Raw genomic sequence first — 144,179 nt, forward strand, 5'->3', positions numbered from 1 at the left:
TCCGTTCCTGACTGATGTTCCAGGACAACTGGATGTTCTTATCATTGGCGTTCATAGTCCAAATAAATGTATCCAAACCAGCCCGATCACCTTCCCATATCATGATCAAGTCATCAATAAATCTTTTGTAGCAGATTAGTTCGTGGGGGCGGTTACGAAAAACAACATCCTCCTCCCAGTGGGCCATAAATAAATTGGCCACACTGGGAGCGAACCTAGCCCCCATGGCAACCCCCCTTGTTTGTAAATAAAACTGGTGGTTTCTGAGTGCCATAAAAAGTTTCTTCGTAAATGTTTAGACTTTTGTTTGACCAGAAATTATTTTTGGTTCAACCACTAGTTTTATTTACAAACAAGGGGGGTTGCCATGGGGGCTAGGTTCGCTCCCAGTGTGGCCAATTTATTTATGGCCCACTGGGAGGAGGATGTTGTTTTTCGTAACCGCCCCCACAAACTAATCTGCTACAAAAGATGTATTGATGACTTGATCATGATATGGGAAGGTGATCGGGCTGGTTTGGATAAATTTATTTGGACTATGAACGCCAATGATAAGAACATCCAGTTGTGCTGGAACATCAGTCAGGAATGGATGGTGTTCTTGGACCTGGAGATTACTAAAGCTAATGATGGGTTGTTATTAAAAAATCATTTCAAACCAACTGATCGGAATTCGTATATTCCTCTGGGGAGTTGCCACCATAAGTCTTGGTTATGCAACATCCCCAGAGGACAGTATGTAAGACTGAGGCGGAATTGTTCCCATGTGGATGATTTTACGCTTCAAGCCCAAACCTTATCCTCTAAATTTCAGGAAAAAGGATATGATAGATCTGCCCTTGATCATGAAGTGGCTCTAGTCCAACAGTTGGATAGATCTCTTTTAGTTGGAGATAAAGTAAAAGAACCAACAGTTGAAGGGGTTAACTTCAGAATGGTTTTGGATTATAATGTACAGCACAAGAAATTCGAAAAAGTGGTTGCTAAAAACTGGTTCATATTGAAACAAGATCGGGTGTTAGGACCTCTCTTACCCGCACGGCCCTCCTTTATATATAAAAAGGCTCCTTCGTTACGTGATCAGATAGCACCTAGTGTTATTGATCCTCCTGTGCAAACTGAAAGTAGGCTTTTCTCTTTTCTATCTGGTTTTTATGCGTGTGGTAGGTGTACAGCATGCAAACATTCCAGATGCAACATAAAAAAGAGAAAATCTTTCATCACCACCAGTAACAATAGGGAGTATAAGATTGATCAACTCATCACCTGCTCCGTTGTAGGGGTGGTATATATGTTACAATGTGGATGTGGCCTCCAATACATCGGTAGGACGTCCAGGCCCCTACATGTGAGGTTAGGTGAACATGTGAACAATATTAAGAAGGGTCTTAAGACTCACAATGTGTCTCGCCACTTCAAATTGGTACATTCCCAGAATCCCAAGAGTTTGAGTTTTTGGGGGATTGAGAAGGTAACGAAACATTGGCGTGGAGGTAACTTCATACGCCAATTAAGTAGACGTGAGTCTTATTGGATCCATGAAACAAGGGTTCTCGCCCCGAGAGGCTTGAACGTTGATTTTGATTTAAACTGCTTCATTTCGGACAGATAATAATTCTTTCTATTAGTATAGTTAGTATAGTAATTTGACTAGTATTTTTATATTTATTTTTCATATTTTTTATATTTTTATGTCTATGATTATTATTATTTTTATCTTAATTTTATTTTTCCATGCACAGGTCAGTGTAGCTTGCTGATGGTATCAGCGGCTATGTGGTTTTATATTTGATGTTCTTTATTGCCAGCAGCGTTGCACTGAGGAGGTGAGAGACACATATGTGTCCCCACTTCAGTGCCAAAATATTGCATTACTTTCTTTGGCAATTTAATATAGGTTTTTTTAGGTTTTTCATATGCTCCGTGTGGGGGCAAATAGAGGAGTAGTGTACATTGCCATTTAGAAGGCATAATTTGCGCACACCCCTTGCTTTCTCCCTCATATTGTGTTTTTAAACATATTTCCTCTCTCTCTTATAACATTATTGTGCGTAGATCTGTCTTCCGGGGTCACGCTTGATGTGTGTGCCCCCGGGTTCTTGTCTTGCGCATAACCTTGTTCCTTATTGGTTCAATATCAGTGTATTTGCTTAAAAGCGGCTGTCCGACGTCACGCCGTTGCCGCTGATGAAGTCCCGCCTACTTTTGGGACGCAATGCGTACGGACCATGTGACCTAAGCCGTGACGCCATCCGCAAGCTAACACACTGATCCGCGCATGGATTTTGGGCTGTATTTGTTTTCATGCTCAGCACTCGGCACTGGAGATCAGTGCTTCCAAATGTCAGTGTAACTTTTTTACTATTTGTTTTTTAATAAACTCGTACCAACGGAGAGCACTAGATTTTGTTTGTTCTTTATGTTTATGCATGGAATCATACTGATCTGATGACATGGAGAAGGATTTTATCTTGGAGTACTCCTGTTTTGTCTGCTGAAATTCTATGATTTACCCTTGATGGGAACATGCGTTTTCTGACCTGTCTGATATATCAGGGGTCCATTATCTGGTGAGGTGAGAGTCCAACTTGCTCAATGGTGAAGGGATCACATCATCACTTGTTATATTGATTGAAGACACACTGCACAAGCGGACTGTCAGGGAAATAGGAGTTACCTTGTGGGACGCGATCGTGTTAACGCGCGTCAGCGCCCACGAAGACGCAATATGATTCCCAGACGAACGCCTGATGGAGCCTCCGATCGAGTACGCGTGCGCCGGGTAGTACGAACGCATTACGTTACTCGTCGTAGGCGTACGGACGCGGTGGCGCGCTCACGACGTAATCCAAGCGCCGTGTCTATTTAAACGTTCACCTGACAGCATCACATTGCTGGTTTATCGTCAGCTCTTCCTGAGTACCCGTGCCTGTTATCTCTGCTACCTGATCTCCTGTTACCGACCCGGCTTGTTTGACCTGCTTCCGATTACTCTCCTGGCTCCGACTTCTGGCTTGTTCCTGATACTCCTTGTCTACTCCCGGCACCCGACCTCGGCTTGGCTTGACCTCCGTTCCTGATCTCCAGTTCAGTATTCATCCTTCTTACCTCCGGATTGACCTCCCGTGTTTGACCTTCGGCTTGACCCTGACCCTGCCTTGGACTTCTTGCACAGTTGCCTCCAGAGACTGGTCTGCTCAGCATTTCCATCTACTGCTGCTACCCGGCAACCTGTGCTACTGTGGGCACTGCATCCCTGTGCCATCTCCAGGGTTGCACTGCACTCGGCCGCAAGGGGAGCCCTCTCAGCATCTCGGCCTCCTAACCTCGGTAGTGACAGTATAAACCAGCCAGATGCCAGAGGCCGACAGAGGCAACTCCCCGATAGAGGCCATCTTACGGGAAGTCATGGCCCTGACCCCAGCGATTAAGGGTCTCCAAGAGAGGTACCTTCGATTGGAAGAACGTCTGCAGCACCCTCCTGAGCCATCTGTCCTCTCCGGCCAAGATCCTAGCGCTATAGTCTCAACCTCTCCCGAGCCACGAGTCCCTGCACCAGAATATTTTCATGGGGACCGAAGAAAATTCAGAACCTTCAGGAACTCATGCTACTTGTACTTCTCTCTGCAGCCTCAGACATTTACCTCTGAAATGACCAAAGTGGGTTTTACCATCTCACTACTAAGGGACGATCCCCAGACCTGGGCTCACGGCTTACTAGAGCAACGCAGCTCTTCCATTAGTACCTTGGATCAGTTTTTTCAAGCTATGGCCCGTCTTTACGATGATCCCTTTCGGACAACTACAGCCGAAGCAACCTTGTACTCCCTCCGCCAGGGCGAGCGGCCTGCAGAAGATTATACAGTAGAGTTCCGTACTTGGTCTGCAGATGTCGGCTGGAATGAGGCAGCTTTAAAATATCAGTACCGGATGGGGCTGTCCGAGGTCCTCAAGGACGAGCTAGCCAGATTGGAGGTTCCCCCAACACTTGAGGAACTCATCCAACTTACCACACAGCTTGACAGGCGCCTACGTGAACGCCGGTCTGAAACCACTTGGACCTTTAACTCTACCCAGGCTCCACCTCCGGCCTGCCCAGCGGCATCCTCTGTTCTGAATGGCCCGTTCCGCTCTCCCTTGACCACTGAAGAGAGGCTTCGCCGCCGTCAGGCACATCTCTGCTTCTATTGTGGGGAATCAGGACATCGTATTGACCACTGTCCCACCAGGCCAAGTAAATCCACCCTCTGCACTCCATGTCATCTCCAGGTAACGAAACCCGCTTCAACCCACATCGCCCTTCCTGTCACATTGACGATGTCAGGTCAGGAGATCCACTTACAGGCAATACTGGACTCTGGGGCCTGCAGCTGCTTTCTGGACTCAACCCTGGCTAAAAATCTTGCTCTCCCGCTTCTCTTGAAGAAACAAAAGCTGACTGTCCGTCTGGCCGACGGCTCCCTACCTAGCTCCGGCCATGTCACCAGGGAAACAAGACCCATCCTAACGACCACAGATTCGGGGCATCGGGAGTTTATCAAATTCGACGTCCTGTGTTCTCCCATGTTCCCTGTCATCCTAGGAATCCCGTGGCTTCAGGCACACAATCCTCGGATTGATTGGTCCAAGAAAGAAATAGCCTTCACTTCAGCTTACTGCCAACAACACTGTCTGGACCCCGAATCTAGAAACTTGCCCAGCTGTTTGACCGTCCAACCCGTGCTCAGTCCCGCTCCTAACATACCAGCAGCATACCAAGAGTTCAGGGACGTATTCGACAAGGGAAAGGCAGATATCTTGCCTCCGCACCGTCCCTATGACTGCCCCATCGAATTATTGCCGGGAGCTCCCATTCCCTTCGGCCGGATTTTCCCTCTCTCCGAGACTGAACTTGAGGCCTTAAGACAATATATAGATGAGAATCTGGCAAAGGGGTTCATCCGCCCTTCCTCATCCCCTGCTGGTGCGGGCATCTTTTTCGTAGAAAAAAAGGACAAGACTCTGAGACCGTGCGTGGACTACAGGGAACTAAATAACATCACCCTCAAGAACCGCTACCCACTTCCGCTCATCCCAGAACTTTTCCAAAGGTTCCACACGTCCCGCATTTTTACTAAGCTTGACCTACGTGGAGCCTACAACCTCGTCCGTATCCGGAAGGGGGACGAGTGGAAGACGGCATTCAGAACAAGATTTGGGCATTTCGAATACTTGGTCATGCCCTTCGGATTGTGCAATGCCCCAGCAACTTTCCAGCACTTTATTAATGACGTCCTCCGGGAGTACTTGGACCACTTTGTCGTCGCCTACCTGGACGACATTCTGATCTTCTCGACCACTCTAGAACTCCATAGAATACATGTTAAAAAAGTGTTAGGTATTCTCAGGACCCACGGACTATTCGTTAAGGCCGAGAAATGCGACTTCGAAAAGGAGTCTATTCAGTTCCTGGGACTCATCATTTCCACAGGTGGAATCGCCATGGACCCCCAGAAAGTGAAATCCATCCTAGACTGGCCCGCTCCTTCTGACAAGAAGGCTGTTCAAAGGTTCATTGGGTTTGCTAATTTCTACCGGAGGTTTATAAGGAGCTTCTCCACCATAGTAGCACCCATCACGCAGACCACTCGTCAACATATCAAGTTTCTCTGGACTCCAGCAGCACAATCTGCCTTTGACCAACTCAAAACCCTCTTCACTACCGCACCTATCCTGCAGCACCCAGATCCCGCCTTACCCTACGTTCTGGAGGTCGATGCCTCAGAGGTGGCCACAGGAGCAATTCTATCCCAGCGACAAGGTCCCAAGGCACTATTGCACCCTGTAGCCTTCTTTTCACGGAAGATGAGCCCCCCAGAGAGAAACTACGATGTAGGTGACCGGGAGCTTTTGGCAATCAAGACCGCCCTTGAAGAGTGGAGGTATCTCTTGGAAGGTGCCGCTCACCCCATCTTGGTCTTCACCGACCATAAAAATTTAGAATATCTTCGCACAGCTAAACGTCTGAGACCCCGACAAGCCCGCTGGGCTTTATTCTTCTCAAGATTTAATTTTCATGTGACCTACCGTCCAGGATCAAAAAATGGCAAGGCAGATGCCCTGTCCCGGATGTTCCCAGACTCCTCAGAAAAGACTACACCTAGTACAATTCTGTCTCCCCAGAATTTCCTGCTAATGCAACCAGACCTAAGGGCTTCGATAGCACAGGCCTCTAACCAATGTACTGACGTAGAAGCTTCTTCCTTGAGAAGTCAGGACGGGCTTCTATGGCACCAGAACAAAATTTTTGTGCCTCAGCAGGCCAGGTTACTCGTACTAAGGACCTTCCACGACCACCCCCTGGCCGGCCATTTCGGGGTGCGGAAGACGATTGATCTTGTGCAACGGTCCTTATGGTGGCCTACCTTAAGATCCGACTGTAAAGAGTACGTTGATTCCTGTACAACCTGCCAACGAAACAAGGGGTCTAACGCTAGACCCTGGGGCCTGTTAAGGCCGCTACCAGTCCCAGAAAAACCGTGGAAGGAAATCTCTTTGGACTTCATTGTGGAGTTGCCCCCTTCTGAAGAGCACACTACCATCTTGGTAGTGGTGGATCGCCTATCTAAGATGGCGCACTTTCTGCCTATGAAAGGGACCCCCTCCGCCTTGGATACCTCAAAAATCTTCATTAAGGAAATTGTCCGCCTACATGGTGTACCCGACAGCATCGTATCAGATAGAGGGGTGCAGTTTACCTCCAGGTTCTGGAAAGAGCTCTGTAAGTTGTTATCGATTAGAATATGTCTATCCTCAGCCTACCACCCACAGAGTAATGGACAAACAGAGAGAACCAACCAGACGCTCGAACAATATCTGCGATGCTTTTGTTCTTTTTCCCAGGATGATTGGGCCTCCCTGCTCCCTTGCGCGGAATTCGCGTATAACAATTCAGTGCATGCCTCGACCAACCAATCACCCTTTTGGGCGAACTACGGGTTCCACCCTTCGTTCTTACCCAATACCATTCCTGAATCTACGGTCCCAGCCGTTCAGGATAGAGTAAACCTCATCCAAACGAACTATCAGTTGCTTCAGGATACCATGAAGAAGGCTCAGGAGGAATACAAGAGACATTATGATAAGAAAAAGAGAATTAACCCTGCCTTTAAGATAGGGGACAAAGTGTGGCTCTCTGCTGTGAACTTAAAACTGTCATGTCCTTCTCGGAAGTTGGGACCCAAGTTCCTGGGCCCTTTTGAGATTAGACGTATAATTAACCCTGTAGCATTCGAACTTGCTTTGCCTAATTCTCTTAGAATTCACCCCGTTTTCCATGTCTCCCTTCTCAAGCGTGTCATCTCCAGTCCTTTTTCAGGTAGAGAAGAAGTGCCCCCGCCTCCGGTCCAGGTTGGTGATGAAACCGAATTTGAAGTCGAATCTATCCTTGATTGTCGTCGGAGAGGTAGGACAATCCAATTTCTAATTAAATGGAAGGGGTATTCGGCTGAGGAAAATTCTTGGGAACCTGCAAGTTTTGTACATGCACCTAGACTCATACACAGGTTTCGATGTCTTCATCCTGAAAAATGGGCTCGTTTAGGCATCCGGAGGCTGCCCCTTGGGGGGGGGCACTGTCAGGGAAATAGGAGTTACCTTGTGGGACGCGATCGTGTTAACGCGCGTCAGCGCCCACGAAGACGCAATATGATTCCCAGACGAACGCCTGATGGAGCCTCCGATCGAGTACGCGTGCGCCGGGTAGTACGAACGCATTACGTTACTCGTCGTAGGCGTACGGACGCGGTGGCGCGCTCACGACGTAATCCAAGCGCCGTGTCTATTTAAACGTTCACCTGACAGCATCACATTGCTGGTTTATCGTCAGCTCTTCCTGAGTACCCGTGCCTGTTATCTCTGCTACCTGATCTCCTGTTACCGACCCGGCTTGTTTGACCTGCTTCCGATTACTCTCCTGGCTCCGACTTCTGGCTTGTTCCTGATACTCCTTGTCTACTCCCGGCACCCGACCTCGGCTTGGCTTGACCTCCGTTCCTGATCTCCAGTTCAGTATTCATCCTTCTTACCTCCGGATTGACCTCCCGTGTTTGACCTTCGGCTTGACCCTGACCCTGCCTTGGACTTCTTGCACAGTTGCCTCCAGAGACTGGTCTGCTCAGCATTTCCATCTACTGCTGCTACCCGGCAACCTGTGCTACTGTGGGCACTGCATCCCTGTGCCATCTCCAGGGTTGCACTGCACTCGGCCGCAAGGGGAGCCCTCTCAGCATCTCGGCCTCCTAACCTCGGTAGTGACACGGACTCTTCCTGATTACTGCACCTTTTTTTCTCTCACTTATGGACTTTTGTGTTTTATGCACTTTTGTTGAATGTTATTCAATTATTTAATTATTTATACCATATATTTGCGCTGTACTGTTACTTTTTTACTTAATTACCAGCAAGCCAGAGCCAGAGCCCGAAGAGTCGTGGAGAATACCAGCCGGTTCCCCCTGTTTGTAGCGGCAATCACCTGGCGGAGTACAAACTGAACCACATTGTTTTATGCTGCTGCATCCTGCACAACTTTTTTTAAAAGAAATGCTCCAAATTATATAGCCTCAGTTGGGCCTGAGGCCCGACTACGTGAAACACTGATGGCCCTGGCTTGCCCCCCCAAATCGCCCGTGAAGTGCGTGAAAAATATATGGACTATTTTACGGGTGGGGGGCCATTGCTATGCCAGCTAATTTGTAAATATTTTTTAAATAAAAAAAAACTGATATGATAAAATCTTGATTTGGATTTACTGCTTGTGTTTCTCTTATCTGTCTCCTGGGTTCTCCTAATGCACTTGTAGTGCCAAGTGGTTTTAACATTATTTAAATAACACCCATTGTCACTGTAAACACCTACTTAATACAAAAACTCTTATTGAGCATTGAAAGAAGAAGCCAAACATTGTTGAGTAGAAAGCCTTTTACTCCGTGCATATTCACATGTGCGCTTTATAAAACATTTGGCGGTAAAAAAAACACATTTTTTTTCAAAGTTTTAAAAAATTTTAAAACATAGAAAAACAGGCATGTTTCCAAACATAACATATACAACTCTGGAAGTTACAAAGTTCAACATTGCAAAAAAGAAGGTAATATCAGACATTTTCTAGTGTGAAAAGGGTCTTGATATTGCCTTCATCAGATGGGGTGGTGTCATCCCTGTAAAAGCCACATTTAGAAGATGCACACAAATTGTGAGTAAAAATGGGGATTTCCTTTCTGATCCCATACCTAATGTCAACATGTGCTATCTCCCATCATGGGGATCAATGGACGTGTTTTGGGGGTGCAACCACTTCCTCTCACCTACTAGAGTTGGGAGGAAGGGGTTGCACCCACAAAACGCATACATTGAAATCCCTTGATAGCAGATAGCACATGTTGACACACTGTGTGCATCTTCCAAATTTGGCTTTTAAACTGTATTACAACTTAGGTAAAATTTGTATAAACATTTTTTTTTTAATCCAGGAATCTTTTAAGGATTTAGATTCTCCATAGTACATCAATCATGTTCTTCAGTCTTTGTTCAATCTCCTTGGTTTTTTTCATTGACATGATTTGATTTCCTGGATAAGCCGTTTGACTCGACTTAACCTACACATCACCTAAAATAAAAATACACACCATGTATTATAAAGGCATACATCTATTACCTGAATCTGTGGTGTCTGACACTGACCTGTTGTGGTGCCAAATTTGAGCACTTCTTCCACCTCTCCTTCCTCCACATCCTCATGTACCACAATCCTCTGCTCCCCTTCTTCCTGAGGTGGGGGGTTCCTGTTGTCCTCCTCCAGACTGAGTCTTTTCTCCCCTATGAGAATGAAACAAAAGATATACTTAGCACACAGATATTTGTGGACAGAAATATGAATGGGAAACATTTCTTGGAAGTGGGGTACAATTGTCTGTTAAGACATAATTAATTCCCTTAACTAAGCTGGAATACTTATCTTATTTGGACAAGTTTCACACATGGAGACACCCCAAGTATTCACTGGAACACCTGTGTGGGTCACCCTAAAAAATGTGCTCTGGTGTCCCACAGTAGTGCTCCAGAGTCCAGATGTGTAAACAGCTATTGAGTGTCCTCTCCTTACATTCCGCTGAATAAAGTTTATTCTAGTTTCAAAGACCTCTAGACAACAATATCCCAACTGGATTAAAATCCCTTATATTGAAATAAACCAGCTAGGAAGGCATCGCTGGAGAAACTTCTGGAACATGTGAAGACGCAGGTCCCCGACACAGACATCAAGTCTGTGGATAGGAAAATTGGTAGCTTGAGAAGCACATATAGGAAGGAGCTTAATAAGGTTCAGGCTTCCATGAGATCAGGAACTGCAGCAGAGGATGTGTATGTACCCAGTCTGTGGTACTACAACAGGATGTAGTTTCTGGAAGACCAGATGGAAGCCAGGGAATCACTTTCCACACTTCCTTCCAGTCTTCCCTCAACCCCAGCTGAGGCTTCCGAGGGCCAACCTGGGCCTTCCATCCTGGAAGAAGTTGAGGAGCCCAGCTGGAGCCACATAAATGATTGTTGTTAAATAGATGTTGTTCTTGCGGGGGCTGACTGACAACTCATGGGGCCCCCGTGCAATAGGAGATTATGGGGCTCCCAGGCAATCAGACATTATGGGGCCACACAGTATACACAAACACACACACACAGTTCACAATCACACAGTATACACAGACATGTACACACAGTATACACAGACATGTTTCTATTGGCTGAGAAGGTACTGGAGAGGTGGGGCAGCTATTATCTCGGGATTTTTAGATCAAAAGGATGTCAGTAAGGGACATTTCAGAGACATGTAAAAAAAACCACAGATTTTTACATACTTTCCCTGGTTTTACTGAGGCTGGCAACCCTGATGGGGCCCCCTAGTGGCACGGGGCCCTCGGGCAGTGCCCAAGTGGCCCAATGGTCAGTCCACCCCTGTGTTCTTACTAACAAATTAATGATTTAACAAAAAGTGTTTGACATATCAATAGACAGTAGGGGCCAAAAATGAGTGTGACAAGAATGAAAAATGCTGGGGTCAGAATGATAGTCTTTTCCATTTATTAACATTCATTTTGCAACAGTTATGAGCTGAAATTTGGGTGTGATTGATCAACCAAAAACTAAAAGTATGTCCCTTTTCATACACAGGAAGCCAGGACGAGGCTCTGGAATGTGGCAGACAGGAGGAGGCGGGGGTAAGTGGCAGCCAGGAGGTGGCAGGGCCCTGTAGCCTCCCCCAATCCCAGGTGTCTCCCCTCCGCCTTCCAACAAAAAGGTCCAGGAAGGGGAGTAACATGGAGGAGGCAACAGTGGGCCACATTAAGGACGCTAATGTGGCCCTGAAAAGCCCCACCCCTGACGCTGAAGAGGCCTATGGCTGCTATGTAGCTGTGAAATTGCAGCTAATGGAGATGGGCTGGTGTGAGAAATGTGTTTTTGAGGCCATTCAGAAGGGGTTGAGTGGCCAAATAAGTGATAACATGCACTTATGTATGCTCACCCATCCTCCTCCTCCTCCTCCTGCCACTAGTCGACCTCCAGAGCCACAGCCTTCAGGGAAGGCAGCAAGGAAGACAAGAAAGTGATGGCCTGGGTTTAGTCTGGTCTGGCAAAAGACGCAGGCTGTGGTAGTACCACAGCCTGGGGACATATATATCATCTGCTGCTGTTTATGATCTCTGGGAGAGAAGAAGAGAATGCGCTGCATTAAACTATTAATACAAATTCAGCGTGACGAATGTGCTATGTCCATTACGAACGGTAGTTTTACCAGACCGATTACTTCTGTTTCGTAGTTGAATCTGAGCATGCGTGAGATTTTGCGCGTTGGAATTGCATACACATGAACACATTTTCGGATAGGAACTTTTTCTGACTGAAAAATTGCTCTTAATCTTCTGCTGGCCGAAATTTCACCAGTAAAAGTCCGATGGAGCATACACACAATCGCATTTTCCAACCAAAAGCTCTCATAGGTCTTTTGCTGGCCGAATTTCTGATCGTGTGTATGGGGCATAAGTGTAAACTAGCCCTTTGCAGATGTGATGGGGTGTGTGCGTGCTTTTGTACAGAACTTATAGGGTAGTCCATTCATTTCAATAGGCGGCCCTACGTGTGAAGAACGCATAAAAAAAAAACTTTTAAGATTCCCCCTTACATCATGTGCCCTCATCAGAGTCCCCCCTTACATCATGTGCTCTCATCAGAGTCCCCCCTTAGATCATGTGTCCCAATCACAGTCCCTCTTTACATCATGTGCCCTCATCAGATTCCCCCCTTACATCATGTGCCCTCATCAGATTCCCCCCTCACATCATGTGCCCTCATCAGAGTCCCCCCTTACATCATGTATCCATATCAGAGTCCCCCCTTACATCATGTGCCCTCATAAAAGTCCCCCCTTTTATCATGTGTCCCAATGACAGTCCCTCTTTACATCAAGTGTCCCAATCAGAGCCCCCCTTACAGCTGGCGCCCTCATCAGAGTCCCCCTTTACATTAGATGACCCAATTAAAATTTGCCGTTACATCAGGTGTCCCAATAAGAACCCTGCCTCTTATATCAGGTGCCCTCAATGGAGTCCCCCTTTTCCTCAAGTGTCCTCATTAGCGTCCCCCTTTACATCAGTGTGCCTCCATATATCAGCTGCCCCATCAGAGTGCCCCCATTAAAGTCCCCCTTACATCAGTTGTCACCTCTCCCCCTTTTCGACCTTGTACTCACAGTCTCACAGATCTTCTGGAATGAAAGCACCCCTGAGTGCAGGAATCAGGGTTGTGTAATGCAGAGTGCAGGAGTCAGGGTTGTGCAATGCACAGTGCAGGAGCCAGGGTTGTGTAATGCACAGTGCAGGAGTCAGGGTTGTGCAATGCACAGTGCAGGAGCCAGGGTTGTGTAATGCACAGTGCAGGAGTCAGGGTTGTGCAATGCACAGTGCAGGAGTCAGGTTTGCGTAATGCAAAGTGCAGGAGTCAGGGTTGTGTAATGCAAAGTGCAGGAGTCAGGGTTGTGTAATGCACAGTGCAGGAGTCAGGGTTGTGCAATGCACAGTGCAGGAGTCAGGGTTGTGTAATGCACAGTGCAGGAGTCAGGGTTGTGTAATGCAAAGTGCAGGAGTCAGGGTTGTGCAATGCACAGTGCAGGAGTCAGGGTTGTGTAATGCACAGTGCAGGAGTCAGGGTTGTGTAATGCAAAGTGCAGGAGTCAGGGTTGTGTAATGCAAAGTGCAGGAGTCAGGGTTGTGTAATGCACAGTGCAGGAGTTAGGGTTGTGTAATGCACAGTGCAGGAGGCACCCCAGACTTTACCCTTTCGGCAAAAATCCCAAAAATATATTCAGCACTAATTGGCATACTCACCCCTCCCAGCACAAATCTTTGCTCCCCCACCCCAATCTCATCCAGCACATATCCGTTTCCTCATCCTCCTAGAACACATTCTTTCCCCGCCCCCCACCAGTATAAATCATCCCCAATCTCTAATTCTCTTGCCCTCAGCTCCACAGATCCTCCCACCCCAAAATCCCCTTCTAGTACAACAGCCCCAAACCCTGACACAAATTGTAGCACAAATTCCCCCCACCCATTTCCTTTTAGTACAAATGTTCTTCTTCCCCCAAACCCCCCTCCCAGCACAAATCCTTTCCCCTTCTAGCACTTTCCCCCAACTCTCCCCCTTCTAAATTGAAGCACATATCCTCTTATCCCCCCACTAAATTACACCTCCCAGCACAAATACACAATTTCCAACCCCACCCCCAGGCTACTGTCTCCCCCCTGTATAAATTTGATGCCAGACAGAGTGTACTGCCCCCAGTGTAAATACCCCATCTCCACTACAGACAGCAGATCAGTGTGGCTCCTTCCAAAGGGATGTCACTCCTCCTGGGCTCCTCCTGTAGTGGATGATAACGTCAGATCGGAGACTAGTAAAAGCTTCCCTCACTTATTGTTATATTATTGTGATGGCAGAGGGCATAGAGAAGGAAATTGCAAATCAAGGGACCCAGAGCACCCTGCAGGAGATGCAGGCGGGCATAGGTGTGCACAGGGGGTGTGCCTGGGCACACCCTAATCACTATATGCAGTGCTGATTCCCCCTACTACCTGGGCTTCTCCAGTGTTTACCCCCACCCTGCAGTGCTGCTGGCTTCCCTCCTCTCCTCTCCCCCCAGCTGCTGCGGGGAATGGTTCATGATGGAGAGTGGGGGAAGGGGCAGTGGCAGTGGCGTACTAACTAGGGGGCGGGGGGTGCGGTCCGCCCCAGGTGCCACACATTAGGGGGGTGTCAGGCAGCTCCCCTGTATGAAACAGTGAGAGTGGGACAGGCTTGGTAGTGCAGTCGATGTGACATGCTGAGCAGGGAGACCTCAGGCAGACTGACCCATTGTCACAATGCTCTCACTCTCTGTTTAATTATAACAGCCCAGTGAGTGAGTACAATTCCCCCCCCCCCCTCCCCTCCACAGAGATGGAAGAGTCTGCCTTAGCTCTACCCCCTCTCTCCCCTGCGTGTCCCATCCATGCTCCGTGCAGCCTGTGTGCTGAGCTGCTCTGAAAGGAATGTGGGGGCGGGGACATTTAAACAGTGTGAGGAAGAACATCCAAGTAAGTTATCAGTTCTGTCCCTGTGTTCAGACTCTGCCCTCTCTCTCCCAAATCTCATTCACTCCCCCTCTTTCCTCTGTTGTCCTCCAGTATCTTTCCATCATGTCCCCATCATATTCCCATCATGTTCCCATCATATTCCCATCATGCTCCCCATCATGTTCCTTTACCAGGGTTTACACTACTGTGTTCATTGACATTGCATGTGATTCGCACCGAATTGCTGTGCAAATCACATGCCATGTCTGTGCGATGCAAATTCAGCCATACAAACTGTATGGCTGAAATCACATTTGCACCAAAATGGTGAGGGACCCTTTTTTTGGTCTGCACTGGAATTGGATTGGATGGGTGTTCACACATATGCAATCCGATTCTTGCACCATTTCACAGTTCTCACTGCGATTTGCAAACCGATCAGGGGATGTCATTAATTTTACATTGACACCCGTAGCAGCTTGCAAAGGGCAGTGTGAACAGCCAACAAGCAACATGCAATGCAGGAATCTGCACTGGAATCTCACCGATTCCTACATCGCATCGCATATATGTGAACCAGGACTCAGGTGGGTTCACACTGATGCGCTGTGGTTCAGTTGCCTCAATTTTCACTACAGTCCTACAGACTTCTATTAGGTTACACATTTTTGCACCATTTTCTGAAAGCGCACCAAATGTCCTCTATACTGAATCTTTCAGAAAACACAGTAAAATTACCCCAGCTAATAGACGTCTGTGGGACTGCAGCTAAAAATTAGGATTATATGCAGAAAAACTGCATATAACCCAACACTGCGACAAACTCCAAGACACCAGTGTGAACCCAAAGGCTTCAGGGTGCTGTGTAATGTAAAGGGGTCCTGAAGTGCAGCGGGTTGTGTAATGTTAAGGGGTTCTGAGGTGCAGGGGGTTGTGTAATGTAAAGGGGTCCTGAGGTGTAGGGGGTTGTGCAATGTAAAGGGGTCCTGAAGTGTAGGGGGTTGTGTAATGTAAAGGGGTCCTGAGGTGCAGGGGGTTGTGTAATGTAAAGGGGTCCTGAGGTGCAGGGTGCTGTGTAATGTAAAGGGGTCCAGGAGGTGCAGAGGGTTTTGTAATGTAAAGGTGTCCTGAGGTGCACAGTGCTGTGTAATGTAAAGGGGTCTAGAGGTGCAGGGTGCTGTGTAATGTAAAGGGGTCTAGAGGTGCAGGGTGCTGTGTAATGTAAAGGGGCCCTGAGGTTCAGGGGGTTGTGTAATGTAAATGGGTCCAGAGGTGCAGGGTGCTGTGTAATGTAAAGGGGTCCAAAGGTGCATAGGGTTTTGTAATGTAAAGGTGTCCTGATGTGCACAGTGCTGTGTAATGTAAAGGGGTCCAGAGGTGCAGGGGGCTGTGTAATGTAAAGGGGTCCACAGGTGCAGGGGGTTGTGTAATGCAAAGGGGTCCAGAGGTGCAGAGGGTTTTGTAATGTAAAGGTGTCCTGAGGTGCAGGGTGTTGTGTAATGTAAAGGGGTCTAGAGGTGCAGGGTGCTGTGTAATGTAAAGGGGCCCTGAGGTTCAGGGGGTTGTGTAATGTAAATGGGTCCAGAGGTGCAGGGTGATGTGTAATGTAAAGGGGTCCAAAGGTGCATAGGGTTTTGTAATGTAAAGGTGTCCTGAGGTGCACAGTGATGTGTAATGTAAAGGGGTCCAGAGGTGCAGGGGGCTGTGTAATGTAAAGGGGTCCACAGGTGCAGGGGGCTGTGTAATGTAAAGGGGTCCACAGGTGCAGGGGGTTGTGTAATGTAAAGGGGTCCATAGGTGCAGGGGGTTGTGTAATGTAAAGGGGTCCAGAGGTGCAGGGGGCTGTGTAATGTAAAGGGGTCCACAGGTGCAGGGGGTTGTGTAATGCAAAGGGGTCCAGAGGTGCAGAGGGTTTTGTAATGTAAAGGTGTCCTGAGGTGCAGGGTGTTGTGTAATGTAAAGGGGTCTAGAGGTGCAGGGTGCTGTGTAATGTAAAGGGGCCCTGAGGTTCAGGGGGTTGTGTAATGTAAATGGGTCCAGAGGTGCAGGGTGCTGTGTAATGTAAAGGGGTCCAAAGGTGCATAGGGTTTTGTAATGTAAAGGTGTCCTGAGGTGCACAGTGATGTGTAATGTAAAGGGGTCCAAAGGTGCATAGGGTTTTGTAATGTAAAGGGGTCCAGAGGTGCAGAGGGTTTTGTAATGTAAAGGTGTCCTGAGGTGCAGGGTGCTATGTAATGTAAAGGGGCCCTGAGGTTCAGGGGGTTGTGTAATGTAAATGGGTCCAGAGGTGCAGGGTGCTGTGTAATTGAAAGGGGTCCAAAGGTGCAGAGGGTTTTGTAATGTAAAGGCGTCCTGAGGTGCAGGGTGCTATGTAATGTAAAGGGGTCCAGAGGTGCAGACTGTTTTGTAATGTAAATGTGTCCTGAGGTGCAGGGTGTTGTGTAATGTAAAGGGGTCTAGAGGTGCAGGATGCTGTGTAATGTAAAGAGGTCTAGAGGTACAGGGGGTTGTGTAATGTAAAGGGGTCTAGAGGTTCACCGGTTTTGTAATGTAAAGGGGTCCAGAGGTGTGTAATGTAAAGGGATCCAGAGCTGCGGGGGGCTGTGCAATGTAAAGGAGTCCAGTTGTGGAGAGGGGGTACAAAGTAGTTACAAAGAGATATTGGGGGATGCAGAGGTATGCAGGGGACACAGTGCAGTGTTTTTACATTTTAAAGTGAGGGGGGGTGCCAGATATAGGAGTCGCCCCGGGTGCCGAATGCTCTAGGTACGCCCCTGCCAGAGAGTGTACATCTCTGTCCAGTGTGCACCATCACTGCTGCATATTGATGGCCTGAGCAGGCTCCAGAGTGCTGAGTTGGGGTGCTGACAGCCAGAGTCACCTGAGTGCAGGGCAGAGAATGGACTTAACTAGGGTAGCCAGATAACTTACTTCCCCAACAATACATGTAACCTTAACTATTAACCTTAAATAAATACTCGGACACCTGCTTGGATGAAAATGGCCTCAACGGCCTTTATTTAAATAACAATAAAAAACTAAACTTTATTTTAAATATTTTAATAATACAAAAACTTGTAACAACTTCCAGTTACCCAAAAGACCCTAAGTGCTTTTTGGCTGGTCCCTGACGACCCCTTATTATTTTGAGCCTGTGATCCCCTCTTCGTCAGCATCTGTCCCCAGCCGCCAAACTTGCCTCGAGGACTCACTAACTGACCACAGACCCCCAACACATGTTAGCCATTAATCTGGACTGACACCAGCTCAAACACAATGACTCCATCTCTGGCATGGGTCCCAACCTTTTTCAAATGACCCATGCATTTCTACATATATATTTTCATATATATCTATAGCAGTCTCCAAGGACCCAACGCCACCGCGGAACAAGTGTGAAACCTTACACTTGTGACCGCCGCCACACCAACAAAGCCCGGTGTACTCCATCTTCCAGCCCTAAGGCCCACAGATCAATGCCCACAGGGTTCAAATGAACCCCGTCACCCCTCAAATACCTCCAGGTGTTCACCTCCAGCTCCCAATGACGAATGACCACCCCTCCATTCAGGGCCACAAACCTACCCACCTCCTTGTTTATCTTAATCCTGGTTTTGTTCAGTTTTTCCCAGGACCGAGCCCCTCTCCACGACATGTGAGCCACTATATCCGACCACACCACCGTCATGTCTGGGAAAGCGGTACGGAGCCTCAAGAAATCCCACTGGATATCTTTAATCACCTGTCGCATAGGTCGGACCCCCAGGACATTGCCCCCAACATGGAGCACCAAAATATCCGGGGACCGATCCAAAGCAGCAAAACGATGTACCTCGGGGACTACCTTATGCCACATCATCCCCAGAATCCCAATCCACCTGACCGTGCCTTCCTCCCTGGCCACCCTGAGTTGTCTACCTTCAGGCCTGACATCTGCCCTCCTGGCCCCCCAAAAACAAAAGAATGTCCCATTATCCAAACGAGACATCTTGGGGGATCTGAAAAGACATAACCAAAGGAAAAACATTCAAACCCATCAACATTAGTAATAGACAAAATTAACAAAACAAATCAGCACAACAGTTGTGGCCTAAAATATAACTGGTACCTAGCCGATTCCCACCTACCAATCCTCTTAATGACTTCCGACGGAAGTCCCCATCGAGCTGTTTCAGTAGCCGCCCCTATCCTAAAAGAGTGGGAAGCATACTCACCCGAAGGAAGACCAGCCGCCTCCAGACACTTCCGAAAAACCGCAGAAAATTGGAACCTGGACAGGCAGGATCCATCCTGATGTACCAACAACACTCCCTCCCCCGGCGGGCGGAGTGCCAAAAACCGCTGCATAGCCGTAACTGGACAAAGCTGCTCCTCCACCCCTGGAAACAACTCTACCCAGGCCCCCCTGCCTTCCTGATCCATCTTCGACTTCCTAATCCAGATCCTTACCTTGCCCCCCGAGCATTGGACGTCACTCCACCGCAGTCCACCAGCCACCCTCCTGGACGGCGAGACTAGCTCCCCAATCCGAAAGGCCCCAAAGAACGCCAGCACAAATGCCGCCTTAAACAGTACTACCTCGTAACCCGTTGAACACACCTCCCCCAACACTGACAGAACTGACCCCAGCACCGCAAAAGAAACAGGGCGCCTGGAGTCGCGTTTGTGGGAACCCCTTCTGTAACCCCGCAGAGCCCTGCGGACCAAAAATGCCTTTGTGACATCTACCCTACCTTCCATCTGAAACCAGAAGGCCAACGCAGCCATCTTCCGTCCTATGGCTGCCCCAGACACTCCTCTTGCATGATTAGCACATACAAAGATCAACATCAGCATCTCCATCCCTTCCGGGCCCCCCATACCTCCTACCTCCTTCACCAAGACCAACCATTCCTGCCAAACTTTCTGATAAGCCTTCCACGTTCCTGCGCTGAGAGACTGTCTGATCAATCCTGCGGCGACTCTAATGCAACCGTCCACAGCTCCTGCGGGCACAGTTCCCCTTCCCGATGTGCCTCCGGTGCCAATTTGCGAAACGTGTCCCACTGGAAACGAGACAAAGCATCCGCTAAGCCATTGTCGACCCCAGGGATATGCACAGCATATATAAACGCATTTATGCGCAAACAGCAAAGCACCAAGCGTCGCAACAACCTTATCACCGGGGGAGAAGAGGCCGAGATGTTATTAATGGCCATCACCACCCCCATGTTGTCGCAATTGAATCGCACCTTCCTGTTCTCAAAGACCTCCCCCCACAACTCCACAGCTAAAACGATGGGGAATAATTCCAGCAAGACTACGTTTTTGAGAAAACCCGCTTCCCTCCAACTCTCCGGCCACGGACCCACGCTCCACCTACCCTGACAGTAAGCGCCATAGCCACCCGAACCGGCCGCGTCCGTGAACAGGACCAGATCAGCATTGCCGACCGGCCCAACCTGCCAAATGGCCCGCCCATTGAATTCCGCCAGAAAGGAATCCCAAATCTTCAAGTCTTCCTGTAACTCCCTCGTCAACCTCACAAAGTGATTCGGCATGCGCACCCCCGCCGTGGCAGCCGCCAATCGTCTACAGAAAATGCGCCCCATAGGGATAATCCTGCAAGCAAAATTCAATTTGCTGAGCAAGGACTGCACTTCCTTCAAGCGAAGCTTACACTTGCCGCTGGCCACACACACCTCCTGCCTCAATGCCACCAATTTGTCCTCCGGCAATCTACACTCCATTGCCATCGAATCAATCGTGATTCCCAGGAAAATCAAGTCCGATTTTGGGCCTTCGGTCTTATCCGCCGCCAGGGGATCCCAAATCTGTTCGCTAAATGCTGAACTGTCCCGAGCAAAATGCCGCAACAACGAGAATCCGGGGGGCCTATGCATAAAAAATCATCCAAATAGTGGATAATAGAACTCACCTCCGCAACCTCCCTAACTGCCCATTCAAAAAATGAGCTGAACTGTTCAAAATATGCACAAGAAATGGAACATCCCATCGGGAGACACCTGTCCACGAAGTACTCCCCCTGCCAGCAACAACCCAACAAACACATGCTCTCGGGGTGTACCGGTAACAACCGAAAAGCCGATTCCACATCGATTTTCGCCATAAGCGATCCCCTACCATATCTTCTAACCCACGCTACTGCCGCATCAAATGATGTATAGATAACCGCACATGCCTGCGGGTCAATACCATCATTAACCGAGCCGCCCTTAGGGTAGGACAGATGATGAATCATCCTGTACTGACCCGGTTCCTTTTTTGGAACAACACCCAACGGGGAAACAACTAAACCTGGCAGCGGAGGATCCGCGAACGGGCCCGCCATCCGCCCTAACGCCACCTCCTTGGCCAATTTGGCCGACACCACCTCCTGATGGAGACGGGCCGACCTCAAATTATCCGAGATCGTGGCACCTCCCGCACCATACTCGGAATCCTAAACCCTTCCCTAAAGCCAACCTCCAAAAACTGCGCTGCCGCCCTGTCCGGATACCTACTTAGAAAAGGAAGCATCCTTACCAGACTCACCGGCGTCATCCCTTTTTCCAGCGTTGTCCCCTGGCCGACCCTTGCCCTGCTTAAAGCAACGCAGGAAGGGGTGGCTCCCGCTACAGCCTGAGCACTCGTGCTTGTATCTGCACGCTGACCCGAAACGGCACATTCCTTCGTTGAACTGCCAGCAGACCCCTTTCTTTTTAGGGGCCGGCGATCCTGCGGAGGAAGCGCCGCCGGCCCCCCCTGGAAAAAACTGACCTGACCCCCTCGAAGATGTCATCAACTTCATCCAAAGACTAATGTCTTTGTGATCCCATCTGATGGAGGGGCGAACTGCCTTCCGCTGACGAAACTGTTCGTTGTAGCGAAGCCATGTCAAACCCCCATAAACCCTATGAGCCTCACTGATCGCCTCAAGATAGCAAAACAGTGCAGAGCAATTTTCCGGGGGCCTTTTCCCCCATCACACTTGCAAAAATCGCAAACGCCTGCAACCAGTTTGCAAATGTGCGCGGGATTAACCTATACCTCCTCTTCTCTTCCTCATCCTTTTTACTCTCATCCGGCTTCACCCGATCTAAATTAAATTTCTCCAAGGGGAGCAGGGAAAAAATTTCCACAAACTCGTCCTTCCAAATCTTTTCCCGCACCTCCTTCTTCAAGTGAGCCCCTAACGGGCCCTCAAAACACACGTATACCTCACAAGGCGCTGCGTCCGCTAAACGCACCTTGTCCAAATCCTTGTCTCCCACCTCCAATCCAGTCTTAGTACCCCCGGCGTCCTTTTCCGTCTGCGTCTCCGTTGTCACCGACACCTTCTGCGCCGTTCCCCCCCCCCACCTGACGCCCCCCCCCACCACCGCAGGCGGAAGAACCCACGGCGTCACCGGAGCTGGGGGTCTCACCTCCCCCCCGTCCAATCGCCGTAGCAGCTCCCTGAGGGACTCCCACAACCCCTGAGACCCTTCCCCCACCCCCTGCCCGGCCTGAGCACTGCCCTCTCCCATCCCCCTCCCCCCCACAACCTCTACGCTCCCCCCCTAAGGCCCCTCTCCCCCCAATACGCCTCCACTCCCCCCCCTTACATCCCCCCCTACAACCCCCCCCCACCCCACAAGACAATGCAGAATGTGAGCACTCACCAGGCTGTCCCAGGCGATAGGAACCTCCAGCCGCCCCACCGGATACTCCTGCAGCCTCCTGGGGATCTTCAGACAGCTCTCCCTCCTCACTGCTGCTGCCAGCCCGGTCCACCGATTGCTGAGACAGCTGATGTCCTTCAGGGCCTCCTCTTCCCCTGGGCACTGCAGCGCTGGGCACAGGAGAAAAGCTGACATTCCTCTGAGTGCTCTGTCCAGGATTCAAAATTGGCGCCGAAACGGTGATGTCATCAAGCCGCGCCACACTCCCGTCCACCGCACAGCCTCTTAATGTAGCATTTATTTCTCAAATATACAAAGTAAAAGCATAATAAAAGCCGGCATATTTTCACTCCCATGTATGCCGCTGTCTAGCTTATGGACAGAGCTTGTTGCACTGACTGACATAGGCTGCTGTCTTGACAGCAGCAAATTTACTTTGTATATTTTTGATTTAGTATTGTTGTTATTATTATTATTATATAGTGCCAACAGTTTACACAGAGCTTTACAATATAAAAGGGACACAATATGTTACAATACAATAAAGGGTTAAGAGGGACCAGCTCAAAAGAGCTTACAATCTAATGAGGTGGGACAAGTGGTACAAAAGGTTGTAACTGGGGAATGAGCTGATGGAAGTGATAAAAGATTAGTAGGAGGTGTGATAGGCTTGCCTGAAGAGATGAGTTTTCAGGGATCGCCTAAAGGCAGCCAGAGATGCAGATAGCCGGACAGATTGAGGTAGAGAGTTCCAGAGAATGGGAGAGGTTCCGGTGAAGTGCTGGAGACGAGTATGGAAGGAGGAGACTAGGGAGCTTGAGAGCAAGAGGTCTTGGGAGCAGATTTGGGTGATATTTGGAGACAAGATTGGTGATGTGGCTCAAGGCAGAGTTATGAATGGCTTTGTATGTTGTAGTTAGTATTTTGAATTTACTTTGCTGGGCGATTAGAAGCCAGTGTAGGGATTGGCGGAGAGAGATGGTGGTCACTGAGCAGTTGGTAAGGTACATGAGATAGAAATATTCATGATAGACTGAAGAGGGGACAGCCTGTGGAGAGGTAGGCCAATGGGGAGAGAGTTGCAATAGTCACATATTACTTAGTGAAGCACACATGGGATTCATATTTATTTTTGAATTGTAACACTTGGGTGCTTCATTTGGAATACAGGACTTCTGGTGTATTTGTGTGTATTATTTTGTGAAGCACACACAGGATTTATATCACGATTGAAACACTTTCATTTGGAACACAGGACTTTCATATTTGTTTTGACTATTGTAACACTTGTTACAATATTGTTTCTGAAAAGCTCAGGATTTTTTCACAATACTATGTATTTTGATTGCACCACTTCATGTAAAATATTCAGTTTATATGGTGGAGCTGAAAGATATATCATTTATATCATTAATATATACAATTCTAAAATGTTGTAAGGAATATTTATAAAGCAGTGAATTTGAAATTCACCAAACATTCACTGCAGATGAATCAATCACAGTAATTTACATATACGAAATGAAGTGACTAGACTCAAGTGATTTAAAGCCTCTGGCTCTAATCACGTGCTTAACCACTTCAAGACAAGGCATTTTCACTCCTTTCCTGCCCAGGCCAATTTTCAGATTTCATCGCTGCGCCGTTTTGAATGACAATTGCACGGTGATGCAACACTTTACCCATATGACATTTTGATCATTTTTTCCCACACAAATAGAGCTTTCTTTTTGAAAAATCACAATATTTTTCCTTTTTTATAATATCCCAAATTTAAAAAAAAAATTCTTCCTCATTTTAGGCCGATCTTCTACATATTTTTGGTAAAAAAAATTTGCAATAAGCATATATTTATTGGTTTGCGCCTACAAAAGAGGTTATTGATATATGGCATTTTTATTATTTATTTATTTACTAGTAATGGCAGCGAGCAGTGATTTTTATCATGACTGCGACATTGTGGCGGACAGATCAGACACTTTTGCACTATTTTGGGGCCATTGACAATTATACAGCGATCAATGCTATGAATATGCACTGATTACTTTATAAATCAATGGCAGGGAATGGGTTAACACTAGGGGCCGATTCAGGGGGGTTAAATGTGTTACCTTGGGAGTGATTCTAACTGTGGGGGGAGGGAACAGCCTGGGGGAGGTGACCGATCAGTGTTCCTATATACTATAAACACATGATCTGTGTGTTTACACATAGTAAGTTTGAATGAAGACACCAGTCCATCCAGTTCAACCTGAGAGAGTGTCTATAATTGTCCCTATCCCTTGCACACTCATATTGGTCCCTACCCTCAAGGAGCCCACAATCCAAGGTCCCCATTGATATACTAGGGCCAATTTTGGACAGAAGCCAATTAACCTACCTGCCTTAACTGTCTTTGGAGTGTGGGAGGAAACCGGAGTACCCGGAGGAAACACACGCAGACACAGAGAGAACATGCAAACTCCATGCAGGTAGTGTCGTGGTTGGGATTCGAACCAATGACCCTTTTTTCTGCTAGGCGAGAATGCTAACCACTACAACATTGTGCCACCTGTAGACACATAGATCCAGGTTCCTACTCTGTGACCAGTAATCGCAGGTGCCCGGCGGACATCGCGGCTGCCAGGTACAAGCACCAGCTCCCAAGTGATGCCGCGAGCATGGGCGTGCACGCCCCCTAGATCGCCAGGAAGCAAAGGACGTTATATGATGCCCACCCGGGATGTCAGAGCCACCTTGCAGCCGTCATATTACTATACGCAGGATGGGTAAAAAAAAAACCCTGATTGCAATCCACGCATCCAGCGCCATGTATGCTCAGTCCTGACCTCAACTCGATAGAACACCTTGGGGATGAATTAGAGCGGAGGCTGCGAGCCAGGCCCTCTTGTCTAACATCAGTGCCTGGCCTCACAAATGTGCTTCTGGAATAATGGTCAAACATTCCCATAGACACACTCCTAAACCTTGTGGACAGCCTTCCCAGAAGAGTTGAAGCTGTTATAGCTGCAACGAGTGTGTCATGATTATGCAGTGATCGTCCTCTGTTTGCTTACCTCCCCTCATGTGTTCTAAGAGGCCATCCACTTCCACCTGGTGGTTTTTATAACCTCTCCTCTAAGCGTGGCTCCACCCCAGGCCCTATCAGGGAACCCTACATTAACCTGTGCACCGCAAGCCAGCGGTGCTGATCAACCATTGTCTGTTTGGCTTCCTGTTTCCCGTGTGCTCTATTTGTCTCTGTTACCGACCTTGGCGTGTTCTCAACGATTCCTGTCTGCCTGTGACCTTGACCTTTTGGCATGTCTCTGACCATCCCTGTCTGTCTGTGACCCTGAACCTTTGGTGTGTACTCTGTTGTTCCTGTCTGCTAGTTGCCAGAGGCATAACTAGAAACCTCAGGGCCCCGATGCAAGAAATCAGGAAGGGCCCCCTCCCCCCCCGAAAAGCAAGATTTTGATACTATATTTTTTTCCACTGTAGAACAAAGTAAAACATTTCTGTGCAGCCTGTGTCCCGAGTGAAACCTGTGTCACCAGTGCAGTGGTGGTACTGGAGGGGGGTGGCGGTGGTACTGGAGGGGGATGGTGGTCCTGGAGAGGGGTGGTGGTCTTGGAGGTGGGTGGCGGTGGTGGTACTGGAGGGGGGTGGCGGTGGTACTGGAGGGGGATGGTGGTCCTGGAGAGGGGTGGCAGTGGTATTGGAGGTGGTGGCGGTGGTACTGGAGGTGGGTGGTGGTACTGGAGGGGGGCTGGTGGTGGCACTGGAGGTGGGTGGCGGTGGTGGTACTGGAGGGGGATAGTGGTCCTGGAGAGGGGTGGCGGTGGTACTGGAGGGGGATGGTGGTCCTGGAGAGGGGTGGCGGTGGTACTGGAGGTGGGTGGCGGTGGTGGTACTGAAGGGGGGTGGCGGTCCTGGAGAGGGGTGGTGGTGGTACTGGAGGGTGGGTGGTGGTACTGGAGGAGGGTGGCGATGGTACTGGAGAGGCATGGTGGTCCTGGAGAGGGGTGGCGGTGGTACTGGAGGTGGGTGGCATGGTGGTGGTACTGGAGAGGGGGTGGCGGTGGTACTGGAGGTGGGTGGTGGTGGTACTGGAGGTGGGTGGTGGTGGTACTGGAGGTGGGTGGCGGTGGTGGTACTGGAGGTGGGTGGCGGTGGTGGTACTGAAGGGGGGTGGCGGTCCTGGAGAGGGGTGGCGGTGGTACCAGAGGTGGGTGGCGGTGGTACTGGAGGGTGGGTGGTGGTACTGGAGGAGGGTGGCGATGGTACTGGAGAGGCATGGTGGTCCTGGAGAGGGGTGGCGGTGGTAACGGAGGTGGGTGGCGGTGGTACTGGAGGAGGGTGGCGATGGTACTGGAGAGGCATGGTGGTCCTGGAGAGGGGTGGCGGTGGTACTGGAGGTGGGTGGCATGGTGGTGGTACTGGAGAGGGGGTGGCGGTGGTACTGGAGGGGGGTGGCAGTGGTCCTGGAGGTGGGTGGTGGTGGTACTGAAGGTGGGGGGCACGGTGGTGGTACTGGAGAGGGGTGGTGGTGGTCCTGGAGGTGGGTGGTGGTGGTACTGAAGGTGGGTGGCACGGTGGTGGTGGTGGTACTGGAGGAGGGGTGGCGGTGGTACTGGACATCAGGGTTCACAGAGGGCCCCCTTGCTTCAGGATCCCCAGATACCCCCCCTTACATCAGGGTCCCCAGAGAGCCCCCCTTACTTTAGGGTCCCTAGACAGTCACCCCCCTTAAAGAGGTTTCTCTGTACCTTGCTGGACTCCGATGTGCACCTTGGCCCCAGCAGATCTCTGTAACCCCCCCCCCCCCCACACCTGGGGGGAGGCAACGATCAGCAGCTCTATGGATGTTGATGGGCGGCGGGATCTTCCTGAGTCTCTACACACACTGGAGAGGGGTCAGCATGGCTGTGAGTGGAGAGCGTGTCTGTCATTTAACAGCAGCGCAGAGCCAGAGACACCGGGACTGACGTTTAATTTTCCCTCGTTCTCTCTCCCAGGGAACACTGACACAGCTGATCTGCTCCCCCTTCGGCTCCCCCTCCCCTCCTCTCCTCTCCTGTGTTCTCCACGGGAAATGTGAGCTTGTTAGCTTCGCACCTGCGGAGAACACAGGAGAGAGGAGGGGAGGGGAGGGGGGGCCAAAGGGGGAGCAGATCAGCTGTGCCAGTGTTCCCTGGGAGAGAGAACGAGGGAAAATTAAACGTCAGTCCCGGTGTCTCTGGCTCTGCGCTGCTGTTAAATGATAGACACGCTCTCCACTCACAGCCCTGTGGATAGCAACCACGCCGGGCCCCCCCCACAGTGATGGAATTCCAGGGCCCAGTCGCGACTGTTGCGACCCTGATAATTCCGCCACTGCTAGTTGCCCTGACCTCTGCCTTATCCCCTTACTATCCTTGTTGTTCCAGCCTGCTGCTTCATTCTCCTGCACTCTACTGTGAGTGTGAGCTGTGAGACCCTAGGGGCCGCGACCTGGAGCTAGACTGCAGTGAAGTCCATCCTCACCACTGGAGGCTCTGGTGAACACCTGCTGGCTCTTAGACTCCACGCCCTGGGGAATCTATGCTCTAGCTCCTACTAGGATCTGTTAGTGATCCAGTAGACCTGTGTCCTGAATCTCCCTGGGTACAATCCGCAGCACAGTCCTAAAGTCCACTACCTAGCAGTACACTTCCGACTCCTACGGAGTGTATCTGTCACCTGGTCTCAGGTGACCTGACAGGGTGGACCAACTCACCCTATGGACTAAGACTGGGATGCCATTAAAGTTTAAATATATTAAATATAGCATATGTTGTAGGCTCTGATACAGAAATAGATGCACAATTAAAAACAACAAAGCTGAAGTTTCTGTTGAATCCTGTGTATAGTCATTTATTGGTACAGCATTAGCCAATGAATAGAACTCTATGGGCAGGGCCGGCGCTCCCACTAGGTGGACTAGGCAGCCGCCTAGGGCGCACTGCCGCCTAGGGGCACAACCACAGCCGCCGGGTTCCCTCCAGAGGATCGGAAATCCCCCCAGGCAGATGGTGGCTGATGCGGTGCGGGAGGCAGCTCAATCTGGCTGGCTGCATAGTCTCTTGGCGTGGAGAAGGTGCAGGCAGATTCCCCCCCACCCCCACTCCTGGAGTGACCAAGTCGGTGTACAGTAGTCGTGGGTGTCAGCGCTAAGCCCGCACCGCCTCCCACCTTGAGTGATGTGCAGCCATTGGAGGAGCAGGGCGGGCAGCATTGTGCACAGACAGCCGGGATGGATCTATCCACCCAGGTCCGGACTGGCCATAGGACACTCAGTGGGCTGAGGCTGCCCCGCCGGGTCACTTTTCCTGGAGGAGCGAGGAGCGCAAAGCTGCTACAGCAGCCCGTCCTGCTTCCTCAGTCTCTCCGCAGCCGGCAGCCAGAGCCTGGGGGTGGAACCAAATGATCAGCTGATCTGATCGGGAAGTAGCTGGAGGATGTTTGCTGTGCAGTAGGAGACCCCATCTCCTGAGCCTGGAACTGCTGCCTGCTGCCTGACGTGCCAGTTACCCAAGGCGAGAACTTGTCAGGTGGGGGGGTGGGACACTGGGGATGAAGACTTCCAGACCTTATCACTGGTGTGTGACCCCCTCCACTTGGCTGCACCCCCCTCTCCTTTCCACCTGGCTCCAACCCCCTCCTGGCTGAACCCCCTCCTGTCCACCTGGCTCCATCCCTCCACCTGGCTCCATCCCTCCACCTGGCTCTATCCCTCCATCTGGCTCCATCCATCCACCCTCCACCTGGCTCTACCCCTCCACCTGGCTCCATCCCTTCACCTGGCTCTGTCCCTCCACCTGGCTCCGTCCCTCCAACTGGCTCCATCCATCTACCCCTCCACCTGGCTCTACCCCTCCACCTGGCTCCATACCTCCACCCCTCCACCTGGCTCTGTCCCTTCACCTGGCTCCGTCCCTCCACCTGGCTCCATCCCTCCACCCGGCTCCATCCCTCCACCCGGCTTCATATCTCCACCTGGTTTCACTACACCCGCCCCCCCAGCCAGGAGTTTTGGTGCTAAAATTATTGAATTAATTTTGATTTTTTTTTGGGGGGGGGGGTGCAAGTAGCTGGTCTCACCTAGGGCGCAAAATAGTCTGGCACTGGCCCTGTCTATGGGGCATTTTACACACAATTGTAGTGCCACCCCCGTGAGCGCTGCTAGAAGATGGCTGATCTCAAAGGTTGCCCTGACCTTGCATGCCTCCTGACACCTCTGACACCCTGTGTTTGGACATATTTTAAAGTGATTATGCAATTACACAGACACCAGACTGTAGCAAAGTAAACAAGTATTTTAGTTAAAGTTCTTGAAGCAGAAAAGGGCAAGAATGACTTAGGCAGATATCTTTCAGTGTTAAACTCTTACTTTTGGTAAACATGTGTAGCTCCTGAAGTGCACGCGCTACGCTTTTTGAAAGTTAAGGTTACACCTGAACTGCAGTTTGGTTCAGGTACAGTTGTTCTAAATTTGGACTTCAGCATCAGTCTGACTGGACTATAGGATGTTCAGCCTGGCCACAAGGGGGCACTGTCTCTTCTGGCAGGCATGGAACCACAGTCTAGTTGGGCTTTAAGTTTACTCTCTTTCGGAAGCCCGCCCAGTGGGAGTGTCACTCTTGCTGTGCTTTCTGGGAGAGGGTCCTTAAGATGCGAATGTCGTGTGGTTCGGGGTTCCGGTCCAGAAGGATGTTCTGACTCCATGGTCCTGGTCCTCCTGACCAGCCCCCAGGAAGGCTATGGCCTGGGGAGTGGATGCACCTGACTTATTGTCTCGGGGCTGGCTAGCCTGAGGCAAGGAAACTAAAGAAGGATTCTGATGTGGTCCGGTGCCGTCTCCGGTAGTTGGAGAAGACCAGTAGCTTCAAGCTATCTGGGGAGGACTCTTCAGAAGAAGGCCACGTACAGTTTGGCTTCTTAGCAAGAGCCTGGAAGGGCTGAAGTAACCAAGTGAATCCTGTCTCATGGGTATCGCCAAGCTGGCTGAAAGATCCAGGTATCACACAAGTTTTCCATAAGTGTTCGTTTCCTGAAGTCTACAACACCATCTGTGGCAGAGACGTATTCCTGTATGTTCTACAACAACGTCTGTGGCAGAGACTTGTTCCTGAGTAAAGCACCTTTTTGGCTGTTAGGCCTTGTGAGAGAGGGACTATCCAATTTGAGTGAACTTCCTTCCTAACCCTCTGATCCTATTTTGAGAGACTGTTCATTATCTACATTTTGCAAATAAAAATCCCTTTATGCGGATCTGTCGTCAGTCTCTGAGTTTACTGGGCCATCTACCACGGGAACCCCTAGACACAGATCGAGGAGGAGAAGGTAACGGCAAGCCCAAATCAAACCAGCAGCTCTTTCGGGGGTCAGTGCTACACATGCAAAGGGTATGCAATGCAAAGAAAATCACAATCAGTCAAACAGTAGGTTCTGAAAGAGCCTATGACCCCAGGTATAAAGAAGAAGAGAATGACCTTTTATGTCAGACTGCCCCATTTAATCACTGTTGTCACAGGCCCAACAAGTTTGTGGCACAATTATAAAACAAGTTACAACAACAAGAAATGCAATAATTAATCTCTGAGTAGAGTTCCCCTTAATGTCTACAGATATTATTATGCACAGAGTTCTTTAAGTGGCGTGGGGTGGGGAGAGTGGAGAAGTCCTAGTGATATAGATGTTTCTTTTGCCACGTACACTTGATTGGAATTTTGGTGGGAAAAAGCTCTGATGGTTTTCCCGACGGAATTCCAACGGGATTTCGCTCAAGCTGTCTTGTATACACACGGTCACACCAAATTCCGACCGTCAAGAACGCAGTGACGTACAACACGTACAAAGGGACTAGAAAAAGGAAGTTCAATACCCAGTAGCCAATAGCATCCACCTCATAGTTGAATCTGAGCATGCATGAGTTTTTGCGCGTCGGAATTGCATACACACGATTGGAATTTCTGATAGAAAGATTTTCCATCAGAAAAATTGAGATTATGCTCTCAAATTTTTGCTGGCAGGAATTCGGCCAGCTAAATTCTGATGGAGCATACACACGGTCGCATTTTCCGATGAAATGCTCGAATCTGTCTTTTGCTGGCCGAAATTCCGATCGTGTGTACGCGGCATTAGTCTTCAGCTAGCACAAGAATGGCCCAGAAAGATTGCTGTGCAATGGCGACCAGCAACAGAAAATAACATGTGCATAGTATTTCCTTTTTGAGGCTTTAATGTTCTTGGAAAGTCCAGGCATATGTTATAGGTGACTACCAGTGGGACACATTTCTCCTTTTCTGTCTGCTTTTTGAACAGATAATATGTCAAAAAGGAATCAAAATTACCTTCAAATATAGAGAGTCCCGGAGCTAGCAGCCGTAGGGGTGGGCGCAGGGACGGCATGACATGTGCTGGACTGCACAGTCGCCGTCTTTAGGGAAGATCAGGGACACTTTAAGGAGGCCAGGTGGGCGGAGCCAGGGAGCGGAGCCTAGCGCATAGCTCCATGATTACAGCACGTGCTGCGCTCAGTCACAGAGCGGAGGAGGAAGTGATCGGACCCTCCCGCTCGGCGCAGCACAGCACAGCGCGGCACTCGTGACCATGGCGGCAGGTGACAATTTCTTGGAAGACTTGCGGTCGGCGGTAGCCAGTCAGGGCGCCGAATGGCTCAGGGCCCAGATAGCGGCCATGGCGGCTGAGGGGGAGGCGGCGGCCGGCGGGGGAGCGGTGGCTACATCTCTGGCGCGGCGATCCAGGCCGCCCGAGCGGTACAGCCCAGAGACCGGCCCGGGGGGGCACCATCACAGGGCGCACGGCAACCCTGGGGGGGATGGAGGAGCGGCGGGGACATCACAGACCCTTGAGGTGGCGGCCTCCTCCGGCCAGAGGGCCTCCAGGTCAGCCGGGAGGAGTGGGCTAAGGAGAGGCCAGGCGGCTGCGTTGGGAGAGACGGGGGCTTCACAGGGCTCGGCGCCCCCGGCCAGGCGCCGATGCATGGGGCGGCTAAAGGACACAAGCAGTGCGGGTGGCAACAGCCAGCCCAGGCGGCGGGAGCAGGTGGTTGAGCGGGTGGGGGTCCTGCCCGTGAACGCGGCCCCCAGTCCCAGGCAGCCCAGAGGCGGGCATAGGGGGCGCCATGCCGCCGGGGGGGCCTCCGAGGTGACGCCAGAGAGGAGCAGCCGGCCGGAAGGGAGGCGGAGGAGCGCTTCGCCGTCACGGGTGAGCGCGGCGGGCAGCCACGGAAGGAGGGAGTCGCACCCCATACACCGCAGATCCGAGGACGGGGGAGCTGGTGCATCTGGAGTTTGCGCTCCTCGCAGGGAGCTGGAGGTCGATAGCGGAAGGTCCGAAGGGGAACTGTCGGAGTCGGACGGAGGGGACGACCAGGTCCGGTCGGCGGTGGTGGGTCCGAACGAGGCGGCTGCAAGGCCCAGTCCTGGGCAGCCCGGTGAGTGTGCTTCTACTAATGTTTTTTCTTCCTTGTTACAGGATTTACTTGCACGGGGTAGCCCGCAGGGTACAGCTGCTGCGGGGGGAGTCGGGCCTGTAGGGCCTGGGGCGGACCTCCCTGTGGCAGGGGAGAAGGAGTGCGGTCAGGCGGGTCAGGAGGCCCTGGGGGGTTTGTTGCAGGGACTCAAAGATTTAGTGCAAAAGTTTGAACAGCGGGGTGCGGGCGGGCCGGTTCACGCGTGGTCCCAGGCGCATACGCCTGTGTCCGGCACAGCTGGAGGGGTGACTGGGGTGCAGGCTGCCCCCGCCAGTTCCGCGGGGGCGTCGGTGGTTGAGCCGTTAGCAGCCCCGGCCGGGGCCCCAGCGGAGGGGGGCACGGTTAAACAGGCTGACAAGACGGCTGAATCGGTCCATTTGGCGGATGCGGCGAAGAGTGAGGTATACGTCTGCTTCGAGGGCCCGCTCGGAGCACACCTGAAGACAGAGGTGAAAGAGAAGATTTGGAAAGGTGAGTACATCGAGATTTTCACCTTGTTGCCGCTGGAGAAGTTCAACCTGGATAGGTTGAAGCCCGAGGAACGGAAGAAGGAGGATGAGGAGAAGCGTCGGTACATCCCATTTGCCAACTGGCTACAGGCATTCGCCATTCTGGCGAGCGTCGTGGGAGAACGGACACCGGAACACTGTTCGGCGCTGTTCGTGTATTTGGAAGCCATCAGTGAAGCGCACAGGACGTATGGTGGTACGGCTTGGCTTCGTTATGATGAGCAGTTTAGACAACGTATGGCAGTCCGACCGTCTCTTCGCTGGGATCACAAGGATATTAGCCTGTGGATGAAGCTCATGACAGCGGCGCGGGCTCCTAACCCGTTTTTTCAGCCGGGGGTCGGAAGTTTGACAACCTCAGGGCAGCCGACCGAAAAATGTTTGGGTTTTTGCTGGCAGTTTAACGCAGGCACCTGTAAGTTTGGGGCCAACTGTCGGTTCAAGCACTTATGTTCCGGGTGCGGGGGTACTCACGCGCTCTCCAAGTGTTTCAAGAAGGGGAGCGGGCGTCCCGGACATATTGCGCATAAGAGGGACGACGCCGGTGCGAGTGGAAAGGATGTTGCCTTTCCTCAGTAGATACCCCGATCGGGCGGGAGCAAAATTGTTGGAAGACGGTTTTACTTCCGGTTTCAAGATCCCCTGTACTTTGACCTCGGTTCCACCCCTGGCTAAGAATTTGAAGTCCGCATTACAGCACTCAGCTGTTGTTGCTGAAAAACTTGGCAAGGAGGTGTCCTTGGGCCGCATGGCCGGCCCATTCAGGGAGGCGCCTTTCCCGGACCTGGTGGATTCGCCTCTCGGTGTGGTGCCGAAGAAGGAACCTAATAAGTACAGCCTTGATGGCGAAGTCGGACATTGAATCGGCCTTTTCGCCTGCTTCCTGTGCACCCGGACAGTTTTAGACTTCTTGGCTGCACATGGGAGGGGGGGTTTTATGTGGATCGATACGTTCCTATGGGGTGTTCTATTTCTTGTGCCTTTTTTGAGCAATTCAGCTCCTTCTTGGAGTGGGTTGTCCGTGACGTGTCGGGCATCAACTCGGTAGTCCATTATTTGGACAACTTCCTATGTGTTGGCCCGGCGGGCACCACGGTGTGTGCTGTCCTTTTGGGGACGCTGCAACATTTGGCGGAGCGCTTTGGAGTTCCTTTGGCTCCTGGGAAGACAGAGGGGCCCAAGGCCTGCATCACATTTTTGGGGATCGTGATTGATTCCGCGAGAATGGAGGGCAGGTTACCATTGGACAAGCTGACGTCACTTCAGGAGGAACTGCGTGGGATGATTGGAGTGCCTAAGGTGCAACTGCAGCGGTTGCAGTCGCTGCTAGAGAAGTTGAACTTCGCCTGTCGGATCATGCCCATGGGGCGGGTTTTCTGCCACCGGCTGGCGGCACCTACATCGGGTATCCGGGCCCCCCAACATTTTGTGACCCTCAATCAGGATCACGGGGCGTACTTGGAAGTCTGGCAAGGATTTTTGGAGACCTTTAATGGCCGGGCACTGTGGATGTCCGGCCCGATCAGTAATTTTGACCTGGAATTGTTCATGGACGCTGCGGGTTCCACGGGGTTCGAAGCGTTTTTTAAGGGACGATGGTGCGCGGCACGATGGCCGTCTGAGTGGTCTGAGGCGGGGTTGTTAAAAAACCTGGTGCTGTTGGAACTGTTGGAACTGTTCCCTATTGTGGTGGCTGTTGCAATTTGGGGGGAAGCGTTTCGTAACCTGAAAGTGAGGTTCAATTGCGACAATCTGGGGGTGGTGCAGGTGGTGAATCGGCTGACGGCGGCCTCAAAGCCGGTTGTCAGGCTTCTTCGGCATTTGGTTTTTACGGTGTTTACAGGTGAATGCTTTCATCTATGCTGTGCATTTGCCGGGAGTTGACAACACAATTGTTGATGCTCTGTCTCGTTTTCAGTGGGACAGGTTTCGGGGACTGGCACCGGAGGCGGAGCATCACGGGATCGACTGCCTCGCGGGGTTGTGGAGCATTGCGCTAGAACAGCGGCAAGCTGGATAGAGCAATCTGTATGTAAGGCTACGTGGGGGGCCTACTCGAGGGTGTGGCGTGAATGGTCGGATTGTTTGGCAGCTATCGGCATGGCCCCGGGTGATGCGGGCATGGCTCAGGCGGTGTTCTATTTCATTAGTGGTTTTCTGGATAATCTGGGGGTTATAATTCTGGGGGTATCGGCAGCCACCATTGATCGGAAATTGGCTGGGCTGGCTTTTTTGTTTAAATGGCAGAGTCAGCGGGACTTCACGAAGGAATTCTGGCTAAGACAAGCGGTGAAAGGCTACAGGCGGGCGCACAAAAGGAGGGATGGGAGGCGACCAGTCTCTTTTGACCTTCTTCGTGCCCTGAGTCGGGCTGTGGTGGGGGTTTATCGTTCGGCCTATGAGCGAACGCTTTTCTGGGTGGCTTTCGCCCTCGCCTTTTTTGGGGCGTTGCGGATTAGTGAACTGGTCAGCCCGTCAAAGCGGGTTGCGGGGGGTTTGGCACGGGAGGATGTGGAACTGGGCCAGGCTGGGGTTAGAATCCTGATTCGGCGGTCTAAGACCGACCAGGAGGGTAGGGGGTTGCGAGTGGAGTTGGCCAGGATAGGGGAAGTGCCACTCTGCCCTGTTAGGGCTGTGGAAAGCTTCCTGGCGGTGCGGCTGGCGGTCTCTGCCCCATTCCTAATACATTTGGATGGCACTTACCTGTCCAAGTTTCAGTTTGTGACTGTTTTTCGTAAGTGCGTGGTAGCGGCGGGTTTTGACCCAACCAATTTTTCCTCTCACTCCTTCAGGATTGGGGCTGCCACCGAGGCTTCTAGAGTGGGGTTGGGTGTCGAGGCGGTTAGGCGAATTGGGAGGTGGGACTCGGACAGGTTTAAATTGTATGTCCGTCTGCAGCTGTTAGATTAATGTAATTTTTCTTAGTTTCAAGTTTTGGAGCTGGGGGTTCGGATGGGTTTGTTAGTGTTGTTTTCATATGTGTTAATCTTTATTTCTCCTCAGGTTATGAAGTGTGCTTGGTATGGATACTGGGCCATTCATACGTTTTTTGGGGAGCAAAGAGAGCGGAAATGCGGCCGAACGGCAGGCAGCTTCGCATACTGAGGCAGGAGGCGCAAGTTCGTTGGATTGGGATCCCTGGCATGAGGTGGAACAGGGTGCTTGGAGAAGTGCATAGGTTCTCACGCCTGGACAGGTCACCCGATGTGTTGCTTTTTCATGTGGGGGGCAATGACATGGGGGCCAGGTCGATGAGAGATCTCATCCGGGACATAAAATGTGATTTTTTACGATTAAAGGCTGCTTCCTGTGCACCCGGACAGTTTTAGACTTCTTGGCTGCACATGGGAGGGGGGGTTTTATGTGGATCGATACGTTCCTATGGGGTGTTCTATTTCTTGTGCCTTTTTTGAGCAATTCAGCTCCTTCTTGGAGTGGGTTGTCCGTGACGTGTCGGGCATCAACTCGGTAGTCCATTATTTGGACGACTTCCTATGTGTTGGCCCGGCGGGCACCACGGTGTGTGCTGTCCTTTTGGGGACGCTGCAACATTTGGCGGAGCGCTTTGGAGTTCCTTTGGCTCCTGGGAAGACAGAGGGGCCCAAGGCCTGCATCACATTTTTGGGGATCGTGATTGATTCCGCGAGAATGGAGTGCAGGTTACCATTGGACAAGCTGACGTCACTTCAGGAGGAACTGCGTGGGATGATTGGAGTGCCTAAGGTGCAACTGCAGCGGTTGCAGTCGCTGCTAGAGAAGTTGAACTTCGCCTGTCGGATCATGCCCAGGGGGCGGGTTTTCTGCTGCCGGCTGGCGGCACCTACATCGGGTATCCGGGCCCCCCAACATTTTGTGACCCTCAATCAGGATCACGGGGCGTACTTGGAAGTCTGGCAAGGATTTTTGGAGACCTTTAATGGCCGGGCACTGTGGATGTCCGGCCCGATCAGTAATTTTGACCTGGAATTGTTCACGGACGCTGCGGGTTCCACGGGGTTCGAAGCGTTTTTTAAGGGACGATGGTGCGCGGCACGATGGCCGTCTGAGTGGTCTGAGGCGGGGTTGTTAAAAAACCTGGTGCTGTTGGAACTGTTGGAACTGTTCCCTATTGTGGTGGCTGTTGCAATTTGGGGGGAAGCGTTTTGTAACCTGAAAGTGAGGTTCAATTGCGACAATCTGGGGGTGGTGCAGGTGGTGAATCGGCTGACGGCGGCCTCAAGGCCGGTTGTCAGGCTTCTTCGGCATTTGGTTTTTACGGTGTTTACAGGTGAATGCTTTCATCTATGCTGTGCATTTGCCGGGAGTTGACAACACAATTGTTGATGCTCTGTCTCGTTTTCAGTGGGACAGGTTTCGGGGACTGGCACCGGAGGCGGAGCATCACGGGATCGACTGCCTCGCGGGGTTGTGGAGCATTGCGCTAGAACAGCGGCAAGCTGGATAGAGCAATCTGTATGTAAGGCTACGTGGGGGGCCTACTCGAGGGTGTGGCGTGAATGGTCGGATTGTTTGGCAGCTATCGGCATGGCCCCGGGTGATGCGGGCATGGCTCAGGCGGTGTTCTATTTCATTAGTGGTTTTCTGGATAATCTGGGGGTTATAATTCTGGGGGTATCGGCAGCCACCATTGATCGGAAATTGGCTGGGCTGGCTTTTTTGTTTAAATGGCAGAGTCAGCGGGACTTCACGAAGGAATTCTGGCTAAGACAAGCGGTGAAAGGCTACAGGCGGGCGCACAAAAGGAGGGATGGGAGGCGACCAGTCTCTTTTGACCTTCTTCGTGCCCTGAGTCGGGCTGTGGTGGGGGTTTATCGTTCGGCCTATGAGCGAACGCTTTTCTGGGTGGCTTTCGCCCTCGCCTTTTTTGGGGCGTTGCGGATTAGTGAACTGGTCAGCCCGTCAAAGCGGGTTGCGGGGGGTTTGGCACGGGAGGATGTGGAACTGGGCCAGGCTGGGGTTAGAATCCTGATTCGGCGGTCTAAGACCGACCAGGAGGGTAGGGGGTTGCGAGTGGAGTTGGCCAGGATAGGGGAAGTGGCACTCTGCCCTGTTAGGGCTGTGGAAAGCTTCCTGGCGGTGCGGCTGGCGGTCTCTGCCCCATTCCTAATACATTTGGATGGCACTTACCTGTCCAAGTTTCAGTTTGTGACTGTTTTTCGTAAGTGCGTGGTAGCGGCGGGTTTTGACCCAACCAATTTTTCCTCTCACTCCTTCAGGATTGGGGCTGCCACCGAGGCTTCTAGAGTGGGGTTGGGTGTCGAGGCGGTTAGGCGAATTGGGAGGTGGGACTCGGACAGGTTTAAATTGTATGTCCGTCTGCAGCTGTTAGATTAATGTAATTTTTCTTAGTTTCAAGTTTTGGAGCTGGGGGTTCGGATGGGTTTGTTAGTGTTGTTTTCATATGTGTTAATCTTTATTTCTCCTCAGGTTATGAAGTGTGCTTGGTATGGATACTGGGCCATTCATACGTTTTTTGGGGAGCAAAGAGAGCGGAAATGCGGCCGAACGGCAGGCAGCTTCGCATACTGAGGCAGGAGGCGCAAGTTCGTTGGATTGGGATCCCTGGCATGAGGTGGAACAGGGTGCTTGGAGAAGTGCATAGGTTCTCACGCCTGGACAGGTCACCCGATGTGTTGCTTTTTCATGTGGGGGGCAATGACATGGGGGCCAGGTCGATGAGAGATCTCATCCGGGACATAAAATGTGATTTTTTACGATTAAAGGCTGCTTCCTGTGCACCCGGACAGTTTTAGACTTCTTGGCTGCACATGGGAGGGGGGGTTTTATGTGGATCGATACGTTCCTATGGGGTGTTCTATTTCTTGTGCCTTTTTTGAGCAATTCAGCTCCTTCTTGGAGTGGGTTGTCCGTGACGTGTCGGGCATCAACTCGGTAGTCCATTATTTGGACGACTTCCTATGTGTTGGCCCGGCGGGCACCACGGTGTGTGCTGTCCTTTTGGGGACGCTGCAACATTTGGCGGAGCGCTTTGGAGTTCCTTTGGCTCCTGGGAAGACAGAGGGGCCCAAGGCCTGCATCACATTTTTGGGGATCGTGATTGATTCCGCGAGAATGGAGTGCAGGTTACCATTGGACAAGCTGACGTCACTTCAGGAGGAACTGCGTGGGATGATTGGAGTGCCTAAGGTGCAACTGCAGCGGTTGCAGTCGCTGCTAGAGAAGTTGAACTTCGCCTGTCGGATCATGCCCAGGGGGCGGGTTTTCTGCTGCCGGCTGGCGGCACCTACATCGGGTATCCGGGCCCCCCAACATTTTGTGACCCTCAATCAGGATCACGGGGCGTACTTGGAAGTCTGGCAAGGATTTTTGGAGACCTTTAATGGCCGGGCACTGTGGATGTCCGGCCCGATCAGTAATTTTGACCTGGAATTGTTCACGGACGCTGCGGGTTCCACGGGGTTCGAAGCGTTTTTTAAGGGACGATGGTGCGCGGCACGATGGCCGTCTGAGTGGTCTGAGGCGGGGTTGTTAAAAAACCTGGTGCTGTTGGAACTGTTGGAACTGTTCCCTATTGTGGTGGCTGTTGCAATTTGGGGGGAAGCGTTTCGTAACCTGAAAGTGAGGTTCAATTGCGACAATCTGGGGGTGGTGCAGGTGGTGAATCGGCTGACGGCGGCCTCAAGGCCGGTTGTCAGGCTTCTTCGGCATTTGGTTTTTACGGTGTTTACAGGTGAATGCTTTCATCTATGCTGTGCATTTGCCGGGAGTTGACAACACAATTGTTGATGCTCTGTCTCGTTTTCAGTGGGACAGGTTTCGGGGACTGGCACCGGAGGCGGAGCATCACGGGATCGACTGCCTCGCGGGGTTGTGGAGCATTGCGCTAGAACAGCGGCAAGCTGGATAGAGCAATCTGTATGTAAGGCTACGTGGGGGGCCTACTCGAGGGTGTGGCGTGAATGGTCGGATTGTTTGGCAGCTATCGGCATGGCCCCGGGTGATGCGGGCATGGCTCAGGCGGTGTTCTATTTCATTAGTGGTTTTCTGGATAATCTGGGGGTTATAATTCTGGGGGTATCGGCAGCCACCATTGATCGGAAATTGGCTGGGCTGGCTTTTTTGTTTAAATGGCAGAGTCAGCGGGACTTCACGAAGGAATTCTGGCTAAGACAAGCGGTGAAAGGCTACAGGCGGGCGCACAAAAGGAGGGATGGGAGGCGACCAGTCTCTTTTGACCTTCTTCGTGCCCTGAGTCGGGCTGTGGTGGGGGTTTATCGTTCGGCCTATGAGCGAACGCTTTTCTGGGTGGCTTTCGCCCTCGCCTTTTTTGGGGCGTTGCGGATTAGTGAACTGGTCAGCCCGTCAAAGCGGGTTGCGGGGGGTTTGGCACGGGAGGATGTGGAACTGGGCCAGGCTGGGGTTAGAATCCTGATTCGGCGGTCTAAGACCGACCAGGAGGGTAGGGGGTTGCGAGTGGAGTTGGCCAGGATAGGGGAAGTGGCACTCTGCCCTGTTAGGGCTGTGGAAAGCTTCCTGGCGGTGCGGCTGGCGGTCTCTGCCCCATTCCTAATACATTTGGATGGCACTTACCTGTCCAAGTTTCAGTTTGTGACTGTTTTTCGTAAGTGCGTGGTAGCGGCGGGTTTTGACCCAACCAATTTTTCCTCTCACTCCTTCAGGATTGGGGCTGCCACCGAGGCTTCTAGAGTGGGGTTGGGTGTCGAGGCGGTTAGGCGAATTGGGAGGTGGGACTCGGACAGGTTTAAATTGTATGTCCGTCTGCAGCTGTTAGATTAATGTAATTTTTCTTAGTTTCAAGTTTTGGAGCTGGGGGTTCGGATGGGTTTGTTAGTGTTGTTTTCATATGTGTTAATCTTTATTTCTCCTCAGGTTATGAAGTGTGCTTGGTATGGATACTGGGCCATTCATACGTTTTTTGGGGAGCAAAGAGAGCGGAAATGCGGCCGAACGGCAGGCAGCTTCGCATACTGAGGCAGGAGGCGCAAGTTCGTTGGATTGGGATCCCTGGCATGAGGTGGAACAGGGTGCTTGGAGAAGTGCATAGGTTCTCACGCCTGGACAGGTCACCCGATGTGTTGCTTTTTCATGTGGGGGGCAATGACATGGGGGCCAGGTCGATGAGAGATCTCATCCGGGACATAAAATGTGATTTTTTACGATTAAAGGCTGCTTCCTGTGCACCCGGACAGTTTTAGACTTCTTGGCTGCACATGGGAGGGGGGGTTTTATGTGGATCGATACGTTCCTATGGGGTGTTCTATTTCTTGTGCCTTTTTTGAGCAATTCAGCTCCTTCTTGGAGTGGGTTGTCCGTGACGTGTCGGGCATCAACTCGGTAGTCCATTATTTGGACGACTTCCTATGTGTTGGCCCGGCGGGCACCACGGTGTGTGCTGTCCTTTTGGGGACGCTGCAACATTTGGCGGAGCGCTTTGGAGTTCCTTTGGCTCCTGGGAAGACAGAGGGGCCCAAGGCCTGCATCACATTTTTGGGGATCGTGATTGATTCCGCGAGAATGGAGTGCAGGTTACCATTGGACAAGCTGACGTCACTTCAGGAGGAACTGCGTGGGATGATTGGAGTGCCTAAGGTGCAACTGCAGCGGTTGCAGTCGCTGCTAGAGAAGTTGAACTTCGCCTGTCGGATCATGCCCAGGGGGCGGGTTTTCTGCTGCCGGCTGGCGGCACCTACATCGGGTATCCGGGCCCCCCAACATTTTGTGACCCTCAATCAGGATCACGGGGCGTACTTGGAAGTCTGGCAAGGATTTTTGGAGACCTTTAATGGCCGGGCACTGTGGATGTCCGGCCCGATCAGTAATTTTGACCTGGAATTGTTCACGGACGCTGCGGGTTCCACGGGGTTCGAAGCGTTTTTTAAGGGACGATGGTGCGCGGCACGATGGCCGTCTGAGTGGTCTGAGGCGGGGTTGTTAAAAAACCTGGTGCTGTTGGAACTGTTGGAACTGTTCCCTATTGTGGTGGCTGTTGCAATTTGGGGGGAAGCGTTTCGTAACCTGAAAGTGAGGTTCAATTGCGACAATCTGGGGGTGGTGCAGGTGGTGAATCGGCTGACGGCGGCCTCAAGGCCGGTTGTCAGGCTTCTTCGGCATTTGGTTTTTACGGTGTTTACAGGTGAATGCTTTCATCTATGCTGTGCATTTGCCGGGAGTTGACAACACAATTGTTGATGCTCTGTCTCGTTTTCAGTGGGACAGGTTTCGGGGACTGGCACCGGAGGCGGAGCATCACGGGATCGACTGCCTCGCGGGGTTGTGGAGCATTGCGCTAGAACAGCGGCAAGCTGGATAGAGCAATCTGTATGTAAGGCTACGTGGGGGGCCTACTCGAGGGTGTGGCGTGAATGGTCGGATTGTTTGGCAGCTATCGGCATGGCCCCGGGTGATGCGGGCATGGCTCAGGCGGTGTTCTATTTCATTAGTGGTTTTCTGGATAATCTGGGGGTTATAATTCTGGGGGTATCGGCAGCCACCATTGATCGGAAATTGGCTGGGCTGGCTTTTTTGTTTAAATGGCAGAGTCAGCGGGACTTCACGAAGGAATTCTGGCTAAGACAAGCGGTGAAAGGCTACAGGCGGGCGCACAAAAGGAGGGATGGGAGGCGACCAGTCTCTTTTGACCTTCTTCGTGCCCTGAGTCGGGCTGTGGTGGGGGTTTATCGTTCGGCCTATGAGCGAACGCTTTTCTGGGTGGCTTTCGCCCTCGCCTTTTTTGGGGCGTTGCGGATTAGTGAACTGGTCAGCCCGTCAAAGCGGGTTGCGGGGGGTTTGGCACGGGAGGATGTGGAACTGGGCCAGGCTGGGGTTAGAATCCTGATTCGGCGGTCTAAGACCGACCAGGAGGGTAGGGGGTTGCGAGTGGAGTTGGCCAGGATAGGGGAAGTGGCACTCTGCCCTGTTAGGGCTGTGGAAAGCTTCCTGGCGGTGCGGCTGGCGGTCTCTGCCCCATTCCTAATACATTTGGATGGCACTTACCTGTCCAAGTTTCAGTTTGTGACTGTTTTTCGTAAGTGCGTGGTAGCGGCGGGTTTTGACCCAACCAATTTTTCCTCTCACTCCTTCAGGATTGGGGCTGCCACCGAGGCTTCTAGAGTGGGGTTGGGTGTCGAGGCGGTTAGGCGAATTGGGAGGTGGGACTCGGACAGGTTTAAATTGTATGTCCGTCTGCAGCTGTTAGATTAATGTAATTTTTCTTAGTTTCAAGTTTTGGAGCTGGGGGTTCGGATGGGTTTGTTAGTGTTGTTTTCATATGTGTTAATCTTTATTTCTCCTCAGGTTATGAAGTGTGCTTGGTATGGATACTGGGCCATTCATACGTTTTTTGGGGAGCAAAGAGAGCGGAAATGCGGCCGAACGGCAGGCAGCTTCGCATACTGAGGCAGGAGGCGCAAGTTCGTTGGATTGGGATCCCTGGCATGAGGTGGAACAGGGTGCTTGGAGAAGTGCATAGGTTCTCACGCCTGGACAGGTCACCCGATGTGTTGCTTTTTCATGTGGGGGGCAATGACATGGGGGCCAGGTCGATGAGAGATCTCATCCGGGACATAAAATGTGATTTTTTACGATTAAAGGCTGCTTCCTGTGCACCCGGACAGTTTTAGACTTCTTGGCTGCACATGGGAGGGGGGGTTTTATGTGGATCGATACGTTCCTATGGGGTGTTCTATTTCTTGTGCCTTTTTTGAGCAATTCAGCTCCTTCTTGGAGTGGGTTGTCCGTGACGTGTCGGGCATCAACTCGGTAGTCCATTATTTGGACGACTTCCTATGTGTTGGCCCGGCGGGCACCACGGTGTGTGCTGTCCTTTTGGGGACGCTGCAACATTTGGCGGAGCGCTTTGGAGTTCCTTTGGCTCCTGGGAAGACAGAGGGGCCCAAGGCCTGCATCACATTTTTGGGGATCGTGATTGATTCCGCGAGAATGGAGTGCAGGTTACCATTGGACAAGCTGACGTCACTTCAGGAGGAACTGCGTGGGATGATTGGAGTGCCTAAGGTGCAACTGCAGCGGTTGCAGTCGCTGCTAGAGAAGTTGAACTTCGCCTGTCGGATCATGCCCAGGGGGCGGGTTTTCTGCTGCCGGCTGGCGGCACCTACATCGGGTATCCGGGCCCCCCAACATTTTGTGACCCTCAATCAGGATCACGGGGCGTACTTGGAAGTCTGGCAAGGATTTTTGGAGACCTTTAATGGCCGGGCACTGTGGATGTCCGGCCCGATCAGTAATTTTGACCTGGAATTGTTCACGGACGCTGCGGGTTCCACGGGGTTCGAAGCGTTTTTTAAGGGACGATGGTGCGCGGCACGATGGCCGTCTGAGTGGTCTGAGGCGGGGTTGTTAAAAAACCTGGTGCTGTTGGAACTGTTGGAACTGTTCCCTATTGTGGTGGCTGTTGCAATTTGGGGGGAAGCGTTTCGTAACCTGAAAGTGAGGTTCAATTGCGACAATCTGGGGGTGGTGCAGGTGGTGAATCGGCTGACGGCGGCCTCAAGGCCGGTTGTCAGGCTTCTTCGGCATTTGGTTTTTACGGTGTTTACAGGTGAATGCTTTCATCTATGCTGTGCATTTGCCGGGAGTTGACAACACAATTGTTGATGCTCTGTCTCGTTTTCAGTGGGACAGGTTTCGGGGACTGGCACCGGAGGCGGAGCATCACGGGATCGACTGCCTCGCGGGGTTGTGGAGCATTGCGCTAGAACAGCGGCAAGCTGGATAGAGCAATCTGTATGTAAGGCTACGTGGGGGGCCTACTCGAGGGTGTGGCGTGAATGGTCGGATTGTTTGGCAGCTATCGGCATGGCCCCGGGTGATGCGGGCATGGCTCAGGCGGTGTTCTATTTCATTAGTGGTTTTCTGGATAATCTGGGGGTTATAATTCTGGGGGTATCGGCAGCCACCATTGATCGGAAATTGGCTGGGCTGGCTTTTTTGTTTAAATGGCAGAGTCAGCGGGACTTCACGAAGGAATTCTGGCTAAGACAAGCGGTGAAAGGCTACAGGCGGGCGCACAAAAGGAGGGATGGGAGGCGACCAGTCTCTTTTGACCTTCTTCGTGCCCTGAGTCGGGCTGTGGTGGGGGTTTATCGTTCGGCCTATGAGCGAACGCTTTTCTGGGTGGCTTTCGCCCTCGCCTTTTTTGGGGCGTTGCGGATTAGTGAACTGGTCAGCCCGTCAAAGCGGGTTGCGGGGGGTTTGGCACGGGAGGATGTGGAACTGGGCCAGGCTGGGGTTAGAATCCTGATTCGGCGGTCTAAGACCGACCAGGAGGGTAGGGGGTTGCGAGTGGAGTTGGCCAGGATAGGGGAAGTGGCACTCTGCCCTGTTAGGGCTGTGGAAAGCTTCCTGGCGGTGCGGCTGGCGGTCTCTGCCCCATTCCTAATACATTTGGATGGCACTTACCTGTCCAAGTTTCAGTTTGTGACTGTTTTTCGTAAGTGCGTGGTAGCGGCGGGTTTTGACCCAACCAATTTTTCCTCTCACTCCTTCAGGATTGGGGCTGCCACCGAGGCTTCTAGAGTGGGGTTGGGTGTCGAGGCGGTTAGGCGAATTGGGAGGTGGGACTCGGACAGGTTTAAATTGTATGTCCGTCTGCAGCTGTTAGATTAATGTAATTTTTCTTAGTTTCAAGTTTTGGAGCTGGGGGTTCGGATGGGTTTGTTAGTGTTGTTTTCATATGTGTTAATCTTTATTTCTCCTCAGGTTATGAAGTGTGCTTGGTATGGATACTGGGCCATTCATACGTTTTTTGGGGAGCAAAGAGAGCGGAAATGCGGCCGAACGGCAGGCAGCTTCGCATACTGAGGCAGGAGGCGCAAGTTCGTTGGATTGGGATCCCTGGCATGAGGTGGAACAGGGTGCTTGGAGAAGTGCATAGGTTCTCACGCCTGGACAGGTCACCCGATGTGTTGCTTTTTCATGTGGGGGGCAATGACATGGGGGCCAGGTCGATGAGAGATCTCATCCGGGACATAAAATGTGATTTTTTACGATTAAAGGCTGCTTCCTGTGCACCCGGACAGTTTTAGACTTCTTGGCTGCACATGGGAGGGGGGGTTTTATGTGGATCGATACGTTCCTATGGGGTGTTCTATTTCTTGTGCCTTTTTTGAGCAATTCAGCTCCTTCTTGGAGTGGGTTGTCCGTGACGTGTCGGGCATCAACTCGGTAGTCCATTATTTGGACGACTTCCTATGTGTTGGCCCGGCGGGCACCACGGTGTGTGCTGTCCTTTTGGGGACGCTGCAACATTTGGCGGAGCGCTTTGGAGTTCCTTTGGCTCCTGGGAAGACAGAGGGGCCCAAGGCCTGCATCACATTTTTGGGGATCGTGATTGATTCCGCGAGAATGGAGTGCAGGTTACCATTGGACAAGCTGACGTCACTTCAGGAGGAACTGCGTGGGATGATTGGAGTGCCTAAGGTGCAACTGCAGCGGTTGCAGTCGCTGCTAGAGAAGTTGAACTTCGCCTGTCGGATCATGCCCAGGGGGCGGGTTTTCTGCTGCCGGCTGGCGGCACCTACATCGGGTATCCGGGCCCCCCAACATTTTGTGACCCTCAATCAGGATCACGGGGCGTACTTGGAAGTCTGGCAAGGATTTTTGGAGACCTTTAATGGCCGGGCACTGTGGATGTCCGGCCCGATCAGTAATTTTGACCTGGAATTGTTCACGGACGCTGCGGGTTCCACGGGGTTCGAAGCGTTTTTTAAGGGACGATGGTGCGCGGCACGATGGCCGTCTGAGTGGTCTGAGGCGGGGTTGTTAAAAAACCTGGTGCTGTTGGAACTGTTGGAACTGTTCCCTATTGTGGTGGCTGTTGCAATTTGGGGGGAAGCGTTTTGTAACCTGAAAGTGAGGTTCAATTGCGACAATCTGGGGGTGGTGCAGGTGGTGAATCGGCTGACGGCGGCCTCAAGGCCGGTTGTCAGGCTTCTTCGGCATTTGGTTTTTACGGTGTTTACAGGTGAATGCTTTCATCTATGCTGTGCATTTGCCGGGAGTTGACAACACAATTGTTGATGCTCTGTCTCGTTTTCAGTGGGACAGGTTTCGGGGACTGGCACCGGAGGCGGAGCATCACGGGATCGACTGCCTCGCGGGGTTGTGGAGCATTGCGCTAGAACAGCGGCAAGCTGGATAGAGCAATCTGTATGTAAGGCTACGTGGGGGGCCTACTCGAGGGTGTGGCGTGAATGGTCGGATTGTTTGGCAGCTATCGGCATGGCCCCGGGTGATGCGGGCATGGCTCAGGTGGTGTTCTATTTCATTAGTGGTTTTCTGGATAATCTGGGGGTTATAATTCTGGGGGTATTGGCAGCCACCATTGATTGGAAATTGGCTGGGCTGGCTTTTTTGTTTAAATGGCAGAGTCAGCGGGACTTCACGAAGGAATTCTGGCTAAGACAAGCGGTGAAAGGCTACAGGCGGGCGCACAAGAGGAGGGATGGGAGGCGACCAGTCTCTTTTGACCTTCTTCTTGCCCTGAGTCGGGCTGTGGTGGGGGTTTATCGTTCGGCCTATGAGCGAACGCTTTTCTGGGTGGCTTTCGCCCTCGCCTTTTTTGGGGCGTTGCGGATTAGTGAACTGGTCAGCCCATCAAAGCGGGTTGCGGGGGGTTTGGCACGGGAGGATGTGGAACTGGGCCAGGCTGGGGTTAGAATCCTGATTCGGCGGTCTAAGACCGACCAGGAGGGTAGGGGGTTGCGAGTGGAGTTGGCCAGGATAGGGGAAGTGGCACTCTGCCCTGTTAGGGCTGTGGAAAGCTTCCTGGCGGTGCGGCTGGCGGTCTCTGCCCCATTCCTAATACATTTGGATGGCACTTACCTGTCCAAGTTTCAGTTTGTGACTGTTTTTCGTAAGTGCGTGGTAGCGGCGGGTTTTGACCCAACCAATTTTTCCTCTCACTCCTTCAGGATTGGGGCTGCCACCGAGGCTTCTAGAGTGGGGTTGGGTGTCGAGGCGGTTAGGCGAATTGGGAAGTGGGACTCGGACAGGTTTAAATTGTATGTCCGTCTGCAGCTGTTAGATTAATGTAATTTTTCTTAGTTTCAAGTTTTGGAGCTGGGGGTTCGGATGGGTTTGTTAGTGTTTTTTTCATATGTGTTAATCTTTATTTCTCCTCAGGTTATGAAGTGGGCTTGGTATGGATACTGGGCCATTCATACGTTTTTTGGGGAGCAAAGAGAGCGGAAATGCGGCCGAACGGCAGGCAGCTTCGCATACTGAGGCAGGAGGCGCAAGTTCGTTGGATTGGGATCCCTGGCATGAGGTGGAACAGGGTGCTTGGAGAAGTGCATAGGTTCTCACGCCTGGACAGGTCACCCGATGTGTTGCTTTTTCATTTGGGGGGCAATGACATGGGGGCCAGGTCGATGAGAGATCTCATCAGGGACATAAAATGCGATTTTTTACGATTAAAGGCTGCTTACCCTAATATGGTTATGGTATGGTCGGACATGGTGGGCAGGATGGCTTGGAGGTGGGCCCTATCGGACAAGAAGGTAGACAGGGCCAGGGTGAAGGTCAACAAGGAGGTCAGCAAGTTCTTCATCAGACATAGGGAATTAGAACTGGAAACGTGGAGGTATTTGTGGAGTGATGGCGTTCATTTGAATGACGTCGGGACGGATCTGTGGACATTAGGCTTGCAGGAGGGCATTCAGCGAGGGCTGCGAGTGTGGAGGTGCCCAAAAGGGTAAGGCTTTACCCCTTTCGGGCTGTGGCGGTTCTTTGGCAGTTTTAAGGTAATAATGGGAGGTACGGGTAGTAAACTGTTGTACCCATCCATGGATGGGGGTGGTTTATTGGTACTTCCAGGTTACGAGGGGTTAACCTGGAAGGGTTAAAAGGGGTAGGTCACTGCGATGATTTAGGTATAGCCTCCGAGACAGGGGTTTCCATCTGGAGGTCAAGAGGTCAAAGTTCAAAAGTCGTTCGCAGTGACCAGTATGTTATTATGCTAGTACCCATGACCCGTTTAACCACTTGGGACCCACGCTATAGCCGAATGACGGCTACAGCGCGGATCTCCTTTTCCGGGACTACGTCTATTGACGTAGTCCCGTGCACGAGCGGCCTGCACGCCCCCTGAGGGGCGCGCGCGGCGCGCTCTGTGATCGGCGAGTCTATGAGACACGCCTGATCACCGATCAGAGCAAGGGGTCGATCCCGACCCCTTATCACGTGATCAGCTGTCAGCCAATGACAGCTGATCATGTGATATAACGGAGCCGGTAATCGGCTATTATTCCTCCTCGCGCTGACAGCGCGAGGAGAAAAAAAAAAGCCGATCACCGGCGGCCGTGATCGGGACACCTGCCCCCTGCCAGTGCCCACCTGCCCCCTCATCAATAAAGATGATACAAAAATAAGTGCCCCCCGTCAGTGCCACCCAGCAGTGCCCACAGTGCCACCCAGCAGTGCCCACAGTGCCACCCAGCAGTGCCCACAATCTGCCTCAACAAAGGTGCTGCACCCCAGTGCCACATATCCGTGCCCATCAGTGTCATCTACCAGTGCCCATCAGTTCCCAGCAGTGCCGCCCATCAGTGCCCAGCAGTGCCACCTATCAGAGGTAACTATCAGTGCCCCTTAGTGCCACCCATCTGTGCCACCCATCTGTGCCACCCATCCGTGCCATCTTATCTGTGCCCATCTTTGCCCATCAGTGCCGCCTTATCTGTGCCCATCGGTGCCGCCTTATCTGTGCCTATTAGTGCCGCCTTAACTATGCCTATCAGTGCCCACCAGTGCAGCCTATCAGTGCCCACCAATGCAGCCTATCAGTGCACACCAATGCAGCCTATCAGTGCCCACCAGTGCAGCCTATCAGTGCCGCCTCATCAGCGCACTTCAATGAAGGAGAAAAATGACCTGTTTGCAAAATTTTATAACAAACTATTAAACGTGATTTTTTTTTTTGCATCTTTTTTTGTTTGTTTAGCAAAAAATAAAACTCCCAGCTGTAATTATATACCACCAAAAGAAAGCTCTATTTGTGGGAAAAAAATGATAAAAATTTCATTTGGGTACAGTGTTGTATGTCCGCGCAATTGTCATTCAAAGTGCATCAGCGCTGAAAGCTGAAAATTGGTCTGGGACTGAGGGGGGTTTAAGTGCCCAGTAAGCAAGTGGTTAAAGGCTGGGAAGGTTTACGGTTATTTTAAAGTTATTTATGTTTATGAAACAGATTTGTTAAATAAATTAAGGCTGGATGGCCATTTAATCCATATGTAGTCCTAGTCCAGTCGTTTGTTTAAGGTGGGTTACGGGAAGTGGTTAAGGGTATTTGGAGGAGTAAAAGGTTTATAATACACTGGGCTTAGGGCCGGTTCACACAGCGAGGCGAGGCGAGGCGACACGGCTCGCCTCGCCTCGCTCCCGCAAGTCGCCCCCATTCAGTACTATGGAACCGTTCTGAGAGGAGCGACTCGAGTCGCTCCGACTCAGAAAAAAGGTTCCTGTACTACTTCGGGGCGACTTCGGGGGCGACTTGCATTGACTTCTATACAGAAGTCCTCTGCAAGTCGCCGCTGAGCTCCCCGCAGGTCGCGGCGAGGTAAGTCGGAGACGCCTCGCCGCTCCTCGCTGTGTGAACCGGCCCTTAGAGTCCTACAGATGTCATGTGTAATAGATTCTAAAGCTAACCATACATTGTGCTGAATGAGGAAAATGTATTCTCTCATCTACACTAAACAGCATATGGAGGATTCTCCCCTGCCAGCAATTGAATTCTGACAGCTAGCACCCATGCCTGTTAGAAAATCTGAACAGTTCTGTGCTGGATGGCCTCTCAATCTAATAATGTTCACCTCACAAAGAGCACTTAAAGGGGTTGTAAAGGTAAATGTTTTTTCACCTTAATGCATTCTATGCATTAAGGTGAAAAAACATCTGACAGTGCCTGCGCCCCCAGCCCCCCGTTTTACTTACCTCACCCCTCGAAAATCCCGCGCTCGTCCTCTGACGTCCTTTCCACCGTTCAGCCTGGCCGCTGATTGGCTGGAGTGGATGGATGGAAAGCAGCGCAGCCATTGGCTCGCGCTGCTGTCAATCACATCCACTGACGTGGAGCGCCGGGGGGCGGGGCCGTGTGATACAGCGAGCGGCTATAGCCGCCGGCTGTATCACGGAGCGCGCCCGCAGATGCTTCTCACCATGTGAGGGAGCTCGCATGAACGTGAGAAGCATCTGCGGGAGGAAGCCGAGACAGCCGCCGAGGGACCCCAGAAGAGCAGGTTCGGGGCCACTCTGTGCAAAACGAGCTGCACAGTGGAGGTAAGTTGAAGTAACTGATCAATTCAATCTATTATTATTATCATCAGTTATGTATTCCTTTGTCTAGTCCCTATAGTTCAGCTAGTCTATCAATACGCCAAGCACATGTTATCGTTAATATCACAATACTATCACCATTGGCTATGAAATCAATACATGGTCTAAGATCAATTAAATCTCATTTATTTCCCAAGGAAATAATAAAGTGTGCATAAAATATCAATAGAAGTTACAATAATACATAGCATACAATCAAAGTACAATATAAGCCATACTTATCAGACCTTAGCAGCTAAGCCTCATGATGGAAGTGAGAGACCGAGCTCATTGTTGCAACCCTTTTTTGTTAAACATACCTCAGCCATACCACACCCCATAGCCCATCCTACTTTTCCCGTGGACCAATCAGCGTCTCTGGGGCGTTTCCTCCCCCAGGCTAATCACCTCGGACAGTCTTGCCATACTTGGCCTCTGGGGGGCAGTGTCTGCCCATGAATTGCAACTGCTCCGACTGGATTCCCATCTTGTGGTTCGCTCACCAACTGTCTTCTTTGTTCTTGCAGACAAGCCGGCACCATATTGTCTTTGAAGTTCAGTACATTCCAGGTGGGCTGAATAGAACTCATTCTGCTATCCAGATTGTGTCTTTGTGTCACATTCCTTCCTTTTAAACACGTGGGACTGCATGGTATCCATATGGACGAGTTGGGCTGTACAAACAGCTGTGTAGAACTTTATATGCATAACATTAATTCCTGTTTGATTCCAACATATTCCGCTTTGCGCCTAAAAGGCGCACACCACCCTTCTTTAGACACGGCTCCTATTGAACAGTCCATAACTGTCTTAACGTGTGTAGTTCCCCAACATGTGCTTCCGAACCAGTACCTGTGGCACAGTCCTTAGCTTGTGTAACGCGTGGTTGTATTCAACGAGCGCTCCAGAGACATCTCTCATGGAACAGTGCACAATTGTCTTACCACGCTGTGTTTTCAACGTGTGCAGAAACGGGTCCTATGGAGCAGTCCATAATTGTTTTACCATGTGATGTTTCCCAACATGTGCCGCTTTGCCACTGAGTGACACATCTCCACCATTCTTCAGCGACAGCTTCCATGTCACCATTCTGTATCTTGGGTATATTCAGGACGGCAGTACAGGCAAGGGGTGTCCATTCATTCACCATTCACCAGCACCCATTCAGAGCAACATATCACCCAGCTTTCAGACCCAGAGTCTTGAGGAGGGCCTTTCTTGCCCATATTACTAGCCTACAATACCCATAGGTCACACTCTACCACAAACATAAATCAACTTATTACCATAATCTATACATATATATGTATTACGCACCCCGCTCCCAACCTCCTATAACCTTTTACTGTAAATACGGGTCGGGATAAGGCAGGCTTGCTCGCAGCGGCATTGCAGGGCTCTGACTTGGCAGCAACGTCTCCAATTTGTACACAGAGAGCTTACCGCCAAATCGTCCCTCAACTTGCATGGACAAATGGGAGACCCTTCTAGATAAATATCGCTTAACTACACATATAAATTTACAACAATTACCAAACCCATACAATTCCACCCCTGTGCCTGGATTTCAGAGATCATGCCCATTGTATACCATGCACCTCTACCTACGGTTAGGTTCAAGGAACCCTCTAGTTCCATGATTAACTCTACACCGGTATTCTTTAGGACAAAGAAACAAACTCGCCTATGTCCTAAATAATACCTGGGTGCCTTCTTCCCAGCAATGATCTCTCCATCCAGAACACAGAGAGAAATAACTTCCCAACATTACTCGTTCATCCCCACGTATTGACCTGGTATACAAAGGACATCATGGTCATGCTTCCGACAAAGGGAAGTATCCACCTTCCCCCAGCGTTCATCTCCTCTGATCACATGTGTGATATAGCCTCAAATGCAACAAGATAGAATCCCCAGTCAGTAAGCCCATTGATGCCACCAAATATACAGACCGAGTCTGCACTTCTGTATATGAGAACATACAGCATAACACCTTTCACAATCCAACTTAGTACAGCCCATACAGGCATTCGACTACTACTTTGGATTAGTGTAAGCAACGTCTTTTGGCAAAATCTTACTGAGCGGTGATGCTACCTCATCAGGCCACTGCCCCTCATACAGAGACGGTACAATCAGCTTGATGTTTTCTGATATTTCCACCTGCCACAGAGTGCGCGCCAGAGCCAATGACAGGTTTCTGTCCTCTCAACCAACCTCTCAACATGGTTGACAAAATCCGAAGCCATTCTAACCTGAGTGTTTCTGTGACTTCATTGAATGTTATCAAGGATGCCACCAATCTCCCGGGGTAACAAAGTCACGCTCCTTCTCTGAAGCTATGGCAGTGAGTTTGTTCCTCAGGAGGCTGATGTCCCCTCCATTAACAACACCCATCCCAGCTATTGTCCCCCCCCCCCCAATATAGTGCTGAATACATCCCTCCCCTTTCGGGTTACTCCTCAGAAATAAGCATCCTGCATGGACCTCATTCTCTGGGAGTAAGTCACTGGTACAATGAACGCACTTGATTCAATGTATACTCAGCACATATAGGGTGATAGGTTATCAACCACCGTGAGCTGTTGCGGTACCCTGGTAGCCAGCGTTTGTTCCCTTTATTTTAACGGAGCATGCTCCTGTGTATATTCATTGGCATTATCTGTGCAGGGTTTCAACCTCTCAGGTGAGACACCAACCGGGCGTATCTTCCCCATGTCTAGTTCTGGTGTCCCGCATGTCCAGTAACCGAAAGCTTCTCTCTAGGACCGCTAGGATTGAGACACCACCCCTACGAGGAAATTTTCACCCCATTGATGTGTCACCTGGCACCCTTTAGTCTGACCAACAGCTACCTTATTATGCATAAGTGCCGGCCTGCCTCCTAGGTACCTGCACCATATTAACTCTGTTACATCAATACATGTCATACATTAAAACCTTTCTTCTTTCAATTCCTCCTTCCAACAAAAAAAAACACATATTTTACATTTTCATGTTTTGACGGATTGGATGTGTCATAATTCTTCCCCAACCTCCAACCCATTGCACATGTATAAATAACATGTTTGCATTCATCAGGAGAGACTTCAGAAAAAATATTTCACAAGTTCTCTTGCTAGGCACAGTCTTTCAGATTCAGCATTAGCACCAAATACCAATACCAAAAAAAAAACAAGTATAATCTGAATCTTTCAAGTTTTTCCTTTTTTCCTCTCCTGATGTTTATCAGAACAAATTTGCGGCGTGGTGTGGCACAGACAAACTGCCAACCAGATGATCATCTGTCATCCATGTTCCAGAAGCCTCTCCAATTCTCGCCCCACTTGGATTCTGGAAGTGAAAAACAAGAGCAGTATCAAATTCTTATCCACAATATCTGCTCGCTTACCATGTTTACTTATAGTTCCCTCCTTGGAGCCCAGGACCTCAGTATTCCTGGCTTCTGCAACTCTGACCAAACTATCCAAACAACCATGACCTCTTTAGGCTGAACCCACTGTAAAATGGATCCCCGTGGTATGATCAAAAATTTTTTAAAACTGGACGTCAATGTTGCTTCTCAAAAACTTCAAATTTTACATGCTACAAAGACAATGCATCTATCTGTATCTTTACGATGTATGCACTACCCCCTTTCAGGTGACTGGTTCTAATTGAGGGCATTGTCAATTACCCCCCCTTTCAGGTGGATTAAACCTACTACTTTTCCACCTGAACAAAAATAAAAATAAAATAGACGATTAAACCAATATCAAAAAAAATTTTTTAGAAGAATAAAATAAAAAAAAAAATGTAAAAAAATTTTTTTAAATCTGGCCATGATCACACAAACAACATGACAAGACACCCACCATAACCCAATGACAAACACTCAACTTTTAGTTGACAACATCCATGGACTTTTCTCCTGAGGAGCGTGCTCATTCCAATCTGAAATACAATTAGTTAATGGGGAAAACGAAAAACAAAAACAAAACAAAGCATATGTATCTCATCACAACACTGTAGCTTCATTTATATTCTTTTTAGTACTATTTATTTTTCATTGTTTGCAAACAATTACTAACTAATGAGCTCATGTTACCATGTGATAATCGATTATGCATTTACAATAACCTAACCCCTGTTCTGCTATATTTTACCCACTGTTGTTCTCCCTTTGAGAGACCTGCAAACAAATGCAAATGTCCGTATACGAACCAGTTTAACTTCTTCCTGGTATCTGGAAAACACAATTCTTATGTTAATCAGCAGGATTGGATCTTACTCAGGAAAAGTTTACAAAGACTGACAATAAGAGAAGATTAAAGAAACACAAGAAAAACAATACTCATAACTGAAATATCTTTTAACCACACAAAAAAAACCATAATACCAATTCAGAGGTGTATCCCTGAAAGTACAAAACAAAAAACAAAAAAAAATGTATATCTATATCAAGGTCCTCTATCATATTCTGAACCAGAAAATTACATCAAACCTTTTTCATAGCAGGGAAACATTGACCAGAATATTCTTACCATACCTGCAGCTCAAGTTCTGCTAACATCGTTTCCCCCAGTGCTATATTTGAGTAACCATGCGTCTACCTCCATTTTGACTCTACGCAACTGTCCTACATATTGCTTTTTAGTTTGTAGACCCCGCATTTGCGTTTTACACGGGAAATGGGTTTGATTACTATGGGTTCCATGCTTTGGATGGCTACCCCACCTGGCCGAATAACACACATGAAGCCTTGGGGTCGTTTTTGGGTATAATTTCCTTTCGATATCATTATTCGCCGCCCGACAATATTTTGAAATGTGACCCCCCCTTTTACACAAAAAACATTTTAGTTCTGGTTTCCCTGCATAGGCCATTTTTTTTGCATATGGCGCTGGAAACCCACATTGCTGGATAATATTACTGCGATTGGAATGCACAGACTTTACACTTTCGTTGTCTGAGGAGTCATCAGAAGTTTCAACTCCTGAGTCAATTTCAAGTGCAGTTATCCCACCTTTATTTGCTTCTTCCACATCGATTCCCATCACAGTACTATCATTTGCAGTGATAATAGCATACGGGTTTTCTTCATGTTTCACTTCTAGCTTTTCTGTACACTGAGCATGTGTGGAGGGTACCTCCACCATTGCACACTTGGAGGATAATTCCATTATGGCTGCTTGTGCCTTAAGCATTGTGATAACCTGCAAATTCTCAGCCTCCCTTTGATTCAAAGAGGCAATGCAACTTTCTCTTAATTTGCACGTTTGTTCTAATTCATCTAATCTCTGTTGCAATACACATTTCTCAGTCACTAATTGTTTAATCCGACTACGAGCATCTGCATCAGCCTTTTCAATCCTCATTGCTATATCACTTACCTGTTCCATCACTTTTTCTCTATCAGCAAACCATTCTAATTCTTTTTGTTCCGCAATTTCTTTCATTCTCATTAACATGCATAAGGCATTGGCCATTCTCTGCCTTTTTTTGATTTATTACTTATGAGACTGTTATGTGTATTACATTGTCTCAAAAGTTCATTGAATTGGTGTGTTAACGCACCCTTTCCTATACTGTTAAATTGAATACAAGCATTTTTCCCAAGAAACTCTTCAAGGAAATCCATTGACATGCTAATTAGCCTACCCACACTACGGTTGCTCCACCAGTTGCTTAGACAATAGAAAGCAGACAAACAACTAGATAACCCCCTCTTGTCCTACCAACAACCAAAAACAAAACAAACAAAAAAATAAAAAATAGATACGAACCGTTTAAATTTCCAGTGACTTGTGGTTCTACAGCATACAAGACACAAGGCACACTCTTAATGCCTTAGGCTGCAGGTTATTTTACCAGAGCTATTTCACTCTCACGTGGGTAGAAATAAAACCTATATTTCCCCCACTTTTTTTTTTTTTTTTACAAAAAAAAACAAATACAAATCCGTTTACCCACGAATTTCTTTAGGAGAACACACTCTTATTCAATGCCCTCCTATCCGATAGCAGGCCATAGGGAATTTCTATTGGGACCGAGCTTTGCCACACTCACGTGGATATTTCCACTTTTCCCTCAAAATTGTATGGTTTATCCTGTCAATCTGCGGTTATATCACATAACCAGGGATGATCAGTCCCTATCTCGCCAGTGCGCCAATTTGCCCTCTGGTTACAGTTCTGCAGCAAACACAACAATAATGTACATATATATATATATATATATATATATATATATATATATCAGTCACAATTCTCACCAGGTTTTACGCGTGCGTTTTACCAGTGAAATATCTCACAGAATTTTCCTGCTCATCAAAGCGTGGTTTCAGAATTCGCGAGCCAGCGCCAATCTTGTCCACACTAGAGATGACTTTCAGTTCTGGGTGTCTTTGAGGGTCCTCGTGACTTACAGGGACTCAAACAAAAATACTTTAGATTTTTGTGGATTCTGTGTAAAAATACGTTTTACACGCCTTCTGGGGTGCCAAATGAAGTAACTGATCAATTCAATCTATTATTATTATCATCAGTTATGTATTCCTTTGTCTAGTCCCTATAGTTCAGCTAGTCTATCAATACGCCAAGCACATGTTATCGTTAATATCACAATACTATCACCATTGGCTATGAAATCAATACATGGTCTAAGATCAATTAAATCTCATTTATTTCCCAAGGAAATAATAAAGCGTGCATAAAATATCAATAGAAGTTACAATAATACATAGCATACAATCAAAGTACAATATAAGCCATACTTATCAGACCTTCGCAGCTAAGCCTCATGATGGAAGTGAGAGACCGAGCTCATTGTTGCAACCCTCTTTTGTTAAACATACCTCAGCCATACCACACCCCATAGCCCATCCTACTTTTCCCGTGGACCAATCAGCGTCTCTGGGGCGTTTCCTCCCCCAGGCTAATCACCTCGGACAGTCCTGCCATACTTGGCCTCTGGGGGGCAGTGTCTGCCCATGAATTGCAACTGCTCCGACTGGATTCCCATCTTGTGGTTCCATCTCGGACGCCCCTCCCGCTCACCAACTGTCTTCTTTGTTCTTGCAGACAAGCCGGCACCATATTGTCTTTGAAGTTCAGTACATTCCAGGTGGGCTGAATAGAACTCATTCTGCTATCCAGATTGTGTCTTTGTGTCACATTCCTTCCTTTTAAACACGTGGGACTGCATGGTATCCATATGGCCGAGTTGGGCTGTACAAACAGCTGTGTAGAACTTTATATGCATAACATTAATTCCTGTTTGATTCCAACACAAGTATAAAATGTTTGTTATTGTAAATAAAATAAAAATTCACTTTACAATACCTTTAATATCATATATTTAAAGTTGCGCTAAATATACGTGAAAACTAAAGTGAAAAAGAGTAATAAAACTCAATATAAATTGTATAAAGAGAGCAAAAGAAATCGAACAAGCACCATATACAAAATTCAATCAAAAAAAGAAAGTCCTTATAATTAAGAAATCCTGGTTCCAACTAAAGAATAACGAACAGGGAGATCAGTCCTTTTCACAAATTCGATGAAAACCTTCCTGGCTTTGCCACTATCGCTTCCAGACTGGGGAAAAAAAGGTTTGACTCTTACCGCAATGGATGGACTCCAAATCAACGGAGTCGTTAGCGCTGGCAGACAGCCCTCTGCAGGGTTCGTTTGTTCGTAGTCCGTCCCCACACACTACTGAGGTACGAATGAGTACATGCAGATCATTCGAAGGTCGTTGGCCCCAGTCGAAGAGTTCCGGAACTCGTCGGATATCCTGCTTTTCCTCTTGATCACCACGGGGAAGAGACAAGGCGCAAACCTGCAGTGAAACACAAAACACTCGGGCCTCCCAGCCGCGAGTGAAGGGAGGGGGAAACAAAAATGGACTCCGATCGTGAACGTACCGTTAAACAATCGACAAATTTATTAAATAAAAATAGATACACAACAGGCCAAAGGTATGACCCAAAAGGCCGAATTATAACAAATAAAAAGTATACATAAAAAAACGGTTAAATTAAAAGCAAATATACACCCGTGCTAGGGAATATTCTAAGCATGGTGGTATAAGCACAAACAGCCCGACATGTTTCGTAAAAACTTACATCCTCTTGGGGCACAGGTGATATGCTGATCCATCACGTTAAATAGCAACACGGCTTAACCAAGCCTCACTTCCATTCAGAAATGGTCGAGGTCGACATTACGGCCGAACCACGACTCACTTCCATTCAGCTACCATTTTTTCGAAGACCAAGGAAGTGAATCGAATCTCTAATGGGTCGACATTACGGCCGAACCACGACTCACTTCTGTTCAGCTACCATTTTTTTGAAGGCCAAGGAAGTGAATCGAATCTCTAATGGGTCAGACCAAACCCCGGTCGCGTCCCGCCGCCATTCTCATGGGGACCGAACGCGATCTGGGTTCAAAACATAATCTCAACACAAATCAAACTCCATTTTTTTTGTAGACTGAACTTACATCGGAAACTGTGCGGCTATACACATTCGAATGTCACGCAGTATTCGATCCCCACTCTAAGACCAACCTTTTTAAAAACTAAATTTAAATGGAGGGGAATAGTCCATCCTCATTTGATTAATTGAGAGGAAACAAAAATTACCACCCCCCCAAAAGGATACGTATTTGTACTAGTATCACAAATGTAAATTAAATCTACAAATCAAGAGGGGGGACTCCTAAACAATTATTATTCAAGCGTAAAAATAAAGAACCAACAAATAATAATAATTAAAAGAATAACAATAAAATTCAACTACTTTCAAAAGAAGAGTTATGCAACCAAAATATACTAAGAAATGAACTTTGAGCGTTTCATACCCCTCTCATGCATTGTCTATAAAAGCATTAATCTCTATGTCTACGTTGAGTCCGAAGGGTTTAAGGCTTTTAATTTTGTATATCCAACTCATTTCGAGTTGTGAGATCGCCCTCTTTTTATAGCCTCCTCTCCAAGGCAACTGTAATTTATCAATTCCTAAAAGGGAAGTTCCCCGGGGATTACGATCATGTACCTCCAGATAATGTTTTGAGACTGGATGTCCTTTAAACCCCCTTCTGATATTTCCCAGATGTTCCCCTAGTCTCACCTGGAGAGGGCGCAAAGTACGGTCCACATAGTGGAGCCCGCAGGGATAGGTTAGGAGGTATACTACTCCCTCTGTAGAACAGGTTATAAATGATTTAATGGGGAAAGTCTGTTTAGTGTTTCCTGAACAAAATTATGTTGTTTTCTTTATACTATTAGTGGAACATACACTACACTTATTGCACTTAAAGAACCCTATTAGATTCTGAAAGAACATGGGTTTAATTGTCGGAGGGTTGCACACATTAGGTGCAATTTTGTGTCTAATTGATGGTATACCCCTAAATACCACTTGTGGTTTCTCAGGAAGGGACGAGCCCAAAACCTGATTGTTTTTGATTATGTGCCAATGTTTTTGTATGATCTTTTTAACTGAAAAATGTTGTTGGGAGAATCTAGTGATGAATGGACATTGAAAATTGTTGTTCATATTATTATTCCTCTCAACCTCCGTTTTTTCTTTAAGTAAAAGGCTACGATCAATCTCCCGTACTTCCCTCAATTTTTCCTTCAAATTTTGTTCATCTTAGCCTCTTACAAGCAATCTCTCCACGAGGACACCAGCCTGCGCATCAAAGTATCCTTCACGGGAACAATTGCGTCTCATTCTGATAAACTGGCTCTTCGGAACCGATTGCAACCACGCCTTATGGTGGCAACTGTCCCGTGGGATAAATGCATTACGGTCAGTGTCTTTAAAGAAGGTGGTTGTCAAAAGGGTATCACCCTCACTCCAGACCTTAAGATCTAAGAAGTTAATGGTATGTTGACTTGCTTCGTACTTAAATTCAATCCCTCTATCATTCTTATTGAGCTCCATCATGAATCCCTTCAGGGACTCAAAAGATCAGTTCCACAGGAGGAGGATGTCATCTATATGCCTGGCCCAAAGGACCAGTTCTGGTCTCCTATCCAAGTAGATGACATCCTCCTCCCATTTCCCCATAAAGAGGTTCGCCAGGCTGGGGGTAAATTTAGCCCCCATGGCTACTCCTCTCTTCTGGAGAAAAAAGCTGCATGCCAGAAAAAATTGTGCGTAGTGGCATATTCTAGAAGTTCCATAATAAAACCCTTCTGTCTGTCTGCCAAACCTGAATTTTTATCCAAAAAGTGTTTTACTGACCTAAGACCCCAATAGTGTGGGATCACCGTATACAGGGATGTCACATCAGCTGTGACCATCCAAAAGCCTGCCTGATATTGACAATCCTTAAGGATATTAATAATATGGCGGGTATCCTTAATGTAGGCCGGTAAAAGTTTAACTAGTGGTTGTAGGTACCTGTCAATGTACTTCCCTGCTCTTGATGTTAGCGAATCTATCCCGCTGATAATAGGTCTACCTGGCGGATGAACCAGGTCTTTGTGTATCTTAGGCAGGAAGTACATGATGGGTATCCTAGAAGAGACAGGGACTAAGAAGGACTTCTCCTTCTTATTCAAAATGCCAGTCTCAAAACCATGTTTAACAATATCTTCCAATTCCTTTTTGAATTTAAATCTTGGATCACCAGATAGTGATATGTATGTATCACTATCTCCAACTATTTTGTTCAGTTCAGCTAAGTAATCCCCTTTATTTAAAATCACTATGCCCCCCCCCCCTTTATCTGCAGGCCTGATGACTAGATCTTTCTGGTTACAAAGCTGATAAAACCCTAATTGCAATTCCTTTGTCATCCTTGCCTGCTTAATTTTTAAACCTTCAAGGTCTCTCAGGACCACGTCCCTAAAGACCCTGATTGATGCAGACAAACCACCTGGGGGGTTAAAAGGAGATGCATTGTTTAAACCCGAGTGTTTAATATCTGTCTGACTAACCGTACTCCTATCTTGTGTATTAGACAACATATACCTTTTAACATTTAATTTCCTAGTATATTTTTGTATGTCCATGTACGTTTCAAATTTATTAAGGGCCTTAGGAGGGGCAAACTTCAGTCCCTTATCTAGAATGGAAATCTCAGCCTCAGTTAGAATGACACTACTGAGATTGAAAATTCCCTCCCCACTTATTCTCTTTTTCGCTTTGCTTTTTGATCTCTGTCCGCCTCTCTTTCCTCTCTGGGTTCTGATGGTCTTTCCAAATTTCATTCTACCCTGGGAAAATCCCACTGTCCTGACTGTTGTTCATCCCATCGGGGATACTGAGGAGGTCCCCACACTCTGATTCCCTCATTTGATGATAGGGGGGTTGATACCACAAAGGTTTCTCTCGTCCCCCTCCTCTCGGTCCCCTATGTTCCCCTGGTTGATCCATCCTATTTTCAAAGTATCCCTCCTGGTCATTCATACCCTGAAATCTATTCTGAATTGGGACATTATATTCCAAATATCTTTTATCTCTATAGGGATTCCCTGGATTCCCATATGGTCCATAATACATCCCATTCAAAAATGCGGTGTACGGATAATTATTCCCTTGCCATGTGTCATTAAAGGGCTTCCTATTCTTGGGTTTCCAATAGGGGGATTTCTTTCCAGGGTTTTTTGGGGGGTATCCTGGAGTTTTTGGTCTCAATTGAGGTGGTTTGTAGTATCTCTCTGGAGATTTATAAGACACCCTCCTATTACTGCCCTGTTGTTGGGATTGGCCTAGTGGAGGCCTATACTGATTATTATCAATTTTTTTTATCCGTTTTTTTAGGCTGACTAGTATTACCCTGACTTGTACTAGACGTAGAGGGTTCAGATACTTCTGAACAAACCATAGGTTCTATTTCATTATTGGCAATTTTACTTTGCCACTCAAAAACTAAACCACTTTTATAATCTCCTATATCTCTGTTATATTTTTTCCTTTTTTTATTCTTTTGTTCAACCTCCTCCCTTTCTAATAATTTTTTTAAGGCTAACAGATCTTTCTTTATACTCTTCACATCCAATGTGAGGCAAAAGTTTATCCCTAATCAGTTTAATTTCTGTGTCCAAACAGCTAAGTTTATTATTTTTCCTCTGTGTTAAAAAAAACAAGGAATTGGACACCGGCTACATTTAAATATTTGAACCAATCCTCAAGATCCGCCTCACCCTTTTGGGGGCCAACGTCCCACCTCAAGCTACGTGGGACCATGGATTCTGCCACATATTGTTCTAAGAATGCTATATCCCATTGTGTATGGATTTCAGAATGGTCTGACCCATTAGAGATTCGATTAACTTCCTTGGTCTTCGAAAAAATGGTAGCTGAACGGAAGTGAGTCGTGGTTCGGCCGTAATGTCGACCCATTAGAGATTCAATTCACTTCCTTGGTATTTGAAAAAATGGTAGCTGAACGGAAGTGAGTCGTGGTTCGGCCGTAATGTCAACCTCGACCATTTCCGAATGGAAGTGAGGCTTGGTTAAGCCGTGTTGCTATTTAACGTGATGGATCAGCATATCACCTGTGCCCCAAGAGGATGTAAGTTTTTACGAAACATGTCGGGCTGTTTGTGCTGATACCACCACGCTTAGAATATTCCCTAGCACGGGTGTATATTTGCTTTTAATTTAACCGGTTTTTTATGTATACTTTTTATTAGTTATAATTCGGCCTTTTGGGTCATACCTTTGGCCTGTTGTGTATCTATTTTTATTTAATAAATTTGTCGATTGTTTAACGGTACGTTCACGATCGGAGTCCATTTTTGTTTCCCCCTCCCTTCACTCGCGGCTTGGAGGCCCGAGTGTTTTGTGTTTCACTGCAGGTTTGCGCATTGAAAAACCTTTGTACTTTACGATTCGTTGGAGGGCTCTAGATAACTCCAGGAATTCAGAGTGATTGGTCGACCACCTTGTCTCTTTCCCGTGGTGTTCAAGAGGAAAAGCAGGATCTCCGACGAATTCCGGAACTCTTCGACTGGGGCCAACGACCTTCGAATGATCTGCACGTACTCATTTGTACCTCAGTAGTGTGTGGGGACGGACTACGAACAAACGAACCCTGCAGAGGGCTGTCTGCCAGCGCTAACGACTCCGTTGATTTGGAGTCCATCCATTGCGGTAAGAGTCAAACCTTCTTTTTTTTTTCCCTGGTCTGGAAGCGATAGTGGCAAAGCCAGGAAGGTTTTCATTGAATTTGTGAAAAGGACTTATCTCCCTGTTCGTTATTCTTTAGTTGGAACCAGGATTTCTTAATTATAAGGACTTTCTTTTTTTGATTGAATTTTGTATATGGTGCTTGTTCGATTTGTTTTGCTCTCTTTATACAATTTATATTGAGTTTTATTAGTCTTTTTCACTTTAGTTTTCACGTATATTTAGCGCAACTTTATGTATAACTTTTTTGATTTGATCCATAATTTGATATTTGATGGTTTATAGTTGCAGCTTTTAGGTTTTGCCCTAAGCGCGATATTTTTGGTTTGTTTATTATTAATATCATATATTTACATGGGGGTTAAAATATGATGTTGAGCTGCAAGTATACCATCCCCTCACCATCCAACGGCCATATATAACCAGCCCCGTGGATGTGGTACAGCAAAATTTATGGAAAAGGCTGGCAAGCAGTACGACCACCAAATACAACTCATTCCAGTGAATAAAGCGCCACCACAAGCCAAACGTTACCCCAATCCCATTACCCCAAACCCGTCACCCTGATCCCGAGCACTCCAGACCCACCGATGCCAAGCAGCCCAGACCCGTCACCCTGATCCCGACCACCCCAGACCTGTCACCCTGATGTCGAGCAGCCCAGACCTGTCACCCTGATGCCCAGCAGCCCAGACCCGTCACCCCAATCCCTAGCAGCCCAGACCCGTCACCCCAATCCCTAGCAGCCCAGACCTGTCACCCTGATCCCGAGCAGCCTAGAGCTGTCACCCTGATCCCGAGCAGCCCAGACCCATCACCACGATTCCAAGCTGCCCAGACCCATCACCCTGATCACGGGCAGCCCATACATGTCACCCTGATCCTGAGCAGCCCAGACCCGTCACCCTGATCCCAATCAGCCCAGACCCGTCACCCCGATCCCGATCAGCCCAGACCCGTCACCCTGATTCCGAGTAGCCCAGACCCGTCACCCTGATGCAGAGCAGCCCAAACCCATCACCCTGATCCAGAGAACCCCAGACCCATCACCCTGATCTCAAGCACCCCAGATCCGTCACATTGATCCCCGATTTATTTTTAGGAGAAACCCTATGGAATAAAATGGCGGTCATTGCAATATTTTATGTCACACGGTATTTGTGCAGCAGTCTTTCAAATGCACTTTTTTTGGAACACAAAAGTTACCCCAATTTTTTTATAAAATGTAAAATATCAAGTTTAAGCCGAGTAAATAGATACCTAACATGTCACGCTTTAATATTGCACACACAATTTCCATAGGCGACACTTTTCAAGATTTGTACAGGTTGCCAATTTAACCACTTAAGCCCCGGACCATTTGTCAGCCTAAGGACCAGAGGTCTTTTTACAATTTCGCACTGCACTGCTTTAACTGGTAATTGTGCGGTCATGCAATGTTGTACACAAACGAAATTTGCGTCCTTTACTTCCCACAAATAGAGCTTTCTTGTGATGGTATTTGATTGCCTCTGCGATTTTTATTTTTTGCAATATAAATGGACAAAGACCGAAAATTTTGAGAAAAAAATATTTTTTCTAATTTTTGTTATAAGAAAAATCGAATAAACTCAATTTTAGTCATACATTTAGGGCAAAATGTATTCAGCCACATGTCTTTAGTAAAAAAAAATGTCAATAAGCGTATATGTATTGGTTTGCGCAAAATTTATAGCGTCTACAAACTAGAGTACATTTTCTGGAATTTACACAGCTTTTAATTTATGACTGCTAAATTTAATTTCTTGAGGTGCTAAAATGGCTGGGCAGTACAACCCCCCCCCAAATGACCCCATGTTGGAAAGTAGACACCCCAAGGAAATTGCTGAGGGGCATGTTGAGCCCATTGAATCTTTTTTTTTTTTGTCCCAAGGGATTGAATAATGACAAAAAAATAAAAATAAATAAAATGTTTACAAATATTTGTCACTAAATTATATATTGCTCACACATGCCATGGTTATATGTGGAATTGCACCCCAAAATATATTCTGATACTTCTCCCGAGTACAGGGATACCACATGTGTGGGACTTTTTGGGAGCCTAGCCGCGTACGGCACCCCGAAAACCAATCACTTCCTTCAGGATTTCTAAGGGTGAAAATTTTTTATTTCACTCCTCACTACCTATCACAGTTGCGAAGGCCATAAAATGCCAAAATAGCACAAAACCCCCCAAAATGACCCCATTTTGGAAAGTAGACACCCCAAGCTATTTGCTGAGAGGCATGTTGAGTCCATGGAATATTTTTTATTTTGCTCAAAGTTGTCACTAAATGATATATTGCTCACACATGCTATGGGCATATGTGAAATTACACCCCAAAATACATTATGCTGCTTCTCCTGAGTACGGGGATACCATATGTGTGGGACTTTTTTCGGAGCCTAGCCGCGTACGGGACCCCAAAATCCAAGCACCGCCTTCAGGATTTCTAAGGGCATTCATTTTTTATTTCACTCCTCACTACCTATCACTACCTATCACAGTTTTGAAGGCCATAAAATGCCAAGATGGCACAAACCCCTCCCCCCCAAATGACCCCATTTTGTAAAGTAGACACACCAAGCTATTTTCTGAGGGGCATGTTGAGCCCATTCAATATTTTTTTTTTGTCCCAAGGGATTGAATAATGACAAAAAATAAAAATAAATGTTTTTTTACAAAAAGTTGTCACTAAATTATATATTGCTCACACATGCCATGGTTATATGTGGAATTGCACCCCCAAATACATTTTGCTGCTTCTCCTGAGTACGGGGATAACACATGTGTGGGACTTTTTGGGAGCCTAGTTGCGTACGGGGCCCCGAAAACCAATCACCGCCTTCAGGATTTCTAAGGGCGCAAATTTTTGATTTCACTCTTCACTACCTATTACAGTTTTGAAGGCCATAAAATGCCAAAATAGCACAACCCCCCCCCCCAAATGATCCCAATTTTGGAAAGTAGATACCCCAAGCTATTTGCTGAGAGGCATGGTTAGTTCATGGAATATTTTATATTTTGCCACAAGTTGTGGGAATATTACAATTTTTTATTTATTTTTTTGCACAAAGTTGTCAGTAAATGATATATTTCTCTCACATGCTATAGGCATATGTGAAATTACACCCCAAAATAAATTCTGCTGCTTCTCCTGAGTACAGGGATACCACATGTGTGGGACTTTTTGGGAGCTTAGCCGCGTACGGGACCCTGAAATCCAAGCACCGCCTTCAGGATTTCTAAGGGTATTAATTTTTTATTTTACTCCTCACTACCTATCACAGTTTTGAAAGCCATAAAATGCCAAGATGGCACAACCCCCCCCCCAAATGACCCCATTTTGGAAAGTAGATACCCCAAGCTATTTGCTGAGGGGCATGTTGAGCCCATTGAATATTTTTTTTTTGTCCCAAGGGATTGAATAATGACAAAAAATTAAAAAAAATTTTTTTTTACAAAAAGCTGTCACTAAATTATATATTGCTCACACATGCCATGGTTATATGTGGAATTGCACCCCAAAATACATTTTGCTGCTTCTCCTGAGTACAGGGATACCAAATGTGTGGGACTTTTTGGGAGCCTAGCTGCGTACGGGGCCCCGAAAACCAATCACCACCTTCTGGATTTCTAAGGGCGCAAAGTTTTTGATTTCACTCCTCACTACCTATTACAGTTTCGAAGGCCATAAGATGCCAAAATAGCACAAACCCCCCCCCCCCCCAAATGACCCAATTTTGGAAAGTAGACACCCCAAGCTATTTGCTGAGAGTCATGTTGGGTGAACGAAAAAAAAAGAGATTGATCGGTGGTTATGCCCACCATTAGAATACCTCCCTTCATCCCCCCACTTCTAATGAATTTGGACCGTCATGTCTGCATGAAGGGAGGTAAGAACGAAAACATTTTTATTATCCCTCCACTTCATAGTGAGCATATTATTACACCACAAGCAGGCTCTCTCCCCCAGCCTAAGATGGGAATCTACAAGCCACTGGGGAAAGCCCCGGCGATTAGGTCGCACGGTGCCACATGCTCCAATCTGATGATCAAACAAATGACTAAACAGTGGCACGCTCGTGTAATAATTGTCCACGTACAAGTGGTACCCCTTTCCGAACAAGGGTGACATCAAGTTCCACACTATCTTGCCAGCGCTTCCTATGTAGTCAGGGCAGATCTCCGGCTCTACGTAACTATCTTTTTCCTCATAAACGTAAAGCTCCATGTATAGCCTGTGGCCCTGTCACAGAACTTGGCTTGACCCCGTATCTGATACGCTTGTTGGGAATGTACTGTTTGAATGACAAGTGACCAGAAAATGTAATCAGGGACTCATCAACACAGACAACTTGATGGGGAATAAACAAGGCTACAAAACGTTGGTTGAAGTGGTTTATGAGGGGCTGAATTTTGTAGAGCCGATCGTATTCAGGGTCTCCACGAGGACGACAAAGTTCATTGTCATTGAAGTTCATAAACCTCAAGATCTGCTCGTATCATTTCCTGGACATTGAGTTAGAGAACACGGGCATGTGGTCAGTCGGATGCGTTGACCAATATGTCGGCAACATCATGAATTTATGTGTGCCCATGTTGAGGGAAAGGCCCAGAAAGGTCTTAAAGCGGTTCTCCACCCTAAAGTGGAAGTTCTGCTCATCTGATCCCTCCCCCCCTCCGGTGCCACAATCGGAACCTTTCAGGGGGGAGGGGGGTGCAGTTACCTGGATAATACAGGTATCTGCACCCACTTCCGGGACAGACCACCGCAGATGCCCTGCCCCCCCGTTGTGTTCTGGGAAACACACAGTTCCCAGGACACAGCGGGGACCAGCAGAGACGCGCATCGTGACTCACGCATGCGCAGTAGGGAACCGGGCAGTGAAGCCGCAACGCTTCACTTCCCGATTCCCTGACAGAGGATGGCGGCGGAGGCAGCAGAGAGATGAGCGATCGCTCATCATCTGCCGCCGACATCGCTGGACCCTGGGACAGGTAAGTGTCAATTTATTAAAAGTCAGCAGCTGCAATATTTGTAGCTGCTGGCTTTTAATATTTTTTTTTAAGGTGCAGAACCGCTTTAAATTCGGAAACCGTAACTGGTTTACAATCTCTGGCAAGGGAAGGCAACTGGGGATCAGCGGCGATGTGTTGACCAGCATAAATCAAGTGGCATAAAATCAGCTGTATCCACCTGAATACCGGGTTGGCCAGTGAATGTGGGAAGTACTGGTGCTGCAGAAGTGGTGGGCACCCAATCAGGATTGGCGAATTCTGCAGGAAGGGCACTATGGGAACGACGGGCTGCCTTTGTCTTCTTCTTGGTAGCAGCGGGACACTACTTGTGCTTGCCACCTCGCCAGCTTGAACTGCACTTATGGGACTCGCCACGTCACCACGTGATACTACAGTGCTGGATGTACCTCCTGGGTGTACTAGGCCGCTGGTGCTTGCCAGTTAACCAGAAGGATGAGCGGCTCTAGTACATCTCTGCTCCATATGAGGGACCTGCGGTTCCTGCACCTCAACAACATCAGAAGATCAGGGTCCGGTACACCTGACGTTAGCAGGGACCTCATCTTCGTCGCCAGAGCTATCTGTCATGGAGCCGCTGTCCTCTACAGGATCGTATTCTGAGCCTGAATCTGACAGATCAGTGACTTCCTCTTCACTACCTGTCATGCTCAGGTTTCTGGACTGATCCCGCTAACAATGCGTTTTTTTGGAACCCTAAACTGCTGGGGACGCTAGTATAGATTTGATCAGATCAGATATTGATCTGTTCAGATTCTATACCGCTAAGGGAGGTGTATGCTTTGCGCGTGGGTGTTAGCGGTAGTGGCACTAACCTAGCGCTGGGGCGACGCAGACCCTATCTGACCCTAAAACCTAATTGATATCACCTGCCGGGTGATCAGGGGGTTAAACCTTTATTGGGTAATAAATGGCGGGTGACCTGATGCTATAAAAAGCAAACTAACTAACCAGCGTCACCCGTAACACTTATACGGTGATTACTGGTGAAAGGGTTAACTAGGGGCAATCAGGGGGTTAAAACCTTTATTAGGTAGTATATGGGGGTACCTGACGCTATATAAAAACCTGACAATGAACCTAAATAACTAAATAATTAACTGGCTAACCAGCGTCACCAGTGACACTTATACAGTGATCGCTGGTGAAAGGGTTAACTCTAGGGGCAATCAGGGGGTTAAAACCTTTATTAGGTTATATATGGGGGTACCTAACACTATAAAAACCTGGCGGTGACCCTAAAAAATAACTAGCTACCTAGTGGCACCAGTGACACTAATGCAGCGATCAGAAAAACGATCACTTATGCCGCGTACACACGATCAAACAATCCGGTGGAAAAGTCCGGCAAACTCAAGTCCGCCGGACAATCCTCCCATGTGTAGCCTCCGGCGGACTTTTTTTACCCAAAAAGTACAGCGGACTTTGAAAGTAGTTTTGCACTCCAATCTTACCGCCGGACTCGCATTTCGGCGGCCATTCCGGTCGTGCATATGCCAATCCGCCGTACTTTTGAAATGAACGGACTTTTCCCGCCCGGAGAAAAGGCCGCTCATTTTGAGCGCGTCTCCAGGTAGGCGGGGCCCGCGAAGGAAGCGTCGCTGGCCCCGCCACCTGGTATGGACTTAAAGGGGAACCCCAACGCCGAAAAAATCGGCGTGGGGGTCCCCCCCAGGTCCACATCAGACCCTTGTCTGAGCACGCTACCCGGCCGGCCAGGAAAGGGGGGGGGACGAGCGAGCGCCCCCCCCCCTCCTGAGCCGTACCAGGCCGCATGCCCTCCCCCGAAAAACACCTTGTCCCCATGTTGATGAGGACAAGGGCCTCTTCCCGACAACCCTGGCCGTTGGTTGTTGGGGTCTGCGGGCAGGGGGTTTATCGGAATCCGGAAGCCCCCTTTAATAAGGGGGCCCCGGATACCAGCCCCCCACCCTATGTGAATAAGTATGGGGTACAATGTACCCCTACCCATTCACCTGTGGAAAAAAGTAAAAAAAAACACAACACACAAGGGTTAAAATAGTTTATTGCACAGCTCCGGAGGTCTTCCGTCTTCGGGGGTCTTCTCACCGGACTCCTCCGCTATCTTCTGCTAGCTCTTCTGCTAGCGGAGAAGCCCGGCTTTCTTCTTCGCCGCCGCCCTCTTCTTCCGACTTCGGGGGTCTTGTCCCCCTCTTCGGTTCTTCTTGCCGGGCCACCACGCCTTCTTCTAGCTCTTTTACAGGCGGTGGCCCGGTCTTCTGTCACCGCTGTCGCCGCCTTCTGTTCTTCTCTTCTTCTCTTCAGAGGTTCCCGCGTCACTCTCTCTACTCACAATGACGGGGACAAGGCGCGCGGCGACTTATATAGGGACATCAGAGGATGCTGGGACTGTGACATCATAATAGGCGGGGACATCATCCGGCGATGTCCCTATATAAGTCTCCGCACGCCTTGTCCCTGTCATTGTGAGCAGAGAGAGCGACAAGGCAACATCTGAAGAGAAGAACAGAAGGCGGCGACAGCGGCGACAGAAGACCGGGCCACCGCCTGTAAAAGAGCTAGAAGAAGGTGCGGTGGCCCGGCAAGAAGAACCGAAGAGGGGGACAAGACCCCCGAAGTCGGAAGAAGAGGGCGGCGGCGAAGAAGAAAGCTGGGCTTCTCCGCTAGCAGAAGATAGCGGAGGAGTCCGGTGAGAAGACCCCCGAAGACGGAAAACCTCCGGAGCTGTGCAATAAACTATTTTAACCCTTGTGTGTTGTGTTTTTTTTTTCTTTTTTCCACAGGTGAATGGGTAGGGGTACAGTGTCTTCTATCAGAGGGGGACAAGACCCCCGAAGTCGGAAGAAGAGGGCGGCGGCGAAGAAGAAAGCCCCCCACCCGCAGACCCCGGCAACCAATGGCCAGGGTTGTCGTGAAGAGGCCTCATCAACACGGGGACAAGGTGCTTTGGGGTGGGGGGGCCGAGTGGCCCCCCTTCCCCAAGACACCCCCCATGTTGAGGGTACGCGGCCTGGTACGGCTCAGGAGGGGGGCCGCTCGCTCGTCCCCCCTTTCCTGGCCGGCCGGGTAGCGTGCTTGGACAAGGGTCTGATGTGGACCTGGGGGGGACCCCCACGCTGATTTTTACGGCGTTGGGTTTCCCCTTTAAGTCCATACCAGGTGGCGGGGACAGCGACGCCTCCTTCGCGGGCCCCGCCTACCTGGAGACGCGCTCAAAATGATCGGACTTTCCTCCGAGTGTGTTGACGGGTACGTTCATTTCAAAAGTACGGCGGATAGTCCGGCGGACTTAGTACGCCATATTAGTCCACTGAAAAAGTGCCGTGTGTGGGCAAGTATCCCGTTCGGAAAGTCCGGCGGACAGTCCGCTACGTGTGTACGCGGCATTAGTGACACTGCCAAAAGGGGGTGAAAGGGTTAACTGGGGGGGAATCAATAGGTTAAACCTTTATTGGGGGGGGTAGGGGGCTACCCTGGACCTAAAGGGGCCTAACGCTAACTGCCCTGACACTTTTTACAGTCTCAACTGACACTAAATGCAGTGATGAGTAAATAAATGATCAATCTGTGACACTGTGACTGGGGGGGGCGGGTGATCGGGGGGTGACTGGGGTGAAATGTGTGCCTATGTGTACCTACGTGTCAGTGGACTGTTGGTGCACTTACTTGGATGTCTTCTCTCCTCGTCGTCCGGTCAAAAAGACTGCCATGAGGAGAGTGACATCACTTCCTCCTGCCTGTGTTTACACTTACACAGGCAGGGGAAGCTTCTCATTCGCCAGGAGCGATCGAGAGGGGATCCCTCATCCCGGATCGCTCCTGAAGCGAAACGGACCGCCACAGCCAGAGGGAGGGGGTCCGATCCGACCCCCCACCCGCTGGAAGGGAAGCACGTACGGGTACGTGCTTGTGCCCGTACATGCCATTCTACCGACGTATAGTTACATACGGCGGCCCTTAGCTGGTTAAAGTTATAGAGTAAATCTGGTGATAGAATCACTGCGATAATAATAGTAATGGGATCACAAGTGCGTCCTGCATTTTGGGAATCGCAGTAATTCTGCCCGCAATCCGGAATGCTTAGGTGTGAATGCAGCCTAAGTGTCTTCTATCAGTTGGTGGCATTCACCTTCTATAGATTCCTCAAACATACCACACATTCACTTCATTCTTTATTCCACCACTAATAAATATTCAGCATTGAACTCGTATAGCACTTTTCTCTCTGAGGACTCCATGTATTGGAGATGGCGTTGGCCTGGGAATCGAACCCGGGTCAGCTGCTTGAAAGGCAGCTATGCTCACCACTGCACCACCAACGCAAGGTTGCATGTCTTTATAGTAAGGGGGAGTACCCAGAGGAAACCCACACAAGCACAGGGAGAAAATGCAAATTCCATGCAGATAGTGTCCTGGTCAGGATTTGAACCATGGACGCTAGTGCTGCAAGGCTAACGCCTAAGCCTCTGTGCTGCCCATATGCGGCCTCTGTTCTCTAAGGCCCTCCCCCGCTGAGTGGAGTACTTCAGTTATGTCCACTCAAAGCGCCTCCAGAAGAAATCCAAACTTAACCTAAACTACAATCTATATATATAACACTCCAAAACACACTCAAAGAATAACACACACTTTCACAACATATACAAACTCACCCTAATCTACAATATATAACACTCCTATAATAAAACGCACCCAAATAACAATAAAGAGTTCAGTGGTCCCCAAATTAGCAAAACAAAGGAGCTAATGATTCCATTCATACTTCCATCTTATTCACATGGAGGGTATGAAGCTTTACCCCATGGGAGGGCCGTGTTTATCAGAATGGGGATGCACAGGTGTTCCCAGCATCCCGTGTAGGCAGTCCCCTTGCTGTCAACTGGGGTGCAGCAGCTGTACCCAATGTGACATCTGTGTGGGTGCTGGTGCAAGGCCCCGAAATGCACCCAGGGTGTGTCCGCGCGACTGCACCCGCATGGATGTCCTTTTTGGGGTAAATACAGCCCCACACAGGATACAGATTCATACACCCCGTGTGAGTGAGGCCTTGGACTTCTCCATAAAGGACCTTATTGGTGAGAAGAGTTCTCATTTCTCCAGCAGAAAAAGCCTAAATAAAGCTGGAAAGACTCCTCCGACCTCTGAAGACAAAAAGATTTCCAACCTCCCCTCATAGCCGGTGCAACACACGGCTCAAAAACATACCGGCCTCCAACCTCCCCTTATAGCCGGTCCAACACACGCCTCAAAAACATACTGATAGTACTTATACTTGATAGTTGGTGATCCAGAAGCTGCAGAAAGGGAAATAGAGGGCTGATGGGAAGGCCCTCCAGTTACTGGAGTGGCAGCCGCCATCAGTGTAGGAGCCTGTGTTGGTACATATGTACCTGGTCCCTGGCAGGGTTCCTCAGACTTTCCATTGAGTCTTATAACATTCTATTCCCACACACAAAACTTGGACTATGTAGAAAAGATAATATGCAGTGGCGGGACAAGGTCATCCAGAGCCCAGGGCAAATATGCCAAACTGCACCCCCCCCCAAGGTGTATGGGCATTATGCGTCATCAAAACCCCCCACAAAAAAACTGAGCACTAATCTTTTTCACCCCCCTAAGTATAAATCCCCCCTCCTCCCAGCACAAATCTTACCCCCACCCCCAAATCCCCCCAATTCAAGTGCCCCCCCCCCAAAAAATCACTCCTCCTAGTACAAATTATCTACCCCTAAGATTACTCCTCCCAATAACTCCTCTGCAAACCCCCTTCCAGCACAAAGTGCCCCAATCATCCTTCCTAGCACAAATCTTCTTCCCCCATTCCTTCTCCCCCTAAATTTTAGCATACCCCCAAATTTCCCCTCTTAGAACAATACTTCCTGTTGCCCCCCAAATCCCCCTTTCCAACACAAATTCCCTCCCCCTATTTCCTTGTGGTGACCCCCCACTGCCCATGATATCACAGTGCCCAGGGCAGCCGCCTCTCCTGCCCACCCCTTGTCCCGGCCCTGATAATATGGCACTCCTGTTGGGTGAAGATAGCTGAAGGTATTGCTCTTTTGAAGATAGGTGCTGATGAGAATCTTTCAAGAGAGTGATGACATCTGGACTCGACTGTCTGGTGATGATGGCTCGACTTGAAGATCTTCTCCCTCATGTTCACTAGAAAATCATTCTCTGATCCCTTTTCCTCATCATCTCCTAGTTTAAAATTTCTTCCAACATTTTGGCCATCTTCCTTCCCAAAAAAGCTGCACCTCTTCCATTTAAGTGCAATCCATCACTGCAATAAAGATGGTAACCGGCTGAAAAGTCAGCCCAGTTCTCCATGAAGCCAAACCCCTCCTCACTGCAATAGTACCTCAGCCAGTTGTTAAGATCCCTAAGCTCCTGCTGCCTCCATGGTTTGGCTCGAGGTACGGGCAGTATTTCTGAAAATATTGCCTTGGAGGTCCTTTTCTTCAATATAGCCCCTAAGTTCCTGAAATCATTTTTTAGGGCATCCCAATTTCCTCTAACTTTTTCGTTAGTACCAATATGTATCATGACAGCTGGGCTCTCCCCAGCCCCATCCAACAATCTGTCCATCTGATGGATAATGTCTTGAACACGAGCACCTGGTAAACAACATACTGTTCGGTAATAACTGTCTTTGTGGCATATTTCCCTCTTTGTCCTTCTAATGATTGAGTCCCCTACCACCAATATCTTCCTATTCTTTGCTGGAACTTTGCCCCCATCTTCACTGGAGGAGATGTTCCCAAGGTTCCTCTGGCATTTTTGTGGAGTCTCATCTTGAGCGTCACATTCTGGTGAAGTCACAACGTGAATGCCACATTCTGGTGGAGTAACAATGTGAACGCCGCTTTCCGGTGTAGTCTCAATGTGAACGTCACATTCTGGGTGAGTCTCAGTGTGAGAGTCACATTCTGGTGGGTTCTCAATGTGAACTTCACATTCTGCTGGAGCGTCAACCAAAATTTCTTCCAACATTTTGGCCATCTTTCTTCCCAAAAAAGCTGCACCTCTTCCATTTAAGTGCAATCCATCACTGCAATAAAGATGGTAACCGGCTGAAAAGTCAGCCCAGTTCTCCATGAAGCCAAACCCCTCCTCCCTGCAATAGTACCTCAGCCAGTTGTTAAGATCCCTAAGCTCCTGCTGCCTCCATGGTTTGGCTCGAGGTACGGGCAGTATTTCTGAAAATATTGCCTTGGAGGTCCTTTTCTTCAATATAGCCCCTAAGTTCCTGAAATCATTTTTTAGGGTGCCCCAATTTCCTCTAACTTTTTCGTTAGTACCAATATGTATCATGACAGCTGGGCTCTCCCCAGCCCCATCCAACAATCTGTCCATCTGATGGATAATGTCTTGAACACGAGCACCTGGTAAACAACATACTGTTCGGTAATAACTGTCTTTGTGACAGATTTCCCTCTTTGTCCTTCTAATGATTGAGTCCCCTACCACCAGTATCTTCGTATTCTTTGCTGGAACTTTGCCCCCATCTTCACTGGAGGAGATGTTCCCAAGGTTCCTCTGGCATTTTTCTGGAGTCTCATCTTGAGCGTCACATTCTGGTGAAGTCACAACGTGAATGTCACCTTCTGGTGAATTAACAATGTGAATGCCGCTTTCCGGTGTAGTCTCAACGTGAACGTCACATTCTGGGTGAGTCTCAGTGTGAGAATCACATTCTGGTGGGTTCTCAATGTGAACGTCACATTCTAGTGGATTCTCTGGTGGAGTCTCCCTGTGGAATTCACACTCTGGTGGAGTATCCTTGTAGAAGTCACACTCTGGTGGAGTGGTCATGTCTAGGTCACACTCTGGTGGAGTGGCCATGTCAACGTCCCACGCTGGTGGAGTGGCCATGTCAAGGTCGCACTCTGGGGGAGTGGCCATGTCCATGTCGCACTCTGGGGGAGTGACCATGTCCAGGTCGCACTCTGGGGGAGTGGCCATGTCCAGGTCGCACTCTGGTGGAGTGGCCATGTCCAGGTCGCACTCTGGTGGAGTGGCCATGTCCAGGTCGCACTCTGGTGGAGTGGCCATGTCCAGGTCGCACTCTGGTGGAGTGGCCATGTCCAGGTCGCACTCTGGTGGAGTGGCCATGTCCAGGTCGCACTCTGGTGGAGTGGCCATGGTCAGGTCGCACTCTGGTGGAGTGGCCATGTCCAGATCGCACTCTGGTGGAGTGGCCATGTCCAGGTCGCACTCTGGTGGAGTGGCCATATCCAGGTCGCACGCTGGTGGAGTGGCCATGTCCAGGTCGCACGCTGGTGGAGTGGCCATGTCCAGGTTGCACTCTGGTGGAGTGGCCATGGCCAGGTCGCACTCTGGTGGAGTGGCCATGTCCAGGTCGCACTCTGGTGGAGTGGCCATGTCCAGGTCGCACTCTGGTGGAGTGGCCATGTCCAGGTCGCACTCTGGTGGAGTGGCCATGTCCAGGTCGCACTCTGGTGGAGTGGCCATGGCCAGGTCGCACTCTGGTGGAGTGGCCATGTCCAGATCGCACTCTGGTGGAGTGGCCATGTCCAGGTCGCACTCTGGTGGAGTGGCCATGTCCAGGTCGCATGCTGGTGGAGTGGCCATGTCCAGGTCGCACTCTGGTGGAGTGGCCATGTCCAGGTCGCACTCTGGTGGAGTGGCCATGTCCAGGTCGCACTCTGGTGGAGTCTTAATTTGAATGTCACTTGTTGGCGGCGTCTCAATGCGTTGGTCAACAGGCCTGCCGTGTGAGCCTTGTCTGCAGTAAATACTGCATACATCTTCAATAAAAAAAAGAGGAATTAGATTTAGCACCTTCACCTACATTTCATATATTTTTCTTTGTTCAACATCAAATTATAGAGAGAAAAGCTCAAAACTCTTGTGCCAGAGACAATGAATAAACGTGATATGACAGGGACACCAGGATGACTATTGTTGGCCTTCGTATAAAAATGCTGGTTGCCTGCCACTCATCCCAGCCCACTGGCTGGCAATAATCACATGAAAAACCAGACAGGCTGGTTGTACCCAGCCCATAATCAGCCTGCCCATACATGGTTAGAATCTCGGCTGGTCCCTGCTGAACTGGCCGAGATAAGAACTGTCTATGGCCGGCTTTAGGAACACAGACACTTTTAATTACAGCACTTAGGTTAAAGGCATAGTGCCAGGGCCGGACTGGGAATAAAAACCAGCCCTGGAAATAATTTCATACCAGCCCCAGAGCATTATTATACTAGCCCAACAGCATAACGTCATTATTTTCTTGTTCACAAAAGGGAAAACCATAAATTTTAAAGCACATTTGAAGAGTGTATTATATATAGATAAGAGAGACGTGGAATTTACAAACAGCACCAATTGTTTACTTGCAAAAAATCATGGCATTTAGGCTACTTTCACATTGAGGCGCTGGGCACGCTGGCGGTAAAGCAGCGCTATATTTAGCGGCGCTTTACCGCCGTTTTAGCGGTGCTTTTTGGCCACTAGCGGGGCAGTTTTAAACCCCGCTAGCGGCTGAAAAAGGGTTAAAACCGCCCGTAGCACTTTGCAGGTGGGTTTGGAGCACTGCCCCATTGTTTTCAATGGGAAGGGGCGCTTTAAGAGCGGTAAATACACCGCTCCTACATCGCTCCAAAGATGCAGCTTGCAGGACATTTTTCAGCGTCCTGCAAGCACACCGCTCCAGTGTGAAAGCCCTCGGGTTTTCACACTGGAGAGACAGCAGCAGCTGTTTGAGGGCGCTTTGCAGGCGCTATTTTTAGCACTCTAGCGCCTGCAAAGCACCTCAGTGTGAAAGGGGCCTTACTGGCATTTGTTACTGACACTGCAAAAAAAAGGTGCCAAAAATGTCAGTTTTCAGTGCAAATATCAATATTTACACTATAAACATTTAGCTAATGCTATTAGCAATGTGTTTAAGTTAAACAAAAGTCAAAAACCATATTTCACCATTTACATGAAGGTCAGATTAATATAACCCAGCACAGAGTTCCCCCTTACATCAGGAGGATTCCCCCTTTACAGTGCAAGGGAACTCTGACATAAAGGGGAACATTGCAGATCATGATCTAAGCGGGAACTCTGATATAAAAAGGGGGGCACCAGAGTCCACTTATATCACAGTCCACTGCATTCCCCTTTACAGAGTTCTCACTTACATCAGGGTCTGCAGCATTGCCCTTTACATCAGAGTCCCCCCTTGCACTGTAAGGTGGAATCCTGCAGACTATGATGTAAAGGGCAACTCTGGGAAGGTCAGAGGCTGCAGGGGGGACAGGAGGTCAGACGCTGCAGGGGGGGGCAGAAGGTCAGACGCTGCAGGGGGGGTAGGAGGTCAGAGGCTGCAGAGGGGGCAGGAGGTCAGAGGTTGCAGGAGGGAGGTTGCAGGAGGGAGGACAGGGCAAGTCAGAGGCTGCGGAGGAGACGACAGGGGAAGTCAGAGGCTGCGGAGGAGATGACAGGGGAAGTCAGAGGCTGCGGAGGGGATGACAGGGGAAGTCAGAGGCTGCGGAGGGGATGACAGGGGAAGTCAGAGGCTACAAAGGGGACGACAGGGGAAGTCAGAGGCTGCAGAGGGGACGACAGGGGAAGTCAGAGGCTGCAGAGGGGATGACAGGGGAAGTCAGGGCTGCGGGTGGGGCGGACAGGAGGTCAGATTCTGCAGGGAGGGGCAAACAGGAGGTCAGAGGCTGCAGGGGGGAGGGGGCGGACAGGAAGTCAGAGGCTAAAGGGGGCGGACAGGAGGTCAGAGGCTGCGGGGAGGGGCAGACAGGAGGTCAGAGGCTGCAGGGGGGCAGACAGGAGGCCAGAGGCTGCCGGGGGGGCGGACAGGAGGTCAGAGGCTGCAGGGGGGCGGACAGGAGGTCAGAGGCTGCAGGGGGGCGGACAGGAGGTCAGAGGCTGCATGGGGGGCGGAACAGGAGATCAGAGGCTGCAGGGGGAGGGGGGCAGACAGGAGGTCAGATGCTGCAGGGGGGGCGGACAGGAGGTCAGATGCTGCATGGGGGGCAGACAGGAGGTCAGAGGCTGCTGGGGGGGCGGGCAGGAGGTCAGAGGCTGCAGACTGGAGGTCAGAGGCTAAGGGGGAGGGGGGGCAGACAGGAGGTCAGATGCTGCATGAGGGAGGGGGGGCGGACAGGAGGTCAGATGCTGCATGGGTGAGGGGGGGCGGACAGGAGGTTGGAGGCTGCAGGGGGGAGGGGGGCGTTCAGGAGGTCATAGGCTCCGGGGGGATGTAAGAAGAGGCACACGCCATCAGACGAGACCTCACTGAGCGCTGCTTTACTTTTAAAAATGGCGCCGCCCTGTGCCATCGTGTCACTGCGCATGCGCCCACCTTTCCGAAAATTGCCGAGCGTGTACGGGCTCAGCCTGAGCACGGCCCCAGGGACAGCCAGGCAGCCGGCCCACCGGGAAATTTCCCGGTATCCCGGTAGGCCAGTCCGGCCCTGCATTGTGCAAATTAAAATGCTCATGGATAATTAATTATCGCTGTTTTATTTGTATTAGTTTTGTCTGTCTGTATGGACTTGTTTACAAAGGTGATGAGGCCCATATAGCATGAACGGGCCGTTTTTGCAACATCTGTAACTTCCAGGTGTTGCATGCAGGCAGTCTATTGAAAATAATTAGAACACAAGCAGCTACTTCTCCTAATATGATATGCACTGTCTGCATTCAGTGCCATTCGCCCCCACACTCAGGGCCGCTGTTAGATATGGGGCCCCGTACAGCTTGCATGACTGGGCCCCCTCCACCTATAAGGGCCAGGGCCTGAGCCTGCCTGACAGCTCACATTCAGCCAGTAAAGAAAAAGGAGATTGTGTGCTCTGTGAAGAAATTGGGGTGTGACAACATTTTCCTAACAGTATAAGGGGTTTAAAACCTGTACAGCACACATACAGGGATCTAAAATGTTCATATAACGTTGTCGTGTTTAAACAAGTGGTGAGGAGGCAATATAACACCTTCTTACCACCTGTCAAATGGACTCTGAAGAGCGACCTGGATGTGGATTGCTGTTCAGAGGGCACAACATGCTTAAATGAGCCCTAAGGCTGTTCAGACAATCCATAATTTTTTGTCAATTCAGCAGGGAACAGGGGGGGCTATTTCATGTTTTCTTTGGGGCACCGCTAAGTAATCTTCTGGTTTTCAGCAAGTACAAATTCACGGGGAGATGGTGCTAATAAGAGATCTATAACCATCCATCTGCATGTTTATGGACTTCCCAGTAGTGTGTACATGTGGATTGTTGGAAATTAAATCAAAAGATTGACATATTTGACTACAGAGTTGCAATCAAAATTGAACCTTCAAAGAGAGAAAGGGATCTAAAGCCCCATACACACTATCAGATTTTCTGCTGATTTTTTTCTTCAGATTTATCAAAACCATATAATATTAGGTCAAACCTTAGGAGTTTCAATTTGTATGCAATCAGGCAGGCCCTTCCACTACATGGTTTTCGGTAAATCTGAAGGAAAAAATCAGCAGACAATCTGATAGTGTGTATGGGGCTTAAGTCCCATATGGGATGATCATTGGGAGGCGGCATTGTCCGCACTGCCCATGGTCTCTTTATCCTCCACACAGAAATGAACCCAACTATTCATTTCACACAGGACCTATCATACCCCTGAGAAATTGTTTAAATGGCAGCATAAAGATACCTCTCTTTGTCCTAGATGTAATATGGGGCTGGCTAATTTAAGACATATGTTATGGAGATGTCCTAAACTCCATCACTATTGGGAAGGGGTTATTTCTACTGCTAACTGTCTTTAAAACGGAGGTACACACAAAAATGGAACCTCAGCTTTTCGGAAACCCCCCTCCGTTGTCACATTTGGCACCTTTCGGGGGGGGGGTGCAGATACCTGTGTAATACAGGTATTTGCACCCATTTCTGGGCATAGACTCTCGTTGGAGTCTACGCCTCTTCACCCCCCCCCCCCCGCTATCTGCTGTGAAATACACAGATCCCAGAGACAGCAGGGACCATCCGGATTGCGCAGCGCAACTCGCGCTTGAGCAGTAGGGAACTGGGATGTACAAGGCTTCATTTCTTGATTCCCTTACCGAAGATCGCGGATGACAGATCGGCTTCGGGTGCCGACATCGCGGGCGCCCTGGACAGGTAAGTGTCTATATTTTAAAAGGCAGCAGATGCAGTATTTGTAGCTGCTGACTTTAAAAATAAATATATTGTGGGACCTCCACTTTAAGTCAGAATTGATGGAAGAACCTGGGGTATGCCCCTTAAGTATGATAGATGAATCTAGGACCATGGAAAACACTCATATACCCATAATTAGGACTCTCTTTATAGCCTAATTAAGGGATGTCTCCACATCCTCCGACATTAGGCGAATGGAAAATGCAAACAAATGATATGGTGCTTATAGAAAAATAAATATATCTACCTAGGGGGATCTCTGGGGACCTTGATACATGGGGGGTGGTGGGCTCTCTGGGGACCCTGATGTATGGGGGCTTTCTGGGGACCCTGATGTATGGGGTGCTATTTGGGGACTCTGATGTATGGGGGGCTCTCTGGGGACCCTGATGTATGGGGGGCTCTCTGGGGACCTGGATCTATGGGGGGTCTCTCTTTGGACCTAGATCTATGGGGGGTCTCTTTAGGGACCCTGATGTAAGGGGGGCTCTCTGGGGACCAGGATGTAAAGAGGGGGCTCTCTGGGGACCCTTATGTAAGGAGGGGGCTCTGTGGGGACCCTGATGTAAGGGGGGGTTGGGGTCTCTCTGGGGACCCTGATGTAAAGAGGGGGCTCTCTGGGGACCAGGATGTAAAGAGGGGGCTCTCTGGGGACCCTTCTGTAAGGAGGGGGCTCTGTGGGGACCCTGATGTAAGAGGGGGTCGGGGGCTTTCTGGGGACCCTGATGTAAAGAGGGGGCTCTCTGGGGACCATTATGTAAGGAGGGGGCTCTCTGGGGACCCTGACATAAGGGGGGTCGGGGGCTCTCTGGGGACACTGACGTAAGGGGGGGTCGGGGCTCTCTGGGGACTCTGACATAAGGAGGGGGCTATCTGGGGACCAGGATGTAAAGAGGGGGCTCTCTGGGGACCAGGATATATAGAGGGGGCTCTCTAGGGACTCTTATGTAAGGAGGGGGCTCTCTGGGGACCCTGATGTAAGGGGGGTTGGGGGCTGTCTGGGGACCCTGATGTAAGGGGGGTCGGGGGCTCTCTGGGGACCCTGATGTAATGAGGGGCTCTCTGTGGACCCTGATGTAAAGAGGGGGCTCTCTGGGGACCCTGATGTAAAGAGGGGGCTCTCTGGGGACCCTGATGTAAAGAGGGGGCTCTCTGGGGACCCTGACGTAAGGGGAGGTCAGGGGCTCTCTGGGGACCCGATGTAAGGAGGGGGCTCTCTGGGGACCCTGGTGTAAGTGGGGGAGGCTCTCTGGGGACTTGTTTACATCAACAGACCACTATTCTGCCTCTGTTGGAAACAATCAGGCGGGGCCCACCGGACGCGCTGATTAGCTCTCAGTGTGTCCAATCAAACAGCACGCAGACCCGCAAGTGCAGAATCAAGTACCTGTACGTGATTCTGCTCACAGGAGATGCAGCCCCGCAGCAAATGTACATGGTTAATGTACTTTATTTTCTTAACTCTTTAAACATTTATTTTGAACATACAGTAGATAAATTCTGTGACCAATGCATGTAATGTAGCAGTGCAATATATACGTGGTGCTTTGTGAGGGTGTGGCTTGTGTGTGGGTGGGTGTTGACAAAGGGGGCCCCATGATCCCCTATTGCCCAGGGGCCCCATGAGCTATCAGTTCGCCCCTGCTCACAACCATCAATTATGTAGAGTGGCACAAGGGGTTTGAGGACAGATATAGTCGTGATGATGTATTGACCATTTATTACACCGGATATATATGAACCTCTAAATATAGCGGTGTAAAAACTTGAATGATGGGGTTAGGAGATTAAGATATTAGTAGGATACAATGTTATGAGGTCTTTTTTTTTTCTTTTCTTTTTCTTAAATATTGCTTATAAATGTGTGTTTATTATGATTGTACAATACGTACATGGGTTGTGTGTATGTCTTGTGTTGATTGTAACTAAAAACCTTAATAAAAAAAGGACTTACCATTCAGGTCTTCTGTTTTCTGCTCTTGGCCATTGACTTTAACGCCGGCATGAAAGCATCCAATAACAGCTCTGAAGCAGCCGCGCATAAGAGCCCGTAGTATCCTCCTCTGCATTCTTTTGGGCTTCTTGCTTGAGATATCTGCAGGATGGAAACTGATATCTCTTTCCATAGGTGGTCTTCCAATGGTGGGTTTCTCTTTGGTGTTATTTTGAGAAACAACCTTTTTAAGGTTAAATCTGTTCATTATGAAGAATAATGAAACACGCTTTAAATGGGTGAGAATTAAATTGTAATGAAATCGGATAAAATCTGATCAGATTACAAGAAAAAACTCGCCAGAGAAAGAAGCTCGTGTTAACCGTTCAGAGTCAACAAAGCAACTGGCAGGAACCCTGCTGAGTGTTTCTTATATGAGAGCAGCCAGTGACATCATCAGCTAGTGTTGTCATGGGAACCTTTTTTTTTTTTTTCAAATCTCCTGGTGCTCCTGTGCAGAAGCTTTGGTAACCATGGCAACAAAAGCCAGTTTAGTGCTGGATGGTGAGGAGTACAAAATGTGGGTGGAGCTCCACTTTAAGCCATGGGACTGTAAGAATGTAAGCACTAAACTGGCTTTTGTTGCCATGGTTACCAAAGTTCTGCACAGTGATGAGCAGTGGGGGAGGCGGCTGGAGCATCTTAGCTCTGATTATAGAACCCGGGGGGACAGCACAGCCATACCATCTTCTAAGGATTTAAGGATTTATAATAGAGGAATATAATGGGGCAATATTGATGGGACAACGTGGTCAACGTGATCTCATTTTAATGATTGTGGTGGAGGTAATATTTTTCATTGTTGCCAGTGCTTATGTGGAATTGTTTAATAAAATATTTTGTTTCTCTTTGAAGAATCTCTTTGGATTGTGTCCTCCTTTTTTATATGCTGTTTACTGATTCAGAGGAACACACCTCACACTTTATTGATTACTATTGGGGTGACAGTTTTGGTGGCCTGGTTGAGGAATTGCTACCTATAATTCTTTTCCTCCCTTATAACCATTTACCCAGGTGTACCTTGAGTGACTATTTACCTATACAATACATTGTCTGGAGGTACTGCATGTTTTACTATACAGATTCAACATTGTGAAATTTAAATGATAAGTTCACTATAAAAAAAAAGTGCACATTTTTTTGTAGGTAAAAAAAAAAAGTGCATTTACCATTTTAGTTTTTTATTCTTTATAGAAGCCTGGAAAGCATTGCACCATGCATGACTCCTACAGACGGTCAGTGTAAGCTGTCTGCCCTATACATCATACAGGCAGGCTTTTTCACATGACAGGAAGAATCAGTGGACTACCAGAGCGCTCAACAACGCCATGGTAGTTCATTGAGGACTACAAGATGACAGCTTCAAAGGCAGTTGATACTTGAAGTTTTCACATTCACAGAACTCTACAGGTTTGGAATTATCAATTTGTAAATGGATAGAAAACTGGCTAAAAGACAGAATTCAGAGAGTAGTGGTTAATAATTCTTACTCTGAATGGTCTAAGGTTATCAGTGGTGTACCCCAAGGTTCAGTGCTGGGACCCTTACTTTTTAATATCTTTATAAATGATATTGGGTCTGGGATCAAAAGTAACATTTCTGTCTTTGCAGATGACACCAAGTTATGCAGGGGAATAACCTCCTTACAGGATGTCTCCAATTTACAAGCCGACTTCAATGCTCTGTCTAATTGGGCGACTATGTGGCAGATGAGGTTTAATGTTGAGAAATGTAAAGTTATGCACTTGGGGGCTAAGAATATGCATGCATCATACATGCTAGGGGGAGTACAACTGGGGGAATCCATAGTGGAGAAGGATCTGGGGGTTTTGGTAGATCATAAGCTCAATAATAGCATGCAATGACAAGCTGCGGTTTCCAAAGCGAGCAAAGTCCTTTCCTGTATTAAGAGAGGTATGGACTCCAGAGAGAGAGATATCATTTTGCTTCTGTTCAAATTATTAGTAAGACCTCATCTGGAATATGACGTTCAGTTTTGGGCACCAGTTCTCAAAAAGGATATCGGGGAACTGGAGAAAGTGCAGAGAAGGGCAACCAAACTGATAAGAGGCATGGAGGAACTCAGCTATGAGGAAAGATTAGAGGAACTGAATTTATTCTCTCTTGATAAGAGGAGATTAAGGGGGGATATGATCAACATGTACAAATATATAAGGGGTCCATATAGGGAACTTGGTGTTGAGTTATTCACTTTACAGTCAACAAAGAGGACAAGTGGCACTCTTTACGTCTAGAGGAAAAGAGATTTCATCTCCAAATACGGAAAGGTTTCTTCACAGTAACAGCTGTGAAAATATGGAATAGACTCCCTGCAGAGGTGGTTCTGGCCAGCTCAGTGGATTGCTTTAAGAAGGGCCTGGATTATTTCCTAAGTGTACATAATATAACTGGGTACTGACATTTATAGGTAAAGTTGATCCGGAGAAAATCCGATTGCCTCTCGGGGGATCAGGAAGGAATTTTTTCCCCTGCTTTAGCAAATTGGATCAAGCTCTGCTGGGGTTTTTTGCCTTCCTCTGGATCAACTGTGGGTATAGAATTGGGTATATGGGATTGTATGATATTATTATTATTATTATTTTTTTTTGTGGTTGAACTTGATGGACATGTGTCTTTTTTAAACCTGACTAACTATGTAACTATGTAACTATGTAACTCTGTGAATGAATAAACCTGTTTTTTTTTTTCCTTAAAGGGGGATTTCACGGTAAAAAAAAATATTAAAAGCCAGCAGCTACAAATACTGCAGCTGCTGACTTTTAATAAATTGACACTCACCTGTCCCAGGATCCAGCGATGTTGGCAGCCTAGGCCGAACGATCGCTCGGCTCTCGACTGCTGCCGCCGCCATTTTAGGTGAGGGAATCAGGAAGTTAAGCGTTGCGGCTTCACTTCCCGGTTCCCTACTGCGCATGCGTGAGTCGCGCAGCGCACTAGGAATGGTCCGCGCTGTCTCTGGGACCCATGTGTGTCCCAGCAGACAGCACGGAGGGACAGGAAGAGGCGCAGAAGTGGGTGAAAATACCTGTCTTAGACAGGTATCTGCACCCCCCTCCCCCCTGAAAGGTGCCAACTCTTGACACCGGAGGGGGGAGGGTTCAGATCAGCGGAAGTTCCACTTTATGGTGGAACCCCACTTTAACTGCGTCCGGACCCCCCACCGCACATTTACTACGGCAGGGCGGCCCCAGCTGCACGAAACAAAGTACCTGTATGTTGCTTCCGCTTCAGGGATTGGGGCGCGCTGCCAGCGACCGACTCTGTGATTAGACACAATCAGCAGCCACAATGGCTGCCAAATCCTGCCGATCATTCACTGGAGAGGCAGAACAGCAGTCTGCCTATGTAAACAAGAGAGAGATTTGTGTTTGTGTTCCTCCAATCAGTCCATCCCCCACACAGTTAGAATTCACGCCCTAGGAGCACTTTGATACACCCCTGGTGTCAACCTGTTCCTTGCCAGTGTAATTTATACAGTGACAGTGCATTTTTTTTTAGCACTGATCAATATATTAGTGTCACTGGCCCCCAAAAAGTGTCCCTCAGTGTCAGATTTGTCTGCCGCAATGTCGCTGTCCCGAAAAAATATTGCTGATTGCCACCAAAACTAGTAAAAAATATAAATGCCATAAATCTAAATTTACCAAACATATGTAGCAGAATGCATATTGGTCTAAACTGATGAAGAAATTAGATTTTTTTAAAAATTTTATTGGATGTATCTTATAGCAGAAAGTAAAAAAAATGATTTTTTTTTTTCAAAATTGTCAGCTTTTTTTGTTTATAGGCCAAAAAAGAAAAACCGCAGAGGTGATCAAATACCACCAAAAGAAATCTCTATTTGTGGTAAAATAAGGACATCAATTTTTTTTGATACAGCGTCACATGAATGCGCAATTGTCAGGTAAATTGATGTAGTGCTCTATGGCCTAGTCATTATAGGGGTGAAACCTTCTGGGGCTGAAGTGATTAAGGTTGCCATTAATTCTTAATAGTACCCCACACATTGGCAAACGCGGGGTGTTTTTGGTGCAGTGCAACTTAAAAAAAATGGATCAGGGGCTTCTTTCCCTGCATTTCTGCAGATAGGGCAACCTATTGAAATGCATAGGCTGCCCTACACGTGCTACGTGCTACACAACAGCCAAACAGACGTAAACGCAGTTAAGCTGTTTTTTACCACCCCCAACAGCTCCCCCTTTAGCTGCAAAGGCAGCAGCTGTATAAATGATGTGGGCAAGGCTGGAAGTATACCTCCAGGTGAATGGGTCTGCACTGCAACCACCTTGCAACTGTGTGCATTGCATGTGGTTGTGGTGTGGTGATGCTGCATGTAAGGGGTTAAAACCAGTGGTAAGGAGGCAACATATTGCCTCTTTATCGCCTCTCAAATGCCTCTGAAAGGCAATCTGAACACGGATTGTTGTTCAGAGGAGTGACAGTCCTGGCTGCTATTATGAAAAAGGTGTAAAAAAGCAGTACAGGAAGGGGATCAGGATTAAAAGTAACACAAACACACACATACAAACACATGCATGTATGCATAAAAACACATGTACACAAACAGACACACGCAAACACCTGCATAGCTCCTAACTGTCCCTGATTTGGAACAATGTCCCTCTGTCCCTCATTCCTCCTCATTTCTCCTTTATTTTGGTCTGATCTATATAGCTGTATATTAAATGCACGTTTTATTTATTAAAAAGTGTTTGAAAATCACTTGAAAGGTTTAGCGTTGGAAAATTCCAAAAGCCAATATAAAGGAATAGTAGTGGTAAAAAAGCACAGTTTTTTGTATAATTTTCCTTTAAGGGTGCATTGCAAGCGGTGTGTCCTATGCCTGCATACTTTTGCTGATAGGTGTCCCTCATTCCCATCTCAAAATGTTGGGAGGTATGAACCTGTATAGGTCCCTTTTAAAAGTAGCAGTACGGTACCTTCCTTCTCATGGCTGGGTACTGCACGAGGCACCACGTGAGTGTGTGTTGCGGAAGGAAGAAGTGAGTTTGTTTTCTCAGAGTCTGGAGAAAAAGTTGGGAATGCACCTGTCAGAGCTGGCTTAGCCCTTCCTTCTCTGGGCTGGCTGCTCAGCTGTTGGCTAATTGCCAGCTCTCATCTCTCTCCACAGTTACCAGCTGTTCTTGATCATGTTCGTCTGACCTACCTACTTAAAGCTATCCAGCTCACTTCACCTCTGCCTTCGCCTTGGTCACATCAAGAAACCATCTCCTGCGGTTCTGTTTAAAGACTGGCTTGCTGACATCCCTTCTGGCTCCTTATCCTGCTTGCTGTTGCTCTACTTGGATCGCTGACTTCTGACCTGGCTGATTACCTGATCTGGTTATTGAACTCTGGCCTGTCTGACTACTCAATCCAGTTAATGGACTCTGGCTATGCTTTGACTACGCTTTTTCTATTTACCTTTTTATATTTTTATTTAATAAACAAGTGTGATTTAATTGTACTTCTATCTCGGTCTGATTCATGGTTTCTGACAGTACGCGAAGGCCATGAATTCAGAAGATACAGTCAATCCATTTGTTGGTAATATTTTTTCCAGATTGGATGAGCAAGATCACTGCATGGATCAGTTTGTCATGGCTTTACAAACACTCCAGAGTCGCACGGCTCAACTGGAATCCCCCACCGTGGCTGCTCCAGTACAACCTGAGTCGCAGGACGTCCCTGCTGTGCCAGTCTCTATGCAGGCACCCGCCTCGAGTATTACCTCTACAAGAGGTCTGGTTCCGCTCCGCTTCCCCATCGATTTGGGGGTGATCCAGTTCAGTTTGTGGCCTCCTTTAAAAGGGTAGTTGACGTTCCTGCACGCTCCGCTTCTGCTGCCAAGTGCCTCATGTCCATCAAACAGAGTACGATAACTGTTGCCGACTACGCCATTGAATTCTGTACTCTGGCAGCAGAGGTTGCTTGGAACAATGAGGCCCTCGTGGCTGCTTTTTCTCATGGTCTCTCGGATTCCATCTAGGATGAGATAGCAGCCCGAGATATACCCACTGAGTTGGAGAGCTTGATCTCGCTTGCCATCCTCATTGACTCCAGACTCAGAGAAAGACTTTCTCTGAAGGAGCGCTTGCGGAAGCCTCCTGTACGTTTACCTCCGAGCTTTGTAGTCCCACCCATGCCTCCCTCACCTCCCATGCCTCCTGGTACCGAGTCGGTCAGTGAAGATGAACCCATGCACCTGGGCTTCACGCGTCTCTCTGCAGATGAGAGAGCCTAAGCCTTTAGGAGGAGGGAGAGATTGTGCCTTTATTGTGGCCAGGCAGGTCACTTTTTGAAGTCTTGTCCTACCCGTCCAGGAAACGCCCAAACCTTGAGGTCCTTTCATGAACAGACCTTAGGTGGCGTTGTTTCGTCCCCAGTTATCCAGAAGGATAAGCCCCTGGTTTCAGTCACCCTATCTTGGGCTGAGTCGTCCATCTAGATACGGGCTCCAATCAACTCTGGGGCTGCAGGCCTGTTCATTGATTCTGCCTTTGTTTCGCAGCACTCGATTCCGCTGCAGCTGCGTGACACTCCACTTGTCATTGAGGCTCTTGATGGGAGACCTTTACAGCCTGCCCATGTGACTCATGAGACGGTTCCGTTGTCCATGGCCGTAGGGGCTCTTCACCATGAGATAATACAATTCCAAGTTATTTCCTCACCCAGGTTTCCGCTGGTTATTGGTTATCCTTGGTTACAGAAGCACAACCCCTCTTTTGATTGGCTCCATGCTGAGGTTCTCTCCTGGTCACCACAATGCAGTGAGACATGCTTCCTGAAGGTATCTAAGGTCCTGTGCACCTCTTCACTCCCCTCCCTGCCGGAGGAGTACCGCAAATTTAGCGATGTCTTTTATAAAGGTCAAGCCGTAAAGGTAATTTGCCTCCACACTGGTCTTATGATTGCGCAATTGACCTTCAACCTGATGCCATATCTCCTTGTGGTCGGGTCTTGGAGGATAAGACCATGGGGGAGTATGCTGCTGACGCACTTTCTCAAGGTTTCATCCGCAAATCCTCGTCTCCTGCTGGTGCTGGTTTCTTCTTTGTGAAGAAGAGCGGTGAACTGAGACCTTGTATAGATTATAGGGGTCTAAATCGTGTCACGATTAAGAATGCCTACCCGATTCCATTGATTACAGAGTTATTTCACCGCCTCAAGGGAGCAACTGTTTTCACGAAGCTTGACTTGAGAGGGGCATACAATCTCGTGCGCATTAAGGAGGGCAACGAGTGGAAAACTGCGTTTAATACCAGAACAGGCCATTATGACTACCTGGTAATGCCTTTTGGCCTTTGTAACGCCCTGGCAGTTTTCCAGGAATTTATTAACGATGTCCTCCGAGATTTGTTGCAGTTATGCGTGGTGGTTTATCTCGATGATATCCTCATATTTTCCAAGTCCCTGGAGAGCCACCACACAGATGTCTGTCGTGTGCTTCAGAAGTGCGAGTTCCATCGTGAACAGGTTACATTCCACTGCTGGTTTTTCGATGGACCCAGAGAAACTTTCGGCAGTCCTACAGTGGTCTAGACCCATGGGTTTACGCCCAGAGAATCACAAGAGAGATATACACCACCGCTCAAAAGCAGGTCCTGGGAACTCAGAGATAATTGCTCCAGGTGAAGGGATCTGGGTGCGAGCCACAGTATGCAGATAATGTGGATAATGACAGAACTCTGGAGGGCCGCAATCCAAAGCTAAAACGATTCAAATGAACATTTATGTCACGGTACTACTTACAGTGAGCCCACAGGCGAGCAGATGACACGGGATCCCTAAGGGCGTGGAATCTAAGAGCCAGCCGGTGTTCCACTAGGGACCCTCTCGCGAAGGTTTGGGCTTAGCTGCGCGCTGACCCCAGGTCACGACCCCCGGGTTCCCCCTGCTCGCTAGGGGAGTACCAGAAGACACTGTTAGACAAGGATGGATGGATGAAGCAAAGGAGAGCCGGAGAGTGAGCCAAGGTCATTGCGGGCTCCAGACAACGTAATCAGAACAAGCCGGGTCAGTACACAAGAGATCAGTTCATGAGAGGTCAGGTAAAACAGGTTACACAGGGGAGCTTCAGAAACAAAATGTTGCTCAAGCAATAGTAATTGGTTAGAAAGGGATATAAATAGAGAAGCACATGAGGGGCTGGACAGGAAGTAGCAGGAAGGAAGCATATAATAAGTAACAGGTGAAGGGTGGCGACACCCATAGCTGCGGAGTGCACAGAGCTGAACACCCGCCAGTGGAACAACAGATGCCAGACGACCCACTGCAGTAAAGGTGAGACACAGATCAGCTCCGCAGCTGATCTGTGACAGTACCCCCCCTCTTACGAGGTCCCCCTACACATCTGGGGGCTGACTTGGAGGGAAATTTCTGATGGAATCTGGTTAAATCGTGGGGCAGAGACATCGGTGCCATGGACCCAAGACCTCTCCTCCGGACCATAGCCCTTCCAATCAATGAGATAGAATAGCCTCCCTCAGGGAGCACTTGGAGTCCAATATTACTTTAATCTCATGCTAATCCGAGGTATCAGCCACAGGAGCGGGGTGAGAAGAAGGGCGAGAGAAGCGATTGAGGACCAGTGGCCTGAGCAGGGAGACATGGAAGGTGTTGAGTATCCTGAGATGAGAGGGTAGACGGAGCTTGAAAGCCACCGGATTGATCTGGCGTAGAATCGGAAATGGACCAATGAAGCGAGGGGCAAATTTCATTGAGGGTACCCGGAGTCGGATGTGCTTGGTAGAGAGCCAAACTCTATCGCCAGGGAGGAACTTAGGAGCCCGGACGGAGATGACGATCTGCTGCCGTTTTATGCCTGGAAGCAGCTAGATGAAGATTCCCAGAGACTTCTTTCCAGATTGAGTTGAAGGACCCTTGGGTCCAGAGGCGTAACTAGAAATCACAGGGCCCCATAGCAAAATGTTGTATGGGCCCCCCCCCACCAAAAAAAATGAACTAATGCAATTAAACAACAGACTACCACACCCATGTGGCACAGTACCCAGGCAACGGCTTATATTAATTTTGAACAACAAAGTATGCAGTATACTCTATGCAGCCCCTGAAGGGAACACATTGCTGACCTCCAGGCCTTTTAACCAATTTCTGTTCTGTTATATAAAATGAAATAGTTCAACTCACCATAATGCAAAATCAGTGGGATCCCTGAGCGTGTCACTTGCCATCATCGCCTGCCACCAGATGCAGATTGTAACTTGTCAAACGTTGCGGAATGTCACCTACCACATGTTGCGGATTGTCCACTTGCCACATCCCAGATTGTCACTTGCCAAGTCACCTGCCACACATTATGGATTGTCACTTGCCACATCCTGGATTGTCACTTGCCACACATTATGGATTGTCACATGCCACGTCCTGGATTGTCACTTGCCACGTCACTTGCCACACATTATGGATTGTAACTTGCCACGTCCTGGATTGTCACTTGCCACACATTAAGGATTGTCACTTGTCACATCACCTGCTACACATTGCAGATTGTCCACTTGCCACGTCGCCTGCCACCAGATGCAGATTGTCACTTGTCACACGTTGCAGAATGTCACCTGCCACATGTTGCGGATTGTCCACTTGCCAAGTCCCGGATTGTCACTTGCCACATTACCTCCCAGACATTACGGATTGTCACTTGCCATGTCCTAGATTGTCACTTGCCACGTCTCGGGTTGTCACTTGCCACGTCACCTGCCACATATTACGGATTGTCACTTGCCACGTCACCTGCCACACATTACGGATTGTCACTTGTCACATCACGGATTTTCACTTGCCACGTCACCTGCCACATGTTACGGATTGTCACTTGCCACATCCAGGTTGTCACTTGCCACGTCACCTGCCACACATTACGGATTGTCACTTGCCACGTCCTAGATTGCCACACATTACAGATTGTCACTTACCACATCCTAGATTGTCACTTGCCACACATTATGGATTGTCACTTGCACGTCCCGGGTTGTCACTTGCCACGTCACCTGCCACACATTACAGATTGTCACTTGTCACGTCACGGATTTTCACTTGCCACGTCACCTGCCACATGTTAGGGATTGTCACTTGCCACATCCAGGTTGTCACTTGCCATGTCACCTGCCACACGTTACGGATTGTCACTTGCCACGTCCCTGGTTGTCACTTGCCACGTTGCCTGCCACACATTATGGATTGTCATTTGCCACGTCATAGATTTTCACTTGCCACGTCACCTGCCAAACGTTACGGATTGTCACTTGCCACGTCCTGGGTTGTCACTTGCCACGTCGCCTGCCACACATTATGGATTGTCACTTGCTCTGCCACTTTCCTGCTGTGTCACAGAGTCAGGCAGCAGATTATCAGTCAGGCAGCAGAGAGATAATGTCATCTCTCTGCTTCCTGGCTGCCTGCACAGTGAGGGGGGAACTGCACTGCAGGGATGAGAGGGCGGCAAGAGATGATGTCATCTCTATGCTCCCTCGCCCGTCAGCTCCCTGATTGGCCAGCCCGCTCACGCCCACTCTCTCACCAGCGGACCGGCCACTCTCATCTGCCTCCCACTATCACCCGCGGAGCCCCCCGCGGACCCGCGGAGCCCCCCGCGGACTGCCCGCTCTCACCCGCGGAGCCGCCCGCGGTCCACCCGCCGAGCCGCGGACCACCCGCGGAGCCGCGGACTACCCGCGGGCTGCCCGCGGACCGCCAGCTCTCACCCGCGGAGCCGCCCGCGGACCACCCGCGGGCCACCCGCGGAGCCGCCCGCTATCTCCCGCGGAGCCATAGCGCCTGTCCTCACCGGGCCCCATTTGACTGCGGGCCCCATAGCGCCCGCATGTGCTGCTATGGCGGTAGTTCCGCCACTGCTTGGGTCTCAGCTGCTGCTGGTACAACAGGAGAAATGGGAACAGGAAAGCGAAAAGATGGATGCTGCCCATAAACTGCGAAGAAAGGAGATTTTCCAGAACTGGCATTGGCGTGATGGTTTAAGGCAAACTCTGCCCAGGGCAAAAGGTCCTCCCAGTCATCTTGGTGGGCTGAAATGAAGGCACAGAGAAAACGTTCTACATTTTGATTGACAAGTTCCGTTTGCCCATTGGACTGGGAATGAAAGGCAGATGAAAAATCCAATTTAATCCCAAAGGAGCTGGCCAAGGCTCTCCAAAACCGAGCAGTAAATTGAACTCCTCTGTCAGAGACGATATGTGAAGGCATCCCATGAAGACGAAATATCTTCTTAATGAAAGTTGTGGCAAGCAGAAGGTAGGCCTGGGAGAGGAATCAAGTGGCACATTTTGGAGAACCGATCCACCACTACCCAGATGACTGCTGTGGAACCTGTTGAGGGAGGCAGATCTGAGATAAAATCCATGGCATTACAACGCCAAGCTACATTGGCACTGGTAAGGGCAAAAGCAACCCAGCAGGGGCAGACATGGAAGATTTGGAAAGTACACAAACCATACAAGCTTGAATGTATTCCTTGAATTGGCGCCAGTAATTGGTGAAGCCCAAAAACTGTCACCTGGTTGTACACAAGTCTATCTATTGATCTGTACAACCAGCCTGTCAGGTTTTTCCCCAACGATCACTACTTTAGCCGGAAACACTGATCATTGTATGGCGACAGCGGGATCGGCTCCTCACCATCAGAATACAATACACAGTGAGAGGGATTCCCCCAGTCAACTCGTATGTGTGGGGGATGGGGGAATCAGATATATTATTTTGTGCATTCGATGCATGGATTGCCAGACACTGTTGTCACCATCAAATATTCTTAAAACTGATCTCCGGGGGAAAACAGAAAATCCTCCCTTTCAATGGAGCTGCCCCCCCATACTGCGAGGACAGGCATTATGGTGGACAGGGATAGCGGAGGATGAGGATAGCGGAGGAAGGGGATAACAGAGGATGGGGATAACGGAGGACAGAACAATGTACAGCAAGGATAACGGAGGACGAGGATAGCGGAGGATGGGGAAAACGGAGGACGGTGATAGCGGAGCATGAGGATAACAGAGGACGAGGATAGAGGAGGACGGGGATAATGGAGGGCAGCAGGGATAGCGGAGGATGAGGATAGCGGATTATGAGGATAATGGAGGACGGAGATAACAGAGGATGGGATAACGTATGACGAGGATAATTCAGGACGAGGATAGCGGAGGATAAGGATAACGGATGACGAGGATAGTGGAAGACTGGGATAACGGAGGACGAGGATAGTGGAGGACGGGGATAATGGAGGACAAGGATAGTGGAGGACGGTGAAAACGGAGGACAGGGATAGCAAAGGACAGGGATACCAGAGGTGAACAGAAGACAAGGATGCTGATCGGAGGATAGGGGTTACAGAGGTGATGGAGAGGTGATAATATGGTTATACATAACATTGTTTTAAGGCCCTCTTATGCTGTTATGTTAGGTTGTCCCTACCCAGTCAATCCAGTGTTGTCTTGCTGCAATCCAGCAGGGTCGTGAAATGTAGAGGATCCTCCATGCGACCATTGAAACCTTCCTTTCTCTCCCGAAGACATTCAGAGGCCGCAGGAGGGAAATGGAGGCTATTGGCTCCTCACATGCCGCTTCTGCCACCTCCTTATCTCTGTCCTGCTGCCCCTGTGCTGCTGTGTCCTTCCCTGGAGTTCTATGACCGTGGGGGGGACCACAAGATGGCAGGAAGGCAGCCTACTGGGGGACCATAATAAAAGGGTCCCACAATGGAAGTGAAGGGCCCCAGATCAGTGGGAAGGGCCCTGGTCGGGGGCCAGAGGGGCCCTTCATGATTTCTTGCACCGGGGAACTGAAAGTTCTAGTTACACCTCTAACCCCAACCCAAATACTTACCTGAGTCCTCTCTCGATCCAGTGGTTTGCTAATCTGTATTAGCTCTCTCCTCTCTCCCTGCTTTCACAGAAAACAGAAGTAGCAGCAGGAGCCATCCATTAGGCCCACATTATGTAACACATTTTAGCAACGTATTTGTATTGCTGTCACAAACCATTCAAATGTAAACTTAAATGTCCCCCCCATTGTACTTCCATCCATCTGTCCAACTCCTGTTTATCCTGGGAAGTTTTCTATCCATTTTTTGGATGTAGTTTGACTCTCTTTATGCCATTCCCGAGAGCCCCCGTAAATGACTACCTACTTTCCATTCCACCATCTCATGGTGGCTTTGGCATCTCTTCATACACGCCTCTAGGCTTAAACCTGGACTCCGGGGAAACAATATATATTTAGGTCCCTGGTTCAGTTATAAGGATAAGGTTCCAACTTACAGACACAATGCAATCTCCTGAAGAAATCAATCCTTTGTGTTTATGATCTACTCCTACTCTGCTTTTCTAAAAGATATAAGCATCGTGGATGTGGGAGGGGTTATACCTGACGGACCCATGGATTTTTTGCCTGTCCAATGTGTGATTCCTCATAAAGTCAGCAGAATAGCCCAATAGTCTCAGATTCTACCCCTACAGATCGTGTGTCCCTTGAAAAACTTAAAGGAAAGGATTTTATGGTGAGTACAGACCCCTTGTCATGAAAGGGTTAAATGAAAGAGGAAGCAATTCAAATGAAAATATTCAATTTTTAAGTGTGAAGTTTATGAAAGTATGATTATGGACTTATAAACATTTGTTCCTTTTACAGCTTTTTTCATGTACTCTGACTCAACCAAGAGTCCTTTGGTGAAATCAATTGGCCAAAAGTGAAAATCTAGTGATCCTCTCTCCCATTCGCTGACATACTTTTCACCAAGAGATTCCAAGCCTGCCCACCACGGCAAGGTAGACTCTTCTAGGGCAGGACCTACACTAAACTACACTAAGCTTCCCTACTGGATGCTAGTCATCATTTTTCTAATGTTGGATGTATGTTTGTAGTAGGCCTCATCCTATAATCTGTGTGTGCGATCTACTCTCTCCTAATTTGGTTGTCTGTCTGCCCCTGGGGCACACAATGTTTACCATGGACAGGGGAAATCGGACATTTCCTTTCCTTCAGCCCCTCCAAATCTTACAGTGTATGGCTATCTTAAAAGGATAAGTAGAGATATGTTTATTTTCATTTTTGCTTTTTTTTTTTTTTAAATAAAAACCTTGAATAAAAAGAAAATATCTGTTATTACTATACTTATATATACTTTTTTTTCCCCCAAAACATCAATTACTATAAAACTACTAGAAGCATGCTGTTTATGGGAAAGATGTTAAATATTTTATACATTTACAAATATACAGTTTGAATTAAAATAAATTCAAATCCTTAACCATTAGGCCCTTTACACACTTTGCACTGGACGGGCTCGGCTAGTTTAGCGGGAGATCGCACAGTTGATCCCCCCTGAGCCGGCGGATGACAGGTCCGTCTCTGCTCACTGTGAAGGGATGGACCCGTGAGAGCTCCGCTGTTCTCCATGGGCAGATCGGGTGAAAACACACTGCATGTCTGTTTTCATCCGATCCTCTGGACGGATGGCGAACGTATCGCCATCCGTCTGTTTTGAGTGGATCTTGTCGGATCGAATGGCAGGCAGGTGTCAGCGGACACATCTCTGCTGTCATCTGCCTGCCCATACAGATCAATGGGTGGCCTGCTCAGATCTGCCTGAAAAAAGGTCAGGTAGATCCGAGTGGGTCAATCGTGTAAAAGGGGCTTTACAGTGGTCTGTAAACTGCAGCCCTTTTCTTGCCTTTATTCAGCCCTTGAGGCATTATTCACGCCACTGACACCAATGATGGGGCACTAATCGTTCCACTGACACCAACAATGGGCCACTCTTCCTTCCACTGACACCAACAATGGGGCACTATTCCTTCCACCTACACCAACAATGGGGCAAAATTCTTTCCACTGACACCAACAATGGGCATAATGCCTCCCACTGACACCAACTATTTATCCCCCTAATTCCAAAGATCTGGCATTGTTTACTTCCACTGTGCACAGTCCGCTCTCCCTAAAGCCTAAAGGACTTTTTCTGGCCCGTAGAGCCCTTTGACTGACACTTTTAACTCCCTTTAGCGGCTGAATAAAGAGTTAAAATTCGCCTACAAAACTCCAAAGCCAAGGCACTTTGCAGGCACTTCGGTGGCGCTGCCCATTGTTTTTAATGGGAAGGGGCAGTTTAGAAGAGGTGTATACACTGCTCCTAAAGCTCCCCAAAGATGCTGATTGCAGGACTTTTTTTAAAGTCCTGCCAGCGCAGTGCCCCAGTGTTAAAACACTCTGACTTTCACACTGGGACTATGCCTAAAAAACACCTCCGGTGTGAATGGGGTCTAAAGGCATTATTAATTCCACTGACACCAAAAAAGAGGGCACTGTTCCTTCCCCTGATACCAATGATGGGCCACTATTCCTTCCACTGACACCAATAATGGGCCACTATTCCTCCCACTGACACCAATGATGGGGAACTATTCCTTCTGCTGACACCAATGATGGGGCACTATTCCTCCCACTGACACCAATGATGGGGCACTATTCTTCCCATTGACACCAATAATGGGGCACTATTCCTCCCACTGACACCAATGATGGGGCACTACTCCTCCCACTGACACCAATGATGGGCACTATTCCTTCCACTGACACCAATGGTGGGGTACTACTCCTCCCACTGACACCAATGGTGGGGCACTACTCCTCCAACTGACACCAATGATGGGGCACTATTCCTCCCACTGACACCAATGATGGGGCACTATTCCTTCCACTGCCACCAATGATGGGGCAATATTGATCTTTTATTAAAAAGAATCAATCGACCAATTTTATACAAAAGTAAAAAACAAAACCATATTATAAAACTTCAACAGAAAACAAAGGAATACACATCCATGTTCAGAATATATACAATATATGCATAGTCCATTACCAAAACATGCTTAGAAAACTATTAACATAAAGCAGCAGAAAGGGCCTAAGAGGCACAACCCATCACCTACGCAGCCATTTATCAAAAATGAATCATAAGTTATAAAATCTAGGGTGATAAGAGACAGACAGCCACACCTGGGAAAGAGACTCCTGGCAGTCAGGGAGGATTGAAACCCCTCCACGTCTTCAACCAAGCCCCCTGACTCCGGTTGTCTCTCTCAAGCACCTGAATCTTCTCCACCTCATGAATGTCATTCTCCACCACAGAATGTCATACACCACCACCTCAACAGGAAGGATTTTATTCCGAATGCTGACCTGACACTGTGCGTTCCAGGTGAAGTAACGGACTACTAGGCTAACTAGAAAAAGTGTATGCAAACAAAAAACCCCACCAGTATTGAATGCTCCGTATGCCCACTCAGCATAACCCAGCCTGGAGAGGAAAGGAACACCGAGGGCCCATCCCACCGGTTTGTACACCTCTATGTTAAAGGAGCAATGAAGCAGAAAATGGTCCATAGTCTCCTCCTCACCTACACACTCCTCCCAAGGACAGCTACGATCCACCCCACTGCGGAATTTCAAATTGCCCCGAACATAGAGCCTCCCATGGAAGCACAACCAGGCCAGATCCCTAAATTTAGGGGGTACTCTGTCCAAATGAATCAATCTTAACCCCACCCTCAAAACTGGGCCTGGGCAATCCCTTAAGGCCAGTGGGTCATGAAAGACTTCACTCAAGACTCGACTCATAAGGACTTTCCTCTGAACCGATCTGAGATCTTCAGCCGACAATCGCCACTGCCGCAGTAACTTCAGGCATGGAGCAACATAGGCTTGTAGCTGATCACGATGACCCCTGAGATTCTTCATTTGGCCACCTTCTTCCCAAAGTCGTAGAAAAGGCCTAAACCAAGATCTAAATATGCCTACCCATCCAGGAGGTTCCACTGCAAGCATATTACAAATGTTGAATTTGAGAAATAGCAGTGAAAAGAAAAGAACTGGGTTGACCATACCTAAGCCACCCTCCCTCCTGGATAGATAGGTGACATTCCTCTTGAATGGGTTCAGTCTGTTCCCCCACAGCATCTGGAAGAACACACTACTGACCCTAGCATAGAGAGACACCGGCAAGATGCAGACAAAGCTGACATACAAGAAGATCGGAATCAGGTAAATCTTAATCAGATCAACCCTTTCCCTCAGAGATAACTACCATCTCTTCCAGCTGACCACCTTAGTATTGGCAATTTCCAGTCTGCCTTCCCAATTTTTGAGGCCATAATCGCCAGGTCTAAATTCAATGCCTAGAATCTTAATTCTTTCCTGGGGCACTGGAAAGGTGTCCGGAAGATCAAAGCCCTCACCTTCCTTTCCCATCCAAAAAACTTCACTCTTGTCCTGATTGATCTTGGAGCCTGATGCTTCAGAATACCGTGATGTCAGAGAGACCACCTCCTCTGCTTCATCTGCCCCAGTGACAATCACTGACACATCGTCCGCATAGGTAACAACCCTCAAAGGCGGCTCCCCCATGAGCCCCACTGGCACCCCACACAACATGCCGCCCTCTAGCCTCCTGATGAAGGGGTTGATTGCAAACACATAGAGCAGGGGACTCAGAGGACAACCCTGGCGCACCCCGGAGCCAACCTCAACTGCTCAACCCAACCATTAACAAGAGGAAAGCTTTCTGCCCCCTTATACAAGACTTTTAACCAATCGACAAAACCACCCGGCAGACCGTACTTACTAAGGAGCAACCACAGGTACTCATGGTTAACACGATTAAAAGCTTTTGCCTGATCCAATGTTAGCAAATACTTTCCCCAGCCTGCAGCCCTGCACCGCTCCAAGGCCTCCCGGACAGCTAAAACTGCTGTGAGGGTGCTTCTACCCTGGATCGAACAGTGCTGATGGGGAGAAAGCAAAGACTCTGCTACTGACGATAGGCACCAGAAAATAATCTTTGCCAGTATCTTTCTATCGATATTAAGAAGGCTGATGGGTCGCCAATTCTCAATCATCGAAGGATCTTTACCCTTTGAAAGAAGAACCACAGCTGAGTGCATCATTGAAGGGGAAAGCACCCCCTCAGTAAGGCAACTGTTAAAAACCTCTACCAAATGTGGGGCCAGAATAGACTTAAAGGCTTTGCAAAACTCAGCTGTCAAGCCATCCGGTCCAGGTGACTTTTTGATGGCAAGCTGTTCAATTGCCCTCATCACCTCATCAACTATGATCTCCTCTGTCAAATTCATCAATGGAACATCTCCACCATTTAGACCTAGAGTAGAGTCCAAAAAGCTGTCCATCTTGTCACGGTCAAGCTCTTTCTTCAAGAATATCCAGCTTTCTCCGTAAACGTTGGTAGGTCATGTATTTATTAAACTGTTTTCTATTAGCTAGGCCCCTGAAGAATCCAGCAATCCTCTTTTTGGTCAGCTCCCACCACTCAGCCTTGCTGCTACAAAAGTCCAGGATGGTCACCTGAGCCTGAAAGAATTCCTCAAAGGATTGTCTAACATGTTCTTCCATGAGTAGCGTCAAATTCAATCTCCAGATGCCCTTGCCCCCCTGAGGGTCATCTGAAGCATTCAAGACCACAGATAACATACAGTGATCATAGAACTCTACTGCCTGCACCACTGGGGGCAAGAAAGCAGAGGTCTCCTTAAAAAAAAAAAACTATCTATCCTACTCTGACTACTACCTCGATGAAAGGTGAACCCGGTGTCATCCGGGAGGTGCTTAATGTGCACATCCACAAGACCAGCATCCCTAACCATACTATTTTAAAAAACGCTATCATATCCCAGCCTGTCCTTGAAGTCCTTCCTGTCCTTGGGCCTAGTTACTGTATTAAAGTCACCTCCAAAAACCACTTGCAGGGATGTAAAAAGAAATGGCTTGATCCTTGTAAAAAGGCATTTCCTGTCCCACTTTGTGTGCGGCCCATAAACATTAATTAGGCACAGGTCCTGCCCCCCCACAAGGACGTCTAAGACCATACATCTCCCTATCTCCACCTCAATAACCCGCCGGACATTTACCATGCCGCCACACCGCCGTAAGGCTTGGCCGCAAGAGACCAGTAAGCCCTTGTACACACGGTCAGAGATTCCGACGGTTCCATCGGACTTGTTGGTAAAATTTTCCGACAAAATGCTCTGATCGGACATACTCCGATCATGTGTAGAGAATTCCGATCGGACAAAGTGCCACACATGCTCAGATCAAATTCCTACATAAAAGCTATTGGCTACTAGCCTGAACGTAGTCCCGTCGTAACGAAATAAGGTCATCACGTTCTGAACGATCGGATTTTCCGACAACTTTGTCCGGCCATGTGTATGCAACAGTTTCGGACAAAATCCGTCGGACAAAATCCATCGGACAAAATCCGACGGATTTGGTTGTCGGAATGTCCGACCATGTGTACAAGGGCTAAGATGGACCATACCTCCACTTTCTCTTGGCCATATGAATATCTGCCAAGGAGGTGAGCTTAGTCTCTTGCAAAAATTTATTTTCAGCGTCTAATTGGCTGAAAAAAAAGAAGGCCATGGAACGAGCTCTTACTGACTTAATGCTGGCAACATTTATTGTCACCACTTTTAACGGAGGGGGAACCGCCATTTGGGTTATTGGGTGGATTGCTTCTTAGCTCCCCTCTGCTGCTCATCACCAGAAGCCTCTCTCTTTCTTGAGGCAGCCTTAAACTCCATTTCAGAATTGGAACTTCGCTCCGAAGAAGCTCCAGATGAAGAAATATACCAATCAGAGGTCCTATGAAAGTTGGAGACAGGCACTGGAGCCCGTTTCGTCCTCACCACCTGCTTCTGCTTCCCAACCTTCCTTCTCTCCTCCAGGTACTGCAGGTCAGCATCAGAGATGCCATAATCTCTTGTTTCTTTCTTTGGAGTCTTCACAGAAGACTCCTTTACAGAGGAAGAAGCAACCTTTTTAGTACCTGCTACCACTCCTGGTGGGGATGGTGTTCCCTTTGAGACAGACTTAGAAGGGGTAGACACCTGGGGGCTAACTGACCCAGGAGGCACAGACTTGGAAGGTTCTGACACAAGAGGAGAGGGTACAGTAGGCTGGGGGGACACAGAGACAGATACAGAAGGAATACTTACAGACACAGGAGGGATGGCCACAGGAACTGGAGAGGGATCCTGAGCGGGACCAGGGGAGTAAGTCACCGCAGAGGAGGATGGTAAACCAGGAGCCTCACCCTCCATTCTGTCCAGCCTAGACAAGTCCTCCATTACCTCCTTCTCCATATTGTGCCAGGCTTCAGGACATCTGCTGTAGGGATGGCCAAGGCGCAGGCACAGGTTACACCTGATCATATCGGTGCAGTCCTTGGCCATATGACCCTGACCCCGACACACTGAGCATATCAAGGCTGAACAGGAGGAGCTCAAAAGCCCCTTTTCTCCACAGCGGTGACACAGCTTCGGCTGACCAGGGTAGAAAATAGTCATCCTATCCCTCCCTATAATAGCTGAGGAGGACAGGTGACGGACAACATTCCCATCCCTGGCCAACCTGATTGTTACTGACCAACCCCCAGTCCAGATGTTACGCTCATCAAGGATTTTGCTGGACTTAATCAAAACCTCCCCATAGTTCCGCAACCAAACCTCTAAATCCCGAGCGGGGACACTCTCATTAGTCAAAATGATTGTGATTTTTTTAACTGTTGACCTCTGAGAGATCGCAACTGGGGCCAGACCTTCCCATTCAGGTCTTGACCTGCACCAAGCCTCATATCGCTCCCAGAACAGGTCAAGACCCTCTGGCCTGGTGAAGCTAACCGTATAATCCCTTGTCCCAGACACATGTATAAAGGCATACAGGTCATTTGCCCCAAAACCCATTTCTAAAATGAGATCCACCACCGCACGCCGCGCTGGAGGGACTGCACCACCTTCCCATTTCAAAATCACTACATTACATCTGGGACCCCCAGCAGAAGCCAGAGACCCAAGACCAGATCCCGGGGTGCCCAAAGTGGTAGACTGTAGGGGAAAACCCCACTTGGGAGGGGAGCTACCAGGAACAGAGCGTACCACCTGAGCAAATGTAGGATTATTAGGGCCAAGGCCCCACACTGAAGTCACATTAGTCTGTACATTATTATTAGCATTATCAACAGTTTGAAGTGAATTAGCAGAATCCGCAACAGGACGATTGTCCATCACACTGGTGCTGGGGTGATTGTTATCAGTCACAGAAACGTTCAGTCTCCCATTAGGAATGGTCACAGTTACTGCTGCAGTACCAGCTGTCTCCTGATGTTGTGCTGTAGAGTCCTCAGCAGCAGTGGGGCAAACAGCTTTGGATTCTGCTAAAGAAGGTTTAATGGGCTCTGCTGACACCTGTAGTTCATCCACAGAAATGACACTTTTTAAATGCAAGTCTTGCTGCATTACAACATCATCATCAGGCACAACATGGCTGCACACAGCATTAGCAGTCTGACTGTCATTAGGCACATTGTCAGCATTTGTGAAAGGCACAAACACAGTCTTGTCCACAACATGGGGCTTTGCTGGCTTTACATTATCAGGTACATCATCCGCAATGTCCTCCTCATTAAACACCAACTGGTCCCCCCCCATAAGAGACTCCATGACCTGGATGGCCCTCAGCATGCCTCCTGAGTCCTGGGAAGGCATGGGGCTGCTTATCTCTCCCTGGGGGGGCAGGGGGGCGCAATTGGGGGTCTCCTCCTCCACCTCCATCTTTGTCATCCTTCCAAACCTCCCGTCGTTACCAAACTTCTCCTTGAAGGGCCCATCTCTGCCTTCCACCATGGCCACAATGGTCTCCTGGTGGTCCACACAGACTTTGGCCAACTGGATATCCGGATCCATAGATCCTCGCTTCTGGCTGTGTAAGCCCTCACGCTCAATTCTCAGGCGCTTCAGCTCCACACGTAGCTTGTAAAGCTTATCCCTCTCCCTATTCAGGACCTTTATCCCGGCCACCACTCGCTCCCGAATGGCTTGAGAGCCTTCATCCTCACCAGGGGCAGAGAGATCGGCTTGTCCACAGGAAGGCATGTCACCCGACGGCCCAGGAGATGACTGAGAACCTCCAGCAGGAGAGGCATGCTGGCCTCCATGGCTTCCCCAGAAAGGGGCCAGGAGAGCTGGAATAGATTTCCTCACCACTCCCCTCTCACACAGATCAGCTGGAGGAGCTCCAGAGAAACCTTCCACCTGACACACCTGTGCTCCAATGATGGGTGGGGCACTATTCCTCCCACTGACACCAATTATGGGGCACTATTCCTCCCAATGACACCAATGATGGGGCACTATTCCTTCCACTGACACCAGTGATGGGGTACTATTCCTCCAATTGACACCAACTATTTCTCCCCCTAATACCAAAGATCAGACTTTGTTTACTCTCACTGCGCACAGTCCACCCCTATATTCTGAAGGACAGTAAACTGACCCTTTCTTTAGAAAGTTTGTAGACCCCTGAACAAGTACAACATTACTTTAAGGATCCGGTACCTCTACGTACTGTATATATAAAGATACAGCATGGGCATTAATAGCAGATATGGAGCACCATTAACATCAACAGCAAACCAGTTGTTGAGCAGGTCTTCAATGTTGGGTATGTCCTCAAGGAGCAGTCCCCTGGGCTGGGAACAGCAGCCCGGCACAGAGGACAGGTTCCGCTCTGCTGCAGCCATCGCTGGATGCATTCCGTGTGGAATTGGTGAATGCAAGGCAGTGTCTTCTCCATCTTCAAAACCTGAAAGACAAATAGTACAGATTACCTGCACCTCGCCCCTCGGCTCGATGAGCGGTGGCGGTGATGGGGGTTGTTGAGGAGCCCGGCCGCTGTCTCTTGGGGAACGGCTACTGTGGTCCTCCTGTCTCCTCCAACGATGGGCTCTAGACCTCTTCCGATGGGTGATCGGTGACTCTCCGCTGTCCTAACGAGACCACCTCTGCCGGGATCTGGGACGAGAAGGACGAGGCATCCTGATGGTCTAGGATGGCTTTTTAGCTGAAAAAAAATAAAAAATTATAATAATAATATTATAATTAGCAATAAGATGGTAGAAAAAGCGATAACTATCAATTAAAATTGATAAAATCACAGTCAGTCACAAGGAAAAGCAGTAAAATGCTGTGAGATCGCAGAGCAACAGCTCAGAGCAACCACACTCAGCAACTCGTAAAGAGAAGTGACCTGACACACAGCCTCAGCCTCTTCTAGTAAGTGCTTCTCATTCATCTTATGGTGACCTCACACCAGCTTATTTGCTGCCCATATGTCATCATACAACACTGTACACATGTCAATTTGATATCATTCCATAGATTGTTACATTTTACCACTAGATGGCACTCTAGTGTCTAGTGTCTGTTCCCCCCATGGCTAATTTGCATACAATTATCTCCCTGACCAATCAGCTGAAGGCATGAGTGAGTTAGCCCCGCCCTCTGAGCTCAGGTCGGCGCCAACTTGGATTGGAAGTGAATGGAAATTTCTATGAGGGGTTATTGTTGGTGTGAATAGAAATGAATTGCCCCAATGCGGGTATTTTGGTAAGTGGGGGGAGCAGAGGTGTTCAGGTGAGGAGGACAGACAGGAAGGAAGCCAGGGGTAGGTAGGAGAAGGCCATGGGGGGGTGGTAAGTAGGAGGGGGGAGGTGATGTATCAGCACTGATCTGCACTCAGTGCATAGTAGCCAATTATCCTGAATTTCCTGGGACATTCCCGGGATTAGGACCCTTGTCCCGATTTTTTTCTCGGGAAATTCGATTATTCACGATTTTTCCCCGCCGGCCGCTAGAGGGCTGCGGCCAGCATAGACAATGTCTCTGTCGCCCGCCATTTTGAAGAAGACCATAAGGCATGGCTATTTTTCACAATAGAGATTCTGCAGCACCTAATCGATATACAGTTGTCACATGACCCCACTCTCTCCCGGCCTGTCTGCAGGAAAACATAGGCAGGAGGAGCTCTGCTCTCCTAATGTGTTCAGAGTGAACAGAGCTTCTATATTTAATTTTCAATGTTTACCTGAAAAACCAGTTGGTTGTCATGCACAAAAGCTCCAGATTCTGTCTACACCAGTTTTTTTTTTTTTTTTTTTAAGAAAAAAGGGTATGAAACTGAGACATGTTGGCATATCCTGGCTCAATAGGTACACAGAACAAAGAAAAACAAGCAAAAACAGACTTATTCCTATGTGCACTCTGTAGAGACCACAGAGAGGCTAAGTACGGAAAAATAGGATTTTTATATACAGCTTACCTGTAAAATCCTTTTCTTGAGAATACATCACGGGACACAGGAGCTCATTACATAGTGGGTTATATAGGCACCTCTGGTGATTGGGCACTGGTTAACCCCAATTAAGGAGAATTCCTCCCCTATATAACCCCTCCCATATGGGAGGCACCCATGTAAAACCCAAGAGGGGCGGGAGCCCTGTGTCCCGTGATGTACTCTCAAGAAAAGGATTTTACAGGTAAGCTGTATATAAAAATCCTATTTTATTGATCATACATCACGGGACACAGGAGCTCATTACATAGTGGGATGTCCCAAAGCAATGCTCGGATTGAGGGGAGGGAGACACAGATCATAATTATAGACCGCCATGGACCGGGGGACCTAAACTGCAGCCTGCAGCACACTGCGCCCAAAGGCGATATCCTCTTGCCCTCTGACATCCACCTGATAGAATCTGGTGAATGTGTGGACTGATGACCAAGTTGCAGTCTTTTACAGATCTGAGCCAGGGAGGCCTGGTGATGCACTGCCCAAGAAGCACTTACAGCCCTAGTAGAGTGCGCTTTCACTTGAAAAGGAGGGATTTTCCCTTTAACACTATAGGCCTGAGAAATAATCTGTCTAATCCACCTTGAGAGAGTGGATTTTGATGCCGCCTGGCCCTTTCTAGGGCCTTCCGGCAAAATAAATAAGCAATCAGTTTTCCTTATCTGAGCAGTTGCTTGAAGATAGATACTGATTGCCCTAACCACATCCAAAGTGTGCAAAGATTCTTCTTCTGCGGACTGTGGGTCCGGAAAAAAGGATGATAGGATTACATCTTGATTCAAATGGAATCCCGAAACCACCTTAGGTAGAAAGGACCTGTTGGAACGCATGACCACCCGGTCCTTATGAACAATTAGATACGGCTCTTTGCTGGAGAGAGCTGCTAGTTCTGACACTCTTCTAGCCGTGGATATGGCTACTAGGGATGAGCTTCGTGTTCGAGTCGAACATGCGTTCAACTCGAACATCGGCTGTTCGTCCGTTCGGCGAAGTCCGAACATTTTGGTCCGTTCGTGCCAAATTCGTGTGGCGCTCACGGCCCACAATGCACTGCGATGGCGCAGTGCATTGCTGGCTCATGAAGCATGCACTGTGACCCCGCATGCTTGGCCAATCGCAGCGCCAGCAGCGAGGAGAGCCATGATTGGCCACAGGCAGGATGCCTGTGGTCAATCATAGCTCAGGCTGTGTAGTGCACGCCCCACACTATATAAGGCCGCCAGCGCGGCGGCCTTGTGTAGTGTGTTGGCGTCTGAAGCAGTGGGTGTTCTGTGTACCTTCAACACAGTACACACCGATCGTTTTCGGCCGATTTTCGATCTTGCTGTTGTGTAGTGGTTGTTGTCTGCGTGCCCTGACCGCAGTATACACCGCTATATTCACCTCACCTATATAGCTAGTGATCTATCTTTTATAATAGAGCTTGCAGTCAGTAGTGTTAGGAGCTTGTGCGTGCTGTCTGCGTGCTCTGTACCCAGTACATACCGCTATATCCACCTACATAGCTCTTCTCTATTTGAGACCACTTGCCATCTGCAGGAGTTATTGGAAGTTGTGTGTGCCTCCAGCACAGCACAGTATACATCTGTATATACCCCTTTATCTCTGGTGTTCTATAATAAAGGCATCTGCAGGAGTTAGTGGGTGTTGTGTGCCTCTAGCACAATATACACTACCCAACTGCTTTTTTACCCAACTTCCTTCAGGCCAGGGGTCAAGTCCTGGGGAAAAAAGTGTGGGAACTCCCACCCGAGATCCACTTGCCCACCAAAAAAAAAAATGATACGTTCATATGCACGAATGCTTCAAAAGTGTTATTTTTTATCCAATTTTCGTATAGTGTGTGTATGAAGCTTAACTGTTAGTACATAAAAAAAAAAGCAATCCTCAATAAACATAAATATGGTAATTCTCTGAATAATCAGCATTCATTCAATTGTGCTTCCATGCAAATGTGAACATCATGCTCTGATCTTTATTGGGGAATGTTATTTTGTATATAGAGTGTTTATGTGGTGAGTTTACACTTTTCATTAACAGAGTTTGGATAACACAGGGTTAAACGGAAAGGTCATAAATTAACTGCACATTATCTGAACAGAATACTTGGGAAGATAGTGATGTGTTCCTGCTTAGGAGATGTATGTTAGCTTGGGGGGCTGCAAACTCTGCAGGGCTCCAACACACACTCACTGCTATTCCAACCCTTCACATGTTTCCACATAAACTTCCCTCCTGGCATTAAACTTTGCCAGGTATTGTGCACAGCTTACCACCCCAAACTGATGTTCCTCCCTCAGCTCACCTCTCTCCCTGCATGTCCTGCGAGCAGAATAGCTGTGCTCCTCCTCTGGGTTCTCTCATCATATGGCACTGAAGATAGAGGAGGCGGGATTCAGCGGGACACACAGAGCAAGCAAGTATGCAGGAGACTGGGGGGGGGGATGAGACAGAAAATCAGGAGGGGCCGGCAAAGAGGAGCGCATCACGAGAGGTCTGACTAAATACAATCTCTTAGCAGCAGGGACCTGATCTACCCGTCAGCTAGCTGTGATTGACAGGTAGATCGAAGCAGAAGCTGTCATGGGGCCCCCTACTGGTAATGCCTGAATGGTCAGGTGTGCGGCACTTACTATTGCGAGCTGTGTCGGCAGCTGCTGCTGTAGCACATACCACACAGCTCACATACTTCAAAGTCTTGCAGAACACGGCTGCTAACGGGAACTGAGTTCCTGTTGTGGAAAAAGTGCAGGAACTCCGTTCCCATGCGTTTCCGCAGGACTTGAGCCCTGCTTCAGGCCATTACCATGTCTGGAAGGCCAGCAAGGAGAGGCAGACAGGCGCGAGCCGATAAAAGAGGGCAAGCAGGCTCTGTGTCTAGAGACAACAGTGCTGGTCGTGGACGTGGTGCATTGTCATCAGCATGTGGCCTTGGGACACGCTTGTCCTTCTTTTCGGCAGCTGGACATGTTGAGCCGCAACATTCCAACGACTTGGTAGAGTGGATGACCAAGCCCTCTTCATCCTCCTCATCCTCTCTCACCCAGTCTCAGGGTACTAGCAAAGCAGCTGCCAACGCATCGTCTTCCCTCCTCTCAATGTCATCATCAGTGACTCCTTCCCTAGACCCACCATGTCCTCCTGAGGAGTCTCCTGAACTCTTTGAGCACAGTGTTGGGTACATGCTCCAGGAGGATGCCCAGTGTTTTGTGGGCTCTGATGATGACACTCAGCTAGAGGAAGGCAGTAGCGTGAGCGCAGAGAGAGGGGATGCTCAAGAAGGATAGCAATCTGGCAGTCATGTTCCACAAGCTGCAGCATACTGACAGGTTTGCTACAGCGATGAAGAGGGAGGGGATGATGAGGGCACTGACTCCACGTGGGTGCCTGGAAGGAGAGAGGAGGAGGAGGAGGAGGAGGCACATGTCCAAGAGGCAGGATGCCCTCCGGGGGCCAGCTTAGGGGCAGCACACCGACTGAATCACACCGCAGAGCTCCGCCTGTGCAGGACGCTGCCTCTGCGCGTTATTCTAAAAGTTTTTGGTGTGGGCCTTTTTTGAGACAAGTGCATCAGATCGCACCGCTGCTATTTGCAACATATGTCTCAAGCGTTTCTCGCGTGGCCAAAACATCAGCCGCTTGGGCACCACATGCTTGACCAGACATATGTTGACCTGCCATGCAGCTCGTTGGCAAGTGTACCTCAAAGACCCACACCAAAGAACAAAGCGGACCTCTCCTTGCTCCTCATCAGCTGGCATCTCCAACCCCACTAGACCTTCAGTCCTCTCTGAAACCTGCTCTGAGAGGAATGAAGGTGTAGAATTAGGTGTGTCACAGCCAAGTGCTTCCGGGAACTCTGCTAGCGGTACACCCACTTCCGATTATAGCAGGCAAATGTCCCTGCCCCAGCTGCTGGACCGGCGAAAGAAGTTCACTCCCAGCCATCCACATGCCCAGCGGTTGAATGCTAGCTTGGCTAAATTGCTAACACTTCAACTGCTGCCTTTTCAGTTGGTAGACTCGGACCCCTTATGTAAGTTTGTACAATGTGCGGTCCCTCAGTGGCAGGTGGTCCCCAAACGCCACTTTTTCTCACGGAAGGCGTTTCCGGCTCTCTACCGGCATGTGGAAGGCAATGTCCTTGCCTTGCTGGACAGGGCGGTCAGCGGTAAGGTGCATATTACCGCTGACTCATGGTCCAGCAGGCATAGACAGGGACGTTACCTGTCTTTCACGGCCCATTGGGTCACTCTTCTGGCAGCTGGGAAGGATGCAGGACAAGGTGCAGTAGTGTTGGAGGTTGTTCCGCCACCACGCCTCCAAAATGCTACTATTGGTTGTGACACACCTCTCTCCTCCACCCCCTCCTCTTCTTCTTCCTCCATGGCCTCTTCCAGTGCTCTGTCCTCAGAACCAGCGGTGCTTCGTAGGTGTTCCAGGGGCTACGCAAGTATACAGGCAAAATGATGCCATGCCGTGCTTGCGCTGGTTTGTTTGGGGAACAGGAGCCACACTGGGGCGGATGTTTTGTCAGCTCTGCAGGGGCAGGCCGAGAGGTGGTTGACGCCACGCCAGTTTAAGCCAGGAATGGGGGTTTGTGACAATGGCACCAACCTCCTCTCTGCCCTCCGACAGGGACAACTGACCCATGTGCCCTGTGTAGCTCACGTCCTTAACCTGGTGGTGCAGCGGTTCTTGGGCAGGTACCCCGGCTTACAGGATGTCCTGAAGCAGGCCAGGAAAGTCTGTGTGCATTTCCACCGATCATTTAATGCCTGTGCTCGGCTGGCTGAGCTCCAAAAGGAGTTGAACCTGCCCAAGAACCGCCTTATATGTGACATGCCCACCAGGTGGAACTCAACGTTGGCCATGCTGCAGCGGCTGCACACGCAGCAGAGGGCCATCAATGAGTACCTGTGCGACTACGGCACCAGGACAGGGTCAGGGGAGCTCGGTTTTTTCTCACCACACCAGTGGGGCATGATCAGGGATGCATGCACTGTCCTGTCACCGTTTGAGGAGGCCACAAGGATGGTGAGCAGTGACAGTGCATGCATCAGTGACACTGTACCTCTTGTCCACCTCTTGGAGCATACGCTGCGTGGAATAATGGACAGGGCACTTGAGGCAGAACAGAGGCAGGAAGAGGAGGACTTCCTTGCCTCTCAAGGCCCCCTTTATTCAAACAGTGTTCCTGCTGTGCCACCCATCAAAAAGGAAGAGGATGAGGAAGAGGAGGAGGAGGATGATTGTGTCAGCATGGAGGTGGAGGCTGGCACTCAGCATCAGCAGCAGCAGCAGCAGTCTTGTAGGGATGATTTACAGTCCCAAGAAACACGTGGACTTGTACGTGGCTGGGAGGAGGTAGCTGCGGATCATGTTGTCCTTAGTGACCCAGAGGACTCCGGACCGAATGCCTCAGCTAACCTACGCTGCATGGCCTCCCTGATCCTGCAAAGCCTGCGGAAGGATCCTCGTATTCTTTGGATCAAGGAGAGGGACCATTACTGGCTGGCCACTCTCCTTGATCCACGGTACAAGGGTAAGGTTGCCGACCTTATCTTGCCATCGCAGAGGGAGCAGAGGATGAGACATCTCCGGGAGGCCTTGCAGAAAGGTCTGTGCAACGCGTTCCCAGAGACTGGGAGGTTACAAACTCCTGGTCCTGGACAACGTGTTGCTGAGGCATCGGTCAGAAGGAGCGGTGGAGAAGGTGGCCGTCTGACTGATGCTTTCAGACAATTTTTTAGTCCGCAGCCCCAAGGTATGATCGGTTCCAGCACCCATCGCCAGCGTCTGATTTACATAGTACAGGAATACCTAGGGGCAAGGTCAGACTTGGACACCTTTCCCACCGAAAATCCTCTGGCTTACTGGGTCTTGAGGATGGATCACTGGCCAGAGCTTGCACAGTATGCAATTGAGCTACTGGCCTGTCCTGCATCCAGCGTTCTTTCGGAACGCACCTTCAGTGCTGCTGGTGGCTTTGTTACCGATCACAGGGTGCGCCTGTCCACCGAATCAGTTGATCGACTGACCTTCATCAAGATGAATCAGTTTTGGATCACCCACAGCTACCAAGCACCTGAAGCTGTTACAGAATATTTTTTTTTTAAATATCACATCCCTTCAAGACTGCCTATGCTGATGCTGAGTGACTGTCCTGTTATGTTGATTGTCTATCCTCTTCCTCCTCCGCTGATATGTTGGAAGAACATTTCTGGTTCTGGGTGATGCTATCAGCCCAATTTTCTGCCCCTGTTTAACAGGGGCGTTTAAGTACAATTTTTGATACAATACTTTGCAGCAGGGCTAATTCCTGCAATAAAACAAGAGTATATGGCAGAGGTTGCAGTGTGGTGGCACCAGCACCAGTGCCTAAGGCCCAATTTTTCTGCCCCTGTTTAACAGGGGCGTTTAACCACTTTCAGACCGGACAATTTTGCTGGTCAATGACCAGAGGTCTTTTTACAATTTGGCACTGCGCTGCTTTAACTGGTAATTGCGCGGTCATGCAATGTTGTACCCAAACAAAATTTGCGTCCTTTTTTTCCCACAAATAGAGCTTTCTTTTAAAGGTATTTGACTGACTCTGCGATTTTTTTTTTTTGCAATATAAACGTAAAAAGACCGCAAATTTTGAAAAAAATGATATTTTCTACTTTTTGTTATTAGAAAAATCCAATAAACTCAATTTTAGTCATACATTTATTCCAAAATGTATTCAGCCACATGTCTTTGGTAAAAAAAAAGTAAATAACTGTATATTTATTGGTTTGCGCAAAAGTTGTCACATCTACAAACTAAGGTACGTTTTCTGGAATTTACGCAGCTTTTAGTTTATGACTGCCTATCTCATTTCTTGAGGTGCTAAAATGGCAGAGCAGTACAAAACCCCCCCAAATGACCCCATTTTGGAAAGTAGATACCCTAAGGAAATTGATAAGAGGCATGTTGAGCCCATTGAATATTTTATTTTTTTGCCTCAAGCGAATCAATGGCCAAAAAAAAAATATTTTTTTTTTTTACACAAAGTTGTCACTAAATGATATATTGCTCACACATGCCATGGTTATATGTGGAATTGTACCCCAAAATACATTCTGCTGCTTCTCCTGAGTACGGGGATACCACATGTGGTCGACTTTTTGGAAGCCTAGCCGCGTACGGGGCCCCGAAAGCCAAGCACCGCCTTCAGGATTTCTAAGGGCATACATTTGTAATTTCACTCCTCACTACCTATCACAGTTTTGAAGGCCATAAAATGCCAATATGGCACAAAACCCCCACAAATGACCCCATTTTAGAAAGTAGACACCCCAAGCTATTTGCTGAGAGGCATGTTGAGTCCATGGAATATTTTATATTTGGCACAAGTTGCGGGAAAATTACAAACTTTTATTTTTTTTTATTTTTTTTTCACGAAGTTGTCACTAAATGATATATTGCTCAAACATGCTATGGGCATATGTGAAATGACACCCCAAAATAAGTTCTACTGCTTCTCCTGAGTACGGGGATACCACATATGTGGGACTTTTTGGGAGCCTAGCCGCGTGCGGGGCCCCGAAAACCAAGCACCGCCTTCAGGCTTTCTAAGGGCGTAAATTTTTGACTTCACTCTTCACTACCTATTACAGTTTTGAAGGCCATAAAATGCCAAGATGGCACAAAACCCCCACAAATGACCCCATTTTAGAAAGTAGACACCCCAAGCTATTTGCTGAGAGGCATGTTGAGTCCATGGAATATTTTATATTTTGCCACAAGATGCAGGAAAATTAAAAAAATTTTTTTTTTTTTTTTTTTTTCACAAAGTTGTCACTAAATGATATATTGCTCACGCATGCCATGGGCATATGTGAAATGACACCCCAAAATAAATTCTGCTGCTTCTCCTGAGTACGGGGATACCACATATGTGGGAATTTTTGGGAGCCTAGCCGCGTACGGGGCCCCGAAAACCAAGCACCACCTTCAGGCTTTCTAAGGGCGTTCCAGTTTTAAAGGCCATAAAATGCCAAGATGGCACAAACCCCCCCCAAATGACCCCATTTTGGAAAGTAGACACCCCTAAATTTAGGGGTACACTAGTGAGACTAGGTAATAAATGGCGGGTGCCCTGAAACTATAAAAAAATAACTAACCAACCAGCGTCACCTGTAACAGTTATATGGTGATCACTGGTGAAAAGGTTAACTAGGGGGCAATCAGGGGGCTTTATGCGGTAGTATATGGGGGTCCCTGGCGCTATAAAAAGCTGCGGCGAACCTAAATACCTACCTGCCTAACTAGCGTCACCTGTGACACTAATACAGCGATCAGAAAAACGATCGCTTTTTAGGCTGGGTCCACACTGGAGCGATGCAGGAACGCCACGAATCCGCGGCGGGTTCCCGCATCGCATGCCTCCCGGCGGCAGTTCACACTGCCCTATGCGAACTGCTGGGAGTGTCAGTGAAATGTTAATGACACCCCCAGATCAGTTCGCATATCGCAGTGCGATCTGCAAACTCGGATCGCATGGTGTGAACACCCATGCGATCCGATTCTGCTGCGGACCAAAAAAAGGGTCCCGTGCGAATTTGCGGCGGGTGCGGCGGGTGCGACGCGAATTCAGCCATACTATCTGTATGGCTGAACTCGAATCGCACAGAGATCGGATGTGATTTGCACTGCAGTGCGGTGCGAATCACATCCGTTCTCATAAACCGCTGCAATGTGAACCCAGCCTTAGTGACACTGGCGACGGGGGGTGATCACGGGGTTAAACCTTTATTGGGGGGGTTAGGGGGGTACCTTAGAACTAAAGGGGGCTAACCCTAACTGCCCTAACAGTTATTACAGTCACAAATGACACCCGCTGGGTGATCAGGGGGTTAAACCTTTATTAGGTAATAAATGGCGGGTGCCCTGAAACTATAAAAAAATAACGAACCAACCAGCGTCACCTGTAACAGTTATATGGTGATCACTGGTGAAAGGGTTAACTAGGGGGCAATCAGGGGGCTTTATGCGGTAGTATATGGGGGTCCCTGCCGCTATAAAAAGCTGCGGCGAACCTAAATACCTACCTGCGTAACTAGCGTCACCTGTGACACTAATACAGCGATCAGAAAAATGATCGCTTATTAGGCTGGGTTCACACTGGAGCGATGCAGGAACGCCACGAATCCGCGGCGGGTTCCCGCATCGCATGCCTCCCGGCGGCAGTTCACACTGCCCTATGCGAACTGCTGGGAGTGTCAGTGAAATGTTAATGACACCCCCAGATCAGTTCGCATATCGCAGTGCGATCTGCAAACTCGGATCGCATGGTGTGAACACCCATGCGATCCGATTCTGCTGCGGACCAAAAAAAGGGTCCCGTGCGAATTTGCGGCGGGTGCGGCGGGTGCGGCGGTTGCGGCGCAAATTCAGCCATACTATCTGTATGGCTGAACTCGAATCGCACAGAGATCGGATGTGATTTGCACTGCAGTGCAGTGCGAATCACATCCGTTCTCATAAACCGCTGCAATGTGAACCCAGCCTTAGTGACACTGGCGACGGGGGTGATCACGGGGTTAAACCTTTATTGGGGGGGTTAGGGGGGTACATTAGAACTAAAGGGGGCTAACCCTAACTGCCCTAACAGTTATTACAGTCACAAATGACACCAATGCAAAAAAAAAAAAATGCAATTGGTGTCACTGTGACTGGGGGGGCAGGGGTAATTGGGGGGGTGATCGGGGGGTGAAGGGGGGGGTGTGAGTGTGCCTGGCATGTTCTACTGTGTAGTGTCGTGTTGGTGCAACTCACCGATCCTCTCTCCTCGGTGCCGGAACGAAAAATACCGACACGGAGGAGAGATTACATCACTTCCTCTGCCTGTGTTTACATTACAGGAGAGGAAGTGATGTCACGGAGCATTTACATTCGTCGGGAGCGATCGCGAGGGGGTGGCCAGGAATGAATGGCCGCCCCCTCATCCTGGATCGCTCCCGAACGAATACCGACCGCCGCAGGCACCGGGGGGGGCCCGATAGGGCCCCCCACCCGCGGGAAGGCAGGGACGTACAGGTACGCCCATATGCCTGCCCGTGCCATTCTGTCTACGTATATCGTCGTGTGGCGGTCGGCAAGTGGTTAAGTACAATTTTTGATGCAATGCTTTACAGCAGGGCTAATTCCTGCAATAAAACTAGAGTATATGGGAGAGGTTGCAGTGTGGTGGCACCAGCACCAGTGCCTAAGGCCAAATTTTTCTGCCCCTGTTTAACAGGGACATGTAATTACAATTCTTGATATAATATTTCACAGGAGGGCCCCTTCCTGTGCCCACCCAGAGTAACGGTGAGGACTTATAGTGTTGTGGCACCAGCACCACAACCACCAAAGGTCAATTTTTCTACCACTGTTCAACAATGGCATGTAATTACAATTCTTGATATAATCGTTCACAGCAGGGCGCTCCAGCGCCCACCAAGAGTCACTTTGAGGGCTTACAATGTTGTGGCAAAACCAACACCTTGTTCCGCCATTTCTGCAGAGCATATAGGGCAGGCCTCTACTTTCAAACATCCAACTTACAAACATCTCCTACTTGCAAACGGAAGGAGACAACAGCAAGTGAAATGAAAAAAGATGGACGACAAAACAAATTATACAGGGGTGATAACCCTTCCCTATGTTTTCCAAAAAGCTTAAAAATAGTTTTTTTGACTGGAGCTACACTTTAAAAATGTACCAGTTGAAAATTACAAACAGATTCAACTTAACACAACAAACCTACACAGTCCCTGTCTTGTTTGCACCGCCTGTATACTGCTGTTCTGAGTATATAGGGCCTGGGGGCCACACGCATTTCCTTTTTTTAATATGGGTACAGGGTTCCCCTTAATATGCGTACAAGACCCAAATAGGCTGGTAATGGGCAGGGAGGGCTACCCATGCCATTTTTCTCAATGATTTTCAACCATATTGCAGGAACCAGATATAACATTAAAACCGCAAGCAGTTTTAAATGGTGTTATTTCCGTTTAATGTCATTTTGTGCAGGGACTGTTCTAAACACAGGAAACACGTGGCTAGGGATGAGCCGAACACCCCCCGGTTCGGTTCGCACCAGAACTTTCGAACGGACCCCAAATTCGAACGAACTTTAGAACCCCATTGAAGTCTATGGGACTCGAACGTTCGAAATTAAAAGTGCTAATTTTAACGGCTAATATGCAAGATACTGTCCTAAAAAGGGTTTGGGGACCTGGCTCCTGCCCCAGGGGACATGGGTCAATGCATAAAATGTTTTTTAAAATGGCCGTTTTGGCGGGAGCACTGATTTTAATGATGATTAAAGTGAAAAAAAAAGTGAAATATTCCTTTAAATATGGTGCCTGGGGGGTGTCTGTAGTATGCCTGTGAAGTGCCACGTGTTTCCCGTGTTTAGAACAGTCCCTGCACAAAATGACATTAAACGGAAATAACACCATTTAAAACTGCTTGCGGTTTTAATGTTATATCTGGTTCCTGCAATATGGTTGAAAATCATTGAGAAAAATGGCATGGGTAGCCCTCCCTGCCCATTACCAGCCTATTTGGGTCTTGTACGCATATTAAGGGGAACCCTGTACCCATATTAAAAAAAGGAAATGCGTGTGGCCCCCAGGCCCTATATACTCAGAACAGCAGTATACAGGCGGTGCAAACAAGACAGGGACTGTGTAGGTTTGTTGTGTTAAGTTGAATCTGTTTGTAATTTTCAACTGGTACATTTTTAAAGTGTAGCTGCAGTCAAAAAAACTATTTTTAAGATTTTTGGAAAACATAGGGAAGGGTTATCACCCCTGTATAATTTGTTTTGTCGTCCATCTTTTTTCATCTCACTTGCTGTTGTCTCCTTCCGTTTGCAAGTAGGAAATGTTTGTAAATTGGATGTTTGAAAGTAGGGGCCTGCCCTATATGCTCTGCAGAAATGGCGGAACAAGGTGTTGGTTTTGCCACAACATTGTAAGCCCTCAAAGTGACTCTTGGTGGGCGCTGGAGCGCCCTGCTGTGAACGATTATATCAAGAATTGTAATTACATGCCATTGTTGAACAGTGGTAGAAAAATTGACCTTTGGTGGTTGTGGTGCTGGTGCCACAACACTATAAGTCCTCACCGTTACTCTGGGTGGGCACAGGAAGGGGCCCTCCTGTGAAATATTATATCAAGAATTGTAATTACATGTACCTGTTAAACAGGGGCCAAAAAATTTGGCTTTAGGCACTGGTGCTGGTGCCACCACACTGCAACCTCTCCCATATACTCTAGTTTTATTGCAGGAATTAGCCCTGCTGTAAAGCATTGCATCAAAAATTGTAATTAAACGCCCCTGTTAAACAGGGGCAGAAAAATTGGGCCTTAGGCACTGGTGCTGGTGCCACCACGCTGCAACCTCTTCCATATACTCTAGTTTTATTGCAGGAATTAGCCCTGCTGTAAAGCATTGCATCAAAAATTGTAATTAAACGCCCCTGTTAAACAGGGGCAGAAAAATTGGGCCTTAGGCACTGGTGCTGGTGCCACCACACTACAACCTCTTCCATATACTCTAGTTTTATTGCAGGAATTAGCCCTGCTGCAAAGCATTGCATCAAAAATTGTACTTAAACGCCCCTGTTAAACAGGGGCAGAAAAATTGGGCCTTAGGCACTGGTGCTGGTGCCACCACACTGCAACCTCTTCCATATACTCTAGTTTTATTGCAGGAATTAGCCCTGCTGCAAAGCATTGCATCAAAAATTGTAATTAAACGCCCCTGTTAAACAGGGGCAGAAAAATTGGGCCTTGGGCACTGGTGCTGGTGCCACCACACTGCAACCTCTGCCATATACTCTTGTTTTATTGCAGGAATTAGCCCTGCTGCAAAGCATTGCATCAAAAATTGTAATTAAACGCCCCTGTTAAACAGGGGCAGAAAAATTGGGCCTTAGGCACTGGTGCTGGTGCCACCACACTGCAACCTCTTCCATATACTCTAGTTTTATTGCAGGAATTAGCCCTGCTGCAAAGCATTGCATCAAAAATTGTACTTAAACACCCCTGTTAAACAGGGGCAGAAAAATTGGGCCTTAGGCACTGGTGCTGGTGCCACCACACTGCAACCTCTGCCATATACTCTTGTTTTATTGCAGGAATTAGCCCTGCTGCAAAGCATTGCATCAAAAATTGTAATTAAACGCCCCTGTTAAACAGGGGCAGAAAAATTGGGCCTTAGGCACTGGTGCTGGTGCCACCACACTGCAACCTCTTCCACATACTCTAGTTTTATTGCAGGAATTAGCCCTGCTGCAAAGCATTGCATCAAAAATTGTACTTAAACGCCCCTGTTAAACAGGGGCAGAAAAATTGGGCCTTAGGCACTGGTGCTGGTGCCACCACACTGCAACCTCTTCCATATACTCTAGTTTTATTGCAGGAATTAGCCCTGCTGTAAAGCATTGAATCAAAAATTGTACTTAAACGCCCCTGTTAAACAGGGGCAGAAAAATTGGGCCTTAGGCATCACCCAGAACCAGAAATGTTCTTCCAACATATCAGCAGAGGAGGAAGAGGATAGACAATCAACATAACAGGACAGTCACTCAGCATCAGCATAGGCAGTCTTGAAGGGATGTGATATTTAAAAAAAAAATATTCTGTTATATCAGCTTCAGGTGCTTGGTAGCTGTGGGTGATCCAAGACTGATTCATCTTGATGAAGGTCAGTCGATCAACTGATTCGGTGGACAGGCGCACCCTATGATCGGTAACAAAGCCACCAGCAGCACTGAAGGTGCGTTCCGAAAGAACGCTGGATGCAGGACAGGCCAGTAGCTCAGTTGCATACTGTGCAAGCTCTTGCCAGTGATCCATCCTCAAGACCCAGTAAGCCAGAGGATTTTCGGTGGGAAAGGTGTCCAAGTCTGACCTTGCCCCTAGGTATTCCTGCACCATGTAAATCAGACGCTGGCGATGGGTGCTGGAACCGATCATACCTTGGGGCTGCGGACTAAAAAATTGTCTGAAAGCATCAGTCAGACGGCCACCTTCTCCACCGCTCCTTCTGACCGATGCCTCAGCAACACGTTGTCCAGGACCAGGAGTTTGTAACCTCCCAGTCTCTGGGAACGCGTTGCACAGACCTTTCTGCAAGGCCTCCCGGAGATGTCTCATCCTCTGCTCCCTCTGCGATGGCAAGATAAGGTCGGCAACCTTACCCTTGTACCGTGGATCAAGGAGAGTGGCCAGCCAGTAATGGTCCCTCTCCTTGATCCGAAGAATACGAGGATCCTTCCGCAGGCTTTGCAGGATCAGGGAGGCCATGCAGCGTAGGTTAGCTGAGGCATTTGGTCCGGAGTCCTCTGGGTCACTAAGGACAACATGATCCGCAGCTACCTCCTCCTAGCCACGTACAAGTCCACGTGTTTCTTGGGACTGTAAATCATCCCTACAAGACTGCTGCTGCTGCTGCTGCTGCTGATGCTGAGTGCCAGCCTCCACCTCCATGCTGACACAATCATCCTCCTCCTCCTCTTCCTCCTCCTCATCCTCTTCCTGTGTGATGGGTGGCACAGCAGGAACACTGTCTGGATAAAGGGGGCCTTGAGAGGCAAGGAAGTCCTCCTCTTCCTGCCTCTGTTCTGCCTCAAGTGCCCTGTCCATTATTCCACGCAGCGTATGCTCCAAGAGGTGGACAAGAGGTACAGTGTCACTGATGCATGCACTGTCACTGCTCACCATCCTTGTGGCCTCCTCAAACGGTGACAGGACAGTGCATGCATCCCTGATCATGCCCCACTGGCGTGGTGAGAAAAAACCGAGCTCCCCTGACCCTGTCCTGGTGCCGTAGTCTCACAGGTACTCATTGATGGCCCTCTGCTGCGCGTGCAGCCGCTGCAGCATGGCCAACGTTGAGTTCCACCTGGTGGGCATGTCACATATAAGGCGGTTCTTGGGCAGGTTCAACTCCTTTTGGAGCTTAGCCAGCCGAGCACAGGCATTAAATGATCGGCGGAAATGCACACAGACTTTCCTGGCCTGCTTCAGGACATCCTGTAAGCCGGGGTACCTGCCCATAACCGCTGCACCACCAGGTTAAGGACGTGAGCTACACAGGGCACATGGGTCAGTTGTCCCTGTCGGAGGGCGGAGAGGAGGTTGGTGCCATTGTCACAAACCACCATTCCTGGCTTAAGCTGGCGTGGCGTCAACCACCTCTCGGCCTGCCCCTGCAGAGCTGACAAAACATCCGCCCCAGTGTGGCTCCTGTCCCCCAAACAAACCAGCGCAAGCACGCCATGGCATCGTTTTGCCTGCGTACTTGCGTAGCCCTTGGAACGCCTACGAAGCACCGCTGGTTCTGAGGACAGAGCACTGGAAGAGGCCTTGGAGGAAGAAGAAGAGGAGGGGGTGGAGGAGAGAGGTGTGTCACAACCAATAGTAGCATTTTGGAGGCGTGGTGGCGGAACAACCTCCAACACTACTGCACCTTGTCCTGCATCCTTCCCAGCTGCCAGAAGAGTGACCCAATGGGCCGTGAAAGACAGGTAACGTCCCTGTCCATGCCTGCTGGACCATGAGTCAGCGGTAATATGCACCTTACCGCTGACTGCCCTGTCCAGCGAGGCAAGGACATTGCCTTCCACATGCCGGTAGAGAGCCGGAATCGCCTTCCGTGAGAAAAAGTGGCGTTTGGGGAACTGCCACTGAGGAACCGCACATTGTACAAACTCACGGAAGGGGGCCGAGTCTACCAACTGAAAAGGCAGCAGTTGAAGTGCTAGCAATTTAGCCAAGCTAGCATTCAACCGCTGGGCATGTGGATGGCTGGGAGTGAACTTTCGCCGGTCCAGCAGCTGGGGCAGGGACATTTGCCTGCTATAATCGGAAGTGGGTGTACCGCTAGCAGAGTTCCCGGTAGCACTTGGCTGTGGCACACCTAATTCTACACCTTCATTCCTCTGAGAGCAGGTTTCAGAGAGGACTGAAGGTCTAGTGGGGTTGGAGATGCCAGCTGATGAGGAGCAAGGAGAGGTCCGCTTTGTTCTTTGGTGTGGGTCTTTGAGGTCCGCTTGCCAACGAGCTGCATGGCAGGTCAACATATGTCTGGTCAAGCATGTGGTGCCCAAGCGGCTGATGTTTTGGCCACGCGAGATACTCTTGAGACATATGTTGCAAATAGCAGCGGTGCGATCTGATGCACTCGTCTCAAAAAAGGCCCACACCAAAGAACTTTTAGAATAACGCGCAGAGGCAGCGCCCTGCACAGGCGGAGCTCTGCGGTGTGATTCAGTCGGTGTGCTGCCCCTAAGCTGGCCCCCGGAGGGCATCCTGCCTCGTTGGACATGTGCCTCCTCCTCCTCCTCCTCCTCCTCCTCTCTCCTTCCAGGCACCTACGTGGAGTCAGTGCCCTCATCATCTTCTCCCTCTTCATCGCTGTAGCAAACCTGGCAGTATGCTGCAGCTTGTGGAACATGACTGCCAGATTGCTGTCCTTCTTGAGCATCCCCTCTCTCTGCGCTCACGCTACTGCCTTCCTCTAGCTGAGTGTCATCATCAGAGCCCACAAAACACTGGGCATCCTCCTGGAGCATGTACCCAACACTGTGCTCAAAGAGTTCAGGAGACTCCTCAGGAGGACGTGGTGGGTCTAGGGAAGGAGTCACTGATGATGACATTGAGAGGAGGGAAGACGATGCGTTGGCAGCTGCTTTGCTAGTACCCTGAGACTGGGTGAGAGAGGATGAGGAGGATGAAGAGGGCTTGGTCATCCACTCTACCAAGTCGTTGGCATGTTGCGGCTCAACATGTCCAGCTGCCGAAAAGAAGGACAAGCGTGTCCCATGGCCACGTGCTGATGACAATGCACCGCGTCCACGACCAGCACTGTTGTCTCTAGACACAGAGCCTGCTTGCCCTCTTTTATCGGCTCGCGCCTGTCTGCCTCTCCTTGCTGGCCTTCCAGACATGGTAATGGCCTGAAGGGAGTTGGGTAAAAAAGCAGTTGGGTAGTGTATACTGTGCTAGAGGCACACAACACCCACTAACTCCTGCAGATGCCTTTATTATAGAACACCAGAGATAAAGGTGTATATACAGATGTATACTGTGCTGTGCTGGAGGCACACACAACTTTCAATAACTCCTGCAGATGGCAAGTGGGCTCAAATAGAGAACAGCTATGTAGGTGGATATAGCGGTATGTACTGGGTACAGAGCACGTAGACAGCACGCACTAGCTCCTAACACTACTGACTGCAAGCTCTATTATAAAAGATAGATCACTAGCTATATAGGTGAGGTGAATATAGCGGTGTATACTGCGGTCAGGGCACGCAGACAACAACCACTACACAACAGCAAGATAGAAAATCGTCCAAAAAACGATCGGTGTGTACTGTGTTGAAGGTACACAGAACACCCACTGCTTCAGACGCCAACACACTACACAAGGCTGGCGGCCTTATATAGTGTGGGGCATGCACTACACAGCCTGAGCTATGATCCTGCCTGTGGCCAATCATGGCTTTCCTCGCTGCTGGCGCTGCGATTGACCAAGCATGCGGGGTCACAGTGCATGCTTGGCCAATCATGAGCCAGCAATGCACTGCGCCATCGCAGTGCATTGTGGGCCGTGAGCGCCACACGAATTTGGCGCGAACGGACCAAAATGTTCGGACTTCGCCGAACGGACGAACAGCCGATGTTCGAGTCGAACGTATGTTCGAGTCGAACGTATGTTCGACTCGAACACGAAGCTCATCCCTACACGTGGCACTTCACAGGCATACTACAGACACCCCCCAGGCACCATATTTAAAGGAATATTTCACTTTTTTTTTCACTTTAATCGTCATTAAAATCAGTGCTCCCGCCAAAACGGCCATTTTTAAAAACATTTTAGGCATTGACCCATGTCCCCTGGGGCAGGAGCCAGGTCCCCAAACCCTTTTTAGGACAGTATCTTGCATATTAGCCGTTAAAATTAGCACTTTTAATTTCGAACGTTCGAGTCCCATAGACTTCAATGGGGTTCTAACGTTCGTACGAATTTGGGGTCCGTTCGAAAGTTCTGGTGCAAACCGAACCGGGGGGTGTTCGGCTCATCCCTAATGGCTACCAAGAAAATCAATTTTTTGGTCAAAAGAACTAATGAAGCCAGATGCAAAGGTTCAAAAGGTTGCCCCTGCAAAGCCGAGAGAACCAAATTCAGATCCCATGGGCATACTGGAGGTTTGACTGGCAGCCTTATCCGCATAGCCCCCTGGATGAAAGCCCGCACCAGGGAATGTGATGCAAGTGGCTTCTGAAAAAACACTGACAAGGCCGAAATCTGCACCTTGATAGTGCTTACGGCCAAATTAATTTCTAGGCCTGACTGGAAGAAGGCCAAGATCCTGCTAATGACATACTTTCTAGGATGCCATTCCCTGAGTTCACACCAGGAAACATATGCCCTCCAGATTTTGTAGTAAATAAGCCTGGAGGCCGGCTTTCTGGCATTAACCAGAGTAGAAAGGACTGGCCCCGAAAGCCCACGGTCTCTCAGAATGTGGGTCTCAGCAGCCAAACCGTCAAATTCAGACTGTGTAAAGCAGGATGGTAAATTGGACACTGTGAGAGCAGATCTGGCCGGAGAGGGAGGATCCACGGCTTGCCTACTGCCAACTTCATGATCTCTGCGTACCACGGTCGTCTGAGTCAAGCCGGGGCTACCAAAAGAACCGATTTTGTCTCCCTCTTGACTCTTCCCAGGAACCGCGACAGAAGCAGGCACGGGGGAAGGCATAAATCAGATTGTACTGATCCCAGGGAACTGTCAGAGCATCTGACCCCTGAGCAAGTGTATCTCTTGTTCTTGACACGAATTTGTCCAGTTTTCTGTTGAACCTGGATGCAAACAGATCTACGTCTGGAGTACCCCACCTGCGACATATGTCCAAAAACACGTCGGGGTGCAGAGCCCATTCTCCTGGGCACAACTGCTGGCGGCTCAGAAAATCCACCTGCCAATTTTCCACTCCTGGAATGAAGACTGCAGAAAGGCATGGAACATGCTTTTCTACCCAGACAAGTATGCGATTCACCTCTTTTTGTGCAACCAGACTCCTGGTACCGCCCTGGTGATTGACATAGGCCACTGCTGTGGCATTGTCGGACTGAACCCGAACAGGGAGACCCCGTAGTCTGAAAGACCAGTTTATGAGAGCCATATAAACTGCCCGGATCTCCAAGACATTTACGGGCAATAGCTTCTCGATCGCAGACCATTTCCCCTGCGAGCACGTCTCCTCTAACACTGCTCCCCAGCCTGTCAGGCTGGCAACTGTCGTAATAACCTTCCATGGAAGAGGAAGAAAAGTTTTGCCTTTCAGCAAATTCTCGGTTTGTAACCACCAGACGAGACTCTTGTGTGTCCCTGGGGATAGACGCATAGGGAGATCCAAGGATTGGGGCTTCCTGTTCCAAGCCGCAAGAATGCATCTTTGCAGAGGCCTTGAGTGGAACTGGGTGAATGGAATGGCCTCGAAGGAGGCGACCATTTTCCCTAACAGTCTCATGCACAACCGAATGGGGGAAGATCTCCTGCCCAGAATTAGGCACACCAGATCCCCAATGGCCAAGGCTTTTGGCCTTGGAAGAAACACCTTGCCCTGAGCGGTGTCGATAAACATACCCAGGTATTCCAACCTGGTAGCAGGCTGTAGGGACAACTTTTCTAGGTTTATAATCCAACCTAGGCGTTCCAGGTGTTCTAGCGTTCTGGTAACACTGTAGTTCAGGAACGCTGCTGTTACCTCCATGAGAAGCAAGTCGTCTATATAAGCCATGACGGCTATACCCTGAGCTCTTAGGTTTGCCAAGAGAGGGTCCAGAATCTTTGTGAAGACTCGAGGGGCCGTAGCGAGCCCGAACGGCAAGGCCACAAATTGAAAATGGCGCCGCTCTACCGCGAACCTTAGATACTTTTGGTGTGCGGGAAAAAGTGTCACATGGAGATATGCATCCTTGATGTCTATTGATGCCATAAACTCTCCCCCTTGCAGGGAGGAGACCACAGTGCGATTTGACTGCATTCGGAAGGACCGGATGCGTAAAAACCGGTTCAGATCCTTCAGATCCAGTATAGGTCTGACACTTCCATTTGGCTTCGGAACGGTGAAGAGATTCGAGTAAAACCCTGAACCCTGTTCTTTTGGGTCCACTTCTACTATCACCCCCTGGGATAGTAAGTGATCTAAGGCCAGAAATAGCGGTTTTTGCTTTACTGGGTCCCTGGGGATCCTTGACCTTAGAAAGCGAGAAGGTGGAATCTGCTGAAACTCTAGCTTGTAGCCCAGAGATACCGAAGAGATCACCCACTTGTCCCGGATCTCTTCCCGCCAGGCTTCCGCAAACTGCAGGAGCCTTCCCCCCACTCGGCCGAGCGGGGGCGCCCCTTCACAAGGAAGCTTTTGGGCTCTGCTTTGCAGGCTTTTGCCCCCAAGTCTTTTTCTGCCCCTGGGCCCGGCCCTGCAGAGGAGGGTTGAGAAGGCCGTCGCCACTGCTTAGAGCTTGATGCTCCGGGAGAGAGAGAACGCCTAAATGATGGACATTTGCTCCTTTTGACTGGAAGGAGAGTAGATTTACCCCCTGAAATTTTTTGGACGAATTTGTCTAATTCTTCTCCAAACAAACGTTCCTCTTTAAACGGGAACCCAATCAAATGCTTCTTGCATGATAGCTCAGCTGCCCAATTCATTAGCCATAGGGCCCTTCGCATGTGTACCAACGGGAGAGACAAACGAGATGCTTGTTGGACAGGATCCAAAATAGCATCAATCATGAAACACAGAATTTGAGGTATTTCTGCATAATTCTCCACTTGCTCACTGGGAAGGAGGCCAAGCATCTGCTTAACCTGTTCCTTGAGGAACTGACACAACCCCACGGCTGCGACTGTAGGTTGCACTACAGCGCCAGTCATGGAAAAGGAGGCTTTTAATAATGTTTCCAACTTCTTATCAGTTGGATCTTTAAATACCTGAGCATTATCCGACGGACAGGTCAGATTTTTATTCACGCAAGAAACAGCCACATCGAAAGATGGGACCCCCCATTTCTTGGTGAAACTTTCCTCAAGAGGATAATGCATAGAAAACCTTTTAGGAGGAGCAAACAGTTTGTCGGGATGTCCCCAATCCTCATACAACAATTTATCCATTAAGGGATGAATTGGAAAGGAAAAAGCAGTCTGTGGGACTTTCCTGACTCCCAGGGAAGAAACAGAGGACGTAGCGACTTCAGCAGCAGGCATTCTGAATGTGGTACGCACCAATTCAGTATAATACTGCACCTGTTTTCTGAGCGCCTGGGAGCAGGGGACTCTCTCCTCTTCCTCTGATTCCTCCGACTGCTCAAGATCCCTGTCCCAAGATAGGGATCTCTACTCATTGTCAGAAGAATCATCTGAAAGAGGAATCTCATCAGAGGGAGGGGATCTATCCCTTTTTCTGCTATCTTTCAGGGAAGCAGAAATAAAATTCATGATTCTCCCTTCAAAACCCTCCAATGTAGCCCTAAGGGAGTCCTCAGTGACGTATACCAGGGCTGAGACATTAGGAGAGGCTGCAAAACCTGACAGGGGCACTGACTCATCCTGTGAGGCTGGCTCCAGTCTTGCAGGGGGGGATGGTAACTTACAGGCATTTTTAGAACCCCTGGGCCTAGGCAGTGATTTACCAGTGCCCTTGTTACCTCCCCCTGAGACCCTCTTACGAGGAGACATAGTCCTAAGCTACAAAGCAGAGGTACTAGTACAAAGTGCAATCACTGTTGTGCTTAAAGTCTCACAATAAACATATATGGTTAAACTGCACAACCTGATGCTGAGTAGGTGTCTAAGGTTTGCCTGGATCCAATCCCTTGGGATGCTTACTGCCCACAGCTCCTGTGTCTCACACTTACAGCCCCCTGATGCTCTGGGCTTTTTAAAACTGCCGCCTGGCGCCTGCGCAGTACAGCGCCGTGCACACCAACGTGCACGGCTCACAACCACACTCCCCCCTCCTCCATTAGCCCGGGAGCGTGCGCGTGCGCACGAGGACCGCCGGAATCCAGGGGGGGAAAGGGAATCTCCATCAGAGCTGCGTGGGACCCCTGTATTACCTTTATTGTGGCAGGGATTGCAGTGGAGACGTGAGACCTCTGGAGAACCAGGCTTCACTGAGCGTGTGTACTGAAAGGCATGTAAGTATGCATCAGGCTGCTCTTACTCCCTCTAGTGGTGGAAACCAGGTAAGACATACTACTACTCAAATTAAGAAATCCATAATATAATTATATATAGGATTAACTTCCCTTACCTGTCCTCGCCGCAGGAATTGCTGAAAACAGACAGATTCCAGCCTTCACCCATCACGGCGGGCAGAGTTGTGCCAACCTTCAGGTTTTTTTGGGGTTCTTTCTCAGAAGAACCTCCTACCTGGACCTTGTAAAAGACTCTGCCAGAAACTTTCGTGCCACTATGTAAATAGTACACCAAGTCTGGTTTTCCCAGAGCCCAGTCTTCCAATAGGAGAGGGCTTACAGGCAAAACCTTGTTTCTTCGGATGACGAGGCCTGGGTACCATACCATCTTGGGAGTCAAAATATCGGCCCGAGATATGGATCCGGTTTGTTGTAGCCCTTAGGCCCCCGCAGGGACCTGCACAGCGCTTTCTTCATAGCACATGTTTTACGTGACCAACCACCATAGACACTAGGGAAAAAACTGAGGTGCCTCCCATATGGGTGGGGTTATATAGGGGAGGAATTCTCCTTAATTGGGGTTAACCAGTGTCCAATCACCAGAGGTGCCTATATAATCCACTATGTAATGAACTCCTGTGTCTCGTGATGTATGATCAAGAAAAAGTGTTGGCTTGCTGGAAGCAGCTCTTAGGAATGACAACACTCGCTCCCCTACAGTCAGGAGGATAACCCCCTAACTGGGTTACGGAAGGGAGGTCCCCCAAAGAACCACATCAAACCATATTTGATACTAGGAATATGCCTCCAGTAGAGGGTGAATTAAGCCAGATGTCCCAGAGAATTTCTTGGGGCAACCTCTAAACTCATCTGTGAATTAGTAAAGGGATATGGCCGTATTGACTAGATGCTTACAGAAAACAAGAGATGGGGCTGAAGGAGACTGATGCCTGGTACACACGGTCGGATTTTCCGACGGAAAATGTTCAATGGGAGCCTTTTGTCTGAAATTCTGACCGTGTGTAGGTTCCAGCAGACAGTTTCTGTCGGAATTTCCGTTGCACAAAGTTTGAGATCTGGTTTTCACATTTTCTTGATCGTGTGTACACAATTCCGACGCACAAAGTGCCACGCATGTTCGGAATCAAGCAGAAGAGCAGCATTGGCTATTGAACTTCATTTTTTGACTCGTTGTACCTGTTGTATGCCACTGTGTTCTTGGCGTTCGGAATTTCCGACCAACTTTGTGTGACCATGTGTATGCAAGACAAGTTTGAGCCAATATACTTGGAAAAAAAAAAACATGGGATTTTGTTGTCGGAATATCTGATCGTGTGTACGTGACATAACACTTTAGAATCATAGCTTTCCTGGCACAATATAAAAGCAGACCATATAGCATTCTTAGGGCCCTAGTAGGGGCCAAGGAGTTTACCAGGCCCAAATATAGATGTCACAGATGTAACCTAGAAATAAAATGTTCAATTTCACCCCAAAATGCCTGAACCAAAGGACAATTCCAAAAAACATGAAGTGAAGTCTTCTGGATGGACTGTACATCTCCAGCATCTCAAAGGTCCTCTGGATGGACTGTACTTCTCGAGCATCTCAAAAGTCCTCTGGATGGACTGTACTTCTCCAGCATCTCAAAGGGACAGATGGATATATTCTGTCTAACCGTTGAGGAGTAAAATATATTCATAGGGAAAAGAGGCATGAGGGTAGCACAAAAACACAAAATTTTAAACGCGACAATTTTTCTGAACTTTTTATTAATACATGTTATTAATTGGGACCAAATCCTAGAAACATTGAACACAGAAGACAAATAGGAATGCTGTAGGAGCATATTGAACAAAGGTATCACACAGTGCATTTCAATGGGCAATAAATATAGAAGAGCGAAGGTTAAATCTGGGTGGCTAAACCGTAATCGTATGATTTTTGGTCAATTCGTTTTCGTATAAAAAAAATCGCAAAAGCAAGACTACGCATGCTCAGAAATGAAAAATACATACAAAACTATTCAACATATTGGGTTTTATTTACTAAAGGAAAATCTACTTTGCACTGCAAGTGCGCTTTAAAGTGCACGGAAAGTGCGCTTGGAAGTAAAGTTGCTGTAGATCTGAGGAGGACATGCAAGGAAAATAAAAGACAGCATGTTAGCTTGCACATGATTGGATGATAAAATCAGCAGAGCTTCCCCTCATTTCAGATATACCCCTTAGATTTAGAGCGACTGCACTTCCAAGTGCACTTTCAGTGCAAAGTGGAGTTGCCTTTCGTAAATAACCCCCATTATGTCACTTCTGATGGTGTATTCTGTAGTATGAACATTTTTGGTATTGTGAGTAACCTCTTCACTTTTGACGTGAGACTAGCATGCCACAAAAAATGTACGTTCAGTCGTCTGAAAATCTAAATGTGTGTATGAGGCTTTACTCAGCATTTTACCCAGAGCAGCAAATTCAACCTGTAGCCAGGTGCTTGGCTAAGAATGGAGAGGGAGAGAAACACTGGCTGCAGCTGCTCTTTGTAGCTGCAGCCCCGTGGGGCCGAACTGGGTAACACCTATATCAGCAAGAGGAAGGAGCAGCTGAAGAAATCAATAGATTGAGTCAGGCAGCACTGCACTGTGGGAATTGTAGTCTAGAGCAGTGGTCTCCAAACTGCGGCCCTTTGCTTGTTTTTATCTGGCCCTTGGGGCATTATTCTCCCACTGTCAGCAGCAGTAAGGCACAGTTCCTACCAATTCCAATTTCCAATTTCCTCTCACTGACACCAACGATGATGCACTATTCCTCCCACTGACAACAATGTTGGGGCACTATTCCTCTCACTGACAACAACAATGGGGCACTATTCCTCCCACTGACACCAATGATGGGGCACTATTCCTCCCACTGACACCAATGATAGGGCACTATACCTCTCTCTGACACCAATGTTGGGGCACAATATCTTTCACTGAAATCAATGATGGGGCACTATTCCTCCCATTGATACCAATGATGGGGCATTGTTTACTCATACTGACACCACCACAGTCCAGCCCCCCTAAATTTTGAAGGACAGTAAACTGGCCTTTGGTTTAGAGAGTTTGGAGACCTCTGGTCTAGAGGAAAGAGACTCTACTGTAATCAAGAGCTTTTGAACTGCATTTCCCAGAGAGTGATTGCCAGGAGGAGGGGAAAGAGCTGCTTTTTCTTAGGCTGCACAGGACACAGCTTCCTTTTGCTATAAGGGAGACCAGAGAGTGAACATCTCTGTCCAGTGTGCACCATCACTGCTGCATATTGATGGCCTGAGCAGGCTCCAGAGTGCTGAGTTGGGGTGCTGACAGCCAGAGTCACCTGAGTGCAGGGCAGAGAATGGACTAATCACTGTGTTTGCCCAGAAGGTGAGCTGTAATATTGCTGGGACTGGTGAGCTGCTTCTTTGGCAAATTTCTACCTGCTGCTGGAGAAACCGATTTTTTAGAAGCCATCTAGTAGCCTTTAGTCACTGAAGGAAGTTGTTTTTTCTCTCCATGCCCCAATGCATAATGCTCCATCACAGACATAAAAGAAAGGGATGAGTGGGGGGGGGGGGGGGTTTGGGGGGGCGTGCAGCCTCTTAATGTAGCATTTATTTCTCAAATATACAAAGTAAAAGCATAATAAAAGCCGGCATATTTGCACTCCCATGTATGCCGCTGTCTAGCTTATGGACAGAGCTTGTTGCACTGACTGACATAGGCTGCTGTCTTGACAGCAGCAAATTTACTTTGTATATTTTTGATTTAGTATTTTTATTATTATTATTATTATATAGTGCCAACAGTTTACACAGAGCTTTACAATATAAAAGGGAGACAATATGTTACAATACAATAAAGGGTTAAGAGGGACCCGCTCAAAAGAGCTTACAATCTAATGGGGTGGGGCAAGTGGTACAAAAGGTTGTAACTGGGGAATGAGCTGATGGAAGTGATAAAAGATTAGTAGGAGGTGTGATAGGCTTGCCTGAAGAGATGAGTTTTCAGGGATCGCCTAAAGGCAGCCAGAGATGCAGATAGCCGGACAGATTGAGGTAGAGAGTTCCAGAGAATGGGAGAGGTTCCGGTGAAGTGCTGGAGACGAGTATGGAAGGAGGAGACTAGGGAGCTTGAGAGCAAGAGGTCTTGGGAGCAGATTTGGGTGATATTTGGAGACAAGATTGGTGATGTGGCTCAAGGCAGAGTTATGAATGGCTTTGTATGTTGTAGTTAGTATTTTGAATTTACTTTGCTGGGCGATTAGAAGCCAGTGTAGGGATTGGCGGAGAGGGATGGTGGTCACTGAGCAGTTGGTAAGGTACATGAGTCTGATAGCAATATTCATGATAGACTGAAGAGGGGACAGCCTGTGTAGAGGTAGGCCAATGGGGAGAGAGTTGCAATAGTCACGTATTACTTAGTGAAGCACACATGGGATTCATATTTATTTTTGAATTGTAACACTTGGGTGCTTCATTTGGAATACAGGACTTCTGGTGTATTTGTGTGTATTATTTTGTGAAGCACACACAGGATTTATATCACGATTGAAACACTTTCATTTGGAACACAGGACTTTCATATTTGTTTTGACTATTGTAACACTTGTTACAATATTGTTTCTGAAAAGCTCAGGATTTTTTCACAATACTATGTATTTTGATTGCACCACTTCATGTAAAATATTCAGTTTATATGGTGGAGCTGAAAGATATATCATTTATATCATTAATATATACAATTCTAAAATGTTGTAAGGAATATTTATAAAGCAGTGAATTTGAAATTCACCAAACATTCACTGCAGATGAATCAATCACAGTTATTTACATATACGAAATGAAGTGACTAGACTCAAGTGATTTAAAGCCTCTGGCTCTAATCACGTGCTTAAAGCGGAGGTCCACCCTAAAGTGGACCTTCCGCTCATTGGAACCCTCCCCCCCTCCGGCGCCACAATTGGCACCTTTCAGGGGGGAGGGGGGTGCAGATACCTGTACAGTACAGGTATCTGCACCCACTTCCGGGATAGCTCTCTGCGGAAAGGGGCGTAGATTACGCCCCTTTCCGCAAGTGCCCGCTCCTTTCCGCAAGTGCCCCGCTGCCTGCTGGGAAACACACAGATCCCAGAGGCAGCGGGGACCGTCCTTATTGCGCAGCGCAACTCGCGCATGCGCAGTAGGGAACCGGGAAATGAAGCCGAAAGGCTCCATTTCCTGATTCCCATACCCAAGATGGCGGCGGCAGGACCCGAGAGACGATCTAGAGATCGGCTTCGGGTGCCGACATCGCGGGCGCGCTGGACAGGTAAGTGTCACTATTTTAAAAGTCAGCAGCTGCAGTATTTGTAGCTGCTGGCTTTTAAAAAAAAAAAACGCGGAGTCCCGGCGGACTCCCGCTTTAACCACTTCAAGACAGGGCATTTTCACTCCCTTCCTGCCCAGGCCAATTTTCAGATTTCATCGCTGCGCCGTTTTGAATGACAATTGCACGGTGATGCAACACTTTACCCATATGACATTTTGATCATTTTTTCCCACACAAATAGAGCTTTCTTTTTGAAAAAAACACAATATTTTTCCTTTTTTATAATATCCCAAATTTAAAAAAAATACAAATTTCTTCCTCATTTTAGGCCAATCTTCTACATATTTTTGGTAAAAAAAAATTGCAATAAGCATATATTTATTGGTTTGCGCCTACGAAAGAGGTTATTGATATATGGCATTTTTATTATTTATTTATTTACTAGTAATGGCAGCGAGCAGTGATTTTTATCATGACTGCGACATTGTGGCGGACAGATCAGACACTTTTGACACTATTTTGGGGCCATTGACAATTATACAGCGATCAATGCTATAAATATGCACTGATTACTTTATAAATCAATGGCAGGGAATGGGTTAACACTAGGGGCCGATTCAGGGGGGTTAAATGTGTTACCTTGGGAGTGATTCTAACTGTGGGGGGAGGGAACAGCCTGGGGGAGGTGACCGATCAGTGTTCCTATATACTATAAACACATGATCTGTGTGTTTACACATAGTACGTTTGAATGAAGACACCAGTCCATCCAGTTCAACCTGAGAGAGTGTCTATAATTGTCCCTATCCCTTGCACACTCATATTGGTCCCTACCCTCAAGGAGCCCACAATCCAAGGTCCCCATTGATATACTAGGGCCAATTTTGGACAGAAGCCAATTAACCTACCTGCCTTAACTGTCTTTGGAGTGTGGGAGGAAACCGGAGTACCCGGAGGAAACCCACGCAGACACAGAGAGAACATGCAAACTCCATGCAGGTAGTGTCGTGGTTGGGATTCGAACCAATGACCCTTTTTTCTGGTAGGCGAGAATGCTAACCACTACAAAATTGTGCCACCTGTACACACATAGATCCACGTTCTTACTCTGTGACCAGTAATCGCAGGTGCCCGGCGGACATCGCGGCTGCCAGGTACACGCACCAGCTCCCAAGTGACGCCGCGAGCATGGGCGTGCACGCCCCCTAGATCACCAGGAAGCAAAGGACGTTATATGATGCCCACCCGGGATGTCAGAGCCACCTTGCAGCCGTCATATTACTATACGCAGGATGGGTAAAAAAAAAACCCTGATTGCAATCCACGCATCCAGCGCCATGTATGCTCAGTCCTGACCTCAACTCGATAGAACACCTTGGGGATGAATTAGAGCGGAGGCTGCGAGCCAGGCCCTCTTGTCTAACATCAGTGCCTGCCTCACAAATGTGCTTCTGGAATAATGGTCAAACATTCCCATAGACACACTCCTAAACCTTGTGGACAGCCTTCCCAGAAGAGTTGAAGCTGTTATAGCTGCAACGAGTGTGTCATGATTATGCAGTGATCGTCCTCTGTTTGCTTACCTCCCCTCATGTGTTCTAAGAGGCCATCCACTCCCACCTGGTGGTTTTTATAACCTCTCCTCTAAGCGTGGCTCCACCCCAGGCCCAGGGAACCCTACATTAACCTGTGCACCGCAAGCCAGCGGTGCTGATCAACCATTGTGTGTTTGGCTTCCTGTTTCCCGTGTGCTCTATTTGTCTCTGTTACTGACCTTGGCGTGTTCTCAACGATTCCTGTCTGCCTGTGACCTTGACCTTTTGGCATGTCCCTGACCATCCCTGTCTGCCTGTGACCCTGAACCTTTGGTGTGTACTCTGTTGTTCCTGTCTGCTAGTTGCCAGAGGCGTAACTAGAAACCTCAGGGCCCCGATGCAAGAAATCAGGAAGGGCCCCCCCGAAAAGCAAGATTTTGATAGTATATTTTTTTCCACTGTAGAACAAAGTAAAACATTTCTGTGCAGCCTGTGTCTCGAGTGAAACCTGTGTCACCAGTGCAGTGGTGGTACTGGAGGGGGGTGGCAGTGGTACTGGAGGGGGATGGTGGTCCTGGAGAGGGGTGGCAGTGGTATTGGAGGTGGTGGCGGTGGTACTGGAGGTGGGTGGTGGTACTGGAGGGGGGCTGGTGGTGGCACTGGAGGTGGGTGGCGGTGGTGGTACTGGAGGGGGATAGTGGTCCTGGAGAGGGGTGGCGGTGGTACTGGAGGGGGATGGTGGTCCTGGAGAGGGGTGGTGGTGGTACTGGAGGTGGGTGGCGGTGGTGGTACTGAAGGGGGGTGGCGGTCCTGGAGAGGGGTGACGGTGGTACTGGGGGGTGGGTGGTGGTACTGAAGGAGGGTGGCGATGGTACTGGAGAGGCATGGTGGTCCTGGAGAGGGGTGGCGGTGGTACTGGAGGTGGGTGGCATGGTGGTGGTACTGGAGAGGGGATGGCGGTGGTACTGGAGGTGGGTGGTGGTGGTACTGGAGGTGGGTGGCGGTGGTGGTACTGAAGGGGGGTGGCGGTCCTGGAAAGGTGTGGCGGTGGTACCAGAGGTGGGTGGCGGTGGTACTGGAGGGTGGGTGGTGGTACTGGAGGAGGGTGGCGATGGTACTGGAGAAGCATGGTGGTCCTGGAGAGGGGTGGCAGTGGTCCTGGAGGTGGGTGGTGGTGGTACTGAAGGTGGGGAGCACGGTGGTGGTACTGGAGAGGGGTGGTGGTGGTCCTGGAGGTGGGTGGTGGTGGTACGGAAGGTGGGTGGCACGCAGGTGGTGGTGGTCCTGGAGTAGGGGTGGCGGTGGTACTGGACATCAGGGTTCACAGAGGGCCCCCTTGCTTCAGGATCCCCAGATACCCCCCCTTACATCAGGGTCCCCAGAGAGCCCCCCTTACTTTAGGGTCCCTAGACAGTCACCCCCCTTAAAGAGGTTTCTCTGTACCTTGCTGGACTCCGATGTGCACCTTGGCCCCAGCAGATCTCTGTAACCCCCCCCCCCCCCCACACCTGGGGGGAGGCAACGATCAGCAGCTCTATGGATGTTGATGGGCGGCGGGATCTTCCTGAGTCTCTACACACACTGGAGAGGGGTCAGCATGGCTGTGAGTGGAGAGCGTGTCTGTCATTTAACAGCAGCGCAGAGCCAAAGACACCGGGACTGACGTTTAATTTTCCCTCGTTCTCTCTCCCAGGGAACACTGACACAGCTGATCTGCTCCCCCTTCGGCCCCCCCTCCCCTCCTCTCCTGTGTTCTCCGCGGGAAATGTGAGCTTGTTAGCTTCGCACCTGAATGCCCGCGGAGAACACAGGAGAGAGGAGGGGAGGGGAGGGGGGGCCGAAGGGGGAGCAGATCAGCTGTGCCAGTGTTCCCTGGGAGAGAGAACGAGGGAAAATTAAACGTCAGTCCCGGTGTCTCCGGCTCTGCGCTGCTGTTAAATGATAGACACGCTCTCCACTCACAGCCCCGTGGATAGCAACCACGCCGGGCCCCCCCCCCCACAGTGATGGAATTCCAGGGCCCAGTCGCAACTGCGACTGTTGCAACCCTGATAATTCCGCCACTGCTAGTTGCCCTGACCTCTGCCTTATCCCCTTACTATCCTTGTTCCAGCCTGCTGCTTCATTCTCCTGCACTCTACTGTGAGTGTGAGCTGTGAGACCCTAGGGGCTGCGACCTGGAGCCAGACTGCAGTCAAGTCCATCCTCACCACTGGAGGCTCTGGTGAACACCTGCTGGCTCTTAGACTCCACGCCTTGGGGAATCTATGCTCTAGCTCCTACTAGGATCTGTTAGTGATCCAGTAAACCTGTGTCCTGAATCTCCCTGGGTACAATCCGCAGCACAGTCCTAAGGTCCACTACCTAGCGGTACACTTCCGACTCCTACGGAGTGCATCTGTCACCTGGTCTCAGGTGACTTGACAGGGTGGACCAACTCACCCTATGGACTAAGACTGGGATGCCATTAAAGTTTAAATATATTAAATATAGCATATGTTGTAGGCTCCGATGCAGAAATAGATGCACAATTAAAAACAACAAAGCTGAAGTTTCTGTTGAATCCTGTGTATAGTCATTTATTGGTACAGCATTAGCCAATGAATAGAACTCTATGGGCAGGGCCGGCGCTCCCACTAGGTGGACTAGGCAGCCGCCTAGGGCGCACTGCCGCCTAGGGGCACAACCACAGCCGCCGGGTTCCCTCCAGAGGATCGGAAATCCCCCCAGGCAGATGGTGGCTGATGCGGTGCGGGAGGCGGCTCAATCTGGCTGGCTGCATAGTCTCTTGGCGTGGAGAAGGTGCAGGCAGACCCCCCCCCACCCCCACTCCCGCAGTGACCAAGTCGGTGGACAGTAGTCGTGGGTGTCAGCGCTAAGCCCGCACCGCCTCCCACCTTGAGTGATGTGCAGCCATTGGAGGAGCAGGGCGGGCAGCATTGTGCACAGACAGCCGGGATGGATCTATCCACCCAGGTCCGGACTGGCCATAGGACACTCAGTGGGCTGAGGCTGCCCCGCCGGGTCACTTTTCCTGGAGGAGCGAGGAGCGCAAAGCTGCTACAGCAGCCCGTCCTGCTTCCCCAGTCTCTCCGCAGCCGGCAGCCAGAGCCTGGGGGTGGAACCAAATGATCAGCTGATCTGATCGGGAAGTAGCTGGAGGATGTTTGCTGTGCAGTAGGAGACCCCATCTCCTGAGCCTGGAACTGCTGCCTGCTGCCTGACGTGCCAGTTACCCAAGGCGAGAACTTGTCAGGTGGGGGGGTGGGACGCTGGGGATGAAGACTTCCAGACCTTATCACTGGTGTGTGACCCCCTCCACTTGGCTGCACCCCCGTCTCCTTTCCACCTGGCTCCAACCCCCTCCTGGCTGAACCCCCTCCTGTCCACCTGGCTCCATCCCTCCACCCTCCACCTGGCTCCATCCCTCCACCTGGCTCCATCCCTCCATCTGGCTCCATCCATCCACCCTCCACCTGGCTCTACCCCTCCACCTGGCTCCATCCCTTCACCTGGCTCTGTCCCTCCACCTGGCTCCGTCCCTCCAACTGGCTCCATCCATCTACCCCTCCACCTGGCTCTACCCCTCCACCTGGCTCCATACCTCCACCCCTCCACCTGGCTCTGTCCCTTCACCTGGCTCCGACCCTCCACCTGGCTCCATCCCTCCACCCGGCTCCATCCCTCCACCCGGCTTCATATCTCCACCTGGTTCCACTACACCCGCCCCCCCCCCCCCCCCCCCCAGCCAGGAGTTTTGGTGCTAAAATTATTGAATTAATTTTGATTTTTTTTTGGGGGGGGGGGCGCAAGTAGCTGGTCTCACCTAGGGCGCAAAATAGTCTGGCACTGGCCCTGTCTATGGGGCATTTTACACACAATTGTAGTGCCACCCCCGTGAGCGCTGCTAGAAGATGGCTGATCTCAAAGGTTGCCCTGACCTTGCATGCCTCCTGACACCTCTGACACCCTGTGTTTGGACATATTTTAAAGTGATTATGCAATTACACAGACACCAGACTGTAGCAAAGTAAACAAGTATTTTAGTTAAAGTTCTTGAAGCAGAAAAGGACAAGAATGACTTAGGCAGATATCTTTCAGTGTTAAACTCTTACTTTTGGTAAACATGTGTAGCTCCTGAAGTGCACGCGCTACGCTTTTTGAAAGTTAAGGTTACACCTGAACTGCAGTTTGGTTTAGGTACAGTTGTTCAAAATTTGGACTTCAGCATCAGTCTGACTGGACTATAGGATGTTCAACCTGGCCACAAGGGGGCACTGTCTCTTCTGGCAGGCATGGAACCACAGTCTAGTTGGGCTTTAAGTTTACTCTCTTTCGGAAGCCCGCCCAGTGGGAGTGTCACTCTTGCTGTGCTTTCTGGGAGAGGGTACTTAAGATGCGAATGTCGCGTGGTTCGGGGTTCCGGTCCAGAAGGATGTTCTGACTCCATGGTCCTGGTCCTCCTGACCAGCCCCCAGGAAGGCTATGGCCTGGGGAGCGGATGCACCCGACTTATTGTCTCGGGGCTGGCTAGCCTGAGGCAAGGAAACTAAAGAAGGATTCTGATGTGGTCCGGTGCCGTCTCCGGTAGTTGGAGAAGACCAGTAGCTTCAAGCTATCCGGGGAGGACTCTTCAGAAGAAGGCCACGTACAGTTTGGCTTCTTAGCAAGAGCCTGGAAGGTCTCATGGGAATCGCCAAGCTGGCTGAAAGATCCAGGTATCACACAAGTTTTCCATAAGTGTTAGTTTCCTGAAGTCTACAACACCGTCTGTGGCAGAGACGTATTCCTGTATGTTCTACAACAACGTCTGTGGCAGAGACTTGTTCCTGAGTAAAGCACCTTTTTGGCTGTTAGGCCTTGTGAGAGAGGGACTATCCAATTTGAGTGAACTTCCTTCCTAACCCTCTGATCCTATTTTGAGAGACTGTTCGTTGTCTACATTTTGCAAATAAAAATCCCTTTATGCGGATCTGTCGTCAGTCTCTGAGTTTACTGGGCCATCTACCACGGGAACCCCTAGACACAGATCGAGGAGGAGAAGGTAACGGTAAGCCCAAATCAAACCAGCAGCTCTTTCGGGGGTCAGTGCTACACATGCAAAGGGTATGCAATGCAAAGAAAATCACAATCAGTCAAACAGTAGGTTCTGAAAGAGCCTATGACCCCAGGTATAAAGAAGAAGAGAATGACCTTTTATGTCAGACTGCCCCATTAAATCCCTGTTGTCACAGGCCCAACAAGTTTGTGGCACAATTATAAAACAAGTTACAACAACAAGAAATGCAATAATTAATCTCTGAGTAGAGTTCCCCTTAATGTCTACAGATATTAATATGCACAGAGTTCTTTAAGTGGCGTGGGGTGGGGAGAGCGGAGAAGTCCTAGTGATATAGATGTTTCTTTTGCCGCTTACACTTGATTGGAATTTTGGTGGGAAAAAGCTCTGATGGTTTTCCCGACGGAATTCCAACGGGATTTCGCTCAAGCTGTCTTGTATACACACGGTCACACCAAATTCTGACCGTCAAGAACGCAGTGACGTACAACACGTACAAAGGGACTAGAAAAAGGAAATTCAATACCCAGTAGCCAATAGCATCCATCTCATAGTTGAATCTGAGCATGCATGAGTTTTTGCGCGTCGGAATTGCATACACACGATTGGAATTTCTGATAGAAAGATTTTCCATCTGAAAAATTGAGATTATGCTCTCAAATTTTTGCTGGCAGGAATTCGGCCAGCTAAATTCTGATGGAGCATACACACGGTCGCATTTTCAGATGAAATGCTCGAATCTGTCTTTTGCTGGCCGAAATTCTGATCGTGTGTACGCGGTATTAGTCTTCAGCTAGCACAAGAATGGCCCAGAAAGATTGC

This window comes from Lithobates pipiens, unplaced genomic scaffold, assembly GCF_037356315.1.
Source record: "Lithobates pipiens isolate NorthernLeopardFrog02 unplaced genomic scaffold, aLitPip1_a1.2 Scaffold_28, whole genome shotgun sequence".
NCBI lineage: Eukaryota > Metazoa > Chordata > Amphibia > Anura > Ranidae > Lithobates > Lithobates pipiens.